This window comes from Vidua macroura, chromosome 1 (assembly GCF_024509145.1).
Source record: "Vidua macroura isolate BioBank_ID:100142 chromosome 1, ASM2450914v1, whole genome shotgun sequence".
Taxonomy (NCBI): Eukaryota; Metazoa; Chordata; class Aves; order Passeriformes; family Viduidae; genus Vidua; species Vidua macroura.
This window is the reverse complement of record NC_071571.1, coordinates 73109150-73253328: the sequence shown is the minus strand read 5'-3', so window position 1 is coordinate 73253328 and position 144179 is coordinate 73109150. Positions and strand designations below refer to the sequence as shown.

The 144179-nt window shown below is 39.0% G+C and overlaps 1 protein-coding gene and 1 long non-coding RNA gene across 2 annotated transcripts; one reads left to right on the top strand and one right to left on the bottom strand.

The window, feature by feature from the left end:
- Window positions 1–44764: 44764 nt before the first annotated feature.
- Window positions 44765–141450, top strand: CDH6 (cadherin 6). The gene is made up of 12 exons (XM_053977697.1): window positions 44765–44845; window positions 96328–96684; window positions 118062–118356; window positions 119778–119897; window positions 121856–122023; window positions 123530–123717; window positions 125133–125386; window positions 131146–131282; window positions 135698–135819; window positions 136615–136732; window positions 136820–137071; window positions 140960–141450. The coding sequence occupies exons 2-12, from the start codon at window positions 96457–96459 to the stop codon at window positions 141448–141450; spliced, it is 2373 nt and encodes a 790-aa protein (XP_053833672.1). The 5' UTR covers window positions 44765–44845; window positions 96328–96456.
- Window positions 57478–66952, bottom strand: LOC128807360 (uncharacterized). The gene is made up of 3 exons (XR_008437145.1): window positions 66868–66952; window positions 58139–58252; window positions 57478–57609 (listed from the first exon to the last, which is right to left on the bottom strand). It is a non-coding gene; the product is annotated as an uncharacterized LOC128807360 (long non-coding RNA).
- Window positions 141451–144179: the final 2729 nt, after the last annotated feature.

Sequence of the window (144179 nt, the reverse complement as noted above, 5' to 3'; positions counted from 1 at the left end):
ACATATTACAGAGTTCAATTTCAGTTAGTCACTTACAGCTGTACATAGTTCTGGATTTGGTATATTTGAATCAACTGCTAATCTACAGAACCATTACTGCTGGTGGTAATAGAGGAAAAATAATCCACCAGTCTGAACCTTAGATGCCAGGATATAGTTACAAGGTTAATCAATATTTTAAATTGTATGTACGCATCAATTTTGCTTGAGTAGTACATGGAGTCAATATAGAAATTATTGTGATAACACACAAACCCTCAAAATGAGGCTTTTTGCAGTTACTTTTCATACTGAAATGGCATATATAAATTATTCAGTGTAACACCAGAAGTTTAACCAAAGAATAAACAAAAGCAACCCTTTCCTTCTCTTTCTCTCCCTACTTCTTCCTCACTCTTTTGCTACAGTTCTCAAAATGTAACAGTTTCTGCCACCTCTGCAAATTCAGGCAAGTAGCACCAATACTCAGGGAAACAGGCAAGGTACGCCACAGATATAGCTGTTGTTAAACAAGTAACAGACATTGTTCATTTCAGCTTCATTCAAAAAGAAAAAAAAAAAAAAAGTCCCACAAAGCATTTCACCTGACCTTGCAAAGGGAAACAAACAGAAATGAAAGGGATTTCTCTCCTTTCTAATAGTTTTTGAGTTTCTTCCAGCATGCACACTCCGAATGCAAATGTAGGTCATGAAAATATTACTTTTTTTAGCCTCAGTTTATCTACAATTATTTCTTTACATCGAAATACAACTCTTATGTTTCGAGGTCTTTAACATCTGAGATAGTATGATTACTCTTACTGATACATACAAAATTACACTCCTTTACTAAAGCTGTGCAAAGCAACTTGCCCCCTTGTAAGAGATATCTCTGTGGATACTGGGATTGAAGTACACACCCTACATACTCTTGTATTGCTTTGATTTGTCTCTAGCAAAAATATCTGACTGCAAAGATATCCAGAATTGATCACACCTAGTTCAGTCACACCACAGCTTTGAAATGTTCTAATTTTTTGTGTTACCAGTCTGATTTGGTTTACAAAAAAAGAAATCGGTGATTCTTAGTCTGAGATTTTGTTACTGTAAAGAAACACTGTGCAGTACAAAGCTGTAACACATGCCGTTCATCTACTGTTTAGAGAAGCTCTATCTTTGTAACTTAGATCAACAATTGAGAGAAGGCAAAGTTAATACATGAAAATGGAAAACCAGTAAAATAGTTGAATTGTCAAACTAGACCTTAGAGAACTGGATTTACGCCTCTACTTCACCATAAACTTCTGTGTGGTAAACTAATCACTTAGCCTTATGAAAGAATGAGTCAAGAGATATATTTAAAACATTGAGTTGGTGTCCCGAATGTTCTTTTTCTTCCTCTTCTCTGGTCCCTTCACACAGTGGCTCAACCAGGAGCAGGGAAATGAGGAATTCAGTTCTTACTCATAAAAATGCTTCAGTGTATTTTATTAGCCATAACAGAGAGAAATTGCAACCCACACCTAATCAATTAGCTGGTGTCACACTCTTTTTTCCACCCTTTCCACAAGTATGAAGCATTTTCCAAAGGAGAAATAGATAGCTCCCCAAAGTCAAACAATTTTGATTTTTGTAGCTAAGTCGGTCTCCTGGGAAATGAGGCTTTGAATCCTCTTCAGCAAATACTAAATTTAAGAAATAGGAAGAGAATTCTTCCCCAGAACCAATTCCTCCTCCTTTCTTTGTCCGCTTCCAGCAAAAATGTGAGAAGCAAAAGCCACACTCAGCTGAAAAAGGACACAGGACAAGCAGCAGAGGAGAAGCTCCAGACAGGAAGCATCCCAACTATGAGAGCCTATCAAAGATTTCTTGGCACAACACCTGCCCATGCACTTCTTGTTGCTGCCTCTGAGATCACTCCTGCATACACTTAGTGGGTTTTTGACCCCATTAGAAAGGCTTTACTTACCCTGTGCCTTGTACAGGTTATATACACCTAAAAGATCTGTGGTGCTGAAGGCACTCAACATGCAAAAGCAAAGTAGTGTGTTACATTACTTCAAAGCACCTAAGTATTCTGCTGGTTCTAATGTGTCTGATTAGAGTTCTAATATCTCCTGTATCCACAGGCAGTGCCACATTTGTTATATGTTGCTGTAGTTGTGTCACAGCAATGCCATGCACAGAAATGTTAAAGACTACATAGTATTTAGCCACTGCAGATATGCAGGGCATAAATTCTTCATAAGCAGTGAGAACAGAAAACAGGGGAAACTCTACACCTCCAAGATTTTTTTCTAGCACAAAGTTTATTTGTGTAGACAGTCTGACTGGTGCGCTTTGAGCAATACTTTAGAGACGATTATTCAAGAAATGACACATAGTCTAAGCAAAATCAGTACCAGAAACTAAACTGGTTTGTATCATAACCTGGTTTTATGCATGGCTGATTTTTTGGAGTTTCACTCCTCTTCTTTCAATCATCAAGAAAACACAGACAACAACAATAACAATCTTTGGCCTGCACTCCTGCATCTGAACTGTGCTTGAGGTTACTCAAAGGGTGGCTTCAAAAGCATCTGCATGAATCATGAGGGAACAGGTCACCTGGGCCACAGCTCTCCCCTTGTCATATACATTATGAAAGCCTTATGAAGCCAGAGGAGTCAGTTACACAAAAGCATACTCTACTGGAAATTCAAGCTGGATTTAAGATGCTCTGCACTGCTGAAGCAGTGCAAAGCTGCCTTTAGAGATTTGTGAATGTAGCTTCTTATTGTTACACCTCAGCTTTCAATAAATTCTCCCCGAGGGAACATATGCTTTCCTTCTGCAGTTTCTATTGTTTGGATTATCTTTTGCTATCTATGACACATTATTTATTAGCATCTTGCACTCGCTTTCTCTTATTGAATTAGCAAATGCATCCCACCAAATAAGGTGAGGAAAACAAGTTACTCACGGCAAGTAGCACACAAGGAACGCGAACCCAGGCCTCCACTTCTCAGGAGAAGCCTTTGTGCTCTCTGGCTCATTAAAGATTGAATCCCCACAAGCACTTGGGTATGAAAGCCAGCTGGTACCACTTAGTCCCTACTTAAATCCAATGCCCAAGGGATGCAAAAACCTCATAAATGAGGAATGTCTAGCAGTACTTCGTTTTGGTACTTTTAATTTAGTTTAATGGTAACCTAGCAGGCATAGTCTGAACATTTTTATTAGTACAAATTGTACAAAGCTTCCTTTTTCTTTATACACTTCCCCATGCACCCCCTCCAAAAAATGAAAAACGTTCATAATAATTCATGTGCAGTATCACAGCATTAACAATTAATTGGAAATGACCATTCCCTCACACGATCCTGGGGTTGGTCTATTTTACGTCAGTAACTGTGTTCAGAAGGCAAGGTTGTTACAGGCTCTACAGGAGCTCTCTAACATTGCTAAAATTTTTATTCTTTCATTTTGTCTCCTACATCTGTTTTTCTTTTTGACTTATTAAAGTTTTCCTCACTTTTATTTTAAACCAAATGCTAGCTTTAGTTTTATGACAACGAGGTATTTTGAGTAGATCCTCAACTGGTTTAAAGTGACATAATTGCATAGCTCTATGTGCTTGTCTAGGTTTACCACCACTATCTGTGCCTTTCTGTATTACAATTGAGACAAAAACAAACTGGTGTACTAGGTTCACCTTATCACACAAATAAATTGTCAATGTCATGATTTATCCTGAATAGTAGATGTTTTCTAAAAGAGATTTTCTTGAAAATAAGGGGGTTAAAAATGACCTAATATACTGCAGCAAAATCCTGAAGGCATTCAGTAAGACTGTTATTATTTCTTGAGATGGATAGAAATCTGCTATTTTCTACCTTCCCTACCAATATCCCAAAGAATAATGAGGTGATTTAAGAACATAAAGCTTTCAGCTCAATTGTGGCAATTTATGTTCCTGTAAACTTGATGTAAGCTTGAGCAGCCCAATATTTTTACTGTGTATTGTAAAGGATGGCATCACAAAGGTCATAGCAATTTCCACCATTTTACTTCCAAATTTATTTCTCCTTAGTTTTTCACTAAGGGAAAGTGTTGAGATTTACCTCTGACCCAACCTACTTTCCTCAAAACTTGAACTGTATATAAGGAACGAAGGGATTGTTCAATGAATGGGCTCTTTTCTGGGTAACACGATTGAAAGACAAACCTTACATCATAAGGAGGTATGATGTATCCCTAAATGCATTTCAATTCCAAAGTGAGAATGGTAAGCAACCTCTCGCTCTGACCTTTTCTCTCTTCACTGTATGTAATGTTTTCAGATTCTGTCGAGGAGTGTGTCTAATTCATTTTTCCGGCTTAGTGAGACTCACCCCGAGTCATTTCCTATTTGCTCTCTTGCTGTGAGTGGAGTCACATTCCCAGTGAGAAGTCAGCTCAGTTCCACTGATTATCTCAGAGCCCAGCAATGGCCTGAGAGGACGCCTGCTCATGCTGAGAACATAGTTTAACACTATGTTAATAAACACACAGGGAATGCGTTATGCAAACAAAGGCCCCAAGGCAAATCTCTCTGCCCTCAGAGATGCAAAAAGAGTAATAGGTTTGGGGAGAACAAGGGAATAGTACTGCATTTGAAAAGCAGCCTCTTTGTAAATGTGTCCAGAGTTGCAGTGGGAAGAGTTAACATGAAGACACTCTGTCTATCATTCTCCTTTGCCCTTCTTTTGAAGATCATTAGAGTTGGCATTAAGAGGAGTTATACAGATTAAAGGCAGCTAGGTCTGTATTAAAGGCAGCTAGGTCTGCTCTCACTGCTTGATGAAACAGCTATCATCACAAAGCAACGTACCTTCAGCAGGCTATTAATTACATCCCACTAAAGTCCTTAAAAGGTAGTTGATTTTAACCTTAAAATTTCACCATTTACTTCTAAGAGACCTTAAATTTAAATAATATTACTAATATTAAATAATGAAATAATGCTTTTAGTAATATAACTGAGTAAATAATAAATTACTGAAGTAAAAAGTATTAAGATAATAAATACTAAAAAATAAAGTGTCTTAATAAGGATAATATTTAAAGTATAATAAGGGTAATAATAAAAGAAAGCCCTCCTGTCACTGTGCTAAAAAATCTTTTGTACAATAACATCTTTTTCCTAAACTGAACTATAACAAAGGATCATCACCTTCTTAAACTCTCTACATCCCCACCCCAGAACCCAACACTAAATTTAGAAATGGTTCAGGTTCTTCAATCAAGCTAAAATCTCACCACACTCCCCTTTTCTTCATCTCTCCTCATCCCCATGTTGATTTTACATTCCAACCACACAGAGATATACATTAGAAAATTTCACACTTTAACATGTTACTACAATACAGAAAAATGTCAACCTTAAAGGCACTAGGAAAAAAAAAGGAAAGTATGCAGGAATGATAAGAAATATTCATTCACTCATTGAAGCCTGTTTCAAAATCACAAAGAAAAAGGATAGGAAGCCTCAGTGCTTACACATACACTACTCATTTTTCTGTTTTCATTAACATTTGTAAAATTAATTAGAGTCCTCAGGGAAAAAATAACCAACACTTTTTTACACTTCTTTAGTTCTGAAAAGCAATCAAGATCTATAATAGTCTCTCAGTTCTGAAGTTTAATGTAAGCCCGTAAGAGTGAGGGAACCATGGCTGTTTTCTTTCTGCTATTAAAAAAAAAAAAAATAAAAAAAGGAAAGAAAGAGTTAGGAAAAATAACAATATATGATGTTTGGGATTAAAGACATTTAAAAACTTATAATTCTACGTCCCAGTAGCAAGTAATACATTTAGGAGCCTAGGATGAATGAAACAACTTGTATTTTTCAGTATAGTACTGTATCATTTACAACCTAGTCAAATTGTATCAAATACAACAACAATCCCGTAGCATTTTAACATAATTTATAGCTCCATGAGGTAAACAGAAGGAGGATTTTTTTCTGCCTTCTGTTTGCTACTTTAATCACATTCTGGGGATAGAATTCTGCATGGAAGTGGCTGTAAATATGCTCATGCATTTCCAGCTCATGGAGGCGGTTACAATGTGCATATTAAGGACAAGTTTTACAACCAAATGTGTGATGCAGAATGCTTTGATGGTGATGAAATTGCACATCTCTAAGGGTGAGATTAATCCCATCTAACTGGCTTCTCAGGAAACTAACCTAAGATTGTTAACTCTATAGTCAACAGAGAGTTAAGTAACTCCAGAGGGGGATTCTTCCTATCTACTTGGGACATCAAAGTTTTTCTACTAATGAGCTGTCAGACACTCCTCTGACTTGCAGAGCACACCTAAATGGGATGTTTAGATTAGACACCTAATCTGAAGACAAGTGAAGCTAGCAAACCTAAACCCATGTTACAGCCTATCTCCACCACAGCTACAACCAACTTCAAGGTTGTGTTTTTATGGAAGCCTGAGATCGGCACTGAACTGAGCTGGGGTACAGTGAGGACTTGGAGCCACTGCAGCAGAGGTTTCATCATGCATTTCTTGCCTGGGCACCTCTGTGGGGATCCTGGCCAGACTGCATGGGGATTGCAGCCACAGTGCCTGTGCTGATCTAACAGCTGGGAAGATTCAGGCTCCCTCCTCAGCCTCTGCTCCCACCTGATTCAGCATGATCCTTCTCACTGCTCCCCATGCCGAGAGAACATACTAAACTAACACAGGCAAATTAAAAAAAAAAAAATAAAGGGAGGAAAAAGAAAGAGGAAGGAATATTTTTCAACTTATTAGGGAAATTACTCGGGAACTGAGCTAGAAAATGCAGCACAGGGAGGACACAGGACCCCAGGGGAAGGAGTAAATGAAAGAAAAGAAGAAAGGGGTTAAGAAGGAGCTCCTTGGCAGTGCTGAGACATTCAGCTGGCTTGGTTGCTGAGCAAACAGGAGTTCTCTGCTACCCTGCAAGGCCCATCACTACTACCAAGACAAGCTGGTTCCAAAGGAAACTCAGGTATGTCTCAACACAATGCAGTTAGTCCTAACATGCACGGAGACATACCAAAAAGACTGGGTAGATCTAGGCTACCTGATGGAAACCTTAAATTTTGGTATTGGACCAATGTTTGGCACACTTCTCTAGCCCCATTTTCTCTTGGCAGTGCTACAGAGCAGCCAGGTCACAGTTCTGCCTTAGGAACATGCTGGGGAATGGGATAGGTCAAAAAGCTCTGTTGAGCTCCATGTATCACAATGTTCACAGGATGACTCTGAGGATGGAATCAGGATATTCCATCTCTTGATGATGAGAAGGAAAATCACTGGGCACTGCCTCATCCAGTCAGCTAATTATCAAATCCAGCATCCTTGGTCTACCAGTAGCTAGGGACTTTCGAAAAGAATGCCCCTCATGAACTGTGTCTACAAGAACTCAGTGTGACAGATAGATAAATCCAGATACTTTAGCAAAGTATGTTTGCTGCCTGCAGGGCAGAATGACAAGGAGAAAATTATAGCCTGTATTGGTTTTTGCTGGAACATAAAATGCACATAAAATCTTTTTATGCCCTCACGCTCCAGTTTGCTGTGCCTGACTGACAAGGTGCACCAACATATTGGTACCAGTTTACACATCTGTTTTTTGCAGAGAGGAATCCAGTGCCACATGGCACATGTTTCCTGCTGAGGCACTTTCTCACCACACCTGCAGTGCTGCAGCCCAGCTAGCAACCACTGTCTGACTGCCTCTAAAAGTCTGGCCTGTGATCATTCCTTCCCCTTCCTTGACACACTGACATGCTGCAGCGACTATTACCCAGCATTGTACAAAACCACAGCACAAAAGGTTATGTATACTGCACTGCAGGCACAATTTTCATCCAGTCTTTGAAACTTCCCCTCCTTCCTCTGGCTTGAAGTAGAAAACAGAGCATTACAGCATTGGGTGAACAAAGGCTGAGAGTCTGTTACGAGCCTCAGAGAAGTCAGTGTGCCAAACTTACCACTTTGGCAAAGCGGTAGTTAGTCAAAATGTTTATCATAAGAATAATGAGGGAGGAGAGAGGAAAACTGCTAAGCTGTTAATCACTTTTTACTGCTAATCACTTTTAACTGCTAATCACTTTTTCACAATCCTGGTTTCTGGAATTTGCAGTTCTCCTGGTATAAGCCAGATTGGCAAGTGGGGAGTCATGGTCTCACTGGAGGCTGTATTGCGTGATCTCCCTCAGTGTTACTGCTCTGGACCCACTGCTGCACAACCAGAACTCAAGGGGACAGTGTGGGACACAAGCTCAAAACCATCCAGGGCAAATTCTTCAGTGACTGGTACTGGGGTTCTTATAAACCCTGAAAGCTTCTGCTGCAGCTGGAAAGAGAGGCCATGGTGGAGCACCTCAAGTCTTGGATAGCCTGAGGGAGGGAACATCCCACCCCCATTATAAGTACTTGGCCCACCTTCCACCTGTGTAACATCTGGTCATACTCTCCAGGACAATCCACATAGGAACCAGAGTGCAGGTTATTTTCTGGCACAGCTCCCAAGTTCTGTGTAACTCAAATGACATTTTTCAAGGATGCTAGTGAGCAGACCAGGCTTTGGTTTTTTTTTTGGTTTTTTTTTTTTTTTGTTTTTTTTTTTTGGTCTGACCTGTCTCCTTGTCTAGTAGTAATATATTAGTGATTATACACGACACATAACATTCTTCATCTGAACTGCTTCACTGCCCTGCAGAAAAAAAAAATGAACAGTCTCTGTCTCTACATTACTAAGAGGAACGTAAAGGAGAAAGATGTGCTGACTGTGGTGACAGAGCAGAGCTCCTGAGTACACTAAGCAACAGGACTCACAGTCAGTCCTGAGACTTAACTCTGCATTTCTCCCATTCCACCTTACACTCAAAATCCTCCTCATAATCACTGTTTCCCCAGCACTTCTCTGTTGCATCCCAGGTTGTGTTCAGATTAGGGGTTCTGATGTGTGTTAGCCGGTTCTGTGTACCCCTGCACACCCCCGTGTTCCCCCCCCCACCAGCGGTGGCCCGCTCCAGGTTACTTACCATTGGAGCTCACCATGCCAGTCCTGTAACCACCCCCGTGTCCACTCCGGAGAGTTCTGTGCCTGTCACCCTGTTCCTGCAACCCCATTCACCCCAGAGGCCCATGTCCGCCCCTGTCGCATTCCCATTGGTCACCGTGGTCCACGGTGCCTGTCCTCATTGGGCAGGAGGGCTTCTGCCCTCCTTGTCCAACCCCCTATGACATCCCACGCCTCCCCGGACACGTGGACAGAGTGGACAATTCCTTCTCTTCTTTGTCTCGTCCCTCACGCCACAGCAGAACGCGGCCAGCCCGCCCGGGTGCTCAGCAGCAGAAGCGCCCGGGAATCGCGACAAGCCTCAGTCCTGCCGAGAAGCAGCGCCCGAGCTGGGCGCTCTGGAGCTGCCTGGGACCGGGAAAAATAATGCAACGTCGCACTTGGAATTGTCTTCCCAGGGAGGTGGTAGAATCACCATCTCTGGATGTGTTTAAAAAAAGACTGGACATGGCACTTGGTGCTATAGTCTAGTTGAGGTGTTAAGGTATAGGTTGGACTTGATGATCTTAGAGGTCTCTTCCAGCCTCATTATTCTGTGATTCTGTGATTCTGTGATTCTGTGATTCTCCTCTTTTGTTTTCCCAGTAAAAATTTTCCCACATTTATATTGTTGTTACTGATTTATGTAATGCTTTCTTCCTCAACCACACAATTCACAGCCAGTACACACCAACCCTTCATTAACTCTTCTCCACAGGACTGAGGCAGTCTTGTGCTGCTGCTTGAGACAAAGAAAAAAATGACTGACAATGCACAAGGCAGCAGGGGCTGGATGCATCTTTCTGCCTGCCTAGACCTTCCTCACTTTAAACTGCTCTGAAAAGCACAGACAGAAAAAATAAGGTCAAAAAAAAAAAAAAAAAAAAAAAAAAAAGATGAAAATTAGGAATCATTTAACATGTTCCAAACTGTCTCACTCACCTGATAGACCCACCATGGAAACCTTGCACTCCTGCACCTGAATAAAATTTTCGGTTTATAGACTGACAGGATGACAGGAGTCCCAACATGCAAGTTCACAGGGCAGTGAAGAAAGCATGAGTTTTCCCACTAACATAGGTCACCATGCAACATATTTCCTTAGCATATGACTGAAGTGCAGCTGTACAATGGTCCTTCTACAATAATAATTCACAAGTCAAAGCATAATAATGTCTTAGTACAGATCCCACTAGAACATGAATTGACTTGGGTGTCTGAAGTATGAATGTAACTGCTGGCAGCCAAGTAATTTTGCTTATTACCAGGCATAGTGAAAGTTCTCAGAATTTCAACTTTTGTTTCTTATACAGGAGAAAAATAATTATCAGACATACACTCTGCAGGTTCTTTTGCAAAGAATCTTTTAAGTACAGCCTCATATTTTATTTGGATATAGACAGAACTGTGCTTTGGAAAATCAGTCCAGAACTGTGCTTTGGAAAATCAGCCCAGAAAACACCTTTTTTAGGTGTTTTCTTCATCTCAGAATAGTCCATACAATGAGATTTCTGTGAAAGAGGCAAAGTATAGTTCAGGTTCCCTTGAACACACAGAAGATCAGCCAGTGTGTTCAGCTAACTAGTTAGTCAGTTTTTATTTGCAAAGGACAGCATCTGGTACTTAATCTCCAGAGTAGAAGGAACCATTTACACAGATCTGAGATCACTCTGTGACAGGTGCCAGAGAATCATCTCCAAAGCCTTGTGAGCTGACCATATGCTACATCTTTCCCAAGCTGGAATAAAGGCATTCAGCCATCATAAAATTCATTAGCATCATAGGACAAATAGATAAATTAGTGATGAAATCACACTAAATATATAGTAGGTATATTGATGTCTCAAACAAACTAAGCAAAACTAATTACAATGCCAAAAGTATGGTTCAGGATTTGATTCCAGAAACATGTAAAGATCAAGCTGAATATTTGGTTTTGCAATGCATTTAAAAATGGTACACCACAATACCACTTCTTTACCATAGTCTATGTTTAATATGTTACCACTCAAACAAACCTGAAACCATACGTATAGAAAATTCTTTACCAAGATGTAACTAAAACATGGGAAGAGAATTAGAAGAATTCTCTGGATAATCCCTGCAAATAATTATAAAATCAGGAAACTATTCAATAATCAAAGTGGTTTTCAGTCTAATTTAACTAAGTTCGTGTCCCAGGACTGAATAACCAGCAGGAGAGGAACAGGAGTCTGGATACTAAAGCTCTACTTGTGGGAAGTGATGAGTAGGATCATAGAAAAACCAATCATAAAATTTTCCTTATTATCATTTTTGTGGAAAAACTCTGAACTGAACTGAGGTACAAAAATTCTGCAGGCCTCTAATTTCCATAAGTCTCACCTCAGAAGTCCATATTCCTTAATAGAGGGTAAAAAAAAAAGGAGAACATCCGCATGTTGTTCTCCTGGTTGTCAAAATCCCAGAACACTATATATCTGGGGAGCTATTTCTATCACTTTTTCAGAGGCACTGCTTGGGATAGAAAACTCTTCTACATTTCTCAGAAGATCTGGAGAAAAAGGGAAAGGATTGAGGGGTCTCCTGGGCAAGAAAGAAAAATCTTGCCTCTCATGACTGATGCTACACAAATGCTATGTCACACACTTTGTAATCTCTAGTTCTTATTCCAAAGACTAATGCAAACTGGAAGAATCCTTTCTACCACAGGTGGCCAGTGACAATGGGATGGAGTGGATAAGGAGTAGTTCAGAGTAACCAAGCAAGCAGTATATCCAGAGTCATTCCCTGCAAAAGGCTTTTCAGGATCTGGTCTGTGTAACCAGGATAAGCCGAGCACTGATGGGTTCAGCTATCATTAATTTCCAGCCATTTGGGAATAGGTGATTATTTGACAGTAAGATGTGATCTGAGAGAGGTGCTATTAAAATGTGGAGAGAGCTGCTATTCTTGCACTGCAGCAGTGATCTAATACAATGGCAGAGCAGTGTGACTGGTAAAATCCACAGGGGAACAGACTTCTTCCCAGGGCTCAAATTATCAGCACATTTTCATTGCTTCCTAGAAAGAGACATGTAATGCTGTCAGATGCTCTTTGAGTTGGGAGTTTTTAAAAAGAGATGGAAGTATATGCATTAAAGAAACCAATATTTACACAAGGACATTTCTCTCATGAAATATAAATGCTGGAATTCTGCTGGTTACAATCCTTATTTTGAGGTTTTACATGAGGGCAATAAACTGAAGAGGATGCAATGCTCCCTTCCCACTCACCATTTTGATTATCATGTATGAATTTTAAAGGGGTTGGGTAAAATCCAATCAAAGCTTCATTTATAAATGCTTGTACTTTACACTGCTGTCCTTGGTACACACTCATCCTTAGTCCAAACAAAATAACTCCAATTCAGGAAACAGTTCCTGAAAAGGAATGTGACTTTAATGAAATAAAAGGCTCATCATGACAAGTCCAGGTTGAAAATAACACCCTATCCTGTTGCCATTACAGAGAGAGACAGAAATATATCAAAGTCGCCTTGGCACTTGAAAGAGAATGGCAAATAAAAGGGACATGTCCAAGCAGCGCTGATGGCAGGTGTCGGAAAGTGAACATCAGCAGGATCAAATAGGAGATCTTTTCTCTGTTGCTTCTTGAAAAGGAATAAAAACCCCAAGACCCATAGAATTTTATTAAATACAAAGGAAAATTAGATTAAGGCAACACTAAAGGAAGAGCTTGGGGTTCCTATAGCATCGGCTTGCAGAGCTTGGCTTACTTGCCTCCCAGGACACGGTACAAAAGCAGAGTATTTGGCAACACATCTTTGCTAGCTTTTCCTCATGGACTGCCTCAAACAGCTTTTGGGTGGGCTGACAGATATGTGGAAGCGGCTCAAGGTGCATGAGGTGCTTTTTATTCCTCCCACTTTGATACAACCCTTTTGTGATGCCTCACTGAGAAGCAGATGTACATGCCAGAGACGTCAAGATTTCCCATCAGCTGGACCAGATTGGGCTCTAAGAATGCTCACCTGCTGGGATGTCAAGCACAGTGCTCCCATCCCTGCTCTGGAAGGCGATGACTCAGCTTCCAACAGGGGCTCAGGAAAACTGTTTTCAAATCTCAGCTCTGCCGCGTGTGCTACATGTGACTTTAGTCAGATCCCTGAGGTCACGTGTATGTCACATGAATGTCACGTGTGTCACATGTATGTCTCACATGTGTCCCATGTGTGTCACATGATAACTGGGCTGGCACCGCCTGCAGCTGACACCCTCGGTGTGCACAGAGCGCAGAGCCCAGCGCCAGAAGTGATTCATTTGCATAGCGCTCAGTGAAATTACCAGCTTGGTTCTGAGCCAGCTTGGAAATCCCTGCATTGAGCTCCACTGATCCATAGAGATATGTCTACACTTCTTTAATGGGTGATCAAGCTGGTACCATTTATTATACTCATTAATATCGCTGAGTTGCGTGCCCTCCTATGAGTCTCTCGAATCAGCTGCCTTCTAACTTTACCCAGTTTGACCTGTTTGGCAGAAATTTTACTTGCCCATTATCTGTGCAGTTATTTATATCTTTTCCTGCAAAATTTCAGGCAATGCTTTCCAGTCATTTCTAAGAAAAAAAGTAATGAGAAATACATTATGCTCTTCATGACAATCCTTTCTTTGGAAATCTCTTGAAATTTAGCATTAGGCAAAGACCAGAAATTTGTCTTGAGATAAAAAGGAATAAATTAGGGTTGTGCCTATATGAAAATTAGTCCAAATGTAGCCAAGTTAAAAGCCTTTGAATAACTGGTGTTTGTGCATATCTACAATAGACTGCTTTGATTATAGCAGATGAATTCCCCAAAGAATCTTCACAGGATATGCTGAAGGTTTTCACAACTCGTGTACTTGAAGGAAGCATTGCCTGTACTACTAAGCAGAGAACAAGGGAGTGTGTTCAAGCCACGGGTCATAGGTATGGTTTTCCTCTGTAATGACTGCTTTGATTCAGACACACAGGATTGTCTTTCCTGTACTGTTGGTGCCCCTGCTGCTGGCATCCAGGCAGCTGCCCTATCAGGAGATGTGTGAAAATGGAGAGAAAGGAGGCAGATCTGACACAGAGCTGGTACAGAATGCACGGGAATACAGAAGTAAAGAAAGAGACCAGGGAAAGATTAAATAGGGGCAGGACTTCATGGTGAGTGGCACAAAGGACACCTAATTGCATATGGTATTACCATGTTCATTTTATAAACATAGAACTGATGTAAATGCTTATCCCACACACAGAAAGTTTAAATCGTGACATTTCTAAATGTTTGAAAAACACGGGTTTAATTTTTTTAAAAAGTAACATTTTGTGTATACATCGTCCCAAATTTATGTAAAAATAACTAAACAATAGAAAAGACAATAAAACATACACAGATATAACTTTCAGTATCTGGAGCCTTCCTAAAACACATGCAGGTCATCAGCAGAGTTGAAGGCTTTCCTGCCAGCACACAGATTTTGCCACTGAGCTAATGGAGTGGCTGCTTGCATTAATAGATTGCTGTCCTCCTTGCGGGCACATGCTGAAGGGGGATGCAACACCCCATTTTGGCAGATGGTTCCAGGCAGAGCAGCAACGTTCAGGGATCAAGATATCTGCTCAAATCTGTTCATGAGCTAGATGGCTCAGAAAGGGAGTGTGCCAATGCAGCTCAGACGCATCTACTACTACTCATAAGCTTGGGGTTTTTTTCTCACTAAACCACTCCACAGAAGCCTGATCTTGCCTCTTCCTTGCCCTTGGCACCTAGGGCAGCCATGTACTTGACTGGGGTCTCATACCCCCTTCAACCTGCTTGCCCACCAAGTCTTCATCTCACTGGATGCACAGCTCTGATTTCTAGACCCAGAGCCCTGTTGCTCTTCTTATGCCATATCCCGCCTCCCCATTCCCAATCTATTCACCATTCTTCATCACCTAGCACCACATGTGCTCTCCATGTGGCCTCCCAACTCTATCCCCCTTGTCTTGATCTTGTAAATCACCTGTTTCCTTCACTCTCTCAGTTAGATCTGTCTCACCTTATCTCAGCCCCACAAGATCTCTGTCCTCCCCTCTCAACCCATGCAGTTTTGTCTTCCTCCCACATGCCCAGGTCTTGTTCACTATCCCCAGTCACCACTCCTCTGTAGCAAGAATGGACTTTAATGTCCTGCCATAAAGATGGTGATGTCACGCCTGATACAAACACTAAAATACCCTGAGGGAATTTCAGAACTTGGAAACTTTAAGCCTTCTAAAACTGCTTTAACACAGTCTAAACAAAAGGTTTCCAGCAAGTTCCTTTCTCAAAAAGAGTATCTTCAAAGCCATTTCAAAGGTACAAAAATTTGGTCTCTTGTTAAAAGATAATAAACAGAAATCGTTGAAATGTTCAGTCACTGTTGCTAAATGACAGGGGACAGGGTTGGTCAACCCTAAAATCAACTAATGTCATCAAACACACATTCACTAAAAGCAACTGCAAATAGAGATGAAGAGTGTAAGATAAACTGTACTGAAGTCAATATGAAAAATAAGCAACTAGTCTTCCAATTTAAATGCCCTTTGAATTTCCTAGGTCAAGGAGCTTGAAGTCCAGACATTTATGTATGGCTGATCCATTCAGTGAACTGCAATAGCTATTTACTTGGTGTGATTCATGTAATTCATGCAATTTAGCTGACCAGTCATCATTTAGCACCATCATAAAACTGCAAATAGCTGTATATTAAAAGCATCAACAACAGCAAAACAAACAAACAAAACCCCGACAAAAAACCCCTTCCATTCAAGGGCTGGATGTAAAACTGCAGCTGGAAAATTATAATCTTGCAACAAAAAAATCTTTTCACAAAAGAAAAAAAAACACTAAATATGCAATTTCTTACAAATGAGTCACTCAGATCCATTATTAATTGGACTAACTTTGGCTACTTAATGGTTTTGATTGCTTTTGATATTGTTTATTTTATGATGCTTTAATTATTGTTGTTTATTTATTACAGTAATTGCATTTTAATTGTCTTTGGAGAAGCACCCTGACTGTCTTGGCAGGGAGTCACTAAATAAATAAAAGCATTATTATAAACATAATTGATGGTAATAGTTTTTCACTGTTATTGTTAGCAATGAATAAAGAAAAAAAATATATATAGTCTGTAAAATAGAAACAATAATCAGAACCTCAAGGTTATATATCCAACTCTGCCACTGATTATATCTGTGACTTTGAAAAGTCACTTAGACTCCCTCTTATCTCAATTTATTCATCTGTGAAAGGATTATCATAACACTGTGGAATCTCCCAGGATTAACGTAAGAATTAGCTAATGTCTTAAAGCATTTTGATCTCCTCAAATGAAAAGTGGAAAAAAGCTTTAATCTTTAGATTATTAATGGTAGAACAGAAAAACTGGTATAATCTACTAAACTGGAAACTTACTCTACTACTAATATTTTTAATCTACAATTGATACATTTATACTGTCCATACACTTAAAAATAAATCATTCTATGACTAGCTACTAATAATTAAGGCAAGAATGCATTCCAGAAAGAAAACAAAAATGGCTTCCAAAGCTTCCAAGATGAGAAAAAAGGAGGAAAGTTGTGCTTTGTGGTACATAGAATGTTTTCTCCACCCTATTTCTACATCCAGACACTTTTCTTAAAAAAAAGAAAAAAAAAGAAAAAATGAAAACTACAAAAACCCAACAATACAAACCAAAGCACACAACGCTTTTTTTTTTAGGATACTCAAAGACAAAAGTTGTTTATGTGGACTCACAGAAGCAGAAATAAAAAAAAAATAGGAAAAGAAAACTTTCACAAGCTGTGCAGGAGAGGGACATATAAAGATTTTGTTGAATTTTTTAAAGTTTCAAATATTTGGATTTCATTTAAACTAAGTAATATTGTTCTAGGCTCTGAATCATTATGCTGGGCTTTCACTAAATTAACTGGCTTGTTTTTTTTTTTAATTTTTTTTTTCTAAGTAACTTATCAGAAACTGCTGCAATTAGTGAAAAAAGCAGAAAGAAACACTTGACTACAGTAGCCTACCTACTTGCTGGGTCCCTAGCCTGAGGTGACCTATCTACTCCTCTTTCTCCATATTCCCAACCAAATTCTTACATGCCTTTTTACTGTTGTAATTAAAAGAGAGTTCTGCATAAAATGCAGTAAAATCTCAAACAAAATGTATTCACTTTTGCTATGAAAAGGTTTACTTGACCTCATCGAGATTCATTTTCCTTCTCATTATAGAGGGCTATACCCTGAGATGTGATTTGTCCATAACGTTTTTTTTTGGTCCAGAAAATGCTGACCTGTCTTTCACAGCTGCATGGTTTGAGCCATCCTCCCCCCAACAATCTTTGCCTTGCCATGCTTCACTCGCACACATCAATACTGATGCCTGTTGACAGTCAAATCCCTGTTCATTCTCCTATTAATTAAAAATTTATACAGCTGATAATTTGTTAACATTGAGAATATTGCAGCTATTATTAATGATATTTGGCTTCCCATCCTTTTCTCCCTCCAGTGCTATTTGCAATGTTATTGATGACTGCAACAGGACATCATCGAAACACTTACCAAATGAAATTCTGGTTTTTAGTAGACTATCTTACTTGTGGCAAAAAAACTACCTAAATTCTGTAAAGAATAAATTCATACTTAGACTGTGAACAAGAAATTAATGCTTTACACATATAGCATCTCCAATGCAAGGATTTAATGTTATTTATGCTTCGTGTTGGGACACCTGAGTTTGGCAGATATCACAATCACAATCAATTTTGTACAGTGAGCTTAGTCACTGTAATATCATGACAAAAATTTTATAGAGCTCTCAGAATACCTCAGATGAGCCAGATAAACCTTATATGCCAGAAGTGCCAAGCCCTAAGTATCAGTCAGGGTCAATCAAAAGTGCAGTACCAAAGCACCTGTGAAAGTCAGACCCCAGATTATTTGAGCTGGGCATTCAAAAACCCAGGGACCCAAAATTGATGACAGTGTTCAGCAACTTGCCTGAGGTAATGGAGCAAAACCCTGGCAGAGCTAGGAATGTATCCCAGTCCCTGCTGCTCAAATTGCTGCTGCAGCTACTGGGACTCTCTCCCAAGAAAAGCCATGCTTCATGTGTCGAGCTTATTCACCAAACACAGTGTCAGAGCACTCTGCACACACAGGCAGAGGGATCTCACCCCACTTGATCCCTTCATTTGACTCCTATTAGTTTTCAACAACAGCTTAAGTGTGTTAGAATTCAGGGCCAGCCAAAGGATGTGCTACATGTGGCTGCCCAGGGTCCTATGATCACCTTGGTTTCTATCTGTCAGCATCCTTTCTGGACAGCACCCATGGTTCACCTTTCATTGCAGGATGAATTGAAAAACTCAGTTCCCCAAGATCTTACAATCACAGCATCCACATCAGTTTTCTTAATGCTTTCATGATGAGAGTACACTTATTTTCCAGTCACTAGACAGTCTGTAACCACATTTTGATATCTATGAGCTTCTGAAACTTCACACCCTCAAAAAATGGGCCTCCCTATCACATAATCAACCACTTTTCCAAACCCTCCTTCCATCTCAGTTGCATACCTTAGTCTGCCCAGGTGTCTTCTCAGTCCATAGAGACCTACAGAATTTTGCAGGGCAAATTAAAGTATAAATTTGCCCTGCAAAAGTATATATAAAAGTATAAAGTATAAATTGACCTCCTTTCTCCAGATTCTTAAACTTATGATTAATGCATTGTGTTTTATACTTTCTCTTCTTTCACAAAAGGATGAAATACCTTAGGTTACTTTAAAATTACCATGGCACAAGGGTATACATGCAAAAATGTTACCATGGAGCTGCTGAAACACTGCAAATTCACAGCTTCACTTCCTCTGTAGAAACTTATTTGGATGTCTCTACCCACAGCTTATTTGCACAAGTTCTCAGAGAGACCTGAGTCTGGCACCGAGAGAATCAAACCTCCCTGCTTATTATGGTGATTGGGAGCTGCATATGTTGGAGTCTGTGGGGCTCTTCTTGTCTGTGAATAGCTGCCATTAACATTTATGGGGGGTTTGCATATTGAGGAAAGAAGAGAATGGGCACCCACTGAGAAGAGAGCAGACTCCAGCAATTCTATTCTTATCACATTGTGTGCTTTAGTCTTCACTAATCTCAGCAAAGTATCCTCATGCAAGTATTCTGAAATGGTTTTTTTTTTCTTTTTATCTCCATGGAAATTGTATTTTTTTAATAAGAAAGGTGATGAACGGTTAGCTTATGCTACAGTAAATCCACAGAGTGAAATTATATCATTTAAATATCTATTCAACATTCAAAACAAATATCAAAGTTCAGACTTTGCAGACTCATTCTTTGCCAGGGTAAGTAGGAAACTCTCCTTTATACCTGTTCAGGCTACTTCGGGGTCTGCTTATTCCCTCATATGTACACCTGTGTTGTCTTGTAAACATTTTAACCTGTCAAACAAAGGCCTCTTCCTTTGTCATAGGGCCAAGAGACTTTCACAATATGGGCTGTTTCTCAAAACCTCTGCATCACTACAGCCAACAGCAGAGTTTCACCACAGGGAGGATAAGCACAGGCTAGGCAGTGACAGGATTTTTACTTTTGCCTGCTCTGAGTAAGATTAAAATGCCAGCAGCTAGTCCCAGTTAGCCCTTCTAACTGTTGTTATCACCAAGAGAGGTGAATCAGTGCTGTGCAAACGCTGGTAAATCTAATGAAAAATGTTAGTGCCAGCAGAAGCACAGAGGCTTAACTGAAGTGCTGATAGAGAATACTTTGGACAGCAAGAACTGATAGTTGCATACAGAGAGAAAAAGCCTTCAGAGCTTGCCTTTTCTTCTTCAAAAGCATGCACGAAAATTTTCATTTAGCTAAGATTTAAATTAAGGTTTTGATTTTTAAAAGTTTAACAGTTCTTTCTAGTCTGCAACCAAGGAACACTGGTGTGACTACATCAATATCAAAAGAAAAAGCAAATAGTTTCTTCTCTCTACTTCACACTCACAAATGATGAAAAAAATCCTGCCTGAACTAGAACAGACTTTTCCCCCTTTAATTCAGAAATACCATGTTCCTTTCCTATAATACCAACTATCAAATGGGAAAACATTTAGTGTCTCCTCAGATTTAGCTGACATTTGAATTCTTACAAACTTGGGAAACAAGTAAATGTGCAAGATTACTCTTTGCTAGAAATCAGTCATCTTCCTATGAGGTTGCACCAGAAAGTCTCAGCACCACAGAACAAGTAGTGCTTGATGCAGGACAAGGGACAAGCTTGGACTTCAGCCACTCTTCTTGTATAATCTCCCCAAAATAATGAAGTCCAGGAGCTTACTGAAAGTGACAGAGATGCAACCTAGCAGGACAATATCAGGTTCTCATTTGTCTGGCCCCTTGGCCTTCAGGAGAAGACGCAGAAGAGCATTCCCTGACAAACAACAGCCTCCTAGAGATCATTTTGAGCAATGAATTACAACTCAAACACACAGAGTTTGGTTAGGTAGCCTATTTAATGAGAAGACATCCAAGCACACAGAAGTGCTTGCAATGATGCAGGTGCTTCAAGGTATTATGGATTACGTTAACTACACTTGTGCTATTGGGTCATTAAATCTTACTCATTCTTCAGAGATCTTTCCTGCCTACCAGACAGTGCTATGGAAATGAGAATGAAAAGCTCTTATGGCACAGCACTACCCTGCTTGGCAGAACAGGTGATGATGCCCAAGGCTATGACTGAGCAAAACAGAACTAAGTTTTGGAAGGAACATTTGGTAGAGTCTTCTCATTAGCAATATTTAGTCTCTTGACAGAGTGATAAATATATTTTCCTTTATTTTAGAATGTTAATTGTATCACAAACCAAAGAACTTGGTTATAAGTGGTATAGGTGAAAATTTATAACTGCTAGTTCTCTGACCTGCTGTCCCCTCTAGATGAGGAAAAGCCCAAAATGGGTCTTTGTACCCAGGTAATAGGAATATTGCAACCAATTAGGGATATAAACAACTAAATCAAGCAACTTGCTCCAGCCTGTGATAAACAATGATTTTGTGTCACTATAAATGCTCTCTGTCATCCTGGTGTCCAGGCTCTATTGCCTATTCTCTTTTTATGAGTGCTGTCAATGGCTGCTGTAGTCTTGCAAACCAACCAGGTGCCAAATGACACAAACTTTCTTCCATGTGTCTCATTTCCCTTCAAAATACAGGCTTTTTCCCCAACCTACCACAGTCCTGATAGATGCTTTTCTTTATGAAGTTCCCACTAGGATGGTAGGTTACTGCATCTTCTCTTGTCTGTACTATGAAGTTTAGCACGCAGAGCAGTGCAAAACTGGCATGTCATTGTGACTGAGAACAGCTCCAGGACCTTTTTCTCAGCAACCAAGGCCTTAACCAGTAAGCAGCAAATAGAAGTTGCCATGCAGCAGGAACTTTAATTAGACCCAAAACAGACTGGCAACACTGACAGAGACAGATGACCTTGAGATGGATAGATGATCAATAGATAGATAGTCTGATTCTTTTGTTTTTCAATCATTATTGATAGTACATCTTAAATTAATCCATCATTCTGTAAATCTTCAACTCTTTTAGAATAAAAGCATTCTGGAAGTTTAATTTATCTTTTATATATATATATATATATATTTTAACTAACACATAAACTAAGCTGCAAATAAAAGGCAGGAAAAATCAAGTCCAGAGCAAACTAGCTGTACTCAAACATTTGTAATTAAGCATGATAACCAGTTACAGAAATATCTGGAATAGCTCCTGACTCACTCTCATATCAGAGGTTTCCTAATCAAATTGAAACAACTAAACATGGCTACAGAAAATAAGCAAGATCACAGCATTTGCTAATGATGATCAAAAATGGATTTTACTGCATGAAAATCTTCATTGTTGGGAGAAAGCCTGTGTTCCCTGAATCTTTAGGGTCACTTTAATTTGCATTCAACTGGAGAGAAGTCCTTTTGTTCCTTTCTTCCTTCTTACATCCTCTACAACTCCACACTTTTTTTTCCCCTCTCTCCCTCTGTGAGTTGGTGTTTTATATCAATGTGCTACTCTGACCGCTAAAAATACATCTGAATAAGGCCCTTTGCGCTGAAGTAGCTTAAATCCACTTCAATTATTATCTAATTTCTCTATGTTGCTCTGATTACTATGAATATAAATTTGGAGATGTGTGATTTCTGGAAAATTATATGGCAGAAGATGCAACAGCATAACTCTGAAGCACACACCAGGGTAGTGCATTATGTTATGAATAATACCACTTAAACATTTGTAAAATGTAAAGCTTTTCTGAGCTCTTGTCCTTCCCCAGAGACTTGAACTCTTGTTGAACAAGCTGTTCAAAGCTCACAACACTGATAAAATCGTACTCCAACAACAGAGTGACAGTGACTTTTTTTTTTTCATTATTTTTATTACTGAATCACTTTTTCAGGTTGCCAGTTGCTTGGTCTTCCTGCAACAAAAAAAAAAAAAAAAAAAAAACCAAAAAAAAAAAAAAAACAAAAAAAAACAAAAAAAAAAAAAAAAAAAACAAAACAAAAAAAAAACCACACACACACACACACAAGAAAAAAAAAAAAAAAAAAAAAAAAAAAAACCAACAAAAAAAACAGGTATCCACTTGACCTACTTGTCCCTAACCCAGCAATGTTTGGAGCAAGATGAAATCTGATGATAATGAACTTTTCTTGAAAAAGGAATTGCAAACTATGTCCCAGACCCTGCAATCAATTATTCATGTGAGCAACTTTGAACTCAGCAGGAGCACCCACAGGCATAAACCTTCTTACAGGGGAACAGTTGGCAAGATCAAGACCCACCTCAGGAGGAAGACACACAACACAACATTTGAACCCTTTGTGACTCTTTTTATTTTATTATTTTTTCCCCTTTTTGTCCTTGTTATTGTTCAATTTCATTTGCTAGTATATTTTTCACTTCCAGCTGGGAGTAGAAGTGAAGATGCCAAAACAAAAAGACAAAAGCTGTTGTTATGCTCAGCTGGAAGAGAAAGTCCTAGAAATCTCTCTTTCAAAAAAAAAAAGAAAATAGGCATAGAGATTTTCAGACTAATTTTTAACTCCCCAACGGGACAATGATAATTCAAAGAAATTTTGTAAAATTTGTAATGGAAAGTAAAGGAAGAAGAGCAAGTTATCGGTATGTTGCAATTGTCCTGCCTAACTTCCCTCACCATAATCTTTCTTCATCAAGATGTCAACAATCCCTACCCAGATGATGCTGCAGAGCCCTTGAGATGCAAAAAGACCCCAGGTCCACAAGCCATGTAACCCTCAGGCCTACAACAAGAGAAAAGACATCTCTTGGGATCCTCCTCCCAAAAAAAAGAGGCTCAAATACCCCTGGGCAGGGAAGCTGTCACCCTTAGAAAAACTCTCTGCTTTAAAAAAGCACTTCCTTGTCTTTGAGCTCAACAAACTCAGAGAAGGAATGAGATGACTGGCTGTTGCTAAAACAAAGCTTAAATGCATAAGAACTATTTTTGTAGACCTGAATGTCTTATACACAAATGCAGAAACTTGGACTTAAAAGTAAATTACTGAGTAAAAGGAATTAATGTCTCACTTCCAGAAGTAAGAGGAAAAAAACCAAAGAAATGAAGACTTTCTAGGGCAAGGTTATAAAACAAATGAGGAACAGATAATGTTAGGCTTGTTGGTGCTCCCGAGGAGTAGCAAGCATAAGACATCTCAAGCTTGAAGCCCTTCAAGTAGACATTGCAATTACTGTCACAGAGGGAGAAGCAGGAGAGCACCTGTAAGCTTCTGCAAGATAATTAATCTAGGGTAACTAACATACTTAAGGGCATGACTGTATAAGAATTGCTCGGAAGAACTGGAATATGTGGTAAACTAGAAAGGGAAGACATAATCCTGTACAGAGGTGTTCCAAGAATGTTGAAAAGCAAATACACACTATTCATGGCACTAGCCACATGTTTTTACAAGCCATGAAATGCCTCATGAAACACCTAAGTACTCTATTCAAGCTGTGTGGTAGCCACTAACACTTTCCAGTATTCAACTCTGTCAAAATCCTCTGCTAAACAAAATCTGTTCTTCATGCTGCTGCTGGGTAAATAAGCAAGAGGATCCCAGCTGAGATTAAGGTATAGGATGTAAGTGTTTTGCATTGTGTGAGACTACAGCCAGAATACTGTCCTGTTCAAATGTCCACACTACAGGGGGATGACACTAAATTGACAAAGGCTATGAGAAGAGCTGCTTGAATCTTTATATTCAATGAATCACATGCCCTATAGTGACATGTCATAGCCTTATGACAAGGGGATAAAGGCATGGTTTGATCAAACACAGGGGAGAAGCAGAAGAAAAGTCAAAATCTGAAAGTCAGAGCTAAACAAAATTCAAGCTAGCCATAAGGCAGACTTTTTTAACACTAAGGATAATTAACTACCAGAGTGTTAGAAATATTGCAGAGTTTAATCGCCATCACTGGAAGTGCTTCAGAGTAAGGGTGGGATGTCTTTTTTTTTTTTTTCTGACAAGCTCAGATGATAAGTCAATTAGTAAATTCCTGTGGCCTGCATGATTACTGAGGTCAGAAGAAGTGGCTGACAATGTTTCTTCTGGCTGTGCATTTTGCATGCTGAATGCAAGAAAAAACTCCTCCTGCAAAAGTCCCACAGTGTATAGCTGAATGCCATCTGTAACTCTGGGTTTGTTTTCCTTTCATCCATTGTTTTCCTTTCATCTGCTGAGCATGTCCTAAAGACTGCCAGTGGTTAGGCTTTATATGGTGCTTAACAGCAGTATTCCCACCATGTCCTAATTATCAGAGCTTTAGAAAATATGAAGGAGATCAGTCATTCCCACCAGCATATAGAAGCTTTGAAAAGAAGAGTACTCATAACTGTACATTATTCTCATTGTAGCTCTTATGCTGGATCGACGTAAAAAGAAACATTCCAAATCACTCTGCATCTTTGGTGCTGTGGTATCAATGGGTGTCTTTGGAATCACAAATTGTTGCTTTGTCAGGGAGAAATTAATTCAAAAGTTAGCTCGAACATTTATGGGTCTATATGAGCCAAATAGAGCCATATTCAGTTCTGACAAGCAAAGCCTGTAGACACAAGGAGGCTTATGCATTCCACTAGCAGCAAGAAAACCTCTTCATTTTGGGGGCTTAGTTCAATCTCTGAGAAGAGATGGAAATCTCTTCAGAAAGAAGAGATTCTAACATATCCCTAGTTAACTGAAATTGCAAATGATGCAGCAATAAAGGCAATTTCAAAACCAGACTTCAAGAATAATATTGTGACTATCTCTTATTTGGGAGGTGAGTCTCCCAGGCAGTCAGGGAACATAAGGTCCTGATGATTGTGGCCTTTGTGACTTTAAGCATTGATGAATGAAGGATTATTGAAATAAATAATTCCGTATCCCTGACAACTGTAGTATTCTAAGATATTGCAAATGCTTATATGACAGAAATATAGCATACTCTCCAGTAGCAGAAAAAAAAAATCTTCATAAAGGCTAATAAAAAGTTGGCATCTGTATATGAAAGATTTAAATTTATACCAAGATCATGCCAAAATAGTATGAAGAGAAAACCGTGAATCAAATGAGGTAATAGCTTAGAAAACGTGCTAGAAAATTAATAAATTACATTTCATTTTGCTTTAACCAAAAATTTTAGAAAGCATAGAAAAGCAGATAGATAAACTCATAGTATATCGACTAAAACAAAAACCTATGTTCAGCTTTAGTTAAATTCTTCATGGCTATTCGTATAAAAAGCCTGAAAAGAACACCTGAGAGCATGACTGCATTTCATAGAAGTAGACGTAACTGTGAGAAAAATGGTAACTCCCAAAGCAGGAATGGCTTTCCAGTGGAGTTTTATTTAAACTCTAACTAAATAACCCCCAGGCTCTCTGATGAGCTCAATGAGGCCAAAAGAGCAGTATCTCACCTCTGACCGAGCAAGAGGTAACAATATGTGTTACTCAGGCTACGGAAGTGATCCTGCTGACTCTGCATGCTGGAATCCCATTTCATTGATAAATTATGACATGATCATTCTTGCCAGAGCCTTCGTCGTCAGTTGGAAGAAGTTACTACTCAAATTATTCACGTAAATCAGGTCAGATTCATTTCATGTCAGGTTTGGACAGACCACCCCAGGCCATTCATTGAAACAAGTACCATTTCACAGCACTCACAAGAGCCTTTGGGAGCCTTTTTGCTAAATTCTTTCCTTAGATGTGGCTGGGATGTTCCCGTAATTTCTTAATGGCCTACAGTTTGGTGACCAGTGCCGATTAGAGTGGATTAGGCTGCTTCACACCCATTAGATTAGAGAGTGCAATGTAGGGGTAAAACTGACCATATAAAATGACGGCAGCAACAGACTGCTTATTTGGACCCAGCACAGACTCAATTCTTGAGCTCAGAAAGCTCAGTGCCCAAACTGTTGAACAGTTTGGCTTCTTGCCTGGATATGGGATTAAAAACAAAAAGACATTGGTGGAATTTCCAATAGCTGTTTTGACTGCCAGGTGAATTTATATATCTAGGAATTACGATTTCTGGAAATTTAAAACAAATGCTTCAGTTATCATACCAATCACAGATAAATGAGCTCTATCTCCATAAAATTTCATAAAATCCTGCTTCAGTGAAATTGTTGCCCAGACAGATCACATGCAAGTAACTCCATTACTATGCTCCACAAACCACACAAACCAAAGCGGCTTTTTCTATTATAGTGTGATACTATTTTCAAATCTGTTTTCCAAAGTGCTACTGCTGTTTGTGTGGATATTCATCCCTCCAAGAGCTTGTTCTTAGCATGACTTTTGAACTCGTTGGCCAAATTTAGACAAGCTGAACAAAAGGGCAGAGGCTGTAACAGTCTTAAATTCCTGTGAGTTTGATGAAAAGAGATGACAGGGTAAGGAGATCTTACTACTGAATGGATCACTGAAAGGCTGTGACCTAACCATAAGATACAATTCTCCAACCTCAAATCACCCACTTCTAAGACAGAAGGTTTTCCTCCAGTGCTCATAGGCTACCTTCCTTCTAGAAGAGGGAAATATCCATATGTCTATTTTAAAGAGACTGTACCTACCAGCTGACAATCAGTAGCTAAGATTCCCAGATCTGAGGTGGCATTATGATGCCTTTGCAACTAGTTCAAAACATAGTTTTCTGAACTGTTCTTAATAAAGAAAAAAAAAAAAAAAAAAAAAAAAAAAAAAAAAAAAAAAAAAAAAAAAAAAAATCCTAGAAAGCAAAAGCTTTGGAATTTTGTAGATTCCAAACATTATGGTGAGTGTTGGGCCCTGACACTGCTCACTGCACAGCAAAAACTTGGTCCACTGAAGTCCTTCCCACTGGCATTAGCAGATCTCCAGGTATGGCCTGACATTGCAGCTTCACCCATGGCTCAGCACAGTGTGGAGATACTTAATCAAGTTTCCACTCAATTAGAGCGAGTACCAGGCACAATAAACTCAACACAGCAACATAGAGGTCAGTGTGGGTTATTCATTCTCACTGAATTGTCTCCAACCCACATTAGTCCTTTCACGATAACTTTTCAGATGTAGTCAGTGCAGCAGAACCAGTAGACTAGAAGTCCTGAATAAAGTCTGAATATAAACCCACATGCTTTCATTCTCTCTCATCCAATATCTCTAATCCCAGAGTTTGGCAATACAGAGATGCACTACTGCAGTGCACATACCCCCACATGGGCCAACCTGCACATAATGATCTAGCAAAACCTAGGAAGGCTTCAAAAAAGCATGCTTCCCACCTGTTTGGGATTGGAATACTCAGTTCACCTCAGGTAGCAACACTCTATATTAAACATATCTGAAAAAACTCAAAATCTGCACACTTGCATCACTGTTTCAGACACACCAATGTGCACTCTAACCTTCAGTGTCACTGCCAGATTATCCACTGCTTCCTTCTTTTTCCCTTTCCCTTTCACTGCTAACTGCTTCTGCATTTGAAATCACTGGGAACAATGAGAATCCAATCACTGTATGAACACATTTCACTCTTTCTCCTTTCTAATGCATAATATTTTGGTACCCAAAAGATGCTTGTTTTGCAGTACTTGAACACATTGTTGGGACCAGGACCCTCAGGTCATTCCCTGCAGAGCTGCTCCCCAACAGGTCAGACCATGTTGGTCCATGGGGTTATTCTCTTTCAGAGGCAGGATCCTGCCTTTGTTGAATTTCAGACGATTCCACTCTGCCCATCTCGCCAACCTGTCCTTCTAAAGACCTGCACAGCCCTCTGGGGTATCAGCCACTCTTCCCAGCTTTGTGCCATCAGTGAACTTGCTTATCTGGAAGCAGTTTCTCTCATTAGAGGAGGGCTTGTAAACTTGTATCACACCTATGAAATTCCCTTCAATTTTTTTCTTTTCTTCTGATTTTGTCCATACTATTGTAGTTTATGGAAGAGTTTGTTTTAAATACCTCTAGTGTGACAAAAGGGGAAGGAATCCATATGAGCAAGACATTTCAGGGTGCTCTACCTACATCTTTAACTGAAGAACTCCCTCTAAAATCAAAATGCTCTGTGGACTTTAAACCTAATTTTGATTAGAACATAAACTAAAACAAAGTAATATACAGGAAAACTTGTGTAAATTTGAACCTGTCAAGGGGCAGTTTCCAAAATAAATAGTTCCATGGCAGAAGTGTTGCACACCTTCAGTGAGTCCCACTTCAGAGCAGAACATGAACTTTTTCTGATGAAGTTGCAGTGAACTGAGAAAATTCACAATACCTCTAAAGTGCTCAGATATTATGATATTACCCATGCAAATAATTAAATAGATAGATTAATTTTTTTTTTTTTTTGCAATTGAGATCCCTGTTTAGCTCACAATTCTTTTTTACTTCAGTCAATAACTTTTAAACTACTTCACTTTTAGTAGTCTCTTATCCTTAAAATTTCCAATTAAATTTATGGTTGGAAATTATAGACCTTTATATATAAAAAAAAGATTGCATTGTTCAGCTCACTCTACAGTATAATTCAACTGGCAGCCTACAGCCTGATTCCTCTGAGATCCTTGGACAGGGGAACAGGGGAAGCGTTTCTCTATTTCCTGTGAATAGGCAAAAGCAGAAAGATAATGGCATCTGCTGGAGTACTTCACACTGCACTCTTTGGGCAGATGCCACTCCTGCCACAGAGGCATTATTCACTTTCCTACCGTGGAGCTGCACTGTCAGCTAGAAAGGGACCTGGGTAACCTTGTTGCCACTCCACCCTCTGCAGGAGTATGTAAAACTGCATATTCTCAGCAATAAATATCGCAGTTTAAATGTGCAACTGCACCTTTTGTTCATACACCTTGCCTACTGGTAATGGCCTGAACTGGAACTAGTAAGGGACCACGGAACTGGAGAAGTCTTGACATTTGTTTAAACTTTGTTGCAGAGTTTAATTAAGAGTTTAATTATGCAACTCTTTGTTGCAGAGTTTAAAGAGTTTAAATGCTCTTGATATGAATGCAGTGGCAGGGCAGGAGTGAAAACAGAGTTGTCCTGGCAAATGATGGAAACTTCTCTTAGGTGATATTCAGGGCAATATTTTGGAATAGGTTACTCTGCATAATTACAGATTGCTCATGCCTGGTTAAATAGGAGAATAACCAAATCAAAGAATTACAGAATGATAGAATGGTTGAAGCTGGAAGGGACCTCTGGAGGTCATCTGGTCTAAGTCTCCTGCTTAAGCAGGATCATGTGGAGACAGTTGTCCAGGGCCACGTCCACAATACTCCTGGTGTGGTCTCACAAGCACTAAATAAAGGGGAAGGATCACATCCCTCTACATGCTGGCAATACTTTGCCCAGGATAACTTTAGCCTTCTTAGCTACTAGGGCATGTTGCTGGATCACGTTCAACTTGGTCTTCAACAGAATCTCCAGGTCTTTTTCTGCAAAGCTGTCTGCAGCTGGGTGGCACACATCATCTGTTGGTGCATGGAGTTGTTTCTCCTCAGGTCCAGGATTTTAAACTTCCCCTTGTTGAACATTCTGAGATTTCTGTCAGCCCATTTCTCCAGCCTGTCAAGGTCCCTCTGGCTGGCAGCATGACCCCCTGACCTATCAGTCACTCTTGCACTCATTCATACCAATACCAGAAAACCACATTGGTACACTAGACCTTTCTTTTAATTCATAGGTGAAGATGAAAAAAAGCAAAGTGAAACACTATATAGGTAGACCCTCATAAGTATGGGGCAGAGTCAAAACTGGGATTGGTAATAACTGATGCAAGTGATAAATTTTCAAACTATAATAAAAATTGCTAGTAAAGGAAGTATGGTGACTATTTTACAAAGCAAAATAGGGTTTGTGTTATGTTTACTTGTTCATCTGTTATGGGTTTTTTTTTTTTTTTTTTTTTTTAGATTTAAAGACATCTATATAATATCAGTAGGAATTAATGGATACATAGCAGGGATTTGAATTTGTGCCTTATTAGTGAGTCGGTTACAGAGAATGCACATATTTCTGCAAACAGAATGTGGTAAGGTAATATGGAAAGACAGACAGAAAGGGATTTTGTTCTTCACTACAAACTAGTCATGACAAGCTTTTGTTTTCTGTGATTACAAAGCCAATAACACAAAAAAGTGCCTTGCAGCCCAAGAACACCTTGGTGACAGCAATAGATCATGCATGGATAGGTAGCAATGCATCTACCACAAACATAGTAACAGGGGACAAAGCACTGAAAAGAAGATATAAAGAAAGTTTGTCTACTTCCCAACTTTCTAGTCATCCAAACAAAAATTAGAAAACATCACATTTGTGTTTTTCTGCTTTTGTCTGCTCCACACCATATCTTTCATCCCACTTCTTGGATAACTCAGTGTTTGAAAATGAAGTATAAAAATTCAATGAGTTTCTCCTGATTAAAGGACCATGAAGATCCAACTTCAAAGTTTCATGCAAACAAAATAAACGGAGTCACTGTGTGAGGCAACTGCCACCATGCTGGGCTTATGATTCTGGCAGCTACTTTCAATACTAAGGAGCAGGAAACAGGATAACAGAGGCCTTTCTCTCCATACCAGACAGACACTTCAAGCCTTTTGTTAACATTCAGAAGAGTTTCTCTGTGGTCTCGGAGGAGAGAACAAACAAGAATAGTATCATTTCTGTTGCAACTACATCAGTTGATGATGATGAGAGGGAAACAGGAAAGGAAGGGTGACCTTACCTCCTCTGCCTTCTGCTCATCAGCAGTACAAAGGCCTAGAAAGGCAGAGGGAAGTATAACATGAAAAATTCACATAACTACAGTCAGATCTAAAGAAAAAAAAGAGGTATCTGTTTAGCCTGTGTTCCATCAGGCAAACTTTTATTAAGTACTATTCATATGCACTGAATTGTAGTATGCTAAACCACATTGGCAAATATGAGTACATTTATTATTCCAATTAGTTTCTGTGACTGCCCTGGAAGATATTAATTTGAGATCTAATTTAAAAAATGGGATAAACAATTCTTTTGTTGAAAGGATGATGAACAAGGCTGGTACAAAGTTGATTAAAATAAGTAGAAATCACTGCTTTCTAATCTGGGATTTTGGCTAATTCAGAGGAACACTGAACACCCATTTTACAATCTTTTTAGCCCCAAGCAGGAGACATGAGAGAGAAAATCCCCAGCAGGGGGTAATGTAATGTGACCTCATCGGGATGTTCCTACAGAGATGATAACAGAAGGTTTTGATCATGACAGGGCACCTTGCAAATGTACTAGCTGGCTAGGATTTGGTAAAAATTTTATGTGTGTGGCTTTTTTTTTTGTTACAGAAGTGCCAATATTTTATGGAGTTGTTATTGCAATACTAGTGGGAGAATCATATATTTACCTGATCCCTCTAATATAACAACCATTCACAAAATAAAGGGGGGAAAAATACTGCCTGGAATCCTGTCATTAATTTTAAAGGAAGAAATAAGAGTTTACCACCCAAATGCCACTGAAAAGTACAAGCAGTTTGGCAGCCAAGTCTTAATGTTGTCTAAATCTGTCTAGGCTAAATGTTTACGTGCAGTTACATGCTCTTTTAATTGAAGAGAAACTGGAAGAGTCATAGATGAGCCTGAATCACAAATTAAATACCACAGGACCAATTTGCTCCATTTAGAGCTTTTGTTTTAGTGTAAACAAATATCTCTTAGCCTGCTCTATTTTAAGATGAAGACTGTACAGTGAGAAGTGGCTGTTCCTATGATACCTCTGGGAGTAGTGCTGTAAAATATACACCATATTCTTCAACTCTGACACGGAGAGATTGCCAGAGAGCTCAGAGTGGTTGGGTCAGTGCAGTTGCCTGCTCTGCCTCTCACTTCCTGCTGCAGCCTTACTCTTCCTGATGAGCCGCAGCAACTGTTTATCTGACTGCTCTGTAAACCAGATCACTCAAATGCTTGGGGTTAAAAGTAACCCTGAGAAGTTACAGCAAAATAACTTCAGTGACCTAGCTCACTGGTTCAGCTCTCATCGAGCTGTGTCAGCAGAACTGGAGGAGTTGGGACAGTGAACTGCAATGCAGTCTTCAGCATTTCCCAAGCATCTTTCTCAAAAGTAACACATAATTACACCCTCCTCAGCCTCTGCAGCCCTAGGAGCTGGATGACTCTTACCAAAAATCCCAAAAATAACAAGGCTATGCTTTAGCAATACAGTATATTTGGCTTCAGAGTTCATCTTAGATCATGGATGTAATATATTAATTCACTCTGCCAGTGGTGACAGGTGAATTTCTACCAGTTGGCTGTATCGGCAGCTGTCTGTTGCCCTATAGCCAGCATGCAGCCACTGTACCAACACATCATAATTCATTACTGTGAATCTGTGCTCTGTTCAACAACGAAAGAAAAAGCAACTGTGAGCCGGTTCTTGATCCAGACCAGATGTCTGTTTTGTAGCAACCTAGCCCACAGATCCATTGCTTGGGAGTGCAGAATTACAGGCTGGGCAAGGCTGGTGTGAAGGCAGCCTCACTCCCACCCTGTGCCTCATGCCTGGTTTGTCCCAGCTCTGTGCCAGCAGGATGGACCCACGCAAGGAAGCCCAGCAGCTTTCACCTGATATCACATCAGCTCGGCCACAGGAGCTCTCAGTGCTGCTATGGCAATAGATACATTGTCGTGCAAGCTTGGGAAATTGTTTTCATCCAGCTCTAACAGCATTTTCCTTTAAAAATTTGCCCGCTGTGTAAGAGAGTGAAAGCAGTGATGGATTGCTTTCTACCTGGCAGCTGACACAGTTGGCGAAGGCCAACTGGAAAGGCCTTCTTGAGGAGGGAGAGCTGATTGTGCCATTCCAAAAGCCGTACTGGAAAGGGAACTTTTCCATAAAAGGTAATGCCGCAGCTCGGAGATTTTGCAGGGAGATGTTGCAATGTGTCTAGGGCAGCTTCTGCGACAATCAGCTCCCAGTTCCAAAACAATCCTGGTAACAAGCACAGCTTAAGTTCAGATGACTGGTTCAGAAGTAACAGGGACAAACCCTCTTCAAAGCCCTTTGGTCATCTTGTGACACAAACTACACTTTGGTGAGATTACTTTGTGCTTTCAAAAGCAGTATTCACCTCCTTAACAAATATGGAGCCTTTGTACGTGTCACTTTTAATTTCAAAATTTTAGATCCCTGAAAAAAGCCCACCTGTCTTTTCACAATAATATTGATTTTTTTTTTCTGTTGATTATGCCTCTACTCCTTGCAGATTTCAGAGAGCCAGGTTTTGTCTTGCAAACTACCCAAGAAAAGAAATGGAAGTATCTTGTAAATCCCAAACCAAGACAGCACAAGCTAGTGAGTACAAAAAGGATGGAAAAAACCATAATATTCTGTAGATGAAATGCAAGGGTAAGAAAGGATTCTGTGTGTGTTCTTGCCTCCTTATGTGCATTAGAATTCATTGCAGCCTTTAATTGCTGGTGCGGGTAGATAAAATAGAAGGGCTGAAGAAGAGAGCCAAGGAAAAAATAATGGAAACCTGACCAGTGACAGGAGCTGATTACTGTTGGCAGACTGTATAGGTTTCAAATTCATGCTGTGACTTAGGAAATAAGTCCTGGCTGGGATGCATTTTTCTAGAATATCCCTAAGGAATATCTATCAGTGATTCATCTAAGCAGCCACTGGATATCATTACCACTCTACCAAAAATGAGGATAAAATAACAATCTGGAAGAAATGAAAGAAACAAGTGCCCCAGATTTTCTCTCCAGCTGTAGTAAAGAGATCACAAGGGTGGGTAAAGAAAGGAGGGGGGAATGAGGAAAGGGCTGAACTTTTCATCTGCATGTCCTCAGTTTGCCTTTAAGCCGTGCACATCTAGTTTACTCTTGTCAGAAGCTACCACCACCGTACTTTGTAGCTCTAAAAGAAAGAGATAATTGCCTTTTTTTCCAGTCACATGCTTACTAATACAGAACTTTATTTCTTTTTCCCCAGCCCTACACAGTAGGACCTCCATCATTCAAAATAGCATAAGCTTTGCTAGAGATGTTAATGCACCATCCAGAGCAAATACAATGCACAGACTTTGACAGGTTCACATTTTGAAGTCCCTTTTGAACTCACAGTTTCTTTTTTGTCAGATGAACAGTGGCCAATTATAAATTATGGCTCTTTCCGAAGGCCCCATCCCAACAGCTCCTTTGAGTTATGTTCCTACTGGGTGTCTGTTACATTAGGCTGATTTTATGTCTCCAGATAGTTGTTGGGCATTTTCCTTGCTGTGGTGGTTAGCTAATATATAACTAATCATATGGGAGAAAATAGAATGGGAAATTAATTCTAGTAATAAAAAGCCTTATAAACATTTTTTTTAAGGACCTGCCAAGAAAGCTATTTTTATCTATAGCATCAGATACTCATCTGGACCTCAAACAACAGTTCACTAATTTACGTCAGATGCCCCATAGGGTCTATTTGATTTGCAAGTTTAAATAGAAGACTGTTATTGAAATCAGTATTCTTATATATAAATATATAGCTGATCCAAAGAGAATGTAAATACCTACCACAAACCAAATTCACCCTAGATTCTCTGAACCTTGCAGGAATTAACTGCAAGAATTACACTTTGGAGCTTTTAAAACAAGAGATAATTGCCTCTTTTTTCTGTCATGGGTTTACTAATACAGAACTTTATATTTTCCCATTCCTCCACAGTGGGACTTCCATAAGTCAAAGTAATGTAAACTGTGTGAAAGATGCTAATGTTAAGCACTACAAAAATATTCAAATAGGCTATACAGTATTTCAAGTGTGAAACAAAGTCTGTGGGTTCAGGAAATATTTCCTCACCCAATTCAAGGAGAACATGTAAACACGATTTTTTAACTTTTTATAGTCTCCAGTGGAGCTTTAGTGTAGTGCTAATCCCCATAGCACCTTGAGCCCTTACTCAGCAAAGATGTAAGTTGAACACTTCAGACTTGGGTGGACTACTCCGGTGTCCTAAGTTTAGTCTGTTTCTATTAACTTGCAGAGCTGCAACCTAGGTCAATAAACTAGGATTTCCAACAAGAATCCCAAAGCAGATACTGTCTTCCCCTGCATTATCATGGGTCCTTGCTAGTATACTTATTTTCATTCAGCTATGAGATGGTCTTTTCCTACAAGAGTCCACCAGCATCACTCTAATTCCTACTAAAATACTTCCTACCCTAATAGAAGGTCAGCTGAATAAAAGGTTAGAAGGAGGATATAGTAGAGGATGTTTAGTGTTTTCCTTTTCAGTATAGTACCTATTAACGGGATCTAGGTGTATCCCACAGCATTGCAGTTCCTGAAATAGCTACAGGAAAAGGAGACTGTGAAATGCAGAAGGCAGTGTGTTAACTCTCTTGTGAATTACTATTACAGTTTGCTAATAATTGAGAATGTAAATAAAAAACGTCCTGACAATACGTTCTTTCCTAGTGGGGACTATTGTCATTAAATGCAAAATAAAAGGCTCCTGTTTCTCTTTCTGACTGGAAATCCTTAACAGAGGCAAGAATACTTATCTTCATTCAAGGAAAAAATGGTCCAAAATTATATTAACACCAGGCTGAGTAGCCAGCTGCATTATGCAGTTTCAATATTTCCTTTGCATTTCATAGCAACCATTAGTGAGCTGCCTCATCCTTAGGGACTTTACTTCTAATGTCACACATTAGGGTAGTTGTGCAACTCCATTTGAAGGGAGTCATAAAAAATTCTGCTAAAAGTTTGGCTCCTGGTTTCTACAAGTTCCTTGGAAGTGTCAGGGCTTGAGGACGCAGGATACAGGATGACTCGGGCAACCACGTAAGTAACTTCTAGAGCATTAGGATGAGGGGTCACAAGTTACCAGCATGGATGCAGATGAGATGGAAATCTTTTCAATTTTGCAGCCTTCTAAGAAAAGTATATGTATTTATAGACACTGCATGGACATTTGTACATTTTCATCTGCAATCACACTTCTATTTGAAATTCAGACATCCACTTAAATTCAAAGTACCCCTACCTTCTTATGATGAGATTAGTGTCAGTCTCCTACAGTAACAAGAGTTACAATCACAAGAGATAGGGACAAAAAAGTCACAAAAATGTCCTGGTCACTCGACTTCATAAACTGGAGTCACCAATTTTGCCTGGTGGCTTCAAAGAAAGGCATAAGGAACTGCAATTTGCACTCTTCAGATGAAGGCTTTTGTGACAAACCAGATGAGAGGAATTCCAAAAAGAAGAAGGAGGGAGATAAAAAAGACCCTATTGTAGGGAAGAATAAAATAGTCCATATGAAATGTCACAAGAAAAATTTGCTAGGCCCCTACCTTCAGCCAAACATCAGGAACAGCAAACTATGTTCTTAGGTAAAGCAAATAGCATACAAAGAACCCAGAAAGATGTGGTGCAAAGGGTGTTTGTTTCTGCTGGGATGACAATATCAGTTGTCAAGTAAAAGGGCAGCAGCAGATCCACTGATTAGCTCAAGTAAATGCTAATACAAAACTCTAGGTCACTTCAAATTATGTGTATAGCTAGAGAACAATCTTTCACAAGTGTCCTGTGGATTTTTCATCATTTTTATTACTATGCTGCTGTACAGCTTCTCCTGAAGAGGTAATGTATCTCTTAATGTGTAATATGACACTACATTTTTTCCAGTGACACAGTCATTTAAGAAATTTCCCCCAGCCACCACTCTCCTGCACATACACAAAGGTGCAGTAGTTCATAATCCACTCAAATTTACCACTTCAACAAGTGACTCAAATGGTCCAAATTACAAAACTAACTTTGTCAAGAATATTTTGTGACCATATTGATTTCTGTGCCCAGGTTACAGCACATCCCATTGATGTTTTTGATGACAAAACTGGAAGGAGGTGAGCAGGGGCAGAGGCAGGAATGATAAGCCCACAGGTAGAGGAAAGGGAAATTACTTAAACTGCTTTGTCAAGAAAAATGCAATGTGCATTTGCAGCCTTAGTGTAAGGGAGGTTTTTGGGTGGGTGGGTGTGTTGCAGAATTCAGTGCTGGTGTAACCCCACAGGTCTCTGCAGCCACACAAGGAACATACTATATGAATAAAAAGTGAAGGAGATGGGGGAAACAAGCCACCACTTTTTAGAAAACTACTCAAAAATTATCTACTATTCATTGTGTAAATGACCCAGCCTGACAGACAGTGTATGTGTCAATATTGTTATCAGGAAAGATGAAGATTTGGGCTAAGTCCTAATCCTGAGAAAGAGGAACTGATCAGCCTGGGGGAAAAGAGTGACCTATGGTTCTCAGCAATACTTATGTGAGAAATGAGAAAGATACACGTGGATTGAAACCTTCGGTAGGGACCTGCCATGACAAGCACTCTGAATAAGAGGGTAAAATACTGGTTTGAGCTAGAGCAGAGTAGGAGCCAGGTTTGAACTTTATCCTCAGATCTAAACTGACCCATGGCATGAATCTAAACTCACTTCATCTCTTCATTTTCCTTTTTAGCATTTGCCTTTCCTCTCTGTTTAGGTGACAAATCCTTTGGGCCAGGAAATCTGCAAATGGATATGTGTATGTGTGCACTACTGAAAAATACACTGTGATTTTGATGTATTAATTATTTGCATGACTTTTTTAGTGCTTTTTCTCCCATTGTATTAGGTACTGTGCAAGCTGAGGTAGAAACAACAGTTATTTCTCCAGAGGTTATTAAAATACAAAGTATGTTCTTGTCAGACTCACACGCAAGTTATTACTGCACAGTGAGTAGCCTACATCAGCTGAGGCATAGTACCTGTTCATAGAGGTACTCTTAGCCAGGAACACATGGAAGATAATTCTTTTTAGCCCAGTCCACAGTGAAAAGGGATTGACAAAATCAAATTACATGGTGTTTTCTACCATCTGACAGTACATACAGACAGTCACTGTGGCTCAGGCAGTGAGAAGTAACTGGTTAAACCATGGTAAATTACACAGAAACTCTGAGCCCCTAGAGAAGAGAGAATGATGGATACAAACAGACAGGGGACTGGTAAGAACATTAGATTCACACAAAAAAATAATAGGTTCCTTCACCAAACTGCGGCTTTGTGACAATAAATGCAATCATGTAGAAGAGTTCTGCAGGTTGCATAATAAATTAAAGGATATGTTTTACAGAAAACTAAGTATTTCTTGAAAAATGTTTATATGTATCTGGTAAAATATTCCCAAAGCATCCAAAACTTTGACCAATGTGGAAAAATGCATTACCTTCTAATTTTGCTACAATAGCATAGCATGTGGAAAAGGGAAGCATCTCCAGATTCTGACTGGTGCCCATGACTAACAATTCCTATAACAGCAACATCAGATTATTACTGATAACCTTTTGTATCAGTTCCAGGGAAGCTATCAAGATTCTGACTGCAGCTGGATGACAGAGACTGAAATTTGGTCACGAACTGATTCCATTGTATAATGATTATTCAGCTAGAGGGATAGAATCTGATTTTTCGTTTGCTGCCATCCCTTGCATGCAGATGTGTGCTGGCTCCTCATTTATCCTAATGATGTATGCTTTCATTTTTAAAGACCAAACTGGTTGAGGTTTAGTTGATCTCCATGGTGTTTTGCACAGAAGAAGTCTCTGTCCTTTCAGGCCTTTTCTATGGCAAGTCGAAGTGCTGGCTGCTTGTAGGAATGCTGATTAGTGCAATTATAACGTCATGTACCTGTTGAAGCAATTAAACTCCCCAGGCATTAGCTGCTATTTACCCATCTTATTTGTTACACTGACATTTTTATGCTTCTGTCAAGAATGATCAATCTGACATATTGGGAATGCAAAAGGTTAAGGATGCTGTTATATTACTTTTAACAGCAGAGTTTCTTGCTTGCTTGCCATGAGTGAGGGGTGAACCCTGAAACACAAAGGTTTTGTTCAGTTGAACCTATTTAAACTATCTGTGTGTGAAACTTACCTGCCACCCTTCTGCTTGTTACTTTTGCAACACAATTCTGTAATTACTGATTCCACAAGCAACATAACAACAGCTGTTCTTGTGATATTTTAATACCACTGGAATTAGAAGAGCTAAGAAATTCAGAGGTATATGACAGTTTTGAAAATATCTGTTTCAGTATGACTTTAATCCAAAATGAAATTGTTTCTGCCATCCCTAGACAAAAAAGGCATGGTCTAAACACTGAAGAAAAAACTGGTGAGGGACCATGATGGTCAGGATTATTCAACTCAGAAGTAAAGCTATTCCTTAAAGAAAATCTGTGTTTCTTTTAAACACAGAGAAGCATAGGAATAGCCACCATTGTAGTTGACTGGAAAATTGAATTTCCAGAATAGTTTTGAAAATAAATTTTCATCTTCAACCTAGACAAAAGGACCAAAGTTCCGGTTTGCTCAGAGGAACTGCACAATTAATGAATAAATGCAACTACTTCAAGGATAAACCAAAAATGTTATTACTATTTTCTCATTACTATCATTCCCTGATTTACACCACTAAAATGGGGAAAGACAGACACTCAAGAAACCATAAAACTGCAAGAATTTGCAGTATCAGGTTCCCTACTTGAGAAGCAGCTGAGAGGTTCAGACAGCAAGCGAAGAAAAACCAGGCAGATTTCATAATGTTTCCACAAAATCAGCAAGCTCTGATTCACATTTTGCTTCTTTGTTCTTTTGTATCTCACAGTGGGAATATTTTTCACCCTAAAATATCTATGGAATATGCAGAAATTGAGTAGTTCCTTCCTCATGTGGCTTATGAAGGAACCAATCAAACCATCTGCTGCTTTTCTTCATCACTTCTAGAAGGGGCTAAAACATGTAACAAACTCAAATTAGAACAAGGCATTCAGACTCATTGGAATAATCTCCTCCTACAATTTTGGGGCCTCACTGGAAGAAGGACATTGACAAAGAACAGAACAATTCAGAAATTGAGAACAAATATGCTACTCAGGGCTGTATGCAATCACTGGAATCCATTAGGCAAACCATTACTCTTCCAGTGGCCAAGAAGACCAGGGTGAATTGACAGAAGATGGGAAAGTAGTTTGTGCTATCCTGTTTCTTAGGTATTTGCATCAGACTAGGACTAGGAAGACACTAGGGCTGTTTCAGTGCTATGAGAAGCACATCTTGCTCGAAGAATGGTAAAATGTGGTGTTATCTCAGCCTTTACAATTGCCTGGTTAATCCTTGATCACTGCATATAGATCTACAGGACTTAAAGACTTGAAAGATGTGTCATTCAAGCTTGAGAAAGCAAGGCTTCCCACCCCTAGGAAAAAAAAAGGCAGAAAAGAGGGAAGAAACATTTTCTTAGACTGAGGTTTCCCCTTCATAAATTCAGAGTAAGGTCCCTCTTTATTTCTGGAAGAGCCTGGGCAAACTCTGAAGTGTGGAGTTGCAAAGTGAGACATACAGATTGTTTTGTAGATACTGCAGCTTGTAGTGAACTATAAGTGGCTGTTTAGTCTTTAAATCCCACATAGACATCTTCTATTGTTTGGAAATAGTATTTCACCTAAATAGCTTAGAGAATATCACCATATATTCCTAGCTCGCACCGTATTTCATTTTTGTGGTGGTGACTGAGACTGGACATTTTGGTCAGAGTTGGAAGGGTTTGGGCACTCCACGGAGACTGCAGAGGCAGAAGTTGCCACTCAAGATCTTCATTATGGCTAATTCTTGTCAGTCCATGGGCTGGAATGCTTGCTTAAGAGAACAGCCACAGACAAGACAGGCATTGAGACAGTTGTTTTACCTTGAGTACTCATTCTGATTTCCAAATACAAGATTGGTTCAAGAGCTGCAAACAATGTTTTTCTCCTTTCTGGTCTTGGAGTCTTAGACTCATGAACATTCAGTTCTTCTTTGAATCTTCTTATATTCTCCACTTCATGGCAGGGAAGTTGTTTTCAGCCAATCTTGATCAATTTTCACAATCCTAGCTGAGCTTTTCACTCAGCTAATGTATCAGGTATACAGGACTCTTCATTGGCTAATGATGTGATCTAATCTGCTAATTCTATTATCATTATGGAAGAGGGCTGAGGAAGAAAAGCATCATCCTGAAATATCTCTCAAAAATTAAACAAGTTTTCTTCACACAGCTATGGACTTCAAACTGTAAAACACAAGTTCATATAATTGATTAGAACATAAATATCTTATGCACATGTTATGGAGAACACAACAGTTCCTGTACTACCTTTTCCTTTTTAACAAAAATAGAGAAGTCTTTCTTGGATATAATTAATTCCATTCTGTCTGAGAAAATTAAATTAAAATAAAATAAAATAAAATAAAATAAAATAAAATAAAATAAAATAAAATAAAATAAAATAATAAAAGCAGCCAATCAGAATATGACCCATCTAGGAATGAATAATGCCCAAGGAGACCTCAGGGTTAGAGTGGGCAGTGAATCAACAATGCAATATGGCAGGGAACAAGAAAGCCTGCAAATGTGGTCTGTCATAAAGAGAGATAGACTGTGTCCAGAAGGCTCCTGTGGGAATGCTCTGAAAATATTCACTGAGTTCCTGACCTGTCATTGCTGAAAAAAAAAGAAAATAATGAGGGAACTAGAGGAAGTTCAAAGAAGAGCAACCAGAATGATCTCCAGGCTGGAAAAACTCAGCCATGGAAAGACTAAAATGGCCAGATAATGGCAGTGGTACCTTAGTGGGTTTTCAGGGTGATTTGCTTGAGTTCACAAATATATGCAAAGCAGAAAGCAGCTTCTTTACACTGCTTTGCCTTTTGTAGTATCATACAGTGTCCTTAAAATAATTAATTCTGCCAAAACAGTGGCTGTGGGAAATAGCTTGAAGGCTTTCTTAAGGAGCCTGTTGTCCACAAAAATTGGATTCGTTACCTGGCGTGCAACAAGCCAATAATTGCACACTCAAAAGAGACATTGATTATTTATTTCACAGCTGCACAAGACTGGTTGCTTGGTGGTGTTCCACAAATCAAGCACATCAGCTATCAAATTTTTACTATTTATACATTTCAGCAAACAAAGGAGGTAGTGTTCATTGGCGACAAATTACATAGTTCTCTATTAGTTAGTATCCTGTCTTCTACTGGTTAATGATTTTCTTGCTTCTCATGCTAATTAATCTTTATGCTCAATCTTTTTCTTGGGTTTCTTGGGTCGATGGTCCGTGAGTCAGTGGTCATGATCTCTCCCTGCCAGAATTACCTTTTACCCAGTTGGAGCTGATTTCAGCACAATTGCTGAGTTATCTTTATTAGTTTCTTCCTTACCTTGGGAGTTCTGCCAGTTGTCCTTGTGGCCCGCAAATTCTGCATTCTTTGTGTCCACTAATGGAACATCCTTCTTCCCAAGCTCTGGTAACCTTCCCCTAGGTCCAAGGTCACTGTAGCATGTCAGGCCCTAACCCTTAACAAGGCAGTTCTACCAAGAAGTAATTTGTTTTTCAAACACCTGGGCATCACTTAGAGCATGCTTGTTAGCTGAGTTTCATGGATTAAATCTCCCTTCTTGTGGACTAGTCTTGAGAGTACACGAAGATCAAACATTAAAGAACATCCTTCCTTAAGAAAATTTTACATATTTCACATTTTACAACAAGCCCAGCACCAGTTTCAGCTGTGCTGTGAACATGGTGCTGCAGCACTGTAGAAATTACAGCACAAGCAGCAAGATTGCTACCTGAATTCCTGGTGTTCAGGGTATTTAAATTATACTAAAAGCTTTGAAATAGTCCAGAAACAGGACACAAAGATGGCTTAGAGCCAGCACAGACCCATCCTTAAGACACACAGCATGCAGAAATTGTGAAAGGTGGGTAAGAGCAAGTGAAGAAAAAATGAAGAGGTGAAGCAAAAAGGAAGAGAAAAAGAAAGAAAAAACAAAATTACCTTAGATTTACTAGCCGGGAAAAAATCATAAAGGTCAAACCTAAGATTGTGGAGATGCGAGAGGCAAATGGCAGAAAGCTTCACTTCTTGCAACATTTCCTATGAATCTTAAGGGGACACCGTGCAGCTGAATTGGAGTGGACTCTTGTCAGGTAAATAATAAACTGGCTGGCAATTTCCATCATGTAATTTAAAATATAGTTCAAGAAAATGTAAAGCCTTATTTCAGTCTGTATTTAGGCAGTTGGGGGCTGTGGGAGGAGAGATTGTACAAAATACATGTGTACAGAGGGGCTCCATGAGTCTCATAAGCAAAAGCTGAGATTTCAGTCCGTTCTGCATTAAGATTAGTCATAACCTCCTGAATGGGGAGCCCTCTGGGAAAAGAGGGACCCAGCAAAGGCAGGCACCTGGAAAATCCCCCTCCGCTGCTTTCCATTCACATAGAAACTGCCACATACGACCACGAAGTGTCATCTCCATTAATAATTCACCGAAATATCTTGATTCATCAAGTCCAGGAACTTCCTGGGAAGTGTGGGAAAAGACCAGCGGGGCATCTCAGATGTCGAGAGAAGGACTTAAGACGAGCTCGGAGTATGAGAAGCCGCACAGCACAAACACACAGTTCGTAACAGCGGAGCGTGCCTCTGCCTCCTCTTTATCCCCCCCTCCCCCGATTTTATTCCGCTTTAGCTATCGCTACCAAACGACTGGGAAGAGGCTGGCTGCCCTCCACCTCAAGCACGGAGCTGTTCTCGGGGGGGAAGGGGGCTCGTTGGCACAACCCTCCCCCTTTGCCCTCCCACCGCATTCAGTTGCAAATCCCTGCCCGTCCGGAGGAATCGGCTCCGCGCCCGCTCCGCGCCCCCCCGGCCCCAGTGCGGCAGCTCCAGCGGCCCCGGCAGCCGCAGCGCCGGCGCCAGGGGTGCGGGTGCGCGTATGTGCGGGTGTGTGTGCGCGCCTGCCAGGGAGCCAAGCCGAGAGGGAGGAGTTTGGCTTTTTTTTTTTTTTTTTTCCTCCCCCGCCTCCTTTTTTTTTTTTTTTTTTTTTTTATTAATCAGGAGCAGTGAATGGAAACCAATCAGATAGAGAGCCCCCTCGGCTCGGGCTGCCTGCATGCCGGAGTTAAAAAGTGCTGCTGGCCGAGTGGGAGCCCTAGTGCGAGGCGGGGAGGCTGAGCGGCGGGAGAAGGGGCCAGGGAGCTGCGCTACCGCGCCGCCAACCCGGGCGAGGCTCGGCCGCGTCGTCCCTGCGTGCCGGTAAGGAGATGCGGCTCTGCACCTCTGGAGGGGCAAGTTGTAGCTCTCACCAGCCAGCCGCCTTCTGCTTTTTTTTTTTTTTTTTTTTTTTTTTTTCCCTCCTTTTTTCTTATTCTTTCTGCCATGCTTATTGGGAATGCTAATTAAGAGGGGGGGGGGGGCGGACGGAGGAGGGGGACAGCACTTATTTTGCGAAGTTGGCAGCTGCCTTGCGGAGGGCTCTGCCCCTGCCGCCGCGCCGAGGTGACCCCCCCCGGGCTCCGCGCCCTGCCCGACGCTCAGGGGCGTGTGGGGACCGCGTTTGCTGGCGTTGTAAGTCAGGCGAAGGGATGCGGCGTTTTCCTGGGGGTTGTCATCGCCAGCAAGACACTTCGGGCGAGGAGGGGTGGTGAGAGCGGGAGAAGGGTCGTGTGTGCTTGGAAGAGAATAATAGTAATAATTAGTAATGACAACAACAAAAGGATGAATAACTAGAACATAATAATTTTTTAAAGTCTGTCTCTCTTTCTTGATACTATGTATTGCTTTGAAATGAACACAGGGCAAAGCCCTTCGGATCATGAGCGAAATCCGAGGCAAAGTGCAGAACTGAATGTAGAGCACAGTTGAAATGAGGCTCTCCCTCAGTGAAAAGAAGGGGGCAGAGCGAGCAGATCGGGGGACGTTACAGGAATTGACAAATGTGAAGTCTTTTATTTGATAAAAGAACGGGATGAGGAGTGCTAGAGGAGGTGCAATTAAGAGGGTAGGCGTATAGGCATTTTTACAGGAAAGAAGTTGGGTAATTGCAGAAAGCAATCGCTGAATTTGGTGGTGTAGTAAATGTTTCTAAGGAGCTGGTAACATACTTTCTGTGTCAGCTAGGTTGAACTATTTATGTATTCATATGTATGTAATACCTACTTACATGCACACGCAGGGAAAACAGTTTGCATACTACATCTGTGTATTCTTATGCAGAAGGTCGAGTCAAGAGATAAGCAATAACAGTAGAGGTCAGTGGCTGTGGAAAGGAGTCCTGTCACTGCTGCAATAAAATCCATATTTTACGGAGAGTTAAATGCAGTACTTTTTAAGTGCAAGTGGATGGTCACCTAAGTAACTCCTGGTGACATTCAAGGTTCGAGAAGTTTAACGACCGAAATTACTCCCAGCACGATGGCACAGTTACTACTTTTATACAAATCGAGAAGATAGGGCACCTTTTTCCTTTTATTTGTGTGTGTTTTGGGATTTTAAAGTTCTGTTAGCAGCGCGTGAGTGATTGATTGAGTAGCACAAATTACTTACAGAGTGTAAGGTCAATCCTTTCTCCAAATTTACTGTTCTTCTAGCACAGCTGGAATAAAGAGTACAGTTCTTGTCTATTCAAGAATCTCTGAGGATGGAATGTACATCCTACATGTGTACCTCATGAACTACATGCATGAACATTTGCGCAAGGAGAGCATCACAATCAAGAGCAAGGTTATTTTCATTCCCTTTTGTCACAGGACCGTGTGTAGTAGCATTCTGGAAATGACATGATTCCAAGGGAATAAAATTGCTCAATTGTGCAGACTTCTTTGGTTTTAATCAAAATAGACATAGCTCTCCTAGTCAAGATAAAGGCTTATCTCCTGTATTTGCTGGGCTGAAATCTCTATTATGCAGACAGTTCTTTACAAAAGTACTTGCATGTTACTTAAAACATTCCATAAAATTGATTAACATCTGTTCCTGAGCAATATAATGCTATGGGTAATGGTGCATCCCTGTTCATTTCTTTTTTTCTAATTCCTGTTTAAAGGCAATAAGTTTGCATGTCACAGGAGAGTCGGGTAGGGCTCGGAGGCTTGTGATCAAGATTAAGTAGATTCCTTTATCATGGATATACACAGTTTTAAAGGCCTGGCAGCAATGACACAATTGGATAGCTCCTTTAAAGAGCCTAAACATGCTAATAAAGACTGCAAAGCTGAATCTCTTTTTTTCTCTCCTCTCAGATGTTATCTGACACAGCACCAGTAAATATATAATCTCAAATGCTTCTGGCTTTCAGCTGCACCATAATCTTTCTGGACATATTTCTAGTGGTTTGCAGTTGACTTTTGAGCTGAGGGAGGGAAGAGGAAAGCAGCCAGTCTTTTCAGAATAACGTAATCAGAGCAGCAATACTTTTTTTTTTTTTTTTTTTTCCAGGGAAAATGGCATTGATTCAGTCCTGTTGTAGTTCTCTGCAATTATCCTTTGCAGCCATTTAAGTAACTGGGGTCCCCGTAGGGACTTATTAGTCCCTCTAGGTATTTTAATTTTCACACCAGTTCTCAGCTCTTGCATATCTCCATGCCAGCACTCTAAAGATTATATTTATAGACACGGTCATCATTTTCTAACCAAGTTGTTTGGCTAGAAATGTGCATCTTAACTTCTGACTCTTCTCTCCCTCCCTTCCTCCCTCCCTTCTTCCCTTGCACAGCTCTTTCATGCAAACAGTAACCTGCCGCTCAAGGCAGCCTTCCCTTTCATAAAGTTTGCATTTTGCCATCTGCTGTTTCAATAATATTTAGTTGAGAGACTTCCTTCAAAGCAAAACATGCACATGTTAAGAAATGGGGTTTTTTTTTCCCCTGCTTTCTGCAGAAGATCTCAAAACTAATGTGAACTTGATAGAAGTTATGAATGTGCCAGCTGAGATCCTTCTCTAAATGAGCAGCCCTCTTCTCAAGGGCATACTGGGTTCCTCTGCGCAGGAGCCTCCCTCCAGACCACTCTCCCCTCAAGTGTGCTACATCATTTTTGCTTTGACTGAAGAAGTTTTCAGCACACTGATATGCTGCTTATTAATAAACTCCTACAGTATTTTGGGGTTTGGAAGGAACCACTGTTGGGTTTTCTGGAGGTTGCCTGTGTGCTGTGTGGTGGTCAAGCAACATTTATCTGTTGTTAAATGAAATGGTGGTCACTATCTCATGCTTTAACTGAACTTTTCAGTGTGTTTCACCTGCCCTTTGTTGACTACTTTTAAATTGTGTTACCTTTCTAGTGCAATCTTGCAGCATTATGGCTCAAGATGTGCAGGAAATTACTTATGGATCTCCTTGGAAATGGTGGCTAATTACTAAAATGAAAGGTAGCTGAAATCTATGAAAAAGAGTGGGTAGAATGCATTTGAAGCAGCAGGCCCCACTGTGATGGTGCCTCATCTTACATAATGGTTACAATTCCTCTAGTGGCTCTGCTGCAATTATACCAGAATGAAGTAGAATTGGTTTTCAGTATCTTTTGATTATCATAAGCATGTGGGAAAGCCTTTGCCTTGGAAGCTGGGCGTTAGGGTGACTTCTTCATTAACCCCTTGAAGACCTAGTTAGCTGCAGTAACTGTTCCTGTGTCTTCAAAGGCTTTGCATCATTTGGGGTTTACTTCTTTTTTCCTTTTTCTTATTCCTATGTAATTTCTTGGGTTCATAGCTCTTAGAAACAGGGCTGGTAACATCAGTTGTGGTTATCTTGACTGCCATGGTGGGGCCAAATTCAGGATCTTTTAAATGTAAATCTTTAAAGTGAGTCCCCCATCCTGTGCAGAAAGTGAAGAGTTCTGTGGCACACAGAGCGAATCTCTTCTGCTGACTTGATGCAGGATTCAGTTTGCAGTATAAACACCATTCTCAAGTTTAGATGTGTTCTGGTTGAGATAAAAGTCCTGCAGCAGCTAGTTTGCTCATGCTGCATGCTTAGTCATGGCAGACCTTTCCAAGGGGTCTGAAAAAAACTATGCTGTGTGATGAGAAAGGTATGGCATCTTGCCTTCTTTCATTCGGGATGGGGAGAGTTGAGATGTAGCATGGAGATTTAATATTAAATGCAGCTTTTAGTTGTCTTTATTGCTTAACAAAAGGTACAGGGCAGATTATTAGTCCCTGTTTTAAAAATACCCTTGAAGAATGCATAATTAATACAAAACATCAGCAGAAAAAGTCATCCTCTCTGGGTTGTGCTGTGAGTGTTGCTGCAGTGGAATTAGGTGGGGGAAGTGCTGGATAAAAGCATTTTTAAAGTTTGAGTGTGAGTACTTTATATCCAGTTGTGCTTTCTATGCCATAAATCTCAGCCTAAGAGTCTCTTTTTGGTTCTTCCCCAGTGAAGATATGTGTTGGGGGTCCATCCAGGTTCAGGTTCCTAAGCTTCTCTAGGGCACTCCTGTGTGTCCTAATCCTGATCACCCATCAGCTACTCCCCCATCCATTTCAGGCAGGCTTATACCTCTTTGTACCTATGGCCATCTCTTTATTCCAGGTGGGGCTGGCTGCCATCATTGTCTTCCACTTTATTTTCCTGCTTGTGCATTTGGCACTGAAACACCCAAACGAAGACTGTAAACATTTGAGTTTATGCTTTTGTTTGTTAGCAAGAGCATTCCCAGAAGAAAACAGGACAACTGAATTTCAGGAATGTTTATAGAGTGGTGTGAATTAATGTTATTGGTCGGTACATCCAGTCTTGTGAGCTGCCTACTCCTTGAGTATTTTTCTCTCTCAAAACAAACTAGAAAGGATAGTCTCCTCCGCAGCTGCAACCGTCTGAGCAGCAGTGAGGACCAATGTTGATGGGGAAGGGTGAGGGGAGCCTGTGAGCCCTGTCAGGATGAAAAACGCTCCACTGGTATGGTGTCCTTCCTGAGTTAGGATGTTGGATCTACAAAAAAAATCTTTAAGCAAAGAAGTGATTGCTTAACTGTGATGGTGCCAGAGCACTTGATAGCACCATGCTGAAACATCCAATGTAGAGTGATACTGCATTATCTTTCTTCACACCCAGCCACAAGACACCCTCTCCATACCCTCCTCTGCACCAGGCGCATAGACAAAAAGTGCATATACATTTCCATCTGGTCTCATTTGAGAACACTGCCAGCCTTGCTATGTTTTAAGTAACCTGTTCAATAATGGCTTTATTCTGGCATTGTGGGCAAATATTTTATGGGTTAATTAGCCTGTCTTGTCAGGATGTGCATATATATTTATATATAGTCAGAAAATGCTTAATTCTAGCCAGAATGTGACTATTAGGTACCATTTGCAACATCAATACATATCATAACCCCTCAGCTCTTCCCTAGTGACACACCACAATGTACAGAAGAGAGCACTTTATGAATGAGATCTGTCCTGTACTAACTGGGTACCGTAATTCCTCTCAGCTAAACTAATTTCATTATCATGCTGTAATGTTTACAGCTGCCTCTGAGATAATAGGTGGTGTATCTTTCCAGCATTCCCACTTCTGCATCTAATCTCAGAGTCAGAGCAGGAGGACCTAGGAGAAGGGTCAGCAGGAATTGAAAATTAGCACAAAAATTAAACAGTAGTCAAGTTTCCCCAGGTACTGCAGGTTCGTGCCTATCTGGTGAAGAGCAGAGCTGCCTGTTCCCTCATTACAATTGTCAGCTAATAGCTTCTATAAGCACAAAGGCTGCTTAATCAACACGATCATTACCATGTAGCTCTGCTTTGTTGTGAGGGTAACACCAAACTCAAAGATAATACTTGCCTCTGATGGTAATTCCACTTAGCATTGAAGGTCATAGTGATCCAGACTTGCATGAGAGGCTGTGGAGTGGTGGGAGAGCCACTTGTGCCTGTGGGCCCCAGCTGGGGTGCTGACACTGCAGCTCTGGGGCCAGCTTTCGTACTGACAGTCTCACTCCAGGGAAAACCCTCTCTCTTAGAAAGATGTCTCCTCCTCCCTCATCCTCTTAGATCCAATACCATAGCAAAAATAATTAAAAGCATGGTTGCTTTTAATTTTGCCCTGAGGACTCAGGTGAAATCTGTTTCCTCACCGAATTGATCCACTTTGAATGCCTGGTGGTTTGTAACTTTAGGGTGTCATTAGTCTGGCAATCATTATTTGACACAAGTATCTTCGTGGACAAAAAGATAATGATATAGTTTATCGTAGTCTGCAAAAAAAACCCTGCAAGAACCCACAAATACCTTGTGCACGTTTGGGAGTCTCACTTCAAGTAAGGGACAAGGTGTACTTCATTGACATGAAGCCTTCACTCAAAAGCTGTTCAAGTATTCTAGAATTCCACATCTTCACCACAGGGCCCCACTGTGAGGCTGGCCTGTATAATTGGCCGTGTTTTAGCGAATGACCACAAAGGTGAGTGACTTGCCCAAGGTCACAGGAGGAGATCCTAACACAGCAGGGATGCTGAACCAAGCTCTTATAGCAAGTACAGCTTGCAGTCAGCCTGCCTGCCTCTCTCTTGCTCTCTTCAGTTGTTGTAGCTGATCAAAGAATGGATGGAGGGAAAAAGTCAGATTTGGGTTTCTTTTTTTCATCCAAAAGAAAGCCAATTATTTTTCTCAAGGACTCCTTGCATCTGCTTTGACACTCTCTCCCCAAAGGATTTTCTGGATGTTTTTTGCTTGTTTGTTCAGCCATGTTTTCTGTGGTGGGGAAGGGGGGGAAGCTGGATAGCTCCAGAGCTGTCTGAGACAAGACTGAGTATCTTATTCCCAGGAGAAAGTAATCTGAGCTGTCCCCAAGCAAGGTGGCAATGACCTTACTCTCTGCATTGGCCGAGTTGGACTGGCCACAGAGTTTCTTTACCATTCCCTGCCTCATACATTCCCACCTACTTATGCCTGTGGGAGAGAAGAGGATAAAAAAGAAATCTCATAAAAGGCTGCCTATTCTGCATGCTGCTCCCTGTGGTTTGGGGCAGCCAGAGGTCATACCACACTATCTCTTGTTCATGTCCATGCCTGCATGAATTCATTTCAAAGCACCCCTGCTTTGTAAATATCTAAGGAGTAGTATTCCTAGCACATAGATATGAAGGTGAGTCAAAGAGAAGTTACTTGAATAAGGACATGGTGTACACCAATACCCCTGACACAAGTATTGATCTTAGTGTAAATAAAATAGAGGGAGAAGTAGAAAAAGACACATAAAAAAGACACATTAAATTTAAAAGTTATGTGGCCAGTTTAGATCGAAGCAGTACCAGGTCCTGAGCTCTGTGCCACCTACTATGACCTAATGCTTTTGGATCTGGCTTGACAAACTGATCAAGCTCTACAAGAATTCAAGAGAACCTATTTCCTCACTTTCATAGTGTGAAGAGTGCCCTGGCAGATCACAGAGCAGGAATATATAGAGGTAGAATCTCTTTCAGGGAGCAAATTTCTTTTGTGAAATTGGTGCTCAATTTAGTTGTCAGGGCTGAAAGGGAAAAAGATGCAGAAGCAACTCTTAAGTCCACCAGCCACATCCCTTTAAGTAATTCATGCTGTGCCAACCAGTTTTATAAAACCCTGTATTTAATCTAAACTCCATTTAAGTCTAAATAATATGAATGCTCTGCTATGGCATTTCCCTTCTCACTGCTGTTAATTACCAAGTTATTTCTGCCATGAACAAAGCATGTTCTTCTCTCTGACTTATCATACCTGGTCCCAGAGCAGTTTGCTTTTGAAAGTACCAATAAACTGCACTGAAATCTACAAGGCTGTTTGAATATTTAAGTGTTGTTCTGGATCAAGATGTCAGGGTTTGTAATGAAGTGTTTACAACTTTGCAATTATTTTCATGGTGACCACAACATGACTGCCAAATGTTTGTATAATTTGTATTGCTAAATAACAGACTACTCAAAATAGGGATGGAAAGAAAAACTGTGTAAGGCATAACCATCATTTCCCACTGATGCCAGCAGTATAGCCCTGGATCATCTGTACAGCATGGAGAAGGATTCTCTGTAGTCTCTGTCGGCTCCCATCAGCAGTTGCAGAGGGGATAGCGAGGACTGGACTGAGATTTTCACTTCCTGGCTGTTTCTGCTGGCATGTAATGGGGACATCCTTCCTTTGTGCAAGTGTCATTGTGTGTTGCATCTCTAAAACCAATTCTTAGCTCAGATTCTTCCTCTGGTGCCTGTGTCTTCAGGTCATCTGCACTTAAGAGGAAGAAGAGCATCTGAAGAAGAAATCTGGTCCGGTGTATCATATTTATTAATATTTACAGCCATCAGCACAATTTTGCAGACAATCTAATCTCAAGCAGCTTTGAAATTCAGTGCTTTTCAGAGCAGTGTTACCCATCAGAAACAGAAGTGTGCACTCTGATTTATAGGAAGGATTTCTGTTCCTCCTGGAAAAAAAAAAAAAAAAACAAACACAACAAAACAACACAAGAACAGGTTCCCACTTTTCTCAGCACATAATTTGTATTGTTATTAAATTAAATGCATTACCACATGTAAGGGTCTCTTTTGCAGGATTTCTGAAGCAGCTCCTCATTAATCCACCATAATTCATTTGTCAAATATCTCAAAGCTACTTGATATTGGAGTTACTTTAATGTATGACAGAGTTTTCCTTGGCAGCAGGTTGTAATTTCAACCAGGCTGGTAAATGTGAGGTCAGAGGCTGGTTGCTGCAAATCTAGAAGGTTAAAATATGCACATCCTTCTTCCCTGTTGCAAAAACATCCTGAGTCCTGGATGAGCAAAAGTAAATACTGGAATTATTCAGGAAAAACAGGTTTCATCCTCTTGGAATGGTCACTTAATATTGTGTGTTTTTTGTCTATTACAAAAGTATTTATATTTGTCAAGCTGGCATTAAATCCAGCCTTCATGTGATGCAGACACCTCAAGCTCAGATTTAGTTTCGAGCCCTGACCCGAGCAAGTATCTGTTACGTCTCAGAGGCTGTGGGTCTCTACAGACAGAGCTGCTGGAGCCGTGGTGGTGCCTGATGGGGTTGCAGTGTTTACAACAGGCATCCTGGCATGGGCAAGCAAGCATCCCAGCACTAGAAGCAGCCAGAAAACTTACTTCTGAAGGCTGAACTGAGAAAGGCGAGTGGAGAGACTAGCATGTATGAGCAACTGCAGCTTCAGTAAGTGTTTGACTGGGGCCAGCTTGGTGCAATACAAAACACCAGAGGTCTTTTGTTAAGTCCCACAGTTAGTGTGCTTTGCTGCAGATGGTAGAAAGTACCAGATTATGGCAGCAGCAGCAGTTTCCAGCTCTGGGAATGGTGGGATCAGCATAAGCAGGAGATATTCAACCAGATAGTGTTCAAGTCCTATTTTTCACTTCTTCAAAGGTGACATGGTGGAATGTCTGATACTTTTTATATACACTACTGATGGTAGTGCAGGACTCATGCTGATTGCAGCTTTATTTCCAGGATATGTTGCACAAATGTTAATGAGGACATGCTTTCAGATACCACCTAACTTTCCATATCCTCCTTCCCTTACAGATTTCTCTTCTTCCATGGGAATGTTGTTTTATAAGATAATAATTCTTTGTTCAGCCCTGTGCATGTTCTAATCATAGAATGTTTTAGAGAAGACTACTAAGATCACCAAGCCCAAGAGTTAACCCAGTACCGCCAAGTCCTTGTCTCCAAGTGCCATGTTTCCTCAGGAAGAGTAAGGCACACCAGGAAGCCAAACGTTTAAAAGACTTCAGTGTGTTTGTCCTCACATTGTGGGTTCATCATGAGGCTGGATGAGCTCACTCTTGCAATTGCTGTTTTACCACTGACTCCAAGCTGCCCAAAACGAAGCAGAGACCAAGCAGAATTCATCTGCAAACTGGGATAGGATGAATTATCACAGAATATTCTGAGCTGGAAGGTATCCATAAGGATCTTGAAATCCAGCTTTTAAGTGAATGGCCCATACAGGGATTGAACCCACAACCTTGGCATTATTAACACCATGCTCCAACCAAATAATTGAACAGAGCCATTAGAAATAAGTTGCTAATGTAAGCAAGATTAACTTGATATGCTGCCTGAAATGAGATGTTAGAGATGATAGGGAGGAGAGAAAACTTTTCATTTAGATGGAAACAGGACTGATTAATTAAGCAGTAACGAACAGGGAACCTTGCCTTGAATTGATATGAGGCTTGCAGTGCTAATTTAACACAGAATATAGCTCCCAATTTGTTATTAAATTAAAATGGCTTTTAAAATTGTTTACTTTTTTTTTTCCCTTTTCTGATTCTGTGTGGCAAAGTGATTATTCTGGCTAGTTAGAGAAACCAATCAGAGCAGCAGAAAGTGTAGGTTGAAAGAGGAAAGATTGTTCTGTTGTGTAATTAAGAAATATACACTAATATCCATTACATCATGAATAAGCACTTCAAAGTAGCAAGTATGCTGTGTATTGCATATTAAATGAAACTATTAGTATGCTAACAAGCTGCTCTGGACATACACTAAAAAGACATCACACTTCAGGAAATGACTGTTCTTATTTTTTTCTCTAAAGATCTGCTCACCTGAATGACAAATAGTATTAAGAAATAATGAGGAAGAAACATTCTTCCTTTTCGTCCTTTCCCCTTTTCTTGCAATTTTCAAAGCAGTTTTAATTTTGGAGACTTCATGGTTACCCCACACAAAGGAGCTTTCTCTATCCCAATCAAATTATATGGTGGAAGTGTGAGTGATTGTATGTGATAGACAAATCCTATGGAACAAGAGGGAAAACAACCTTGTAGCGACATTGCTTTTTTTAGTCTCAAACAAAATACACTCTTGACAGGAGTGATTCTTTGTAATTTATTGTAGGATAGCTCAACAGTAGCAATTTGTCATGCGTAGTTATGTAATTTGATGGGTTCATTTCTTAAATGAATTATGGATTATGGATTACCTCTGTATATCAACAACAGAGCTGTATCTTTTATGTAAATATTCCCTCAACTTTTCCTTCCTCTTCCAATCCATTTTCTGTCATACAGAGATGACTTTTTTTCCATCTAATCTTTCAACTAATAAGGTGTTTAATAATTTAGCAACCTAAAAAATGAGCATATTTCAAAGGAGTTAGTATCAATGGTGTAGTCTAAGAGCCTCAGGCTACAAAAAAGTGGATGAGGTTACCAAAGTTTTAGAGTCAGGATCCCAACTGTCTTTCTGCTTCAGGCAGCTATTTTATTAAAGTTGGTATTAAACAACACTGCCTAAGGTCTGATTAACAATTTATGACTTCCTAAGAAGGATTAACAGAAGCCTATCATTTTTATATTTAAATCTTGATTTGCATCCAAGAGAAACCATACCCAGATTGATATTTTCATTATTTATTATTTTTATTATTTTTATTATTGCTGCCTCTGAAATGTTGCTTTTGTGAATATTGCAGGCACCAATTTGTTGTGCTGATCTGTTGGTACCTCATCCCCACACGTGTGTCAGAGGGACAACTTGCTTCTTGTGTCCTGTGATGGGCTGATGGCTTTTGTCTCATGCTGGGCTCAGTTGCTCTTTTCTGTCCCTGGAGTCCATTGGGACAGAGGGTGATCTGCAGTTGGCAGTCACGCTGAGATTTGCAAGGCCAGGAGCTAAATGTTGTTCAGCTAACATTACTTTGGAGAGTAAAATCCAGATGTACAGGACGAAGGCTCGCCTGACATACCTTCCCAGAGGAGAATTTTCCTGTTTGACATTTACTTTGTGCAACCAGTAGCAGTGTCTCAGTTTTTTATAAGCCTCCCAGTCCTGCTTATGGTCCACCTCTGCTAGGAGAGGAGCAGAGGGTAATTCTGCTGCTATGTTCTGGGATGCAATTGAGAAGGAGCTCTGTTGTTGCTCTTTTCTCTTACAGAGGCAGCCCAGAAAAAGGCATGCTACCAGGTGGGAAAGAGGTGAGGAGTAGATACCTAAATCTGCTGGCCAAACTTTTCTCACTCTCCTGTACAAGAGAGAGGCCAAAGACATGCAGCTTAGTGGAGCAGAGTGGAATTTATTCTACTTATGGCAAAGATATTTTGGATTATTTTGGTTTTAATGTTCAAATAGAAAATAACAATGGCCTGTTCTGTTACCTCTTTTCAAACTGTCCTAATTTCCCCACTGACTGTATTTTCCTAGTTCAGTTGCTTTAGAAAATTGTGTGGCTTTTTTTGTTTTGTTTTGTATTTTTTTTTTTTGGTGTGTTTTTTTGTTTGTTTGGGGTTTTTTGTTGTTGTTGTTTTCCCTTGTGTATTTCCATTTCTGATACTCTTCAGTGAATTTAACACTCATTTCACCAAGGGCTGGATGTGGTGGTCATAGCATGTAGAGCTAAGGGAAAAATTGCCAGCTAGAGGCTATGAGCTCCACTGGCTCACAGCAAGGGAGACATTATTTTGGTTTTCCTGAGCTTCTCTAGTCAGTAAAACACTAAAAGGTTCTGAAGAAATGTTGATATTTAGGGATCTTCATTACTTTATTTGAACTCTCAGCATGTCCATGGTTTTCCTTATAACCAATAGCATGGTTTTTGTCTTGGTCTTAAGGGCTTTTAATTTTAAAATACTAGAGCCATAATCTGAAAACTGCAGGTTCTTCAGAGTAGAAACAAGCATTACCACATTCAGAGAAAGATTTCTCATTTTCCTGGTTTTTCAGGATGTGCTAAACTGAATTTAAGTTTTAGGGCTGCATTCACATTTCAATAATCTGCTGTTAGAAAGAGTCCAAGAACTGCAGTCAGAATATTTTCTTGTGACCCTTGCCTTCGGCCTGTGCTTGTGGGTCATTATTGACAGAGGGATTTAAACAAATGCTCAAACGATTGTGCTGAATCAGGGAGCAGTACCTGAAAGGAATAAGCCCCTTAGATGCTGGATTAACAACACTCAAGGTTTCTAGTTTATTCTTCAGTTCTGACTAAAATTTTATCCAGTCATATTCTCAGTCAAAAGCGGACAAACGAATATTATTCCATTGACTTCCAAGGAGCTGTAATGATAAATATGAGCTGGAAAACCAGACCAAGAAAGCAGAAGAAAATGCATGAATAAATTATCAACAATGGACATGCCCAGGAACTTAGAGCAGTCAGCTCTCCCCACTTTCTCTTCTCTCTCTCCTATTAAAAAATCCTTAGCCATGTGACTGGAGAGCAGGAGCAATATCATGGGACTTCTGTAGCCAGAGACACAGAAATCAACAGTGCGAGTGGATAGTTCATACTTAATCTGTGCAGTGAATTAGTTATCAAAACTGTTCTACAGCAACACATATTTATTTGTATGACATTAATGTCCACGGGTCCTAATTGTGGGAAGCAGTGCTCTAACCTAATAGAGTCCCAGCTGGCAAATATGTTAAGAGAAATCAGTCTTAGCTGCAGGATTATTTGACCAAAATACGACTAACTTCACCAGAAATCATATTAGAAGAGAGTGGTTAAGTGAGTTCTACCTTATAACAGATGTGTAAGTTAAACACGTCAGCTACACTCTTGTCCAATTAAAGCATACTTATTAGAAAAGATAGCTGAATACCTGCAGTACTGTGATTCATTCTGTAGCCACAGGAATGATTTTATAGTCTTCTGTGCACAGAATTTGCAGGTGAGGTCTGTGATTTTTCACTCACAAGAATGGTTTCCTGGTTCTCTTAAATGAATCAAAAATAGAAAAAAAATATAAGAACAGGTCTGACCATGAGACAGACAAAAGATTGTCTTATGTGTAGGAACAGCATGGTATCAGGCATAACACAGAATATCACAATTCTTTAAAGAAAATAACAGAAAGAAGTAAGAAATAAAAAATGAGGTACAAAACATTTGCTGGGAGTCATGGAAGGCCATGCTATGTGACTTCAGTTGTCTTCAGGATAAATTTTGCTCTGAGAATGACACATCTTTCCCTTGTATTTGTGGGTAGGATTGTTGCCAGGAAAATGACCTCTTCTGAGCTTTGATTTTAATTTTATTCCTATTCTGTGACTACACTGTCGGAACTACATAATCTGTTCAACCTTGGTCAATAGCTATTTTGTGGTTATCCCAGGTTGCTTTCTGCAGCAAGGTTAACAGAGTTTGGAGGGAAAGGTTGTCTGTGTCATCACAGTTTGCAGATACGGAAATACCGTATCCGTCAAAAGAACTGCTAGATGAAAACAGTCTGTCAGCACCTAGTTTGTAAACATCTCTCAACATCTGCTTTTGGATGCTCATTGCTAGTTGATTTCTACCACACAACAGTGCTCTAACATGTTCTCATGTGGACATTCTTTCCAGGAGGGAATGTGGATATCAGCTTGCAGTGGAGTGTCAGCTAGCCTGAATCCAAACATAAAGCCAAGTACCTTCCTGTTTTGAGAGTTTTGCAAATGGTCTCATCTTAACATGACCAAATGAGGGAAATATATAAAGTTGTGATCTCTTAACATCTGCTCCTGCCTTGTTTTCCGAATCTCTTTTGAACGAGCAGACACCCAACCCTGCATTCACACACCCGGCTTTAAATGGGTTACTGGTATTCTGCACTCTGCTGCTTGAGTCTTTCTGCAGCTTCAACCCAGCTCTGAAATGTGTCCCTCCAGGTTAGCTTGCATAAACATACAGCCCCAAATTAGCATTGCAAGCAACCATTGCCCTCAAAAAACAGTAGTTTTTCTGTGCTCAGTGCATATTTGCCATCTGCTAATGCATTAAAAATGAAAAAAAAATCTCGGCCAAGTCCTTAATTTGGAGTAGATCTATGTCTAACTCTAGTAACTTTAAGGAACTGTCATTGCCTTTACCAGCTAGAGAACAGGCCTCTGCAACTGCAAAGGAGGGGATGCTTTGGAGCATTTGGGCTGTGCATTGTTTCTACCTACCTGAAAGGATAACAAAAAGACTGAATACGTTTTCACGGAGGCAGCCTTCTGGTTGCTGTCCACTGTGCAGAACAGGGTATGTACCTATAGACTGCAAGTCTTCTGTACTGCTTGGCTCTAGGCACAGCTCACATACCTATGTGATAAAAATACTCAGCTTTGCTTTCTCAGCTCTAACCCTTCCCATGCAAAGTCAGAAGTGTGGACACTGTGCCAAAAATAGGATGCTGAATCCTAGCTCCTTGCAGAAATGATCTCTTTAAAAGCAAAGAGGGAAAATGATCTGGAACCATCTCACACTGTAAAGGATATTTTGGTTGTCTAGCAGATTTTTTTCTTCTATCAGGAAAAAACGCCCCAAACACAATTAAAAAAATTAAGTTATAACACCAGTGGACACAGGAATGTAGACACAGGAATTAGCATTTCTTGTTTCTTGTGTTCTTGTAGACACAGGAATGAAGATTTTACCCAGAGTCCTGCTCAGAATAAGTACTGTGTGACTCTCTGGCTTGTCCTACACCATTACTATTCAGGCCACTGGCACTGGAAAAAAATAGACAATGTCAACACAAGAAATGTAGAAGGGTAAGAATTTGTAGAGATTATGATTGTATTTTACATCTAAAATTCTGTCTATTTTCAAAAAGAAAAAGAGGAACTCCTAGAATTTATATTTTTCCCCACAGTATGATGGATTGATAAATCACTTTGGGGGAGTGATATTTGTGGACAGAATAATATACTCTCTAGAAGTTTTTAAATAATGCTACCTGGACAAGGTAGTTCACTAAGAGTATTTTAAAAGGCCTCACAAGAAATTCTGCATCTTTATTTCGCAGCTCACCCTCACTTGTCTGTCTCTTTCAATAAAGTGTTACTCTGCCATTGAGGTTACCTGGCTTGCTGGCTGGTGTCACACATCTTTCAGTATGTTGATACCAATGTAGTTGTTATTCCTCAGGGGATTGGCAAGCAAACAGGTGTTTGAAAGCCCTCTACCTTCAAGGCCCTTATTCGAACCCCATTTAGAGCAGATGCTGGCAGTCAAAAGCACCATTAGTACCACCTAATAGCTCTTCACAGGACTGTGTAAGTGAAACAAGTATTTTATTCCCTTTCATACAGACAAAAAAGATAAATAGTAGTGGGTTGTACTAATAGCATCATCTATTGAGAACTTCAGTGGCACTGGCCCATGAACCAGAAGCAGAAGTGGTGTGGAGGATGTCACTGCCAAGTGATCTCTAGGCTCCTTGATGAGATGGGCTGAATAAACTCTCATTGCTGCTGTTTATCCATTATCTGTTCTGTGGACAAATAAACCTTCAGCCTCTGAAGCTGACAGTGTCTATAATGAATAAACATTGCACCAATAAAAAAATGTAAAAGGAAAAAAAAAAAACCCTGCACATTCTAAGGTAGGTGATTTATCATGGGAAAATGTCCTGTACTTTTGGGCCCCTGAGTTGCTCAAAGAGCCTGTGGCCTGTGTTTTCTCATATCTGCAGAGAGCTACAGGGAAGTCTCTAATCTCAGGGTGGAATTCACTTGTCTCACATTCTTGTCATACAGTGAAAGACCTGAAGTATATAAATATGTACCTGATGCATTTAGGCTACATTTTTAAATTGTAGAACTTTGAGTTGTGATATCTTCTCTGATGGAGGAGGCACAGCAAAGGAGCACAAAAGATACAGTTTTGCAACCACCCATTAGAGACCACTTTTTAAACAAGGAACTGGATAACTTGAGGTTTGAGCGTCAGTGCCCTTCCCTTCATGAGTGAGCTCATGCTGAGTTCAATTTTTTTTTTCCTAAAGTGCATTTTACCACTGCCTTTTAAGGTCTTTATACCCCAGAGCAGATCACTTGCAAGTTTACAATGGAAAATTATTTCATTAAGCTGGTGATGACTCACTGGAATAGGTATTTGCAGACCTGGACACTGGGGTTTGAAGACTGTCTGAGTGCACAAGCTTTTTAGCTATGCACCCCAAGAGAAGCACAGTCATGTAAAAACAAAATACTATATGGCATGTAATTGTAAGTAGAACTGATTTTTGCCCTCACACAAACAGATGTATATGCACCTAGAATGCATGTATCTGCTCATCCCATACAAATATATTTTTCTTCCACTTAAATCCAAGTCAGATCTAAAACTCAGCCTTAAGTTTCAATTAATCAGACAAGCACATCAGTATTCTTCCAAGGAAAAAGAAAAGCCAAACCCAATGAAATTTATAAAAGGACATTATCCTGTTTTTTGTCATTTACATTGTCTGGCCAAATGACAAGACCTACAATCACTCTTAGTTAAATTGAATTATTGGTCCTTCCTCTCTACTGGAGATCCTGGTGACATTTTCAGTGGGCTTCTAGGAGTTTGCAAGGTTGAGATTTTAGCTCCTAGATTTTAAGGAAATTGTCAGCTTATGTGACTAAAATTAATTAATATTTAATATTTTAGAGTTTTGGTGGTGTTTGTTTCTTCTGAAAATTTATTGTGTATGTCACTCCTTGTCCACTAGAATTTATTTCCTTAAAGCTCTGACCTGTTAAGGTAAGGATATTATTTTACATGGATTTTACTAAATAAAGTTAAATCCATAGCTCTTGCATGTGAAGAAGGCCTTGAAAACATGAATTCTACCAATGGAAAAAAATGTAAAAGAACAATCTTGAGTTATTTTTAAGTCAGTCCAGCTTACGATTAATTTGGAGACTTGGAGTTGGCAATAGAGTAAATTTAATTGAAAACATTTATAATTTCTTGCTAACTAGTTGCTTATTATCAGCAAACTTACATCTTAGCTTTCTGGAGCAAGGCATATTTCAGGACTCCACTTTTCCATTCCTCATGGAATGGACCATTCCTAGGGGTCTCACTAGTTCACCCATGTACAGCCCGGCCAAAGACATGTGGATGCCTTGGTCACAAGCAGCTAAATAAAACAGAAATGTATTAAGTAAAGGTGAATGATAATGACTGTAACACTTAACACTTGCCTGTTCCTCTGTGTCCATGTGCTTCGTAAGCAGAAATTAATTACCATACATTCAGTAATAATGGTACGTCCAAAAAGATGCTAAACTGTGCTCTTCCTGAAATAAACTGCTGTGCTGGGAAAGGAAATCACTAGATTACAAGATAGAAGGTAGCATCTTTAGGAGAATCCCTACGTAACCTCATGCACCCAGGTCCTCCCATGAGATGGCACACATCCACATTTCCCCACTAACTCCTGCTCGGGAGAGGTTTGTACGTTGCCTGTGTTGCCTTTGCTTCAGCTTTGTTGGTGCAAAGGGGCTGCAGGGCTACAGGAACTTCTGCCTTCGGCTATTTGTGATAGGACACAGAAAAAGGGTTGGGAAAACATTTTTTAATGGCCACAGCTTTAAAGAAAGCTGACTAGCCCCTAAAGCATTTTAAGTTACACATTTCAGAGCAAGACAAAAAAAAAAAGGCTTTGCTGCTCTGCTGTATTGCTGTAGCAGAGTCATCCTGTGTTTTCTCCTTGAAGTATGTGATGTCACCAAAAATTGATTACTTGGGCAAGAAGAAATAGGATTGCAGGGAAAAAACAGATTTGTTATATTAACTTGATTATAGCTTCAGGTAATAGATAACCTTATGCTTTATTTCATGGGAAAAAAGATAGCTTTTTTAAACACTTTAAAAATTACACATTTTTAATGTGTCTAGAAAGAAAGTAAAAACATTGGAGTTTTTTGGTTTGTTTTTGTTTCCTTTTTTTTTTTTTTTTTTTTTTTTTTTTTTTTTGTATTTGCTTACTTGTAAAAAACCTTCAAGAGACAATTCACATTTCAATATAATCCTTTTTTAACTTTAGCCAATAAGCCTTTCCAGGAATTAAGTCCACTGCATGGGAGAGGTGGTGGCAGATACTTTCTTAGAGGTAACTAAATTGTGCATGTTGTGCTTTTCCATACTGAACTCCAGGCTCTGTGCAGCTGCCCTGGAGCTGCTCCTTGGGGGTGCCAGGATACATTGATGCAATTGCTGTGGCCCCTCAGGGACCAAAGGCATTTTGGATAAGAGGGACCCTACAAAGTTTTAGGCATTAAATGAACTTTGGAAATGCTTCTGTTGTCTTGGCTATGCCCCCAAACAACATGTTCATGGCATTTCTGAGCTTGCCCAGCGCATGTCACTGCAGGCAAATTTGCCTTTCCTTGTAAGGGATGGTGCGGAGATGAGCTTTGCTATCCATGGATGCTTCAGGCATGGATGTTCTTAAAAAAATATACAGCCACTAAACAGCAGTGGTGGATGTCTTAGTTACTGGAAATGTTTGGGGTTATGGAAGAATACCCACCCCCAACTTTAGTTTCTTGACATTAAAAATTGATCTTGAAATACCAGCCCTGTAAAATCCATTGATCACTCCTTCTAATGCAAGAGGTAAGGCATTCCTGAACCTCTTCAGTGTTTAGAATATAGATTTAATGAAGGTGGATGTTACAAGTTTCATGGATGGTAACAGCTTGAGTTGTATTCTTTTTGCTTCTCATTCTTAAAGCAGCATTGATGGCAGTTTCCCTGGGCTAGGATGCTGAATGTCTTTTTCTCTTCTCAGCTTTCTAAAAATTAAGTGTAATTCAACTCCTGTGAATGATAGCCTGCAGATAACGACCTAGCCAAAATTCCAACTGGAGGTCATTTTTCCTTTTAATTAAATAAAAAAATAGGAAGTTGGTCCTTTCTTATTGGCAAGGAGTATGAATTCTTTTTTCATTGATCTATGTTCAGTAAATCCTATAACTTACATGAATTCTAAAAGCTATTCTTGAAGGTATTACAGCACAATTTTTCACAAGTAACATACATGCTGAAATCCTATCCTTTTTTTTTTCTTTTTTCTTTTTTTTTTTAAACCTTCCTAAATCAGTATTTATTTGACCTAAGCTTTCACAGTTATCAAAGCACTAAAAACATGGAGGTTATTGGATTATTGGCAGAGCTAGCATAGCTCATGATCTATTTAACTAGAAGTTAATTTTCTAAAATGCTGATTTAAGAAAACAATAGCAAACAGAAGGTGTTTACACTCAGATGAGGGTAATACATTAAAAAGAAAAAAAAACTCTACAAAACAGGGTCAAAAGCAAACAAACAAAAAAATCCCCAGCTACCCAAATAGACTGTGGAAAATGGAAATGATTAAAAAAAAAGTCTCTGATCAAAAAAAAAACATCTGCATGCTAATCCTGGTGTTTTCAAATGGAACAACAGAGTAAGAGGAAAAAACCCACACATTTAAAAAGAAATGTGAGAAGCAAACAAAAATATAATGATGAATGGAAAAATAAGACCAAGTCAGAAAAATTCAGAGAAAGAAACAGATTGAATCTGTGTGTTCTTTCACAATAGAGCTTCTGCTGGTGTGACTGCATATTCAGCAGTATGAATATTATAATTAAAGAATGTCAGCTCAAGCAAAATGTTTTAAAACCTTCCTATTAATAAGCAGATAAACTGCTTAAAAATACTGATTACATTAGGAAAAAAGGGAAGTGTTTGGGTTTTATGTTTCCATTCCTTTCATCTGCTAGAATATATTTAAATAGCAGATGTCTCTCCCAGGCAGTGTTCGACAGTGGTGGTGTTGATTTTGATACCGAGGTGATAAGACCATCTTTGCGGAGGGGCTCAGTGCTGTGCTGCAGGTCCCGGCGCTGGCTGGTACCTGTGCAAGCGCCAAGTCCGGCGCCAGGCAGAGATCCCTCAGCAGCAGCCCATCAGCAGGATGGAGGAGGTGCTGCTCCGGCGGGGCTGCTGACAGCGCCGGGGAGAGCTGGGGGCTCTCCTCAGCGCCCTTGGCTGCGCAGCCCTGCGGAGCTGCAGACAAAGAGCACGGCTCCTCGGGATGCAGGCAGCAAGTGCTGCGCAGCGCCTTATCCCGGGCTGGGAGCAGAGCAGGAATGCGTGACAGCGAGCTCCTTGGCGCTGGGAGGTGTGGATGCCAGGTCAATGCAAATCTCTGTCATCTCAGGAGTTTGGAATTTTTCTCCAACCGCGTTGCAGTTTGAGTCGCTGTTTCTTTTTGTACTGGCAAGGCAAAGCTATGAAAGTACTGGACTTAATTTAAGCTAGAGTGAGAATAACTCTGGTGCCTACAAGTTAGCCTAGACAAGCCCAATCTTGAAAATAGTTACGCACATAGATAATTTTAGAGACGCAGTCTGAAGCCCTTACATGTATATCCAGTTGCTTATCATTCAGAGATTTAGGGAAGATCTAATCATTACATGCAATGATCTCAAGGAAGATCATCATGGCAGTGTCACTTAAACCCACACCTTTTTATGTCTCTTTAAGATATTGCTCCAACACAAATAATTCAAAGTTGTCTGAAGTGTAAAAAAATAGCAGCTGAAAAATAGCTGCTGGTGTATATATTCATCCTAGGCTCAAAGGAAAATATTTGTCATTTGGAAAGCCACTCTGAGCTTGCTTTTTTAGCATTCAAAACTATCAGAGTACCTTAAGGTTTTGTCAGGTTCTACATGTGAGGCTGCAATACACTTTTTTCCCCATTGTGGCCAAGCTCTGTGTTGTGAGCAAGACAGTTTACCTGAAGTGTCATTACAAAGCGTGAGAAAATTGTCATCATAAATCATCAATGTGAAAATAGAGACAGCCTCTGGGGTTGCAGGATTTCTTCCAAATTTTTCTCCTAGCTATGAAGAGAATTGTAAGCTAGCACTAGGTTTCAGTCTTTCTTAGTTGCTAAAGTGCTGCTCTGCATTTCCAGGTTTCCAGAGAGTCACCATGGCAGTTAGACTGTTAACCCAACCTTGAAGAGCAAACAACAGCACCAGTAACAGCCTGGTTATGAGTCTGTAAACATTGCCTCATCCATTTCAGAGAAATTTTAACTCTCTTCTCCACTCCAGACAGTGACATACGAACTGCCCGCTCCAGTGTCAACTGTTTAGCGAACAAAAACTTTAAACGTTACAAAAAACAATTTTAAAAATTCCAGAGTAATTAAAATGCACATAATCACAGTCTGGTGACACCGTGATTAGGCACTTTTTGAGGCAAAGACAAAACTAAATAAATGTTTCTTACTGTATATTGTATTTAACTTTCTTTCCTATGGAAATCTCACCAAAAATGACTTAAGTTCCAAGTTTGGCAGATGAGTAGAAAGGAATGCATTCCACTACACATTTGTGTAGCAGAGCTATGTGATGCAGTATGATGCACATCTAGATAAACAAAAGCTTCACATTTAACAGGTAGAATTTGGAGAGAACAGCATTTAGTAATGTCAGTTCTGAGCGTAATTTTCCCTTCTCATTCTTTCATCCAGTTGTTGCCTTTCCATGCTGTAGTAGTTTTATGGTTTTGTATCAGAAATTTATTTACCTCATGTTCACGGCCGGTCTTCCTTCCACAGTTTGGTCATCACTATTCGGCCACTGTTTCTTGCTGTGTGCTGTTCTGTTTTAGGCTACCCCAGAGTCTTATGTCAGGCAAAATAACAATATTTTAACTGTATTAAGCTCCCACAAATATTTCACTTCATGCTAATTTCCTTGCTTCCAGCTGAGCTGTTTAAAATGCTAAAAAAGAACACCCTTTTTGTCACAGTTAAATAGTTTACAAGGAAATAGCGTAAGGATTAGCTGTTTGTAGTTTAAAATGTGTATCAGTGAAGAGAGGGTTTTGTTCGTTTGTTTTGGGTTTGGGTTTTTTTTAAACACTGGCCATCCTTTCCCTTTTACTCTTAAATTATTTGCCGATATCCCATCAAAGCAGCCATTTAATTATTTCTTTCCCAGAGTATCGGCGGGCCGAGCCTGAGGCCGAGTCCCGGGCCGCTGCAAGGCCTGGAGCTCCCCCGCGTGGCGGCCGCGGCCGGAGCTGGGCCGGGAGCGGGGCCGGGTCCCGCACCTCCCGCTGGGAATGCTGCACGAATCCGCCAGAATTTCAGCCCTGCCACCAAATGCGAAGATGCGTAGTTAAAGGTGCACCGAAGCACCACTTTCAGGGTTTTGTGGTTGGGTTTTTTTTGTTTTTTAATTCATTGTTTCTGCTGTGTCTCTTTTTGCAAGGTTTTCTCCTGGAGCAGTGAGGAAGGGGAGCTAGTCCAGAGCGTAGTGCAGTCACACTGGGGAGGCCTGAGCACCCCCTTGGGCTGTACCTCATCTCCAGCCCCGCAGGTCCCGGGTACCACGGCCCGTAGGTGTGATCCAAGGGGATGTCGGGTGCCATGGCAATTGTAAGGTCACATCCCCTAACAGAAGACGGGCCTCCATGCAGGGAGAGCTGACGGAGCAGACACAGCACAGGCAGGTAGTGGGGGGCTGAAAATACCTTATTATTCTATTGAGCATGAACAGGGGAGGCACTCAGCCGTGGGACAGGAGAGCACCATGGAAGTGCCATAAAAGGTTTTTGACACCAGCTGAATGTCATCATGCTGCTACCAGCAATTGCAATTGAGAGAGCACAGTATTAAGTTCAGTGCCTAGACAAACTCAAAGTATTCTCCACTGACATGTAAATGAAGTGTGCTTTGTGGCTCAGCGGCACCTGTGCGGACCTTGCTGTGTTCGAGTGTGGGGACAAAGACTGTTCCATCTGAAGTCCTGTACCTGACCTGGTCTGAGCTGTGCAGAGATGCCTCCACCATCTGACTACAGCCCTTGCCTGAGCGAGCTCCTGAACCTATGTGTTGGGTCAGCCTGTGCACACCTCGAGTAGTTTGAGTAGTGAAGAGGGTGGGTTTGGCCCTTCTTCACCACTTATATTAGCAATGTGCAGGTCATGGAAGATGAATTTTTTTTTTTTTCTTTTTTTTTTTTTGGTCAAACACAAGAAATAAGCAAGTTAACAAGCACAAGTAGTCACAAGAGCTGATACCATCAGACCCTTCATCAAGTTTTTCAATGTTATTTTTTTCAATACATATAATAAGGCAGCATACTTTCACCTGGATGCACTGCTGCTTCTCACAGCTTCAATTTACAGTTGCCTAGCGTCTTTTTAAAATCCTGGCTTTTGAATCACACATAAAGCTTGGAGCTTAGAGATTTTCCCTCAAACATCCTGGCCCTTCTTTACTTTTTACTACCTATAGTGAGAGTATTGAAGGAGCACTATATCATGCTCAGTACATTATGCCCATGTTTAGAGTAAAAGTGCAGTAATATGGACACAATTTTGCCTATCCATTTCTATATGATGGTTTCTTTAACAGCTTGTTAAAGCACTGATGTAATTCAGTTGCATTAAAGGGACTGAAAATGGTTACATTAACAGTTTAATGAATAAAAAATCAAATACCAAAAAAAAGCCCAGCCTCCAGCCAGCTAGGTCTGAAATATCAATCCTTGGCTTTAAATGATTCTTCTATTGTTATTCCCTTTCCACATTCAGACCATGTTTGCATTACTGTAGATTTGCACTGTTCATCTAGTATAAATCTGCCCTCACTCAGTCCTGGAAAGCTTGTTCCAAAATAGGTGAATTCTCAGACTGAGCAGAGCATTCCTAGCAATTTTTGTATTACCTCCCTGCAGAGAGTGTAAGTCAGGACTTCATCTAAAATGTCCTTTATCACCCTGTTGAATCCCTGCTGTGTTTAGCAGCTGGCACAACTTAAAATAGCCTTCAGACTACGCTAAATATTGCTGAATTTCTAGTGAAGAAATCATTTGGGACACTGAGTCCAGCTTTTCCATAAGCACAAGTCTCCACGTAATACACATCTAGTTCATGGGAGAGCACAGTTCACCCTTCACTTCATCCTGTAACTCAACTGAGACCTGAAATACAAGATGCAGAAGCAGTTTAAAAATGGCAGAAACATTGCAGTAAAAGAAAGGAAGTGATCAAGGCTATGACCTGGCAGAAACTGACAGAGAACTAGTAGTATATAAGGATGTCATAAAGCCACCTTTAACCTTACCTTTGCTCCCCAAGCTGCTCTTAAGCCACAATTCGGCATGAGTCAGGCTCCCCTATGCTGCTTTTGTGCAGTGACAACTTTATAATCCTTTCTAGAAGTCTAAGGCACTGACAAAAAGATTTGTGGGATTCATTTTAAAGCCAGAGTGCTTTGCAACCATGTAGGAGTTTGTACCATGTGGTTTCTGCTGAATCATGTAACGTTGTACTGGTAAGCTGGAAAATGCATGATAAAATAGGTTGGTTTGATACTGGCCAAAAGCAATATCTTCCTCACCATGGTGATGTATGCCCAAGTCTTATATCCCTGTCAAGATACCCTCTTCTGAAACACAGGAAATACATGGTTCTAAAATCTTTGACATGACAATAATAACTTAGGAGTGCATTCCTGCAAACTGTACCTATACTTTTCCTACTTTCTTGCTGTATTTCCACTAAAAGAAACAGCACAGTCATAGTTAATATCTGATTAATTTTTAGGGCCCACTGAGAAAGATTGTGATAGTTTCAGTCATTCTGGTTTCTTTTAATGAATAATTAAATATGTGAATGTGAAATGGATTCAGAAATTATTTTCAGGAGCTTGAATTTTACTTGCCAGCTTTTCTGTTGCTTATTAGTTCGATTGACAATGACATGTTGTTGCTCACCCAATAAACTTCTATGCAATACTGACACAGTGGAAATGTTTTTTTCATTTTTCATTTTTCCCAAGAAAGAAGCGGTGCAAAAGCAATAACAATTTATCTTCTTCAGAAGTCTAGTTGTTTGCAAAAGTCTGGAAAAGTTTATGTCCTCATTTAGCAGTATGCCTACAGCTTTGTGTTGCAGCGGAGCCAAAAGAGGCAAATGGAAAGACATGTTTAAGAGCACTAATAGGAATATGCCCCAAAAAATAGTCTCATCAGGGCACACATAGCTGTTAGAATCAGTGATAACAAGGGAAGGATCTTGAAATTTTCTTCTGTGTGAAATACAGCAACCAGAAGGTCTTGATGAAGGACTTAAAAAAAAAAACCTGTTAGCAGTATCTGTAACATGCAGGAATCCTGCCCCCGCTTCCATTTCCTTCTCTCCCTCATGTGCTTGCAATATGTTGTAAGGGTGCAAGTGTGAAAAAGAACACATACAGAGTTACTTGTAGGCAGTGCAAAGACACTTGTGGATTTTCTTGGTGTGTGTATTTATTTTTGATGGCCAAACATCATAATTTGGCCATTTTCTTGGAGTTAATTGGGTAACAAGGTTTGCATCTGACATGATTTTTTTTTTCCCTGAAATCTTGCAAAGGTATTAGAAGTTATAGTCTCACTTGAGGTGGATCACTGGGACCTAATTTTCTCTGTAATCTGAATATACTTTACACTGAAAGTCCTCTTATACACATACTAATATACCCATATACTGTCACCATTCACTTAAATAAACCTTGTAAAAATCAGTTTTATATAATAATATGGATAATCTCCATATGGATATGGGTTTGTTGACTTTTATAATAAAGCAAAAGGTCTTACACTGCTTTGTTTGCTGGACAGGGAGAGAGTAGTGTGGTAGGGTTTTGTTTGGAGTGTTCTGACAAGTACATATTGTTTCACACGTTGTATGGGCTTGTCTTGTCTTGTGTGTTTGTGCGACTGTGGGATCAGCAGAGACGAGCATCATTTGTCAGGTATCTGTGTTTCATTGGTTCTCATTCACATTGCTGCTGTAATTCCTGCTGTGTTCTACTCTTACAGCTGCTTTGCAGAGCCTTCCACTGCTCTAAGCTTTATGGCCTCATCCCTAAATGTATAAATTCAGAGTATAGGAAATTTGAGTTTTCTGATCTAACAGGAATATGTACTGCAGGAACCACTGCTACACATAATCCTGCTAAACCAAACTTTGCTAGTGTCTAAAGAGGTGTGTGTGGACGAACAGTAAACTGGGAATGAGAATTCCTCAAGGTCCCCATAACTACATTTGGAAAGTCCATAATACCTCAGATTTTTGGAGCTGAAAGAAGTCTGTAACTCTACCAGATGAGGCTCCCCATGTGGAAAGCAGATTATCCCCATAACAGCCTATTGCTTGGATATCTGACCATTCCTCTAAATGCAGATCATCCACCAGATGCTGGCCACCTTCTGGGAAGAGACACCAGACTCCACCTGCTGTGTGCTCATTCTCACACTGCTCAACAGCTCTAGTCCTATGTTCCATATATTTTGTTCAATGCTTCAGGAGTTCAAATTCTGACTCAGGTTGAACTCTGCTATAATAAAATAGCCATGGCCTGGAAGTGTTATGATAATCAATCTTTTAACAAACCAGGTAGAAGAGACAGAAGAGCACAGACGTAGCAAATGCCACTGCACAGTGTGCTCTCCCATTACCTGGAGGCGTTAGGCTGTACAGAAGTATAATGTCAGCAAGCACTTGGTTGATTCAGCTCCTCCTCATCCTCAATACTACCTTGGTAAGAGGTATAATAGAGTTCTAATTTCTGTTCTTTTCAGATTTTGTCGCCATGTGTTTTTGTAAAGTCAAACAAATAGGAAAATTAATGACAGCATGTGAATATACCACAGAATAATGCTACTTAGGGACTGCTGTGCCCTTGTTTCCATTTAACCTTAGTGTTCATCATAGGTTGCAGCCAGCTGCATCTATCACAGTTACTTGGGTTGGGGGAAAACATGCATCATTATTACAGCCACACAGAGAGATATACATTATTTTCCTAAAGCATCATAATCCTCCACTTAACCAAAGAGGCCTGGGATAGCTGGGAGGAAATGAAACTCGATTTTCCCTCACATCTGCTTCAGCCTTTGGTATAATCAGCACCACATGCACTAGGCAAGGTCACAAACTTTGGCAGTGTTCATCACAACATGCAATTTCCCCATTCTAGTGCCATTAACTGCTCAGCAACCTCTCTTTCTCCATCCCACTGTTTTTAATCTGCTAGAGCACTTCAGAGCAGGATTGGGAGAGCTTGCAGCACAGACCTGTTTCTAAGATCACTGCGACACACTACACTTAGAGAAAGAGTCAGCAGTGAACTAGTACCCCATTTGTTTCAGTGGAATAAGGAAAAGAACATCACAGTGGGATGCAATTTCAAGTTTGCTGGCCAGCACCTGAATCTGGAAAGAGAGTCTGATGGCACCAGCATTACAGGCATTGTAGTGTTTCCTCTGAGTAACATCCTGATAGTTTGTAGGGATCTGTAGCTGACATGTACAGACAATGGAACCAAAAGCATATTTTTTTCCTTTTATTTCTAAAAGGGTAGAGAGTCATTGTTTTTATTGCCCTCTGTTACAAAGCTGGTTATTTGCAGGATGGTGTGGTCAATGATGCACTATTTCTGAAAGCCTTTTTGCTTAACCTGCATTGTTTTAGCTGAATCTTTGTTCAAAGCCTGTAGTTTGTTTGAAGCAGAAATGAAAGTAAAGCATACATCACTTGAAATGAGGGTAGGAGGTTCTTGTGAATCTTGCCTTATATTATTTCATATGGTGCTTTTTGTGCTGCAGTTGCTTCCTTCATAAAAGCAAACCTTTCCCAAGCTACCTCCCTGTAGAAACAATGGATTAAATGCACTCCCATTGGCTTTGCTGACCACCTCTCTCCCAGACATTCATTGTACTCTCCTTCCATGGAGAGCCTTTCCTCCCCATCGCACAAGGCAGCACCTCCATACCACACTGTCTCACTGCCCCTGGGTAAAGGTTTGCCGTGCCAAGGGTCAGAGCACCCAAACATCAGCCACTTGCTTTGAAGTTGCCCTTAGCTCAAACAAGGGGATGTAAAAGTGAGTAGAAGCATTATGAAATAGGCAAGATAGGCCACAGGTGCACAGAAGTAAAAAGATAACCAAGTCCCTGTCTTCCAAGCAGCAACATCAGCTCTAAATAGCTCTGTATCTATCCAGCTGATGAGCTGACAGATACTTCACAGCCCTCTGGCTGAGGATTTGGTTCTTATGCAAACCTATGCCTTCAGATTGCATTCATGCAAGAGGATCTGGGATTTTTATAGAACCAGATGCATCTTTTGGCAGGAGGTGTATAAGCGTGTGTATGGAGGGGGGCACATTCAAATTCAAATTCTCCTCTCCCTTCTCTTTCTCTATAAGAGAAATTGTTAAACAGGGAAGACAGTTATGTTCCCAGAACATTGTTTGCTTTTCCTAGTTTCAGAAATGCTACTGTACTTAGCAAATGCTGTGCTGGTCTCCAGCACAGGGGATAAACAGACATCCTGCTCCGGGTTTGCCAACATGTAGAACAAAATGTATTACTGGAGAAAAACTAAGGCCGTTCTGAACTTGCAGGACAATCAGAAGAGTTCATTCACCTTTTTTCCTACCTGACTCAAAACCAAAATGCCTGTTTGGAAAGAATAAGTTAAAAAACTTGCTGGAAACATAAAACCATTTGTTTCAATGAGTGAGAGATAAGATGCAGAAATCCACTCCTCACCTGTAATCCCTACTGTTTTTATGTGCACTGAAAAAGTACTTCTATCAGCATGATGCCAGCCCATCATTTCTTAGATAATGATCAACATTTTCTCTGTTATGCTCTCCTTTTTAGGCCCTGATTCAGCAAAGCATTCAGGTACATCTTTATCTGTAGGTCCTCTAACAGCCTTCAGTAAAAGCATACAGTTTGAAAGTAAAGTGCTCTGCTAAATTGGGTCTTTCACAGAATGTAAGAGAAAGCTCACACAAGAGCAAAGCAGCTTTGCTTTCCTTCCAGTCACACTTGGTTTATTCACTTGCTCTTGCTGTGTACAGCTGTGGATTGCTGGCACTGTACTTAGATGGAATTTGCAGGATTCACAGCTTCAAAAATGAGATGTGCCAGCCTTTAGAACAAGCTTGTATAAACACAGGGAACCAAAGCCTCCATGTAAACAAAGGGAGGTAATACATATATTCACACCTGAGCAAACAGACACACTCGTACACGCAGCAGCAATGCTCCAGCAGGTTCTACAGCATTCACTATATCAGCAGACACAGCTCTCATTTCTGCTATTGCTTTTCTCTTGGCTTTGTTATCAGAGAAGCACTGAGGCCAAGACTGCTAGTTTTGCAGCACACTGTAAAATGTATGAAGAGGTCTCAAAAGCTCTGACAGGGTCTCATCTATACTGAGCTAGCTTTATAGTTGTACTCAGGGAGTGCAGTACGCTACATGGAATTCATACCTTATTTTTTGTTGTCCATGTACTTTTTGTGCTTTCTATAATTTTTGCCTGTGGGTGTGGATTTGCCAGCTGTCTTGCCGAGATCTTGGAGGGAAGGAGATGTTGTTTGATTTTTGAGGAGACAATGAAATTTTAAAATATATCCTGTAATTTGAAAGACATGACTTAGAGACTAAACCACTAAGTGATGTATAATCATAGAGATCAGAAGAAGAAAAAAACTTAGCATCACAAAGATTGAACATTTCTGAACTCAGGCACAAAAAAAGCTGCCAGGTATCTCAAGACTTCAGAAGAAGCAGGTTGCTTCATTGTAGTCTTTGTTATCTCAGTGCCTTCCCTGCCCTGCCACTGCCTACACCAAGAAGCAGCACTACTTTTATTGCTGGTGTAAGATGAGCTAGATAGTACTTCCTGTTCCATTACAGAGTGGCATGTGCTAGTCACCCCAGAGGTGACTTAGTCTTTTGTGGGCTACCCAGGGCCACCTTCAGTACCAAGTAAATATTGATCCTGAACACACAGTCAGAACATGTGGAGCCTTTCATATCTGTCATACTTGGACAGCTGGTGTGGCAGGCTTCTGGATTACCCAGGCTCACTGTCATCTTGGAGCTGGATGGGCTGACCTTTTGTATAGCTACAAATCCCATTTACTGCAGTGAGAGGTAAAAACATTCAACCATAATCACAGTTAGCTCAGACTTGACATACTCTTCTGTATGAGATTCACAAAGATTTAATGTTACTTCAAGAGACTTGCAAAAGTCCCTGAGGGAGTTCATCCACAGGAGTTAGATTCCTTCACGGGATGCATTGAAGTCAGATGGGTGCCTAATTCCCATTAAGTTAAGTCACACAAGTATTTTTATAAGTCCCTCTCGGCACTATTCCCTCTTGGCTTCCCTTCCCTCTTCTTCCCCCTTCAATCTTTTAAATAAAGATAGCACTTAGCATTAAGATGTGTTGCAAGGCTCTTCTCAGTGCCTATAAAGTGCTTTTAAACTCTGGCAGAAGTACCTAAGTGTACAGTGTTCAGTGAAACTGGAAACAGTGGGGATTTTTATGGAGATGATGTGCAAGCTCTGTTCTATCCTATACATTCATCTCAAATTTCCCAGGTGTCAACATCAGAAGGCTAAAAGATGGTGCTAATTCCCCAGGGCTCTCCCTGCCTTTTGGCACTGCAATTAAATCCCCTAAGTCTGATTCCCATTTCATCCATTTCTGCATGACTGAAGCAGGAGATGTGGTTTTAGCAACAACATAACAGGAGACGTTTCAGCTAAAGCTATGTAGCTAAGTCTTAGTTATACTTTGTTATCTTCAAAGAAAAGACAGATAATATACAACCACCTGCATTACAAACAAAAAACACAGAAAGAAAGTAGGGAAGGGTGGAAGCAGACAACTGACAAACCACTAATATGTTAACAGGAGATTAAATGCAATAACAGATTTATTTATCAGACCATTCTGTTACCCTTGAATGCAACATTTCATCATTTATAATTAAGCTTTCCATTTTTGTATTAGACCTTAATAGCTAAATTGGCATCTTGCAGACTAGGCCAGGAAATACAAGCAAGCACAGGAGTTCAGGCACAATTCAGCCCTTTCATCAATTCTCCCCAGAAGCTGCGTCAGCCCCCATTTTTCAATGTGGCTGAAGTCTTGTTCCTGTATCCTCTTCTGTCTATGCTGTGCTGGTGAAGGAGACCTCCTCACTCCTCCACCTGCAGGCCACCTTCCCAGAACTGTTCACATGGACCCCTCCCTGGGAGCCTTCCCTACCTCCTTTGTGTCGACTGTATAGGTTTGCTTTGGGATCTGCAAGCTGCAGTGAGTTTATTTCAACTGAGATTGGTTAAGGCATTGTGCAGCTTAACAACCTTCTTTCCTGGCAGGGTGTACAGATGAGCATTTGGTGACAAAAACTAAGCCAACACAGCTGCAGATGAGAGAGAACATGTGGACAAGACTTTGCTCCTCCATCTGAGCTCATTCAGTTGTGTAAGGTAGAGCTGCAGTACTCTTTATGCTCCATCCATTTAGGCAGGAGCAGAGAAAAGGAAAATAAACAGGAGACAGAACTTGAGCCAAAACCTTCCCTTTGCTACCATGCCAAAGAAAGGCTGCAAAAGGGTCTCAGATGTGGTGGTTGTGCACTCAGATGGGCAGCCTGGGTGCTATAAATATTAGAGTGTGGTACTCAGCTTTAGCACAACCCAGTTGGAAAGGATTTTCCTCCGAGAGCCCCACCAGATCTCAGTGGCTGGAGGTGAGAAATGGACTTGCATGCCATTCCAATTTGGTAGACACAGTTTGATGTCCCAGCTGAGGCTCCTGAAGGGAAATAGGAAAATGAGGGTCTAGCTTGTGAATCATGCCAAGTGCTAGCTGCCTGCCACATTGCCTGCCACATTGCCTGCCACATTGCCTGCCTGCATCAAATTTGCATAATTTTGCCCTTTCTCAATAGCAGAAGTGCACGCACCTGGAGGGTTTTGATGACAGAAGTACAAGTGCCTGGGGAATTCTGGCACCACCAGGGTCAGCTGGCAGCTAAGAAGAGGTTCAAAGGCTCTAAATACTGAGCCTCAGGGTCCAAATTCTCTGTCCAGGAACACTGATCATATTGGTTGTTTCATTTCAATGATTGGACAAATATTACTTCCATAACCTGAAAGTTGCTTTTGCACTTTGAGGAACCCTCTTTTTTCCTCAAATGTCACTAATCCATTAAAAATCCCACATAATAGCCACTCTTACTCCCATTATCCCATTCTTTCTGACATGCTCACCCTTTTAAAAGGGGACAAATTAATAAAGCTTGTTCTTAAAACTCTTGCCAATTACATAAGTGGCAACTGTTATCAGCTGTGTTTGGGAGATAAAAAGGAATCAAGTTACCTAATGCCAGGGCAGATACTATGTAAAATTGGTGTGTTTCAACAAATGATTCTATCCAACAAACTAGGTCACTCCATGACCGTCTTCCATGAGATTGTGACAGGTTTCATAAGGTAGGGAAGGAAGAAAGTACAATTTGCTAATCATAAACAGATTCCATTCTCCTCCTCTTGAAGTCCGTGTAAGAAATCCTATGAAATTGAGTAGGCATAAGAAAAAGGCAAAATCCAATGAGTAATAAAAAATTATTTTCTGGCCAGTAAGAGGTTTTTATTAAAATATTACTGAGTAGTAAAAAACAAACTTGAAAGCTACAGAACAGCACTTGACATGAATGTCTTTTTAAAAATAAACAAACATGTTTGATTATTTGTAATCCAGTATAATCCACTGTGTAACATTAAATATTTTAAGAGAATTTTTCTTCCATTTGTTCTCAGCATGATTGGCCTGAAGCCAAAATCTTGTTATTTTTAAAGGCAACACTCCACTAAGGGTTTTGAATTTCTTTCATGTTGGCTCTTTTTATGACATTTTGAAATTGATTGTGCATAGCAAATTCATCAGAGGAGAAAAAAACCCAAAAGCCACAAACTATGGCAGCATATTTCTCTAATGTAGGTAAACTCCTAGTCTTGTTTCCCAGGTTTCTGCAGCGGGAGAGACTTTACAAATAGTTCTTAGGATAAATAAACCTGTAAGTATGGAAGAATGGTTAAAATCCTTCTTCCACAAAGCCAAAATATAACCAGTTCCTCCCTGTGCCACTACCAGAGAAGGAGAAGCAGGTGGGTTTCTGAGAACCCTTCAGAGCTGAGAGTGCCAGTGGTGAAAGAGTTTGCCTAAGCCTCAGCCAGATGTAGAGGTCTGGGGAGAGTACAGCTTTGCTATGGACTGAAACCAGGGCCTAGTTCATTTAATACAGTTTTGAATGCACTGTTTAATGGCATTTTGGTGCCAAAAGATCGAGTAAATCAGTCTCTGCAAGAAACTGGATTCTGCAGTAGAAGGCAACAGACCAATTTTTCTCTGATCGTGTTTCAGTCCCTGGCAGAAAGCGTGCTTTTGCTCTGTCCTGGATGTACACCTAGCAGATCAAGTTCGCTATGACTGCTCTGTTACTCCTGGTCACAAGTATTTTGCACCCCTACCACATCCTCCTTCTCACGACAGCCTCTTCTGTCTGCCATTCTCAATGTCTGCACAATTCAGGTCTTGAATTTAAACATCCAGAATTAACCATGCCCCATTTGAAAGTCTGGGGCCAAGCCCCAATGTGTAGTAGTTTGGCTTTCCACTCAAGAGGTGTTTTGTCTCAAACAATGAAAACACATTGTACATTCAGATTAGCTTTCATTGCATTTGAGACCAGCTAGCAGGCTAGGACACAGGTTATATTTCCAAATATTGTTTGGTAAACATCAGACTAGAAACATACTTTCCTAAAAGAAAATGAAATTTCTCCAACATTAACCTGTCTCCAAGAGCTGAGACTTTAATTAAAATAACAATTACTGCAAGACTTGTAATGAAATTGCTAGTCTGATCATCTCGCATTCCTGCCCTACTCAGGCTTCTAAGGTGACATCCCTTTCTTCCTAAAACTTTCTGCAATGTAAAAAATGACCTGCATGAGCAATCCAATTCTCTTGTAAGGTATTTGTATAGGCCTATAACCTCTTTCAGGGATTTTTTCTTAATTTGTATTCATTCACAACCAGCAGAGAGAATGAAAAGTGTGGCAGGGAGAAACTCATTCCAGCAGTTCTGCAGCACCCTGCAGCTTAGCAAAGGTAATTTGTGTAGTTACAGCTCTGCTTTTATTGAACACATCTGCAGCAGTCATTGGATTGGGATGTTTCCTTTATGCCTCCTTGAGAGCTAGTACATGTCCTGGGTGGAAGGCTGAATTTGAGAAATGTTCATATAGCCTGTGACCAGCTATGAGAATACAAAAGTCAGATTACTTTGATCCTATTAAACCACAGAGATACTATAACACCCACGTATACACACACAAAAAAGAGAAACAATAGAAAGGACTCATGGGTAAACAGCTATTTATTTGTTATGATCTCACCCTAAAGATTTTCGCGTTAAGGCTTAATGTGATTCGGAACAGAGGTGAGCTGGGGCATGGGGCATGAGATCAAGCCTATAAATAACAGTAAGTACAAAAAACAGTTTAAAATTTTGTTCAGATCTTTTTTCCTTGGCTAAAATAGAATTTATGGATTTTTCCCTTCTACTATTAGGATGAAAAGAAAGTAGGATAAAACAGCTTTAAAATGCAATTAGAAGCAATTCAGGATAAAAAGCTAATCATGACTAAACAAGTGCAGCTGCAGACAAAAGGTGGAAGAGGACTGACCCACAGCCACAAGGTTGATTTTACTCAGCCAAGCAGATTCGGAATAGGGTTAGATACCTGTGGTAATGTCCCCTCAGAGTGGGTGAAAGAGATGCAATGGAAGCACTCATTCCCTTTTAAACCCAGAAGGAAATTCTGTTTGACTAAACCAAAATTGTCTGCCATTCCTTTCCCGTCCCTCCCAGACTCTGAAATGTTCAGAAGCAAAATAGTGACCCATTCTACTTCTGATTTTCTTCCTGAAGTTTTGCATTTTAGTATAATTCCTGCTACACCTAGCACTATAAGTATTATGTTCACATATATCCAAGGAAAGAAAAAGACATCTAAAAAGTGTAGATTCCACACTACACTACATAGAAGTCTGTCAAAATTTTGCACAATAGACCAGCTGACAATTAATCTTCCTTTCACCCCCAACCACAAGCTGTGCTTACATCCCTCCACGTCAGAAAAAGCACATTCATCCATTATCTGTCTCTTTCCCATCTCACTCACTAAACAGCTGTAATAAAAAAATCCCGCCTTATAAATTTCTTCAGAATACAAAGGGAAATCTCTCCATTTTGTAACAGCTTGGCTAATTTAAAATGGAATGAGGATTCTTTTTCCCTCATGTTTTATGCGAGCATATGCTTTCTAGGACATCATACCTTGTTATCAATTTACAGCAAGTATTCATCCAGATTACTACAGGGTCCTCTAGCAAATGCAGAAACAAATTGACATTAAGAAGCCACACATTTTCTGTAGGGAGTCACCTTCTGCAAACCTTGCCTGCCCATAAGTATGCATAAAAATGCAGCTTCTGGGAAAAAAAAAGATTGAATTCTTGTCTTGGGGGAATGGAAGAGGGAAGTTGTGCTATTAATAAATCCAAATGTTGGGCTTAAAAAATTATGCAGAGTTTAAGAAGGAATGATGTATTGTACTCTCCCATTTGAGAAGGAATGGCAAGGCAGGCCAGACATTGCCATTTTTTCCTTGAAGACAACTCATTTTCTTTCATATGCTTATTCAGGACTCAAGTCTTGAGTGCCTTTTAAGTGGGAGTCCCCACAGGAACTGCATCCTGGCCCTTTCCCCACCATGTCAGTTCAATGGGTTTGCAACTCCACTGAAGTGAAAGGCTCTCTTTCCCTGTTTAGCTTTCAAGAGCAGTAGGCATGTTATTTTTTTCTTTTTTATGACTGAGGAAACCAACTTGTCTGTCACACCTTTTGCTGCAATTGGATATGAATAGGGACCCAGCCATCACTCCCAGATTCCTTGTATTTACCAGAGGGTCTGTTTAAGGAGCTGATACAGGAACTTTTAGAAGCCCCAGACACCATCAGGAAGGACATGTTCCCTCAGACTTCATTGCACAGGAACTGAATTTCAGCAGCTCTGCTCACATACTTTATCAGCCATGGGTGCATGTCCAAGGATGGTCTTGGATTTGGTGAGGTGGAGGCTAAACTGCAAAACCCAGGCTAGTGTGGTGACTACAGAACTCTTCAGGACTGTCTAGGCTTTGTCAGAGGCCACTTCAGGCCTCAGAGCATGGCAGAAAGCAAGGCTGCCTAAAGTCACCCTCATCCACATTTCCCTCAGGCATCCATATGGGCTACACCTCTGAGATGTGGCTCTGAATTTCAGTCAGCCTTGACTAATGAATTGACACTGTCTGTTTTGGCATGGGCCTTGTCCCTGCACTGCAAAACTGCTGAGAATAGGGGCTGCTTCAAGAGCAAAAATTATCATGTGACCAAGAGAGCAATCACAGCCCTCGTGACACACACAGTGCCCTTCCTTCAATGCTGCTCCGAGAGAATGGCACAGGGGAGGGACGCCCACTCAAATCACTTGCTGGGCTGGAACCCAACCCCTGCATTGACGGTCGGTCGGCATGTCAGAGTGCTGCTGGCATGAGATTAATATAAATGCATGAAAAGGTACATCTGAGGGGTGTGCCCTGAGTCTTCCTTGTCTGGCTGCATCCCAGGATCACAGCTGGATAACCAGCTGTGTCCCAGCTCTGAAGCGCTGCCAAGCTGGAAGCCTCTTTGCTGCCACTCCTCTTTCTCCTTGCTGCTACTTATAATTTTCCCTTTTCCCACACTTCTGCTACATAAAAATTGCCTATCTGACACAGAGTATTACAGTCAAATTCTCATTATAGGCACAGGAGGACCCACCTTTTATGCAGAGCTGACAATTAGAGTTTATTCTTATTCTAATTATTATTTCAATAGTAAAACCAAAATTAATCAGTTATTCCAAGTCCAGCTACAATGATGCTAATATTTATAGTTCTTATTAACTAATTATTGCTAATTCCCATTAACAGTACAACCCAATTTGTTAGTCACCAACTTCCTTGTATATACCTCCTTTTGTTATATCACACTCACCTTTCTTAAGAGTAGAAACAGCAAATAATTAGCACCTTAAAATCTTCACTGGGAGGAATATCTTTAGTTATGTGGTAGGTTGAGTTTTTTACACGGTCTGTTTATACCACTTTTTTAATTGGTGCCCAACTTTAGTTACCAGTTACTCACTTAAGAGGTGTTGGAACAACATGCATGCTATAATTTCTTTAGGGTAAAACCATGAAATTTTACAGAGTAAAGATAACACCAAAAATAAGTTAGATATTCATAATTTGTTGGACAATTGCTGATTCAGCCAAAACAAGCTAATGTAAACTAAGGATCAGGCAAAACCTGAAGTGGCCTGTGTTAAGATAAAACAAAATCTGCAATTTTTTGGTAGCAATGGTAATCTTATTTCCTGAGGTGCAGGGCTATAAAAGCTGTGCTTGCTCTGGCACTGCTGATGCAGTCCTGTACATGCCAATTACATCAGTGCTTATGTCAGTAAAACTCTTCTTACCTGTTCTTTTTCCAGCTAAGCCAAATAAACTTCAGCAAAAGTGTTCCATGTTATTCCCCCAAACACCTGAGGTTTTCATTGAAGCTGTTCACATCTGATAGAGTCAGACTTCCATTTTGAGGAACAGTGACTTGTGGTTTTAAACCTCCATCCTCTTCTGGATACTAACATCAAGGAATCACTTGAGCTATTCAGCACTGAAATTAAAGTTCATTTCCTACTGACAATAGTAGGATTACAATAGCCATTATCAGTTTAGGTAGTAGGGTATAGCACACAGGTACAGGCTTAAGTATATATATTTAAATACATATGTATATACACATGTAAGCTCAACACTTGGAATATGGTACTATGTGACAATGTATCACATTTCTGACAATCTTCAGGCATAGATAAGCAGAAGGGAATGAACATCTAAAACCATAAATCTTAGACAGAAGTAGATTGAATCTTGTTTTTCCAAAGACAGACTGAATCTTGTGTAATCCCTACTGCTTTACAAGTGTCCATACTTGGAAAACAGTCATATTACCACCTACAAGCTAAAACAGGTTGCAGTAAATCAAAAGAAAGGGATATTGATTAGTTATCATGAGAAGGGAGACAAGGCAGATAATTCTGGGGAAGAATTCCCCTCGCATTACCTGTATGTACCCGACACCTGTGTGGTGGCTAATTTGGGAGTTTGGTTAAGTTTTAAATAGGAGAGAGAATCTAATTTCTGGTTTAAAACAGAAAAATCATGGATTTTTTTTATGCAACTGAAGAAAAAACATTTTGTCACAAGACAATTCAATAGATAATGCATAGATAGAGCTAATAAACTGCTGGTGTAACCTCAGTTTTGTTTTTAAACTTGTCTTCAATCCAGCAGGCAAGAAACATCATAAAACTGTAAATGTCTTACAGCTTCTTTAAGAAGAGATCATTAAAAACAAAGTTGTCAAGACTTATGTAGAAAAGCATTAAATCTTACAGAGTAATGAAAAAGAAACATGTATGTATTTCTGAGTATATCCATGTTCAGTTTATGATAACTTCTCAGATTTTTTTGGTGTCCATATAGTCTTCTCTTTCTGCATTACGTCTAAAATGTTAGGGTATAAGATGCTTAAATGCCATTGACTTGATTGCAGTACGAGTTAGGTTTTTTAGTGCTTTTGAAGGTCTGGTCTTTACATTGACTTTCTATGTTCAGAAATGGTAGCTTTACAATTCTCACAGAACTACACTGAGAATAAATACAGCAAAGATTATTAAGTGATCAAACTCCTTGTTAATAGAGGCTATGTGGGTGCCTTAGGTGAATAAACACTCATGTTCGCAGGACATTTTGACAATTTTTGGCTTACTTCAATTTGCCCATAACTAGAGGTGAGATGGAAACAAGAAAGCAGAAACTGGGAGGACCTTAGGATCAAAGCTAAGTGACCTTGACAGGAAGAAGACTTTTACCTCTCCAGAAGGAAGCAGCCCAAGCTAATGACAGTCAAAATGCACTAAAAGTACATGTAATATTTAAGATACTGAGGTGGAACATGTTATGAGTGCAAATAAGTCCAATTTTTAGGAATGTTTGAGATTTAATTCATTGCATTCTTTGTTGCAAAAGCATGGATTTCTCTGGATATAGTCAGCAAGCATTTGGTCACTTCAAGTTGTATTTAAGTTCTAGTCATTTAAGCTCCTGTCATAAAAACCAGGTAACAGAAATTTTGCCAGTAACAAAAATTGAAAGAAGCAATAGGAGAACTAAGAAACATTTTTAAAAAATTAGGAGTGACTTGCTGACTCTACTGACACAAAATTCTTAACAGTTTCAACAAGACTGAGGCTGATTGTTCCTGTTCACTGCTTTCTGTAAGAATGTCAGAGAAGTTTAGATATGGCTCAAGAAAATTCTTAAGACACATGAAGTCTTTCCATTAATGGAAGAATAGATGATTTACCCCTCTCTGATGTGAAGGAAAGCATCAGAGATTATATTGGCACCTCAGGTGGTCACGTTTCTTTTCTTACTGGAACTCATTTTCTTAAGCATTAACTGCTCAGGGGAACGCCTTATGAAAAGGATTTTCTGGAACAAAAGTAAGTCTATCTCGTCCAGATTAGTATCTCGCCAGCTGTTTTTTTTAAACAGGGACATCTGTTTACAAGCATAAAAGCTAAAATTATACAGAAATTATTTCTTTTAATTCTGCTCCTCCCAGACTACTTCTCCAGTGGTTTTGATCTTGGCTATCAATCCTGGCAAGTCCATGGAATTAATTCAGAATCAAAACCAAATACTCCAGTGAGCAAAGGCCAATTTTGCTGTCTTCATTGGCTTGCACAGAGCAATGTTCTACTGAATCCTGGACTGAGAACAACCACTTGAATCATATGTTCTGTATTTTTAGGATTAGCTCCTTCATTTGTCTAAAACATAAAAGCAGAGTTGTCCCAGAAGCTTCTAATCCCCAATTTGCTGTATATGATGATCACATAGTTATTTAGCATTAACAATATAGTTAAGAGTTGCAGGATGGCTCCAGTTCCCTTACATGGAAAACAATAGAAAAGAGTCTGTCTGGAACAGATTTTAAAAATAAAGCACCATATTCAAGTCTCCATTACACAAGGGGAAGATTTCAGTAATTCCATTATAGACTCCACTTGCAAAAAAACCAAACTCTCTGTATCCCAAAGAGATTCCACATATAATTACAAAGAATTTAGTGATACCGGAAAAAACAATTGTTCTAAGTCGGATTGCAGTCTTTCCTGATGTTCTTTTTTTTCCATTCCTAAGAAGAAACATTTTAACAGGGATTTGATCACATACATTATATTGGTTTCAATGCCCAGACAAGTATGCTGTAACAAAACAAGTAAAAGGGTTAGCCACCTGTATAGTATTTGCTTTTCCCAATATATGTATGTAGAGCTGTATGAACCAAGAGAAAAAGAAAATTGTGCCATTCAAATTTCCTCAGTATTTCTAATTAAGCAACTCATTAAGGTTTTTCAAAGAAATATTGATGTAAGTGGCATTATTAAATACTTCAGAAGCTATTCAATCACAAGTAACATTATTCTTTTATACATTTTCATATTCTGAGAAACATAAAATTGCTAGGAAAAATATATTAAAAGACTCTTCTCAAAGAAGAAAGCCACCTCTCAGATTAGTGATTTGAAAAGCAAGTATGCATGTTTCCTATTCAAGAAACTTCAAGAGTTTCAGAAACATCACTCACTGTTCACAAAACCTCAATTAAATAATGAGTCATCATGGCTGGAAATATACACTGAAGTGGTAAAGTTTATTGCCTCACCTGAAGTCACAGGTTGAGTGTAGCTGCTTCTGCCATGTACTTGAACAATGAATAAATATCATCCCTTCTGGAAACAGAATGTGCTACTTGTCAAATTGCTAGAACATCCCTGCCAGCATAGCATGGTATTTATTCACCCTGAATGAACCACAGCCATGCCTTATTCCCATTTTTGTACTCATTATTCAGTCCTAATAACTCTGAAGTCACTCAGAAATGGTCAGTCCCCCTCGCTGCCGCAGCTGCTTCTTCATGCTAGTCCTCCTGGTCTGTCGTGGGTATTGACACCCTCTGCCATCCAGTCTAGCCCTGCTTGAGAAGATCTCCTAGATCCTTAACAAGATCACAAGTAGGATCAAAAGATATAAGAAGGGAGACCAGCCCATCTTCATTAGCTCTCCTCTCTTTTGCTACAGCTTCTTAAGCTGTGTAATTAATAAGGGTAACACTAGGAAGCTTTTAGAGAATCTATAGTGTTTTAGTGTAGCCAGTTACTATCATGATCAAAGAAATAACAGACCTTTTCATCAAAAAAGAGGCATGACCTCCTAATCTACGGTTCTTTTAATAGCACATTCATAATGAAATCAGTCTTAATGGGCATCTCTGCATTTTCTAGTTGACTTCTCCCATTGGAGCATATTTGCACAAATGGAGTTTGCTTGCCCACAATGAGCTGAGCATTGCAGGCATTTCTGATTTGGTAGCACTCTGCACCCATTTCACATTGGTAAATGGCCATGAAAGTCTATGAGAGATAAGAAAGCTCCTGACAATCAAATGCAAAGTCAAAGTTTAGCTATTTCTATCATGCCCAGGTTTCAGTACCTTATGTCCCACCTCGTTTGTTTTCGCCTAACTTCAGAGTGATAAATTAGCATATGTTTCTGTCAAGACGTCAGGAAGAATGAACTGAGCACTGAGCCTCTAGCAGAGAGGAAGATGCAAGCAGCAGCTGGTGAATAGAAAACTGCTTAAGAAAGACAACTGCTTTGCTCTACCACAGATGAAATGGGGCACACTGGGAGCAGGGGTAGTGTTCCCTGTAGCAGGGAACAGTGAAAAGTAGACAGAAAAGATTAGGGTCACTAAAAGAAAAAAAAAAAATAAATAAAAGGGACAGCACCCATCCTATTTGGCATTGTAGCTATCCTAGAAATGTGAAGTTATAGACAGTTGTAAATAAAAAATATAAAAGAGTAATCTCCTTTGTGCATAGGAAAAGTGCATAAATTCTAAAATGCCTAAATTAGAATTGTGAGAACTCTGCTTACCTGTTTGCCCTCACTTGCTAAAATGATTCTGTTGTTAGAGTATCTGGGTTTCTTTTGAAGGGAATAAATCAGGATTTTAGCAATTAATATCATATTTCACAACAATATACACTCTGCTCAAAACATCCCTGTCAAAGAATTTTCTTTTACTTGTGTCTGTTATTGATCTGCCTAATTGCTGCTGTCAAAAATAGTCGGTCTTTGATGAAAAGATATGCCTGTGCCTATTGAAAAAGACACCGTACCTCCTCCTTTCTTTTATTCCTGGCTATGCGTGTGGCAGTATAGCCTCTGCCTTCATTATCACACTACAATACTTCAGGGAGAACTGCAATGCCACTAAAGCATCTGCAAGCCCAGATTTTTCTCCTGTGTTTGGAGAGTATCGCTGACACTTTGGCTTTGAGTAATTGCTGATCAGTGCAGCAAGGATCTGTTGCCTATGGTTCCGTCTTATTTATGGGAGTTTGTGGATAATTTTCCTCAGATGGCATGAGAGTAGATACCTAATAAATGGTAGCCTGAGTGTGCGTGGAATAAAGCAAAACAGGGCATCTCCCCTAGAGCAAGAGAAACAGTTTTAAGGGCTAAGCTGACCAGGTTTTTCTTTAACGTGTCCAAAGATTTTTAATAGTTTCCTTACCAAATATTTTTGAGTAGTGGCATCTCATACCTTTCTCAGACTGGAGTCTTGTTTAAAATAGCTCTGGTTTTTTTTATTACAATGAAATCCTAAAATGTCACTGATCACTTCTAAGAACATGTCTAGGAGACTTCCAAACTCCAGTGTCTAAACAGAAATACAACAACAGGTGTTCAGAACATTTTTCAGTGGGAGACAAAGAACTTTAAATTAGGTACTTGATGGTTACCTGAGAGTCTTTCTATTATCTGCATAGGAAGGCTAGGCTCCTTTTCAGACATCAAATTTTGATGCATAGTGTAGACTGAATTTCTTTTTGATGACATGCATGTTTTGAAGAGCCTGCTAGTTCTCTGTTCTAACATACTTAAATAAATAAATAAAAAGGGTTAGGGAAAACCACAACCTTATAATTTTATAGTAGCTTATTGCATGACTGAGAAAAACAGTAACTTGCACAAGATGACAATACTGCAGATTTATATCAAGAACTGCAACAAGAAATAAGATTTTCCTACAGCATTTTCATGGCTTCAGGGTTGCTTTGGGTACTTCTGGAAACCCTGGCTGTAGTTCCATGCACATCTGCTACTCTTTGCCATTAAGGTATTCATCAGGAATAAAAAATATGCATATCAAATATGCATAGCAGTAGGAGCACTGCTGATTTGTTCTTCTACTAAACGTAGTTGATTGCTTGGCTGTTTTAGTCTTCTATCAAGGAACAACTTAATATAATTTACAGTATTAGTCTGTACTATCTTCTAGTCACATACCTGAAACCTGGTTTAGATTAGAATACAGCATTAGCAGGGGGACACTGAAATGTCGTGGAGGTCTGTCCCCACATCACCTGCAAAAGGCAGAAGAAGCTGGAAGCCTTTTGCAAGACCAGCTCCTGCTCCGTGTTAGTGCCACCCAGAGTAACTCACAAAGAGGACAGGATCACCTAGGGCTGTGTCTGTCCTTCCTCTTCCATATCGCTCCTTGCAGAGGTGACCAGCCTGTGATACCTACATAAGGTTGTTGCTGCTCTTGCTTCCACACCCAGGGAATGCCAGATCCTTTTCCAGGTGCTCCAGATACAGTGTCCATACACCCTTCAGCTCACACCAATGTCCAGCATTATGCAGCAAAGCTGCTTGTGGTGCTTAAAGAACAGGTAGGATGACTTGGACTTCCATCAGAAAGGAAGAATAGCCTGGTGATTATAATATTCCTGTAAGCCTCAAGAACCTACATCCAGGTTCCAGCCCTTCCACAGATATTCTTGAATAACCTCAGAAATGTCACTTAATGCAGCTATACAATGAAAACAAGATTTCCTTTTCTGTGCCATTCTTCTGTCTTGTATGTTGAGACTGTTTTGAACAGTGGATAAAAGATACACTCCCAGTGTGGCCAACTACAGAGACTGAGAGTGGGCATCTCTGGAACAAGATGACACTAAAGATCTTTTCAAATGCCAGGTGAGAAAAAAAAATCAAAATATCTGAGAATAGGCAAATACCATCATCAGTTCACACAACAGCTATTGAATAAATTCATACAGTCATCTTTTGCCATGGCCATTCATGAACTTAAGAAGGAGATACACTTCTCACTTCCCCTGTTTTGTCAGTGTGTGCTTTTCTGAGGCCTGGTGCTCTCACTAAGTCCACTAGGATTAAATCAGTTGTATTGTACAAAACCACCATGTTAATAGTTCCCAGTGCAGGATGGAGGTAGTAGTTATCTTAGTATTTCTACTGCATTTAGTTATTTTTATAGTTCTGCACCTTTTTCCTGCTGAGAGAACTGAATAAAAAAATGACTTTGAAAGACATTATAATCAACGGCTGCTGGCTGCAATTACATTGTGTACTTGATGTCTTCATAAAGTACCTCTAGTTTAAACCCACAAATCTTTCAGTTTGAATTCTCTCCTGGCTCTGTTCTGTTTTGTTATTTTAGTGGTGTATTTACAGGAATGATCACTAGAGTATATGGGTTTATATAACAAAGATATAAAAAAAAAAGTTATCAGAAGATTAAAATTTCATCAGCTATCTTTACACTGAAAAAGTGACATTTTGTTCCAGTTATGACTGATATTTACAAAGGCAAGCCTTGTGGACAATAAAGAAAAAAAGCATTTGGGTTTCAGTGCTGTAAAAGCTTATTGACACTTGCAAAAATTATTAGATGAAGACTTTCAGATTTAAATTGTCATAAAAGAGACATAATTGTAAAGTAAGCTCAAACTTAACAACGATGTTTTAAGTCCAAGTCAATTATGGACAAGTCTGCAGTGTTACAGCTTCTGAGCACATGAAACTTAGCTATTACTGAAAATATCCAGCAAGAAATTCTTTGCTATATATGAAAATGTATTAATATGATTTATTAAAATATATTAATATGATACTGAAAAGAAGCGACTATGATAAATTTGGAAGTATCTATTTTTTGAAGTTATCTGGAATACTTTTTTTTCTCTGAGCAACTAATGTCACTTTAACCTTTACCCCTCCACAGCAAGAAAGTAATTTTTTTGCAGATTTTCCTTAAAGACTTAATAATTTCCTTGCAGTCTGCTTCCAGGCTAGCAGAATCACATTCTTCACATTAGATAGGATGGCCCCAAGGACACCCTAGGGTGCTGGCTTCTCTGACTCATTCAAATTCTCCTAGGGACTTGGACATTGCTCCTTTGGCCTTGCAATAAGGTAAAATCCAAGCACCAGACCACCAGATCCTTACCTAGAATACCTCATTCCGTGCCCCAGACTCTCACATCTGACACAGTAAATGCAGAAGTCACTATTTAGCCATTTTTCTCCTCCCCCATCAATGCTTTCCTCACCTTTGGTTCCTCAGGCTTTGACAGTGAGTTGTTGATATCTTCTCCTGTCGCAGACCTGACAGATTTAACACTTGCACGTGACGTTTGAGCTGGGGAGAGCCCTTCCAGCAAGACTACATGAGTACAGAGAGTTTCTCTCACTGCAGGGTCTCTCTAGGTGACTAGGAAGTGACTCTCCTGCATAGGGAAACTGTGAATCCAGAGCCTGTAGTCCAGGTACTGTCACTGCCAGTTGGCTCTGTAGAATTGTTTGGGATTTAAGCAGGCTCAGTTAGCCTGATAGACTTAATTGGTGCTGATGGGGTAAGCATCTAGAAAATGATATCAGAATATTTTTAATGTGTTCCCACGTCATCTACAAAATTAAATATAAATTAGAGTTTTCAGGGTAGAATCCTTCTTTTCTTCCAAAGATACTGCTGGTAAACACTTCATATGATGATGAAACCAGGGAGTAGTTTGTATCTTTCTAGCAACAACTCTAAATTAGACCTGATTTGGGGGCAGTAAAGGTACATATACTTGTGCATTCATAGTGTAATCTGCTAGAGTGAGAGAGTAGGGTCTATTCTCTGTCTTTGTGCATCTTTCTCCAAGAACTTAAGCAAACTCCATAAGGATAGAGGCAATTTGTTGTGTCACCAACATAAAGAAATTAATTAATTAATTAATTAATTAACATGCCTCAAGCCCTAAAACATTTCCCATGCTCAGTTTCCTATATCTGATGCCAAAGCGAATATTAACTTTCACCTGCTCATCCAGTTTCTGTGCGAGAACAGCAGGCCCTTATCAGTTCTTCAGAACACAGTTGGTGTTCATTCCAGTGTACCAATGGACCTTAATCCAAACCTGCAAAGCTTTGTATTCAGTGCTCGAACAATGAAACTGTACCTCGATGACCAGGGAATAAAAGATCTATTAAACTGTCACTTCTGTTTGAATAAAGGTTGTATCAAAAACTTTAGAGATGTCAATGGTTCCTAGCCTATTTAGAAGCCATTTAAAATCTAATTATCAGCAGCCCATAACATTCAGGATGTATAAATTCATACAGAAGCATAATTGAATGCATGGGTTCAGAAAAGAAATTTTCCTAAAGTCCAGACTCTAGTACGCTTTATAAAAGCGTACGCACTTTATAAAGAATATTCCTCTGAGAATCTGCTGATGGAGTGACTACTATGGAGTTGGACAGAAAGGAATGAGGAAAGCTGTTTTCCCTCTCCTTACTGATGCCTCTCATGGGAAGGCTCTTTGCTAGTCTGGTTTATTTAACAACCAGCTGGGAAGACCATTACAACCCACAGAGCTGGGCAGGAGCAAAGATGGAACCTCTTTGGGGCTCCTCATGTCAGGAATCTGTACCTGATGCCTGCCACTATGCCAGAAAGGCTCTCCAGGGCAGGGCTCCCTGATTCATAGGAGTAACTCCAATGGATTCATTTCCTTCTTGATTTATAGTTGAAATACTTGGATATTGCTCTGGAAGGATGTAAATTTGCACTGAGTTCTCACATTAAGACATTACATTAATGAAGTGTTGGAGAGCGTGAATATAAAGGCTGACTATGACTACTATCACCTGGGGGAAATAATTTTGAAATTGATATTTATAGTGATTAAGCAATTGTCTGAGGTTTAAATCTTTCAAAGAGCCATGAACATAAACTTCAGATCTGCATCTTATCACACTGAAGAAAGTTCTGTGGCTGTAAGTGACATTGCTTTTATCTTAACTATGACCATAGCTAAAGTTAGACTGGGATTTTTTTTAAGCTTGGATGTGCACATTCCTCCTTTTCTAGTAAAAAGCCCAGATTTGCTATATGTTTGAGTTGGCAGAGCTAAGCCAGTTGTCTCAGGCTGTTGTAACTTAAAATTGTTTTTCACTCTTTACAGTTGATTACACAGCAAGTTCCGCAGCCATGATGGTTGAGAGAAATGCCATGTTTAAAGTGCCTCTTTTTACCTGACTTGTGCAACGTGAAGAAAAAAAATTTTAGCCCCCATCCCCGGGTCCCATCAGTTATATTTGCGCATCTACACTTAGAGAAAATAAAATCTCCACAGTGAATGACTTGTTTCTAGAATAAAGAGAGATTGCGCAAGAAAAACTACCCCATTGCAGAGACCTCTCTGGAGCATGAGACACTGCGACTGGAGCACAAAATGGCATTTAAGAGCCACAAGAGCTCACTCTACTAAAGGCTCAGCTCAGAGTGTAGTGCTCTGTCCTTTTTATTCACTCTACTAAATTTATCAATACGACCCATAAAAGAGTAATCAGCACCCATAGGGCAGAGACACCCTGGATTCAGTTGGTACTTACCCCAGTCACCTGCTTAAGCCAGGGTCTGTACAGGTGTGTCTCCTCTCTTGCCACTCACAGGGAAGCTGCTGGGGCTTAGCTGCTCTGCTGCATCATGAAGGCTGTGCAGTCAAGAAGGACATTACAGGATCATGCCCTTATTTCAGCATTTTGGACACATCTCTGCAGGGAAGAGTAAAGGGCTGTATTTCACAGCTATGATATCATTCTTGTAAGCTATAATTCAGCATGAGCCACTATAAAACCTTTCCCATGACATCAGAGCTGTGAAATATAGCTGACTTCAAGTGCAGAAAATTCCCCCACAGGAATAATTGTTTCCTGGCAATTGGTGTTTGAAGAACTGATCCTTTAAAAGGCTGGCACAAATCCCATCTAGGTAATGTTGGTCCAGGCAGCACTTCTCAGGAAATGTTATGTGCAGGAGCAGAGGTATAGGGCCTCACCATAGGATCTGGCCATAGAGGTGGTGGTATGGGCACTAGAGGAGCCTGTCAGGTGATGATTTTCACTTCCTTATGCCTCAAAAATCCATGCAGACATCCCTAATAGCAAAGTAGTAGGTTTGCTCATGTGCTGCACTCCCTACCTCAGACTCTGCCTCCCCAGCAAGGGAAGACACATGTACACAGCCAGAACCACTGTCTAATACATCTTTCCATGTCTGCCTTCCAAACACAGATCATCCTGATATGTCCATCCTGATACACGGCAGCTCACCAGGTCTGCCCCCGCTTGGGGAAGTACTTGCAAGCTAGCAAGAAAATGGAAGTCCAAAAATGTTGTGTGAGATGCAATTTCCTCTTCCATATCACATGAAGGAAGATATCCACTTGAATACAGTCCAATGAGAGCCAGGGTAATAATCAAAGTTGGCAGAGCCATAAAGGACAAGACCTTACACAGGTCAGAAGGGTACAGAAGGAGGAGAAAAGCAACTGTAGACAATGAGAGGGTTAAAGCCACCTCACGTCTCCCTATCCTGATGGCTGAATCTGCTGAATCTGCTGCCTGTGTCCTGCTCTAGCAACCTGCACTTTAGTTTGCCACTGCTCCATCAGTTACACTGAAAGCAATTGTTGAACACATTGTAAAGCTTAGTCATGCCAGCTTTTCCTGTTTCTCCTCTGGAAAGGTCTTTTTGTGAACGCAGCTCTGTTTTTGCTGTTCTGTGTCCATGGTTACGTGTATGTGTAAATACACCCAGGGATCTGTGTCTCTCTCACAAACTCTCAAAGCTGTGTGTGGACACAGCTCCCATGACCTGCAGGACAGAGTTGTCTTTCCCTGACTAATAAGAAAGCTAATTGCAACCCTTCCTTCTTCTCCAGAAGAAATTACACTGTGCCAGAATTAATTGTACTCTTTACATAGTAAGATGGTAAAATCTTACTCCTTCTCACGTAGAAGTTACCTCTTAAGAGTATTTTACGTTTTGAAACAGTAAAATAATATTGTTTGAACAGTCCTGTTCCATTACCTACTATTCATATCAAAGCTAAGTGGTATTTCTTTATAGGAAATTATTTACTAACAGGAACTCTAAAAGACTCGAAGTTATTTTATGCAATTTATTACCAAGAAAATGTCAGCCAGACGAGTAGCTCACCCGAGGCATTGCAGGTGCTGTAACTCCTACAGCATAGCTCAAAGGCTAAATTCTGTCTAATGTACACCTTTAAATAGACAAAAACATATTATAGGAGAAAAAATGGTCTTTGATGTAGAATATGATCCAAATAGTGTTTCATGAAACACAATGAAACAAACAAAAATTTTCTTTTCCGTTTCATATAGTCAGATTCTCATTCCACAGTCTTCATTTACAAATACTGGGAGATGCTGTATTGAATTTTGAGCTGGTTCAGAATTATTTATTGGTTTTTTGTCAGAATACTGAAAAAAAACAAAACAACAAAACCACTAAACTTTTTTCCAAAGATCATCAGTGAGAAAGAAAATGAAAATTAATCAAATTATCCTTCTCTAAGGTTATAGATCTGTTTGAACTAAAAATTCAATGAAGTGTTTACAACAAAAATATGTGTTGTGGAATGTTTCTATCTATCTATCTATCTATCTATCTATCTATCTATCTATCTATTTCTATTCTAACTAACTCTGATTTCTTCACATTCTAAAATGCTCCAAAGCGGTTCATTAGATATTTTGTGTGACTGGTTACCTGAGACACATAGTATATTTTCTTTCTTTTGAATAGAAGTTTTCAGCTTTTTTAAAAACAGAAGAGCTGTCCACAGTACTCTGGAGTACTGTATCTGTAGCTTTTTGCATGTTGAAAATTATGTCATATTCAGAGATAGAGATCACTTTTGTAATTATTTTGTAGGTGCACCAATATTTTGTATTAATAATAATAGGAAGCAGTAGCTAGTAAAAACCCACAGGTAGCAATGAACTAGCTGCAGTTTGTTTTCTATTTTTAGAAGTTATTAGTGAAAGCATTTACATACATAACTATGTATTTAAAGATTCAAAACTCTGGCACTAGATAATGAGAAAATCATAGTGTCCACTTCATTTCCTATGCAATAAGAAGCAGGTCTATTATGTGTAAAGTATTGATAAATACACACATTTATTTCACTAACCTGTTAAGCCGAGTTGACTCCTTTCTAAATTGAATCAAAGCCAAAACTCCTTAAATGTGAGGGAAAAATCCTGGAGTTAAGTCCAGTTTCTTCAGTCCATAACTATAGCAACAGAATATCTCCTGGGAAGACAGTGTGCAGTTTTGCTAGCACTTCTTTAATGTAATATGGTAACCTCATCAATATCCCCAGTCAGAAAGTAAGCAGTTACATCCCAAAGTTCAGGCAGTAAAAAGAGAAATATCTGACTTGCCTTTATCAATGAAGGGAAACAAATGGGGTTAAAGGGGACCCACACACACCCTAAATCCAAACATCATGACTCCTTCCCCATATTTCATATCGACTCATTGTGATAATTTGAAGGACTATTTGCAACATTTTGAATCAGAAACAGCCCAGGTTTTCAACAATCATTATTACTCGTCTACTTTGTGGACTTAACTGCTGCAGTGATGACAGTTAAGCAGCTTTGGAAATGCTAAAATAGTTGTTCTTTTTCTTTTTTTCAGAGATCCTTTGAGACTGCAAAGACTATTTAAAGAAGGAAGACAGCATGAGATTGGATTTAGTGTAGTAAAGTAGGTTAATTTGAGGACAAGACAAAAAAATCATTATTTAGACCTTCTTGTGTTGCCGTGATGAGAACTTACCATTGCTTCTGGCTGCTGTTTTGGGCTGGTCAGCCCCACCAAAGTTTCTTAACTCCATTATCCAAAAGGACTAGTGGCTTTCCAGAAAAGGAAGAGGTTTTGGTGTTGTCTGGAAACAGCAGGCAAGACCTCCATCGTTCCAAAAGGAGCTGGATGTGGAATCAGTTCTTTTTATTGGAGGAATACACAGGAACTGACTACCAATATGTTGGCAAGGTAAGTTTCTTTAGTATGCATCTATGTTTTGATTTTAGAAGCACTGGAAATGCAGCAGTAGCAAGTAGGGAAGAAAAATGCCTGCTACAACTTTTAGTTTGTGTTCCTGTGTGCCCAGCTTCTGCTGAGGAGTAATTCAGTGGAAAGGTTAGTGTGCTTCAGCTTCAGAATGTAATTAACAAGTCTTCATTTAACCAGGAAGTCCCGTGGCAAATCACTGGCAATTCTGTTAAAGATTTTGCATTTTATTTTGTGTCTGGAAATAATGCAGCTTAATTACAGGCTAGAGTTTTAGCTTTAAACTAGGATATGTGTTTTCCCTCATGCTCGCTGATTTTGCTGCAAACTATATAAACCAGGAGAGGTTTCGATCTAAGTTAGGATTCACCGTACCTACATTTTTGGTGAGGAGTCTACCTAGCAAAAGGTAATTGCTTTTCTTTTTATTACCCACTGCACACAACAATGCTACAGCCATTTTCTGATGAGGTTTTGTGGTGCCACTGAGGACTGTGTGATGATGACCTTCACACCATCAGCAATGCTACTACAAAGCATGGTTGAAGCACACTATGCATATATACTAAGAAGCAACAGGCATATGAAAAATTCTAGTCTCAAAGCATGCTGTCAGTTGGGAAAGGGTCAAAAAACAATTTTAAAAAGAAAAGTTGTAGCTTAACTCTGAGAACATCTGCCTCCCTGAGCAGCAGATCTCCATGTAGGTAACAGACTTTATGTGAGCTGTAGAGATAATGCACCTGTGTTAAGAGCCTAAAGAGAGTCTATACTGCCCCAGGTTCCACAGTCTATAGGAATATATCTTGCAGAATGCAGAAATTATGCTACTGATGATGACATTCAAAGCAGAAACAATACAGCTTAGTTTCCCAAACTAAAATGAGGGTGTATCTGATTTTGTTTGATCTCTCAAGCCTCTTAGCAAAGGCTGCAGATCACAATGGCTTGACATTTTATCTCCCTCTGCAAGTTCCTGAGCATTCCCATGAGAGATGGTGGCTGCTTCTCTTGCCTGCCAGTCAGCTGTCAGTCAAAGTTGGATGCAACATTCCTTTCCTGCTAAATGGCTGCAAGGCATGATTCAAATGAAGAGCTACTCAGCTGGTGTAATACTCATAGAACTCCAGCCAGGATAATCAGCATTCATGAAAGGTACCATTGAGCCCAATCTACAGGAAAAGGCCAAAGGCAGAGAGTCCTCAGAGAGGAGAAGTAGAGAAGGAAGATAAGAGGGTAAGAAAAGATACCAAAACAGAAGAGAGTAAGAGGAAAGAACTAGAAAGACTGAGATGGAAGGAACAGAAGCTTTACAAAGAGGAATCAAGATGAAAAGGAGGGGGGAAATACATTAAATGGGAGTAGAGGATAAGAGTTGCAAGAAAGTTTACCTAAAGAGAGCAAAAACAAAAACAGAAGATGAGACAGTGAAGGAAAAAAAAAAAAACAACAGGTATGAAACATGGAGTCAAGGACAAAAAAAAAAAAAAAAAAAGGCAGCAAATTGAAAGACAGAAGTCCTTCACACATTTTCCTGTTTCACAGTCTGCTGAGGGTAGTCAGGGTAATGGGGATCTTTTTGTTCAAAGATAAAGCATATGGTCCTGAGGTGATCCTACAGTCTCTCATTGTCACTGTGAATTTTGACATTAAACCTCATCAGCCCCCCATTCTTTCTACTGCAGAATTAGAGTACAAGCTATTGACTTCAGAGGGACTGATGGGGAAGTGAATATTCCTGCAGGATAAGTTTGCTGAGAGACAGTTTAAAAATCGTCTAGTTGGATCAGAAAACCAAGACAACTTCAATAGGAGTCAGAAAGATTAAAAAATGTATGTTATTTTTAAAAGTTTTTCTTCCACCTATTTGTACTTTATTACACTTTCTGTTATAAAGCATAGAAACAACACATCATGTATAAATGTCATTGATTTTGTGTTCCTAAGCCATTCACAAGTGGCCTTTCACACGTCTTTCAAATGCCAGAACTGCTCACACTGTTTTAACTGAACAATTAGCCAAGAGGCATGAAAGAGCAGCCTTTTATTATTAAAGTTGAGGATTGGTGTAAGGGGAAATGATAGAAACATCTAAATGTCTCTAAATTGAGGTAACTGGGCAATTTAACTGAGCAATTAAACTTGATTGATGTGGGCAAATGAGGATTATGAACATTTTTATGAAGCATATTTTTTTTTCTAAGAGGACTAAATGTTAACCTTAAATATGGACTTAAAAATGGTAGGAATATAAAGAAGAAATGTGAACAGCAAAATCTTTTAAAACAATAACAATATATGTATATAAAAGGGAATTGTGCTTAGGTCTTACTGTATAAACAGGCAGACATGAATCTTCTGGGGTTTTTGTGTTTAGAGGTTAAAGCTGGTGGGCATTAACATCATAACCATAAAAAGAAAAGGTTCTATATAAGCTATAAAAAAAATCTTTTACTTATGCTGGTTTCACTTTTGCTTCTTCATTTTTTCTAACATCTGTTTAATCCAAACATCTACTTCAAAAATTTGAGTTGTAAGAAGTCTGTTGTGAAAGATTCTAAAAAACATTATTTGTATGAGATGCCCAAATTACAGTTGTGAAATCCTGTAACTGTTTAAACTACAAAAAACAGATTTGCATCATAGTAGTTTTAGAGTATAGGGAAAGAACAGTGAAAGGGAATGCATTCAGGTTTGGGATAATAAAAGAGAAAAGTAGTTTCTCTGAAGACAGAGCTCAAGCAGTACTGAAGACAATGCTGTAGCATCATCTGAGTCACAGACCAAAGCATTGTTGTTGTCTATACCCTGTACACTCTTTATTCATTGAACCCAGAGTTTTTCATCCTTTAGGAGTTAATTGTCCAAGCATATATGAAACCTGTTTTTTGGTAGCTGTGGGTACTGTCAGCTATTAAAAACTGCTCCCCAGTTTTGTATGCCACACACTTCATTGTCAACCCAAACATGCAGCTGTATCTTGCTGGACAAGGATGTGCAGCTGCCAAGAAGACACAATGTTATAAACACAAATTGATGTTTGCTGTGTCACCGACACCAGATCGATCGCTTTATTACCCATCCTTGTATTCCTCAATTTCATTCCTGTATATTTGTGAAATAAAGGCTTTTTAAAAAGAGATGAAATTCATGCCCCCAGTCACTCTAGTCTCAGACCTTAAGGAACTTGAAGAAAAGTTCTAGACTGGAATTATTCATTGCACTGCTGAATAACTTGTGAACTATGGCTATGCATTGAAGTGTGACTGATGGGCACAGTGACATTTTAACCTGAATATATCTTTTCTTCTGGTTCAGAAATTGTAGCACTTGGCAGGGACTCAATCCAAAAATAAAATAAAATAATTACATGAGCATCAAAGTCTAGCACTACTACCTAGCCAAAATTTGCAACATCTGAGTTGGTTTTTGTACACATGGCTGCTTAGTACAATTTGAAAGGGCTGAGGTAAATGCAGCTTTAAATCACAGGTAAACAATGAAGTGGTAGTACAACTGGATATAAAAATATATGCTGTGTTTCCTAGAGATCTTCAGATACACCAGGGGAGAAAAAAAAAAAATCTGCCCTATTCCAAGATCATACTCATAGGTATACTTACTCTTTGTATACACTTGACAGCTTTGACATGGCAGTCCCACTGGCTACATAAAATCTGTGTACTGGCATCCATCACTGAGTTTAGAGCACAAACCTAGAATCATTGTTACATAAAGGGATAGGATTGCACTTTCTTTAAGACTAGAGAAAGATCTGAACAAGTCTTAAATCTTACTGGTTAACCCAAGAATAGCTTTTGCCAGTCTGCAATGGAAAGGACTAACCTGCTTTCCTGGTAACAAGAGGCATAACTGTGGAATTGTTTTGTAACACTCTGGCTGGCTGGCACTAAAAGGAAACTTCCAGACATACTTTTCATTTTTGCTGTGTCTTATTGATGTTCATATAGTTCAAGCAGTATTCTCGCCTGGAAGCTATCTGATGTTACTACCTGTACAACCCATCATAAACAATCAACTTCTGCTGACAACTCTATTTTTCAAGGAAGATAAAGTCAAAACTCCTGCTGGTATGTGGCTTGGCAAAGCAAAAAGTATACTGTGTTACTGTAGGCAAACCCAGAATCTTTTTGTTTGGTGTTGAAAGAACCTCTTGGAAAGATGAATTCCCATCTGTCAAGGAATGATTTAAGGTACTGTTGACCCTGCTTTTGAGGAGGGGATGAACTAAATTTTATCACAGTATCGTTTCAGCAGTGTTTTGCCTTTTTTTTTTTTTTTTTTTTTTTTTTTTTTTTTTTTTTTTTTTTTGTCTGATTTTACTTTAGGCTACAACTATTCTGAAGGCAAGCACGGTAGCGTATTTCAGCCGAAGCAAATGAAGCAAAAGGCAGAATCTCTTCCAAACTATTTCAAGTAGAAGGACTAAGCAACATGCTGAGGCAAAATTATCTGCCTGTGAGCACACACAAGGGGCTATTTAAAAAAAGAAAATTATTGTCATGTAATACAGTCCATGCCTTTTCAGCATTTTAGGAAGTAATGGGTAACATTACTCCAATGGTTAAAAGGTACCATATCTTAATTGGATGGCACGATAACTAGCAAGAGAAATCTTCACTTTCTCTCAGATTTTAGTGCACTAGTGTTCTGTACTTACCTTTAAAATTTTTGTACCCTGAAAAAGCAAGATGTGAAAAGGCAAACTAAAATGACTCCCCCATCTGCACTTTTAACATCCTTTATGCTGCTTTATTGGCACTTGGTCAGTATTTGCTTTCCTTGCCTTGTAACTTGCACTATGATATATACTTGATGCCTTCAGTTTCCTGTTCCAAGCACAGTGACTATTTGTTATTTTTACAATGCCTAAAGTTAAAAGTTACCTTTGTAACTTCTGCTTATTCAGAGAGGATCACAAATGAATCTTCCATTCATTTTTGATAATTAGAATAGCCTCTCTCATTGTCTAGATTTTCCACTCTGCACCCAGAGGAACCGTAAGCATTAAGACTAGCCTTTTGCATGTGACAAAACTGATGTACAGGGAGGTTAAGTGGCCTTCCACACAGCTAAAAGTTAGAAACTTCACAGCAGAGATTGGAAAACAAAAAAAAATCAGAGTTCTTAGCCCCTTCCCCCCCGCTTCCACCCCCCCCCCCAGTTTCTATGATTAGGTCACCTGCCTCCCTCTTCAGTAGGCCTAGTACTTGTCATTCTCTTAAAAAGTAGAACAAATGCTGTGGCACATCTGCGCTTCCATTATTCCTCATCCATCAGTCATATTTTATGTTCCAGCACTTGACTTTCCCAAGTGCCCTTCATTTCTATATTGCATTGCACACACATACACACACTTGTCTTGTATTCTTCTTTGAAAGATTTACGGTCGCTGGTAGCAGTTCTCTGTGCTGTCGGTCCCTGCGGAACAGAGATAACTCCGTAATGAGGGACAGTTGAGAGGTTAGAGGCCCACAACGACAATCCAGAAACAGCTTGCAGGTTTTAAACCATCACACAGGGGCTAAGAAAGGAGATAATGAGCAATGGGTGGGATGGGCAAGGATGTTATTCAGAAAATGAAAAGGCAGGAAATGCAGCATGGTTAATGTTTACGATCATCATAATTGTGAATCTACTTGGCATCATCCTTGTATCCAAATATATTACACAATATAAGAGCCTTACAACCATCTGCTTCAAACAAACCGCATTTCCTTCATTACGGCACATGATGGTACTTACAGTGTAACGATACAGAACCTCCTCCCCTTCTTCCCATTCTGCCTACAGAAGCAAGCAAATCCTGGGACCCTCAAGGCAATATTTCTGTTAATTCTTGTTTTTCATTTTTGTGTCCCAAACAAAACAATTTTGTTTTCCACATGCTAATTACCCACTTATACCATGCTTACATTTTGGATCACATCTTTTCACTGATTATCCTGTTCTACTCTTGTTAGCAGTCTGCACATTGTCCTGATTTGTGTGTCCCTAGACTTCCAGCTATAGAAAAACAGCTGAACATATTAATCTTCCTCTCTAGGGAGAGACTACATGTGAAGTTCATGCTTGATTATGGATTATTTAAATTGCTGTTATTTGGAGCTGCATTACTATTTTCTTATTTGCTTGTACAGCACAATAGCATTCCCACTATGAAGCTGCAACATCATGAATATAAATTTTGAAGGCTAGGGACAGCTGAAAAATAAAATCCCTCTTTCAGGCCTAAGACAACCATTGTTACTCCACCATTTGTTATTTACAGTTGGCTTATCAAATATAGTAAACCGTAAAGCTTAGAGAAATCTCTTTATTAAATTAAATATATTGTCTGTGCCTCCCTTTTCTTTCCCTGCCATTTCCCTCATTGTTGAACATCAGTTCACAGTGGGGCAGCAGCAGGTTGAGAGCTGTGGCCAGTCAGTGTAACATTTCAAAACACAAACTGAAAATGTGTTGTGATGTGAATGCCTACTGTTGATCCGTATGCGCTAATGCAGACTGTGGCTTGCTTTCACCATTAATGGGGTGAAAGAAACTTCAGCATGCACTTGCAAGTACTTCAGGATGCAGTGAAGCTTGTAGTTGTCATGAAAGTCGGAGGTGGCAGATGAAGGAAAGGAAAGAATTGCCCTCTGAAAGGAAAAGAGAAGGGAAAAATATCAGTCCTTTCTCTCCTGTCTTCTAATTTCATAAAAAAAACCACCTCAAAACAGAAAAACAAAGGTTGTAAAGAAATAAAATACTGAGTGAGCTGGAAGTTAAAAACTTACATTAAAGGACAAGGGGGAAATATTAACAAATGTTTATATTAGAATTTGAATTCCCACTGTTTTCTCAGCAGAGTTGTTTATTTTGGAGTCGTATCTGATGAAGATTTCAGTCCTTCTATCCCCAGCTTACTTATGCCATGTGGTACAGGGCAGGGCTCCCAGAGAGCTCATCTGAAATGGCCTCTCATAGGAATATTGTCCTCTGGCTTTATTTCATACTTTGTTTCTTTGTGAAACATTAAGTGATGTTTCACATTAGATGTCTGCTGGAACAAAGGAGGTTTTAATGCATTGCACAGGCTCACATAATGATCATTTAGTCATCTTTAACATATTGGTCATCTCTGCCCATTCTGTATCTTCAGGTTGGAAGGCAACATCAAGTTCAGTCAAGTCATTTGTATAACTTTTGTGCTTAACATCATGTTGTCATTAGTGAAAGGTTCTCCCCAAAAGACAGAACCAAACAACATATAATTTGGCTCTTTGACATAATTCCTCGTACCTAACAGCCCTTGCAATCAAGCTGATCAGGGTACTGGCAGAGGATTTAAAGGGCATGCAAACTGAGGTGTCAGAGCATTCATTCATAGTTCCTTTCCATTTCGTGTAGTTTTACACATTTCAGGTCAGTTGCTTAAAGCACAGTTAATGCTGCTTACATCGGCTAAAATTGCTCACAGAATGGGAATAACATAATTCCCACATCTTGGGAATAACAACTGCCAAGGGAGTTGCAGACAAAGAGTAAATGCCTGTGGAAGAAAACTCTTGCATGTATATTTGTGGTATTTGTAAACTCAGGTGAGCTTGACCCTCATGCTACTTGCAGGTAGATCCTGTCAGGATCTACACCGTTCACCTTACAAATATCTGTTATTTTACCAGCAGAAATATTTTATGAACAATTTCCTTTAGAATTTTTAGACTGATAGTATCACAGCAATTATATGTGCTTCAGAGAGAATTCTTTCCTTTCATGAATACTAGATATTATATCATTAGGAGAGCATAGACGCAAGTATTCTCACCAAAGGAATTCCAGGTTCTCCAGTCAAAATTAATATGCGTTCCTAGATAGGCTATCCTTGATCTTGAACCTGAATTGGTGTGACTTTCCCTATTTTCAGAATTTAAGAACTTTCGCCAAAGACTATGGCTTTTCAGACATTATAGAAAAAAAAACATTTCATCACTGTCACTGTCCTTAGATGCATCCTTTTTTTTTTTTTTTTTTTTTTATGGAAATGTGTCCAATTTACTTAAAAGGTTCCTGATTTATTGGTTTTCCTCTTCTGTGGGTAATGCTTCACTCTACCAGAATTTTCTGCCTGACTCAAGGCTCTTTGGGGCCTGTGGGCAAAGTGCTGTTCCATATCCCTGAGCAGTTCTCCTTTATTCATGACTAATAGGTCCAGCAAAACACACCCTCTGGTCAACTCATCAATCACCTGGGTGAAGAAGTTGTCTTAGGACATTCTGCAGAAACCTGGGTTGCTTGCACACAGACATATTGCCCTTCCAGAAAACATAAGAATGATTAAAGTCCCCCAAGAGTACAGGGTTTACTCCATCTGTTTAAAGAAGGCTGCATCTGCTTCATCTCTTTGAGCAGACAGTCTGTGGCAGATACCTAATGTGATGTCTTGTGTTGGCTTGTCCTCTTTCTTCAAGATCTCAACTGATTTGTCACCTGTTTCAAAGCAAAGCTCCACCTACATGTGCTGATTATTTGCTAATCCACCTCCTTGCCTTCCTAACCTGGCCTCTGTAAGGATCTACATTCTGCTGCAGCATTCAGGTCACTTGAGCTGTCCCTTCACAGCCTCACTAATGGCACTTTGAGGAATACTTATTTGAAAGAAGAATCTACTCAATGCCAGACTTGCCTAACATTTTCCATAAACATTTTTCTAGGTTGAGGAGTCTTCCTCAAAAGGGTCCTATTGAGAGACAATTTTGTATTGCATCTACTGCCTCACAAAACCTTTATTATCTGGTTATATAACACAAACTTGTGTTTAGAAACAAAGTTGGAAAACATAATAGAATGGAAATACTTCTCATTTTCCCAGCTTCTGACCTATAGAACTAAATGACAGAAGCATGAAAATAGATTAAAGACTCAATTAAACTTATGGATATGAATTAGTATCCTTTTTGTTAAGTCTTCATTTAAATCAGAATGTGGGTTCTCATTTGTTTTAGTGTTTGTCTGTATCCTCCCTTCTCCATCCCCTTTCTTCCTCCCTGACACACACACTTTTATACAGCATATAAAATTCATACACACATTTCAGGGTTTGATTGTCAGCATCAAGCACTCAGAATATCAAAGGGTCACCTTTGTCAGTAAGCAAAGGATGAGCATTTGCTTTCAAGCGCATCCATCAGGGAGTAGTCAGAAGCTGTTACTTGCTGAAGAAGCCTGATGTTTTATTCAACTATATCCCAGTAAAAACATTTCTGGATATTAGGCCAAGGTTTTGGGTTTTTTTTTTTTTTTTTTTTGTTTTTGCTATTCATCTTTCAGCTAGGTTCTCCCATACCACCACAGGAGAAGAGAAGTTTTCACAGACTGAGAAATATATGTGCTCATATACCTTAATTAAGGGGCTGTATTTGCTTACAATTTAATTATGAAGCATTTTTGAAAGGTCATGATTCCAAAGAAAATATTTTGTCAGTGATTAAACAGATAATTCTGACCACTGATAAAGAGTAATCAACTGTCCCTGGGTAAATTCCCAGAGAAATCAAAGATAAATAAATCTGGACATATAATACAGACCTATTTCACTAACTATATACATCACATAATTTAAAGACTAAAGCACATACACTAAAATTATTATTGAAGTGCATGTTTGCTGAATGTACTCTTTAAAAAAAATATTTTCTCCTAATCTCAACAGAATACCTGCTGCCGTCTTCTACTATATGAATTTCCTTTTCTAATTGACTAATGCACTACAGGACAGAAGTCCCAATATAGTCAGTGGAAGGACATCAGGATATTGGAATTAATTTCCTCTGACTTGGAAAAAAGCTGTAAAGAAAGTTGGTGCTCTTGAATTGTAGGCACAGTTCTAATTGAAGAAAGGAGTTTAGGCATGCATCCTTTATGAACTCTGTATTCCCATTGAATGTCATTACAAGTCAGGCACTTAATTTTCTTTAACTTCTCAAATGAGAGCACACATATTCCTTTTCAAGGATTTATTAAGATACCTCAAGCTACTTTAGCTAATATAGACAACCTTGGAATTCAGAAACCCCCCCTACCTACCCATCCAAAACTTTGGTGACGGCAAACCTTCAGCTGGGGGATAATAACAAAAACCTGAGAACAATTAGATTTTCTACCATTGCAGCTGCAATGAGGAGAGGCCATCTGCCCCACCCTCTAAATACAGTAAGCTGTGGTAAAGCCACAGTCTTGCTATTCTAGATTGTAGTTAAATGATACCCAGTCTTTCCATAAACACAGAACAAATTATACCCAAGGTTCTCAAATCATGTTATAATTATTACATACAGAACTGGACATTGTTAACATTTTGCTGCAGGGAGAATGCAGAAGCATCAAATAGCGATCTGTCTAAGATCAGACAGGAAGACTGTGACAAAAGCCATATAAAAACTTGAAGCCAATGACTGACTATTCAGTTAATGTGGTAGATTTGCAATGCTAGCAATGTCTGTCTCCTAAAATTACTCGTACAGCTCTTGCAAGAATTCAGAGGCTTGAATTATCATTCCTGATCACTGATTTGTATATACTAGATAAAATAATTTTTTCAATCTATTCTGTTCAGCTATTCAAGAGAGTTTCCCTAGTACCTGAGCTAGGTTGTGAGAAGTCTGAGGTTGGCTAAGCCATTTAGACTTTTTAGTACGTTAATGCCGACGTCTCAACTAAAGCAAATCTTCATGTCTACCAGGTCCTTTTGCTACCCCACAGTTTGAAAACACTGGCAAGAAGAAATAATTCTTGCTTTGACAAAGAAATCCAGATGTTTAAATAGATGGACCAAAAGCATAAAATAGGGATTTTAAGCTGCATTGGCCTGCCTTGAGAGAAGAACAAGATCTTCACGCTTTTGTGAGGGTAATTGCAGAAGTCTGTATAATGCTCTATTGTTACCATCACTACTGTTTAGCTGAAGAGAGCTCTTTGATCTTTCAAAGGCATAATGAAACCCAACTGCTCTAAGTAAAACTGGGAAAATTCAGTATATAACCATGGATTGTCATTTTTTTTTTAAGTGAGAGGTCATTTATTACTCAGAGTCAGAATTGTTTTGAGTTCCTTATAGTCTGAAAGGAAGACTGCTTCTTTCTAGTGTTATACAGTAGTTCAAAGAAAAACAAGAAGTTTGATAAAAGGACATGAAATTCAAGAGCCCATATGTATAGAGATGAGACTTGACACCATGGTCTCTTGTTCTTTACAAATTAAAGACCTGTTTGTCTTTGTAAGGGCAAACTTTGTAAATTCCTGCTATAACTTGGCTTAGAGATAACAGGAAGAGGAGCAAATAAAGTACATTACCACAGAAGTGCTTAGCAGCACTCAGCTCAAGAGAACATGAAGATACTTTTACCTAGTTTGCAGCTTTGCCAGATATTCATTAAGATCTGATAATCAGTTGAACCTAGAGACAAGGGCGATCAGAATAAGGTGCCTTGCTAGTCTGGTGTACTGCAGCACAGGACAAAAGCTCTTGTGCCACTGTCCCTGTTTAATCACAATGAAGAGCAGAAGCAGCTGGGGAACCCAAGAGGGAGAAGCCTTGAGAGGTCCCAGGCAATGTTGAAAGGATTGACATATTCCAGTTGATTTTTTGCAAAGCTGATTAGCTGTGGCTACATGTTTGCGCATCAGGTTAGAAAACCCATTTATGATTTTGAAGGGTGTGTAATGAAGGTGTGAGTCACCAGAGTATGGATGTTTATTCTTAGCTCAATACATTTGAAACAGAACAACAGGTTCCCAATTGCACTTTGGGCAGCCTATTCCTTAAAACAACGATCCCAGCATCAGCCAAACTGTAGTCCCTGTCTGTCTCAGGCCTTGTGGCCTCCCATATTGCCCTCACAGAAAGAGACTTCCAGCCTGCCTGGACCTTCCAGCCTACCTGAAGGGTGTGAACCTGAGGTTCCAAAGTGAGAGAACACGTTACATCTTGTCTCTAATCTAATGAAAAATTCTTATTCCACTGCCCTTTATATATCTTATTATTTTTAATTTTTTTTCACTCCATCACCCTCTAGTCTTATTATAGTGACTTTTCTGTGTTGTATTTGTTTTGAAATCAAATGCCACCATCTTTTATACTCAGTTTGCCTTTGAGTACCTGGTTGCTTGAAATATGCTTAGTGCTTTTTGATCTGTTCGTTTTCTCAATTTGTTCATCTCTATGAAACTGGTTTTAGCCTCTCTTGCTGTTATTCATTTACAGGGAACAAATTGTCACTGCTGCTTTTGCAAATGAATGATAAAGTTCACTGACATTTTGATACTCTCAAGAAACAGAAAGACAGCATCACTGTGATATTTTTTAAATTCTCCTGCAATTCTTAATATCAGGACAATATGTTTTGCAGATGATAGCGCTGCTGCTGCATGCTTATAGCTTTTTTCACTGTTTGCAGTGGGTGCAATTTTAGCTTTTTTGTTGTTGAATCCCATAGCTGCTTTTTTGTTTTGTTTTGTTTTTGTTTTCTTTTAAAGAGCTAGTACTTAAGTTAAAGGTTACCCTTAAAGGATATTTTTGTTTTACCCTTTATGCTATGCACCAAGGTTGTTATCTTAATAAAGCATTTAACTTATGTTTAATAGTTCAAGTATTGAATTCCTATATCCTTTAACATTTTTTCTTACTATTATTTCAATATCAATTTTTCCGCTAATTTGCCTGTTTGCATGCAACCAGAGTTGATACACTTTTTATAAACAAGGTATCTTGCAGATATGTTCTTTCTATAAAAACACAGCCTGCTATGTATTATTATATTAATAGGATTCCACAGATGAATGAGACAGGTTTTGAGGTATTCTTGTGTTTGCTATACAAACTCTTATGGATCAAAAATATAAGCACAATCAAATAGACATAGTATATTTTTAAATAACTCCAAAGAAACCAACACACTAAAATGCAGGAACCTCCTATAACCTCAGTATTTCTTCAGTGTTCTATTTCATTAATTTTTTATAGATTTAATATTTTCAATCAGGACTTGGACTACTTGATGATCCTGTTAAATCCCTTCTAACTCAACATATTCAGTGATTCAATGATTCTTGATTTCATTTTATTTATTTATTTATTTATTTATTTATATTTATTTCATTATATTTATTTTATTATGAGAATATACTACAGTAGAAAAAGAGAGCTATTAAAAATGGAAGGAATAGAAACAGGAAAAAATTCAATGTTCATGAAATAGGAGTCATTAAGAAAAAAAATCTAATAGACAATGCATGGTCATAAAATGGAAGGAGAAGGAACAGAAGAAGGAGAAAAAAAATGAGTGTTTTAGTCTAGAAGAACTAGTTTGATGTAGCAATGAAAATAACAAACCTTTGTACTCGTTTCAAATGAGGGTAGGAAAATATTAACATTCCAAAGTCTATGTTCATTTGTACAGAAGGAAGGCCAATTGAAATGCAGCAATTACAGAAAACCAGCTGGAACATCAGCCCTCCATATCTGGCCTTTTCTTCACTGGCTCTTTTTGGAATCCACTTGACTTGAAAACAAGATACTGAGATTGTAAACAGGTTTTCAGCTGAGGACTTAAAAGTGCCTGTTTTGCAAGCAAAAGCTGTATATAGGCTGGGAGTCTTGAAAAAAAAAAAAAAAACAATAACAAAACCAACAAAACAAAATAAAAATTAAAAAAAAAAAAGCATATGGAATTATTATCTCTAAATGCAGGATGAGGAAGAATGTATGTATGTGGGAGGATGCTCTTAAGAACAGAAACATAATGCTGGCACAAGAACAACACATCTAGTTTGGGAAACAAGATCTTTTCTATTCTCCACAGCAGCTATTTCTTTGAACAGGAACTGTGAACCCGTTGCAGCTTTTTCTTTGCTAGATATGGTGAGAGCCAAGCAAGATAAAACTACATTAATAAATTCAAACGCTCAGGAATCAGTCACACTGAACCATTTTCACGTTTGCTGTATTAACTGTGGTATAGGAACTGTACTTACCATACTAAAACAATCACTTACTATAGTTAACCCATTCAGTTACTCCATAAACTGTGACATCTGTAAAGGCAAGAAAGTGATCAAAAATGAAAGTGATTTTCTTCACTTCAAAAGTGAAGAAAAATAAGCCCTACTGCTGATGGCTTAGGACAGCAGATCTCAGGTGAGTGAGGAGATACAAAAGAGTGTGAATCTACTGTATGTACCTATGGTAACAGTTCAAACACAGCCCCTGTGTGAAAGCATTGTTCCTGACAGCTGTACATCAGGCATCATGGTGCTGTGAACTGCTAGCACAAGTCTATTTGTCTTTCTTTTTAATCTTATAGTTTTTAATTGTTTTATTTTCTTTGAAAATGGCAGTGTTTGAACCTTACTTCAAAGTCTGTCTCTTGATTTTTGATGCTATAGAATATAAATTTTATTATAATCTTCAAATTGCTTTATATAAGAATGGAAAGGAACATCTCTTATAGTTTCTGTAAGCACCAAGAAGATTTTGAATCACTGTAGCATCTTTCTCCCATTGTCTTCAAAATTATTTTTAAGCATCTAGCCATCTAATAATCGGGTTCAGCAGTCTAGTCTCTATGTCTACCCATTGGCCTCCTCTAAATAGCTCTATAGCCCATTAACTTATTGGAGTTTAATTTTATAGAGGAATAAAGGTGTCAAAATCATTAATCTCATGTACAGTTTGAAGAACAGAAGCTACATCAGGCAAACAAACTTGCTTTTTGCCTTGACTGGCTGGTCAGCTGGCTTTTCCATAGATGCACATATAAACCACCAACCACTGTGGCCCATGGTGGTTCTCCAGGAAGTTTGTAAGGAACATGAGAAGTATCACCATTTTGCAGTTTCTAGAGGATTTAAGGACAAAGGTCGGAGCAGGAAGTGTCCAGAACCATGCAGTGATCTGAGGGATATGAGGTAGACAAAAGGTTTTGACTTAGGGCTGAGTTAGATAGGTTATGTGGTGTATGGAAGGATCCATAGCTTAGCATGATTGAGACCAGAAAAACATGGCACACACATCCATGGGAAATCTGGCATTTCTAGTGATGCTGGATCTCTTCATGGACCTTCTGGAAGCATCTTTTATGTCTTGAAATAAATGATTTGTGTAGGTATTGGCCTTGATGATACATTATATGTTTTGTGTATATGGAGGTATATGGAACCTGTATGTGGTGTTTTGGGGTTATTTTTTGTGAGTTAGAAAGAAGTGTGTACTTAAATGTCACCAAAATATACATAAATACTCATTACCTAATGTGCAGAGCCAGTGACATTTTCCTTTTAACACAGAGTCACCAAGTATAGTAAAAAGTTTGGTGCTATTTGATGAAAACCAACTAAAGGAGTTGGTTATTATAGTAATTGAGGGGTTTTGTTGGTGCTGTAGGGGTAAAGAGCACCAGGAAAGCCAAGGAAGAGTGCAAGGTTGTTATTGCTTTTACTATTACAGCATTAGCAGTCTCTTTTTGCATGCTTTGTTTTTATTAAATACTTCAATATTGCACTATGTAACCTCAAGCAATACATATAGTCGAATTTGTTCATTACTAGACAGTAGTTTGGTGTTTGGAAGCAAAATCATGTGCTATGAATATTCCCAGGAGTAAGACCATGATTCTCTTCATTAGCTACCTACCAACTGCTTGCTTGGTCTCTATTTCATTAATATGTTAGGAGACAAAAATGGGACCACACCAACCCCAGAATATCAAGTCACTCTTAAAAACACAAACTAATAATAAGACGCAACAGGCAGCTTATTTGCGCATAATTGTAGGTTGATGGTTCAGTGTGTACATCCCAAGGTCAAATGACTTTGATCTTTGCAGAGATTCAGTAACTGCTCTGAAATTCAGCAACAAGCATGTAATATTCACAAAAGGGAAAGGAATTTGGTCTGTAGGGTGAATATAAAACCATTTTACCCACTGAATTGCCAGGTATCCTAACCAGCAAAATGACATTAGTGTGAGCTAAACTGCAATTTACAGCTGTCTTTCATAACCTAAAGCCACTTCACAAATGAGATTAACTATGCTGTTTAAATCAGTGTTACAGAATGAGGTAGAGGAGGGGTGTTATTTAACTCTGGAGAATAGTCACGGCCTGCAATTTCAATTTTTTGGAATTTAATTACCACAGCTGTAAAAGTACATTTTCAGTACAACCTTGTTACAAATATCTGTGCTAGAAAGCCACTTCTCTCTGGTGTATTCCATTTAAACACACAAAATAAGTTAGTGGTTAGTCTTAACCTATTAAAACATATGGGATCTCACTTCAATTATTCAGTTTTGGTTCTGATGTTTCATAAAGTTTCATATCAAGGTGAATTTAGCATGTTGAGAAAAGGGCTTCAAGTTCACTGCCCAGGCCTGACTGTCCCTGTCCTCCTGCCCAGATCCCAAGACCCCAGGTCAGCCACATGGCCCTGCCCCAGAAACACCACACCAGGGCCAGTCTCCAGCTCCTGACAGCCCTGCCCAGCTGTCACCGTTCCCAGGATGTTCCCAATACCCAGCACCAGGGCTCTCTGGTCACCTGTGGCTGCCTTGCTCCTGCCTGGGGGGTGGGACAAGCCATGGCTACCAGGCCCTGCCATTGCTTACCTGGGGAGATGCTATTCCCTGCACCACAGCAGTTTGTAGCCTTACTGCAAAAGCACTTGGAAGTTGCCCTTAAATTCTTCCCATATGCTTTGCTGAAGGAATTCCTGAGTGTGTAGAATGGATTCAACTTAATTCTTAAAATCCCAGTAAAATTTTCCTGGAGTATTACTTAAAATGAAGCAATGCTATCTGTTGATATGATGTGAAATGAACACAAATGCTGTCAATATATTCAGTCCAGAAATAAATAAAAAATAAAATGCTTGTGTAAAAACACTTTGAGCAGAGATTTCACTTCCCTTTTCTTTGATGTTATGCTGAAGACAATCCATGGCTACTACCCTTGGAGATTTTGGAGGGCTCTGCCAGAGATACTGTGGAGAACGAGGCTACTTAGATTGTAATTTTAATTGCTAATTTTAAGGAAAAAAAAAAAAAAAAAAAACAGAAAACAAACAGCTCTCACTTTAAAATAGTTACATATATGACAACAAGCAGAATGTCCAATCCAGGGAGCTGTTGCTCCAGTCCTGAGTGGACTTTAAATATCTCTTCAATTCAGCCTTCTCCATGTCCAGACAAATGTATTTGAATGGTTTGGGCCACGACATTTGGGAGGAACAAAAAAAAGATAGAGGCTGGAGAGTTTTTATCTGACTGTAAGTTATTAAAAGCAAACCAGATGGCTCACTTTACAGTGGTATTAAAGTAAAATGAGTAAAAGTATGCCTAGGGCATAGTAAAATCTTTAATTTGTCATTCATCCTCAGCCTTAGCCAGTGATTGATAGACAATGTCAGAAAAGTGTCCAGATTAGATTCTAAGTGAATCAATTTATTATAATATTAATACAGTGCAATTGCTGATGCATTTACTTTTTATTGCATAGACTTAGTTCTTCACCATTTTGCTTACCTTTGGGGTATTTCTCAGTTCAGCCACCAACTGAAATGGACACCAGTGAGTAACACTGAGTTCCAACAGAAGTAAAAAATCTGTCCTAAAGTGGAGTACTTAAAAAATTGGCTGCACTAACTTTGTCTTGAGGAATGGTTATATGGTACAGCCCAGATTACATCAGAGCTGTGTTTCAAACATTTAATGCTATCCCATGACTATCTGCCATGGCCCTTTTATTTGGCTAACTTTATGCAGAGGATAATGGACACCTTTTTGCAGTAGAGATGAGTAAACAGAGTGAAGATGTAATATCATGTATTGGCTAGTGACCATCCTGCTAAAAGCATCTGCAGTATAATTTATGCACATATTTCATTACAGCAAAGTTTCTTTACAATGACATTTCCAGATAGTGAAAAATAATTTCAACTGAAAAAGAAAATGGGGTTGCTATTACCATTCATTTCATCCTCATAACCTCACAATGGTGTTAAATTTTATATACAAACCCCATCAACTGAATTTATAAGTACATCTCACTCCCAGGCCTTTCTTCAGGACTCAATCTGCACTATTTTTTTGTTGTTTGATGTTATTTGCAAATTAATTTTTTTAACCTGGTAGTAGTAGCAATTTCCCTCTTCATATAGGTCACACAAACAAAATATTACTTCCAAGATAAACTGACACTTAAAAAAAAAATAATATTGTCTTTGCCTGGATAGATCTTTTCTACCAAACAAACAGTCAAGGACAGATAAAATAATCTAAAATAATATTTTTTTTTCTAATATTTATTTTCCTCACAAGGGAATGTTGCAAATTTGTCACCTGTGAGAAACTTTTCTAGAGATCTGCTTGGCTTTTTATTTTTTTTAATATATATAAGCCTTTTTTTTTTTCTGAATAGAAGGGAACAGAATCCAAACTATTTTGATAATATATTTATTGTCCCAGCAATTAAGTAGGTGGTGCGATACAGGTCTATCCCACAAAAACCTAATAGTGAGACCTATCCTCCTTTACTGAAATCAAATTGATTTCAGCCATACTTTTAGAGATCCTCTGTGAGCCAGATTGATGAGGCCACACATGATGATATGCTGTGCGTTCATTGTTTGAAGAGCAAGTATTGAGCCAGCCTTAGCTCTCTGTAATATACATGTAGGACATGACCTCCCACAGGTCAGACTCTCACAGTAAATAATCCACATACAGCCTGGCTAGACGAGCACTTAGTTTGTTCTGTCATGTCTTTAAAAAGTTGTAAAACTAAAGATATTGTAAAGGATTTTATTCAAGGGAGCATTTTTTTTTTAAAGATAGTGATTTAGATGGAGGTCTAAAGATTGAACTGTGGATGAGGATCACCTCATTCTCACTGTTGATGACACCGAGGCATACTTTGTCTTGGTATCCGGAGTCACAGTCGGTCTTACACAAGTGGGTAAATTTTGGAGGAGAAGTGGTAAGTTAATAAACAGTTGACAGGAAAGAAGTCATACAAGTTTACATTTTTAGTTCTTTAAGTAGTCTAGGTGAGTTAAAGAATATTATGGAAAACTATTCCCAGTGGTTTCAACGCCTTTTCTATCTTGACCTTTTTTTGCTACTTTGTTCGTTGAAACCGAGTTTAATTAAAATGATGATAAAAATGAGCTTGGGAGTTCAGCCTTTACCAAGTCTCAAAACAGCACTATTCCATGACTCATACAAATTAATGATAGTCTCTTACTGAGGGCTGTTTTTGTCCCATTCTGATACAGACAAAGTTAAACAGCCTTTCAAGGCAAACAGAAGTTGACTTTTTGATGTGAAACAATCATAAAAATACACAATTTTAAAATTATTTTCATGCCTTTTCTGTTGCAGGCTGCCTTTGAGGAAAGTTCTATTCAAATAACCAATTGAAATTACTTCCTGCAGTAGACTTCTAGTCTGACTTCTTAACAAGCTGGTCTGATAGATGGTTTTTAGAGTCTGAAGTTATGTCTAGTAAATAATATAGTTCCTCTAGGCCCCCTAGCCAAGGAAATTGGCCAACTGAATAGGACTCGAGAGACCTCAATTCTATTCCAAATTTCAAGACTAGCCTTCTGGGAAATTTTGTTATCCAAAAAACAGAGAAAATGGTATTGACTGGTTTTGTGAAGGGATATGAAGATTGTTTAAGAAAAATTCTGCACAGAACCTACTTATTGCTATTCTTATTAGCAAGAGAAAGGGCTCTGTGCAAAATTACATAGAATGCCCATTTTATCCCTGAAGGAGAAAATTAAGAAGAGTGCTTCAGCATGTGTGCTAATGATTAACCATACCACAGTTATGATATTTTGTATTATTGGACAGTCTTGGAATGTGTGGTGACAGAGAGTTTTGCCCTTAAAGGCAGACTTTTTGCATGGAACATGCTTTCTCTAGGGATCATTGGCATATGTGCGCACAGGGGAGCACTGTGCCACCAAGTGTGTTGTCTGTGGATTTCTGATTTGAGCAGAAAGTTGAAGGAAGCCCAGAACATTGACCATATGGTCTTGCTGTAGGCTGCCCTTGCCCAGCATGGTAGGGGCATAGCCAGGCACAGCTGGAGTCTATGCCAAGATTCTTTAATTCTACAAATCTTAGTGTCCTCTGCATGCAATCCAGCAATGCTGAGTGCTTTGCAAAACATTCAACCAGAGTTTTTTTTTTTTCCTAACTCTTATTTAGGAAAAGATAAGCAAAGAGCTGGTTGAGAAAATCCAGCTCTCCTGACTCATAAACAGGTTTTTTCTATGAAAGAAATTATTTCCAGGAATCTGCTGCCTAGCAGATTTTTTCCCCATTGACTTCATTACCTATGTTCTCACGTTGGAAGCCATTTTAATGTTTCCGTTTTATAATTTTTGTTTTCACTAATGTAACAATAAAATAAGTTATAGTTGAGTAGCCTGCATTTTAGCCAGGGGAATAAATAAGGTTTTTTTAAGGAATGCCCATAAGGGTATGATTTAATCAGTTATTCCTTTTGTGTCACTCAACAACATTCCAAGAGATGTGGAAATCATCTGGGGAGATAAAAGATGATGGTTTGGGCAGCTCATACTTTGTGTGCTAATTACCATCATTCTTTTCTTTCCCTTTCTCCCACCATGTTTCAGCTTTGTCTCTGCCCCTTTGGATTAGGCAACTGATCTCTTCACTTCCAGTGCTGTAATGGTCTGTTACAATTGCCTGACTCTGGCCTTAGTTTGCCAGATCTGTGAACACATGTATTTATCTGCTGTTTGTGTATGTATTTGGTAGGTTAATTTATTGTGCACTATATGATATATTACATAATGTCTATGGGACATAAGAGCCAAGCATCCAGAATTTAAACCCAAGAAGTGGCTTGGCTAGCCACTTCTTAGTTCTTTGCTTACTGCAATTCCCAAGCACATTGGTTTTTCACTGTAGGATATCATTGCCCTATATATTCCTAGGATTCCACCTAAGTCACTAGAATATGGATTTTATTGATGTATATTTAGCATGGGAAAGTGGTCTGCAGCTTCAGTTCATGGTTATCCTCAGGCAATTTCTTATAATACTGCTGACCATTTTAATTCTGACATCAAGACACAACTCAATCTATTCTACTGCTTCTACTGTAGTATCAACTCATTTCCCAAAAGCAGTGTGCAGCCTTCTGGCTGAGTGTTACTGATAGGAAAGCATATATCATTATATCGGTTAAAGTATCTAGAATTGTGTCCAAATTATTTATTTATTTTCCTTTTTTTTTTTTTTTTTTAATTCCCATTTCACCACCAGCTGCATTCAGACCAGGATAAAGGAGATGGATCACTTAAATACATCCTTTCTGGAGATGGAGCAGGAGACCTCTTCATTATCAATGAAAACACTGGTGACATCCAGGCCACAAAGAGACTAGACAGGGAAGAAAAGCCTGTATACATACTCCGTGCCCAGGCTATAAACAGAAGGACTGGAAGACCAGTGGAACCAGAATCTGAGTTCATCATTAAGATCCATGATATCAATGACAATGAGCCAATGTTTACAAAGGACGTTTACAATGCCAGCATTCCCGAAATGTCAGATGTTGGTAGGTGCTAACTAATAACTGGTTTCAGTATCTGGTCTGGCTTCTTTCTGTGGAGTTATTGAAGGGCCCAGACTTTACAAGTGTTGAATAGAGACATCTGCTGTTTGAGTCTGGAGTAAAAGCACCTGAGACATTAAAAAAAAAATATTAAAATCCAGGAAAATAGTGCAACAGTTTGCTGGAATCAGAGGTGTCAGCTGGGTGAAATGTGCTCCCTCTGTTGTACCACAAAAAAATGCAAGTTAATACCATCTGGTTTAATGTCAATGAAATTGAGTTGACCTCTGTTACATGATACCTGAGTTTAATATGTGTTAGTAATATGGTATTTCATGGTCATCTGTGTCAATACCACTCCTAGATCTGTTAAGCAACCCCTTATTTAGTTCAGGAAGGTAAACAAAATGGAAAAGGGGGTGCAGAAGGGGTTGTACACATTTCTGTCACCCATTGGTTCTGAGATATGCCATTAACTTCCTATGACCTTTGTTGTTCTTTCCACGCAAAAGAGCTCCAAAGTCCCTTGAAGTCCACCAAAATCTTTCTATTGATTTAAAATATATTGAGCTGCAAAAATCAATCAAGATTAGAAAAAAGAAAAAAAACAAAACAAACTTCTTTGGAAAATTATTTTAAGATGACATCTTTTCCTGAGAAGTAGACAGGTTTTGATTCTTAGATTCTTAGGGAGGTCATTTTGATTTCTTTGTCAGAGAGCAATGGATGGTTGAATTCCAAGAAGCACATTTCTAATTTGAGATAATGTCCAGGGAGAGAAGCATTAATTAATCATGATCAAGAGTGAGATTAAAATAAAGCTCAAGCAATATGAAAATAAAGACTTTGGGGCATACGCTCTCCCCTCATTCATGGGACTTGTCACATGGATGAAAACTAATCTGATGAAATGAGAACCTAATATTCACATTTTAATATGTGAACACTTTATTCACAAATGGTTTTAAATGCCAAAATCTAAGCTAATTTTTTTATGTTTCTTAACACTTTGCCTAAGATTCAACACCATTTCTTTTTCTAGAAAACACATGAAGAACCATATTTACATTCTTATGTCAAATACTTTACAAGTATGAGTAGATTGGCAAAAGTATATTCTTGACCTAGATTCAGGTTCTGAATGCTTACAATATCTAGAGAGGGGTGCATTTCTGTTTCCTTCATGAAGGAAGGATCCACATACCCAGTCAATAACTGTATTTTAATGAGTTGAGAATAAGACAGGTATTATTTTGAGTTTATGCCCTTCATGAGCAGAGAAAATTCTACAAAATAAGAATATTTCTTACTTCCTGCCACAAGTCTGACCTGAACATGAATTTTTTTGTTTTCTCTACATCATAAACTGTCTTGGCTGTGAAAAAAACCTATTAATTTTTGTTTTCTTTAATTTTTCATTGCAGGTACCTTTGTTGTGCAAGTCACTGCAACTGATGCCGATGATCCTACATATGGGAACAGTGCTAAAGTTGTCTACAGCATTCTCCAGGGACAACCATATTTCTCCGTTGAATCTGAGACAGGTCAGGGGATATTATCTGTCATTCTGTGACGATGTCTGTAATTCAAAATGACATGCTAAGCTGAGCTAGGATATATTACTAAAAAAACTTTGAAGAGATTACATCTTACTCAGTGCAAAATCTGACAAATTTAATAGAGCAATACATCTGTAAACATGACACCTACATTATTTTAATCTTACCAGCAAAGTCTAATAAATACAATTAGTACTAGTTGTGAACCACTTTTCAATCATTTTTAACAAGCAGTGGGTACAGAAACTGCAGTGGATGCTTAAATTAAACCAAATAGGTTGGCTTTTAGATGAAAGGGAGAAACAGGTGGGTGTGGAAAAAAGTGCTTAATCCTCATAGATCTTCATAATAGCTAAATTAAGACTGAGGGTTTGTTCAGGTGAGTTTTCTTTCTCTGTCTGCTTCTTCAAAACTTGTTTTAAGTAATTATAATTTCTTGCATCTGCAACATATCACTTTAATGCTAATTTTATGAAAGAAATCTTAATTAAAAGTAATGATAGAAGAGGTAAAATTGACTGTTGCGCTAAAGTAGAAGATCACAAATAGAATCGCAAAGTTCTGAGTTCTGTTTTTGGAAGATGTTTAAATTATACACAGTGACTGGAATTTTTAATAGTCTGACTAACAGACAGCTTTGGAACCTGTGCATATATATACTGTCTGACTGAATCTGGTGCACCATTGACTACCTGACTACATAGATAGTCTCTTCCCAAGCTTTTTGACTAAGTTTTCCAAAAAGAAACAGACCATCTCAAGAAACTCTTTCAGTGGAAACATCCACTGTGTTATGTTGCTGGAAGCTAGGGAAATCGGTTCTTCTCAGCATCCTTACAGGAAAGAAATAGATTATCCCAGACAATTCAACAGGTTTAGGATTGTTTCTTAGATAAATCTTAGAGACTCAGGCAGGGAAAAGGAAGGAGACACTATACATCTCAAAGTGAAACCTCAGCTGAAAGGGTGCACACAATTCTGAAAAAAGGGAAAACCAAGATCAAAGGGAGCTTCCCTTCAAGCATAAGGTATTAGATAACAGAAGCCAGAATTTTTGCACTGATGCACTCTTTCTGACATGGACAGTACACTATGTACTCTTCTAGAGTTATAATAGGGATAAAGTAGCTGGGAGTTCACCAGTAATAAACTTCGTTCAAGAGGTTTGTGTGGGGGACGGGAAGCTAAGTAACCACAGTCTTGATTTTCCTGCCATGGAAATCAATTGCAGAACTTCTAGAGTGAAACATGTCTCTTTCAAAGCCACTGTGAATTTTGTCATGGATTTCAGTACCTGAATTTCACCCCTTTTGCCTACAAAGCAGTCGTTCTTACCTTGAGAGACCAATTGAGAATGCAAACACTTTGCTTCATGGTAAATCTGAATGATTGAATTTCAGTAGTAGTTGGCCTTATAAGTGGTATTTGTGCCTTTGAAGAAGGAAGTAACTGGCAAATCATTTCAATCAGTGTATAAATAGAAGTATATATACTCAGGCATGTTTGAATGCTCATAATTTTCTTAATTAATTTCTTTTCTTCCATTTAATGCTGCTGCACTCTTTAACGGTGTCTTGCTGAAGTGAGCTTTTCTCTTTTTTTTTACCACATGTGTCAAAATAATGAACAAATAGCCTTTTTCCAGTGCAGTGAGAGATTTTCGCATGGAACTGAAAGAGGGTAAATAGTTATGTAAAATAACATGGCTCACAAATAAGTTGAACATTTTTCTGTGGGTACCACTTATACTGTGTCTCTCACGTAGGCAGAAGCCTGAGATGTGACATGACAAGTCTGTAATTTAATGAACCATCTCATAACAGTAAATACTTGTACTGGGCAAAGTTTACTTACTATGCAGAGTTTTTTTTGTTCTTGTAATAAGAATTTCCATCAAAGTCACAACCTGTGGCCTCTCCACTCTTTAATTTTCATGTTTACAGGCATTATTAAAACTGCTTTACTGAACATGGACCGTGAAAATAGGGAGCAATACCAAGTGGTCATCCAGGCTAAAGACATGGGAGGCCAGATGGGCGGATTATCAGGAACCACCACCGTGAACATCACACTGACTGATGTCAACGACAATCCACCTCGCTTCCCCCAGAGTATGGCATATTTACATTCTATGTTCTAACACTGAAATTGACAAAAATGGTTCTTGGTTGGTTTTTTTTTGTTGTTTGTTTGCCTTAGATATTGCTTCTTCTATTGTGAATTTAGTGAGTATCAAACTTCCTTTAGGAAAGCAAAAGAGAACACATAACTAAGCAATAGCATCATGCCAAGACTAATTGCAATAACTAGGAAATGAATATTTAATACTTTTACTCCAGTTGCAATTGACAGTCTGAGAGGTGAATTAATGTGCAGAAACAACTTCTATTTTTCCTACTTTTTAAATAACTGATCAACGTAATCTATATTTCTTGTTCATTACTATTTCTTTCAGGCTTCATGATTGATTGCATTTTAAGGTATCTGTTGTAATCTAATATATTACATTTTTGAAACAAATTTATTTAAGTATGCAAAAATATCCCAAGAACAATTCTATAGAAAGTAGTATTTATAACCAGAAAGCATTTGCTACAATGAACTTTCCTATATTCTTTACATACAGAACCAAAAGCATGTACATAAATATACCAGGTGTTTCTGCCTATTTACTTCCCCTCTCTCAAATAATTCAGTAGATATCTGTGTGAGGCTTATGGGAAACAATTGTGCCAGCTCTCTTAGAAAGTCATTTCTATTAATGACCATTCATTGCTGTAAGGGATTCAAAGTGATTCAGCTTTCATCCTCTTCTCTTTCCCTCTCTCTTTACTTCCTTCTTTCTCTCTCTAATTTTTTTTCCTTTTTTACTGTGTGTATCTCAGTGTCAGTGTGTGTCAAAGTCAAGAGCAGCTGTTACAGAAAATAATTGCAGATACTATCAGACAAATCAGTGAGCTTTGGCAGTTAAGTCACTGGGAAAGTTATTGGAAGCAACTTGTCATTTAGGTTCAAAGTCTCTTCTTAGCTGTGGGCAAAGAGTTTCCATTTAAATTAGAGCAACTTAAGAAGAAATATAACACTCTGCACCCAATGAGTTAATTATACATCTCTGGACATAAGTGTCTTCAATGTAAAAAGCAAAGATACAGCTTCATAATGCCAACATTCCAAAACTAGAGGATTTTTTTTTCCAACAAAAATTCAATGTAGTATATTTTTAATAGGTATTTGAGCTGGATTCAGTTTTAATGTTACTAAGCTACACTAGATTCTGACAATTCTTAATATTTGCCCTTTGGCCTCAAGACATTTTTCAAACACACTTCTGATACAGCCAACAGAAACCATGAGAACATCCAGAAAGGGACATCTGTTGCTAAAGTTACAGGTTTATAGCAAAGCAAAATGCCCATCCTCCATATGAGAAAACAGGTAGAAAAATAAGTAACTTTTACCCACGTGAAAGTATAGCAGAAGCTGAAGTCTTTTGGTCCAGGAAGACACAGCAACTTACTAACTCACCTGCACATGCCCAATGTGGACAGTGGACCGAGAGATGGTGTCCAAAGCACCTTGAGACTGACTAACCAAGTTTCCCTCTCTGTCTGCTGTAGGCACATACCAGTTCAGAGCTCCTGAGTCTATGCCACTCGACTCCCCGGTTGGCAGGATAAAAGCTAACGATGCTGACGTGGATGAAAATGCAGAGATTGAATACAGCATCACTGAGGGGGATGGATATGACATGTTTGGAATTACCACAGACAAGGACACACAGGAAGGAATTATAACTGTGAAAAAGGTACACATCTTAACACACTTAACCCCAGCCTCTGAAACACCAGTCAAACCTTTATCTAGCACATATTTGGTTTTCATTTTTAGTGCAATATGTATGTTTTGTTAATTCAAATTCTATTTGTTGGAAATTTTTACACATGTAAAGTTTCTTTTATGCAAGCAATTGGTAACCTTTCTCTTATACCTTCTTTACCAAACCAATGCACAAACTTTGGAATACCTGAGAGAGTAAATTACCTAAGGAGTGCGATGTAACTGAGAAAAAATTCTGCAGACTGAATATACTCACAGAAAAACTCAAGGAATCTCCACCAACCAAATGTTTCTCTATGTTGCTTACAGGTTTTGCTCACTTAGGAGAAGATACTGTGTTAAGACCACAGAAATAATGAGTATTACATTGCCTATTTTTCATTATAAGAGTATGTTGATTCTGCAGCTATAATATATTATAGTATGTGGACAAATTTCTTTTGACTCACATTTTGTAAAAATTTAATATATCTATCAGCATGCTTTTGCTTTGGAAAAAACAATCAGTGCCTTGCAAGATCACAGTGGACATCATCTACTAGGCTGCACATTGGTTGTCAGAAAAGGTTTGAGAAATATTGTTTACAGTGGGTTATCAGGCAAACTTGATAAGGTTACAGATATCATCCTTCATCAATTCAAGTTCAGTCATCACTAGATAGACATTGTGTAGATTTTCCAAACATGCACTTGCTTGTTGATATCAGTACGACACCTGTCATTACTTGTTTTTTAGGAGATGCCTTCCAGGGTCTGATTAGGATATCAGTCTAACTCCGTTTGTATTTCTGTCTGTTGCTGACAGAAGCTGTGAATTTTCTACAATGTAATGGAAAAACGGGGTGACTACTGTCCCCACATTTCTCCAAGTAGTAACAGAGTCTCTAAATGCTGTTTCTTTGTAGTTTTAATGGTGTATGCTATAGTCATAGCCTGTCATAAAATCATATTAGGCTTTGTGAGTGGTCCTGGATATCCAGACACTAAATGCCATGGTGTTTCATTTTGGTGATGGAATGCCAGTATCTAAACAAGCAACACCTAGAAAATCTTCCCTCCTTTAGTGTGTGGTGCCTGTGGGCAGGAAATAGATAATAAATCATCAAAATACCAAAAATTACTGAATAACAGACATGAAGGGTTAAGGTTGTATGAGAAAATTTCCTGGTGTTTAGGAGCTCCAGGTGTAGAATTCCTTGAAAAAGTGGTTTTCTTCCTAGTGTATTATCTGGGCATATAGCCCTTTCTCCTTTCTGCTGGCATTTTAATTCCAGGTCAGGCTCCCATTATCTAGCACAGGCTTCCCACCATTCATCCTGCTCATCTGGCTGAGAATCACAGCAATCCCCACTGACTTCTTAAACTTTATTTTTTCCTTCCCAGGCATTGGATTTTGAAAGCAAAAACTTGTATATTCTCAAAGTGGAAGCTACCAACACTCATGTGGACCCTCGATTCCTGTACTTGGGGCCATTCAAAGACTCAGCCACAGTCAGAATTCAGGTGGAGGATGTAGATGAACCTCCCATGTTCAGCAGACCAGCATACATAATGGAAGTGAAAGAAGATGTTCCATTAAACAGTGTAATAGGAACAGTAACTGCTCAGGATCCAGATGTTGCCAAGAATCCTGTCAAGTAAGCATATACTACTTCAGCTTGCCTGTAAATTTTTTACAGCCTTGATTTTGCTTTTATCATGTCAGCACACACAAAAAAATCCTCACTTGCAACAATGTGAATTGTAGGGCATGCTTGAATATGGAGTATTGTACATGGTAAATGATCTCTCACACTTGAACATATTTAGGTATATGTGAATGTGTTTGCATGGCCTTTGTGTCTTGAATTATATCCTAATCTCTTTAGTAACTAATGTGTGTGGTTATTTCTACCATGAAAAAATTTACTGCAAAAAGACCACTGAGAAAATCTTAGTGTTTTCCTTCCACCTTTAACATTTTCCAGTGCAGTGCAGTGCATCCTCTTAGCTACATGACAGGGGCGTGATTCAGCAGTCTTTTCTTCTTCTGTCTTCTGTCCAAACCTGTTTGACAGAGGCCACATTCATCTTTTCTAAATCACAAGTAGAAATGTCTCAAAATCAGCTCATGTGCACACCCAGGTTCTGATCTCACCTATATAAGTGCAAGGCTTGTAAGATAAGAGTCAGTCTCATGAGCTTCATAAATTAAACTTGCCATGAATCAATAAACTGTTCTTAGAGGAAGTGAAGGAAATGTTAAGGTTGGAGTAGCTATACCTAAGTCTTCTTTTTTTTGTGAATTGTGTATTGTTTCAGTGCATACTGGAGTACTTAAGTCATACAGGATAGAGTATTAAAGAACTTTTAAATATTTGTGTTCTTTAATTAAAGTTCATTGCTACTGACAAGGCAGCAAGAGGGGGAATCGAAAAGTGCAGCAATATTAAATCCAGGTCAATTTTCAGCAAGTTTCTGAGTTGGGCTCCTTGGAAATTCAATAGTTGCCTTTGATCAAAATAGAACAGTGCAGGTTTAATAAAATCTAATCTATCAATACTTTACACTTGTGCAAACAATTATCTTTTATCAAGATTTCTTACAGTAATGAGTAATTTTTAAGCTCTTAGCTCATCTTGTGAAAGCAGTAAATATTATAATTTTAATTTCCTAGATGAACAGGCTAAATCTAAAATGTTTCTGGCAGGAACTATCTTCAGTTTGCATAGCATGCCCTATACATGAATTTCTCTTCAAGACTAAACCTCCTTACTTTAATTAAAGTTTTCTTAAATTTATATCATGACATGCAGCAATTCTCTGGCATTCTGGGCCAGCAGAGCATATTCACTTAAAGAGCAGCATAATGTTTTGCTGACTTTGGTGAGGCCCCAGGACAGAATGAACATCTTTTGTAGCATATTTTCATGGGCATGGGCATGCTAGCATGAAGATGAAAAATTGGTTGGGGTGACACCCAGGCCCCTTGCAGTCTTCATAGGAATCTGCTTTTTTATATCTAATGGCACTGGAGAGTAAGGGGAGTGCTTCCCTCCTTCCCTGTGGTGATAACTACAACCATTTGCATTTCACACCAGCACCAGCTCCTAATTATAAGTGATTTACAGTGGATAGGGACTATGCTGTTCATTGTTGAGTACTGCCTACTGGCTCTTTGCTATTAATTGAATATGTGTGCTAAAACTTATCTAACTTTCAAAGGGCACTTCTTTAATACCGTGTAAGTACTTTGCATATTTTAGTATCAGATAGTTATTGAGCAAAATTTAGCAGAAATGTCAAAACTGATGCAGTGCAGCAGAAAGCTTGTCTACTTTTTACCTTAATAGCATGAAACAGCCAAGTGCAAGGAGAAGAAAAATAAAGATCAGAAAGAGATTAGAGTAATAGAAATAAACATAGCAAGATAAAACATGAAAATCAGTAAGAAAGAAAGGAAATCAGCAGAGAGGCTGAGAGATGTTAACTTGCAATAAATGTAATTTTATGGTACTAATATCTTGGGTATTTGCTAGAATTTAGGGGCATGGGTTGAGTCTGCATCTTTTTGACAGGGTAATTTTTTTTTTTCTCTCATGCAATAGAGATGCTAAATCCTATTTTCTCTCTGAGCTTTGGGGAAGACGCAATTAGACTGTATATATATGACTTGTCACTTGCTTGTCAATTTTTCTTGACAGTTAAAAATAGAATCTTTAGACACTTGATATTACAATGAAAACTTTCCATTTTCTCCTCTGCTCAAGTGAAGATTTCTCTTCTTAAACAAACTGAGTCCTAACTCTGTTAGATGAAAGCCCCTTTGATCTTCCATTAAAGGAAACCTTCACAATATCATTATGAAAATGCACTATGAAAAATTCACACAGACATCCCTTCCTGACCCACAAATCTTCCTGACTTGTGGTTGCATTAGACAGCAAGCTGCTGAGCATCAAAAGACAAAGTGATAGCAAAATATGAAGTGGTTATCTGCCCTGGTTGTAAGGCTGTATAACCATTTGTGACCTGTGTATTGGCAGAGCTAAATTGCATCAGTCTAAATCTTCTAAGTAAGTTTTGCTCTGATTTGACATTGAGATATTACAAAAATACACCAGTACATGTTTGGCTATATTTGAATATGTGTCCAAGTGTAGTAACATTGAGATGCTCTCAAATAGCACTCTACAGTCCAGAGGTGTTATAAAAAAAAAAAGTTTTGCATTCTACTTGTGTTTGATCTACTCATATATAATATGAACCTCTGCATACTGATAAAAAAAAAAAAAAAAAAAAAAAAAAACAATGCTGAAACTGGCACTGCTGTATTGTACATCAGATCTTTTTAAATTGCTAGCTGAGTTTTTTTGCTATAGTAACTCCTCAGAGGCATAATGAAGTTCATCAGTCACTGGAACTGTCTTCCTGCTGTGATTTGATTTACTAAAGTACCCCAGATGAGAATGATCTGCAAACAAATGTAAGGCTAAATTTTGTTTGTGTATTTTACTGACAACATATTTGCATGTGTTAGGTTCTCTCTTTTACCCTTCCCTTCTTCCTGTTATGTACAAGGAGAGACTGGAGTCTACATAGATATGTTTTAACTTCCTAGCTTGTCAAATCCTCAGAGCTTGAAAGAGATGAAGTCCTGAAGTCTGACAAATACACACCCGTAATTTCATTAAATAAATGTAAAAATTAGTTTGATGTTGTCTACTTAATTCTTACTAGGTTGTGATCCAGAAGTCAGAATCAGCACCAATTCAACATAATTAAAAATCCTTGATCAAAAGAGACTGGATTATGCAAACTGAGAAACAGAAGTGACAGTCTAGCTTATTAAAATCATCCTTCTAGAGCAGATTTAATGGTATAATTGGAATATACTTTAAATGCACTGACCTTGTATGTATTTTCTATGGGATGTGAAGAAATAAAATTAACATTCCATTAAGAAACTGTCTCTGCTGGGTTTTTTTTATGAGTTTGAGTTTCCACTTTACAAATGACTGAATATACATATGGCTTTACAAATACTTGTACTTAAAATCCTTAATATCTTGAAGAAGAAGAAGCCCTCAGTGTTACAGCCCTGATAATCTTAGAAAAAGTCCAGAACCTTTTTTTTTTTCTTCCAGATACTGTGCCACAGATTGAATTTGGAAATCTTTCAAAGATAGTGATTGTAATATACCAAGGCATTAAAATGTGCTAAGACAGTAAGATATTTTAAGTGCATTCAAAATACGAAGCTGGAGTGAAAGTAAAATTGAAGCAAAAACCCCCAATGAACAGACAGCTCATGCCTAAAGCTAGTTGCTTATTTAAATGTCTTGCTGAATAAGAGTTTGAAACATAGTATTACAGTTAGCTGGAACAGCTAAACTGTGGAAAATCCTGATATTTCATTTCAAAGAAGAATACAGAATTTAGATTTAACTGCAAAATGGAAATACCAAAGTATTTCAGCTGAAAGGTGTGGAAATGAGCTACAGAATATCGAAAATAATTGAATTCACAACATAACAACATAATATCATATAAAAACCCAAATGAATGAAAGTTAAAATGAAATGTTTACCATATCAAATACTTAGTCAAAATATAAAAGAGTCAAACCAGTTTGTATAAACTTTTTCCTAGTAAGCATTTCAGCCAAGTCAACAATTTCACACGTGCTGTTTAGATTTCAACAAAGTAGCACTTTTCAAGCTGATGGTAACGTCACAATGCTACATAAAGGAACGAAGTTAGTGACACCACAGCTGACTTCCTGTAGCCAAAATTGCAGTACTGTCAGTGAAGTGACAGCAATGAATGAAAACTAAATCTGAACTCCTGAAGAATTAGCTAAGTTTGCCCTTGCAAGTCCTACAAAAATATATTAGCTTTTTGTGCTATTAGCTTTGAATGTCATTTGGGTGCTTCCCTAGGAATTACCATGGAAAAAGAAAAAGAGTTCAGTGCAAATAATTAATACTTGCCATTGTTTTGTTTAGAAAGGTATGCTTCACTTAAATTCTTATTTTCGAATAAGACCTAATAAGTCTAATTTGCAGTAGGCATTATATCCCACGTTTTATTTGCAAAGAAGAAAAAAAATCAGTTACAAGATAATTAACAAGTTAGTTCATTTTAAAATTTTGGCAGAACTACATTTCAACTAGTTTCTTCTATTCTTTCCTTCTTTCATGCAAAGTGTTTCTCAGGATTTAAGGGACACTGCACAGACACTAGGAAATCTGAGCAGAATGGAGGATATGTCTTGCAGCTGCTTCTAGGGCAGAGCAGGGGAGAGAAATTTTTCTTCAGCCTCTGCATTCTCCTGAATTCTGTGGTGGCAGTGAACTCTGCCAGCCATTCTCATGGCCCAGTTTTCATCTGACTGCTTACCAGCTCAGCTGTTGTCTTTACCATTGTCTGGACACAAGGGATAGCAGTAGCTGCCTTGTGTCCATTGATGTGGCGTGCAAGAAGACCAAGGGAGCACACTAGGTTTCCTAAGGATCTGTCCTGCATTGTACATGAGCACACAGTTGGACTGGAAACAAGAGCAGAATAATGCAATTGCATTCTTGCTTTGGCAACATCAGAGACATACTTCTGTCAAAAACCTCCATAATTTATGCAAGAATTTTTCCTTCAGGAGAGATGAAACTGAGTCACAGCATTTGGATCTAGGTAGTAGTGCTCTCTCCTGGGAATTGGAGAGTTCTACTTTTAAACTTGGATTTAGTACAGCTGAAAAAGCAAAAGATCAGATTGAAAATTTGAATCTGTATTTAGACTCTGAGCTCATCCAGAGCTTGTTAGCATTCCTTTGCACACATAGATACCATCAAGCAGGGCTGAGAATGTTAGTTTTAATGAGTTACAACAAACCATTTTGTGATATGTACCGTGGAATAATGAATCTCTGTTCTGTGCTGACTTGATTTGGGAGAACAACCTTTTTAAATGCTGGGAAGTGAAAGATACAAAAGCACCCCAGCTGTCACATTTTGTATCAGAAATGATTTGGAGTAGTTGAGATATCAGTCCATACAAAGAGGTTTTTATAAAGGAAAAGCCAACTCAGCCTTAAAATAAACTTCGTATCTTTCAGGACACAGACTTCACATTTTTCACTAAAAACAAAGCTTTGATGATTCTCAGAGGTATGCAAATTCCGCAGTAATTCATTTATTCAGTGACAATACTCCACCTTCTAAATCAAATCTCCAATGTGTCATTATCCAGTAGCTCAGAAGTAGCTCTTTGTGTGAATACATAAAGACTCTGAAGCCTGTGCTGAAAACAAAAGGAAACCCCATTTACTAGCTGTTTGATGTCTAGTCTTAGAAAATGGTTATAGAACATAGAAATTAAAAGGAAAGCATTCCTCTAACCCCTGTCTCTGCATTTGCAGGTATTCTGTAGATCGTCACACTGATATGGACAGAGTATTCAACATCAATTCAGGCAATGGTTCGATATTCACTTCAAAACCCCTTGACCGGGAAACACTGCTGTGGCACAACATTACAGTAATAGCAGCAGAGATCAGTAAGTTAAACCTAAATATGACTCCTGTCCCTGATGTAATGAATTTAGCCTTCTAGCTGAGTGTGTGGAAAGCGCAGCTGGGCACATGTCAGGTTTATGGATAGCCCACTCAATACTAATGAAGAAGCAGTAACTCTGCAAGAGGTCGTCTGCAGTTTTGTGTTTATTAGGGACACAGTTCATGAAGAGGTAATGTAGCAGGGAGAAAAGGTGGCAGTTCTGTGTTCTCTGATCAGTTATAGCCACTTTAAATTTTGAACATGGTTGTTGAATTCTGAAACTGTTATGCAGCAAAACAGATTATTTAAAGCCAAACTGCATTCCTTGGCTGAATTCAGTCTCATTCAGACTGGATATTTTTAAATAAGGCTAAAATGGCTGGGCTGAGGTGGGTGCTCAGATCTTAGTCAGTTTTATGCACCTCAATTTTTTACTTTGTGTGCAACCTTTGAAACTACAAGCTGCAGCTACAAATCAGTCTGTCACTTAGTTTAGATTGTTCCAAAGTAGTAATCTTGTGATAACACTAGACACGCTGATTTTAGAAGTCAAAATGCCAGGTGTTTAAGATAAGGACATGTGTTCTTGGCATTAATAAACAATATGCTTTGTTTTAATACATTATCTATAAGTACATCACATGCTCGAATATCAGGGAATGCAATTTTATTTGCTTTTGCAGAGTCACGGTGCCTATGTTTATGGTGGAATGGTAGATAAGTTTAATATAAGCACCAGTTCTGTGACTGTCACAATGTTTCTCTGCAACTCAGTGGCTAAAAAGCTTTTGATTTTTCTGAGAAAATGTAAGCTCTGCTTTTTTTTGTATGGGTATATGGCTTGATTACCTGCTTAGCAGTGAGAAAAGTGTAATAAGTTCAAGATTACTTGACTCAACTTTATTGTGTAAGTCTTCTTTAAAACTGAAAACTGATGTAAAACAATGCTACTGAGGCAAGCAAATGGGGTTATATGAAGGAGTAGTGGGTATGAGCCTATAGGAATGACAGGACATTAATAGTTTCTCAGTCTCATGAAAGTTTGCACCATTTAATGCTAGGTATGGGATTTCAGCACACCAAACACTGAATGTTAGTTACATGGCTGTGTTTCTATTAAGTTCTTGAAGGTGGGTTCTAGGGTCAAAAATTGTACACTAAAGGCAGCTTCTGGGTAGAGCAGAAGGGAAAAATAAATGCCTAAAAGGAAAGAATAGCAAGAACATTTAGCATTGACAATAGGAAGAACACTTGCATTGACCCCAGCTGGGCTGAAATAACATACAGTATAGAAAACTGTCCAAAATCCAGCTTAGCATCTATAGGAAGTACTCATTTGATTTCTTGCTTCTTCCCCTAAGCACAGACCTTCTACTGGACCAAATCTTCTCAACTTAACGTCCTGAGTCTGATACAGGCTTCTGTCTTAATTACCATTCCTCTTTATTCTGAATCATTTCAGGCTGGAACAAACCTGCTTCCTAGGGTGTGCTTTATTAAGCCTAGACAAAATTTGGAATAACTAGGGTATATGTCTTCCAAAGGAAATTTTTTTGGTTGAAATGTACTTTTCTGATCCAGGACAATTCACTAATTTTAGTCTCAAGAGACTAGACTGGAAAGTACCACTGCTTATTGTTCCTGGCAAACCCAGAAATTTCTAGCAAGGCTACTTGAAGTCCCATACCACTAAATTCCATAGAATCATTTATTACTCTCGGTGACATTATCTCATCAAGCTCCAAGTATATTTCATTGAAGTAATCTAAAAAAAAATCCAATCAGGTTACAGGCAGGGTACGCCTTCAAATGTGTGGGTGCTCCCTTTGATATAGGAAAAAAAATAATTATAAAGTCATAAACAGAAACACCTTTCAGTGATGACTGCTCTTGATTTGGCTTTACAGTTAAAAAAAAAAATACAGAAGTTGTTTTGCCTTTGTCTAGAATTGTCAGTAAATGTAGATTGCTCCAGTTCTAAATGTTCTCCTTTTTCACCAATATGAGCTGCAATTGCTCAGCAGCCCAGAGAATCAGTCATGCTGTGACTGCTGCACATAAATAGTTGGTGAAACCCCAGGTCAGTACATCTGCCACAGTGAGACAACAAACTGGCATTAAAACGTGGGACACAGGGCCAGTGAGTCACAGCTGCAGAATTACAGCTGATTTACCAAAGACAATTCCCAGAGTGTTTTTAAATATTTGCTACTTAATACTTATGGGTAAGTCAAACATTGGCAGGACTTTGAGGCTGTATTCTGGGAAAAAAAACACCTCTGTAACAGTTTTATTGCTGGCTCAGCAGAAAACATATCTCTATACAAAGAAATAGATTTAGGCAGTATGTTGAGTCTATGGAGATGGAGCTCAGCAGTAATTAAGTGATAATGCTAACAAATGAACCTACATGAATTAATTTGCACAAATAATTTGAAAGATGATGACACAAAATATTACAAAAAAAGACTTGAAGATGTATATTGATTTCCATTAAATCAGAGAAGAGGTGTATGTTCATAGAGCCTAGAGTTTATATGAAGCTTCTGTTTATTATAATATGATTTTTAATTGTGAGAACCTTAATCATCTAGAAGTAAAATGAAAATATATAGGTTAAGGTTTAAAAAGCAGGAAAGAAAACTTCTCCTTCTTTAGAGGAGAAGAAACATGTTTGTCAATATATTTGAATGTATTTGTTTGAAAAGTATACCCTACAAAATAGTCTTGCCAATAGTCCTGTGACTTCAAATGAATGCCTTTGATTTCTGCCTCTTATAAAAATTCAACTCTTTTATTGATGTATTTTAGCAAAGAATTCAGCTCAGTCCATATTATACATAAACTGTTATTTTATACATCGAATTAATTTAGCCCAATGGCTGATATTAGAAAGAGGTTTATGCCTAATGGAATCATATTAACTTCAATGGGACTGTGGAGCCTTAAAGCACAACGTTTTGTCCAAATGACTGAGCTCTGTAATACAAATAACCAATGCCAATTTTGGAGAAGGCATTTTCACATTTGTAAAAGGATGATAAACACATTAATAGGACTTGTATTAAAGTCAACAAGTTACTATAATGAATAAATAGAATCTGCTATAATGAATAAATATAATAATAAAATCAGCAAGCTACTATAATGAATGCTTGTGGAAGAATATAGCAGAATCTTAGTTCTGCTATAATGATAGGTTGAAATGCATTGATAAACCATATTAGCGTGGGTAGGAGATCAACATAGGTAATTCAGTGGGAGCCCTCATGTAGGAGAGGGGAAGGTATTTGTTCTGAAAGAAATTATCTCAATCACACTCTTTTCCTCAGATTTCTCTCTCTCACATTCCCATACCCACATAATCCTAGGTGGATATTGTGTGATATGCAGCACAAAGGAGATGGATCAATGGTAGTGTCTCTTGGATTTCTTTCAGCTAGTGATGACAAATTTATCTGGGACCAGATCTTGTCCATTTTAGGTGTCAGTGGTTGTTATGGTGTGACTTTTTGCCTCAGAATCTTTCCTATTTCACCATGCATGGCCCTAGGCAAAGTTACTGCCACTGCTTTTCTTCCTTATTCTGTGTATCATTTTGACTAAAGCCTGTCTCCTCCCAGCAGGAAAAGGAATGGTCTATACAGTATGGTGTGCTTCCAGATGTTTTTATTTTTATCCAGAAAGATGATAGTGTTTTCACTAATATTCTGTGTTCAGGAATATCTCTGTCAATTTCAGTCTCTTGACACTATGCAGTCCTTATAGGTTAAAAAAAGATTGTTTACATAGGGGGATCTGCAGGTTCTATATAGAGTTTATGTTTTTCAGCTGATACACTTCAGTATTTACTCTAGAACATCAGACAAAAAAAATCACAACAGGTTAGAAAGCATCTGTGATCACAGCTGCAGTCAATATTTCTATAAAATAATGATAATCATGGTACCTTAAGGAACTGTGCTACAAGATTTGTAGGGCACAGAGTATTATATTTAACAAGTGGAGGAAAAAAAAAAACACTCAATCTCATCCTCATTACTCTTCCTGTTGGAGAGCTAAGGAAGGGAATATGTTCTAGATACTTCACAGCCACCAAACAGTATCAGTCGGGCTAATAAATAGATTTAATTTAGTTCCAGTATTATATTTACATATATCACACATACATTCATAATCACACTTGGAATGATCAAAAGAATTTATAACTCCTGGACTCCTACTCCATCATAACTCTATATTTACACAGAATTAGAGTAATGATACTACATTCATCCCATAATACACTCACCAGAAATCAACAAAATGTAAGTGAAGTGTTCTGAATGAGGAGAATTGAGCCACCAAGTCTGTCCTTTTTTTCCACTGCACTGAGTCAGTAACTGGGCTAAATAAATTCTGGTTTTGTCATTTCAGACAACCCAAAACAAAGCAGCCGTGTCCCCGTGTTCATTAAGGTCTTGGATGTAAATGACAACGCTCCAGAGTTTGCCATGTTTTATGAGACCTTCGTCTGTGAGAACGCAAAGGCAGAACAGGTGTGTTGTCTGCTCGTACTAAGAAAATATTCCAAATTAAATGAGTTTTACTTCTACTCTTGCATTACCTCATCAAGCGGTGTACTTTGCATTGCATCAAACTTAATTGCAAAATTAAACAGTGGCTTCACAATATCTGAATTCACTCAGTATTCTTCCAGCTGACATGATGGTATGTTTTTGAGCATTATTTTCTGTACTGCACCTTGTTACCCCTGATTTATTTTCATTCTTTCATCCTTTGCTTTATTCAGGCACCTCCACTGTCTTCTTCAAAAACAATTTCATGTCTGTAAATGTTACAGGTCCTGTCTTTGATACAACTATATCCTGCTAGATAACTCTCAGTCTACTACTCCTATTGTGAAGTAGTTCAAAGTTGCAGATGATTTGGAAGATTCAGCCAAGCAATTTCTGTGACATGAGATTTGGGTAGATAAATATAAATTCAGCTTGGATTGTCTCACCTTTCATCTTTATTCCTTGTCACATGCAAAGGTTTCCTACCCATCTGCAGTGGCATTAACCCAAGCCTTCTGGTGAAATCAACATGATTTTCCTGCCAGCTTTCAAATTCATTACGTCACTCCCTAGGAGTATAATAGTATGGTGACCCCAAACAGCATCAGGAGCATATGAATGACTTTTCTTGAGCTCACCATAGCAACATCTCTGCCTTGAAGCAGAAGAAAAAAATTATTATGAAAGATTGTTTTTACAGGTTTTTTTTTTAGAATATGTAAATAAATATATAGTTCACTGACTTAGGAGATAATTCTGTTCTTATTGTTTCAGCTGATACAAACATTAAGTGCTGTTGATAAAGATGACTCTTACAATGGACATCAGTTTTCATTCTCCTTAGCTCCCGAGGCTGCCAGCAGCTCAAACTTTACACTACAGGACAACAGAGGTGAATTTCTAGGAAGACTTTTCTTTATTATCTTATCCTTGCTTTCAGTCTTCAGATGAAGATTTAATGCATGCTTTGTGTTTCCAGACAACACAGCAGGGATTTTCACTCGAAAAACCAGATATAACCGGCATGAAACAAGTACCTACTTCTTGCCAGTGGTAATATCAGACAATGATTACCCCATCCAGAGCAGCACTGAAACGGTGACTATTCGGGTGTGTGCTTGTGACCATCGAGGAAAGATGCTGTCCTGTAATGCAGAAGCCTTGATTCATCCTACTGGTCTTAGCACTGGTGCTCTTATTGCCATTCTTCTCTGCATCATTATATTACTTGGTAAGTAGCTCAGGGACATTTTGTTCCTTTCATGGCCATTTTGCATTGCTGTAACGATTATTCCAAGACTAGGACAAAGGAAAAGTAAAGACATCATTGTCTTATCCTGTACATATATTATTGTATTTTTTCTTCTGAGGGCTGCTACAGATGGGGTGTATAGGGCACAACCAATCTAACCTTAGTTATCTAAAAGTTAGCGATATATGAGGGATAGGAGACAGCTGGGCTCCACTCTCTGTTCAATGGAAAGAGACACCTGTAGAGAGACATTTACCCCATCCCATCCCATCCCATCCCATCCCATCCCATCCCGTCCCGTCCCATCCCATCCCATCCCATCCCATCCCATCCCATCCCATCCTTTATTGGTATCTAAGGAGGACCAGACACATTACTCATAACCCTCTGCAGGTGTCCATCCCTTTCTGTTGACCACAGAAAGAAGGCAGATAACTTAGTTTTGAGGAATTAACTTTCCATTTCTAAACTGAGGAGAAAAAAGTCTCAGTACTTTTTTTCTGTTGGAAAAGGATGCTGAATGATATTGAGGGACTCTCTCAAAGGCTGCAGGGCCCTCCATTACAGCCACCTGTGATTAGAAAGAGGTTGAATCCTGAGGGTGAGGATGTGTAGAGGGCTCTGGCTATGGCACTTACAGGTGGTCAACTTTATACACACACACACACACACACATATATATATATATGTATATACATATATATATATATATATGTATATATATATATATAAGGACAGTTTGCAACATCTCTCACATATCTGCCAGGTTCCACCCCTCTTGCACTGCAAACAGAGATAGTTGGCCACTTGGCCATTATCTGTACCTGTTCATCTGGGGGCAACTGTACAATACAACATAGGCTGTTCTCTGGGATGTGTTTTTAGGATGATAGGAGAAAAGAAGGGTGTCAGACCAATTTTACAGTGGGGCCAGGCAGGGGAGAAAATGTTTCCTTCATGATTCTACTTCTTTTTACCATACTCCTATCTTCCTTGGACATGCTACTCACTACTGCAGAGTCTTCCTGATCTTTACTTTTAACAAAATTTCCCTCTCCAGTAATGAATCCAAGATGAGGTTGTGGTTCTTGGACCCTAACAATATAGTCATGACTTGCTCAAATAAGCTCTATCCTGTTTTCAAAAAAGATTCCCACAATAACAATCTGATCTTTAATTCACCATTAAATTCATTTCTCAAAACACAGTATCATTGCCCCTAAGGGCTGAGTTCACTTTGTATTAAGTTCCTTACCAGAAAAAGTAATGTAATGCTGCAGGTAGTCTTGCACTCGTTAGTACAACTCTGCTCATTAATATCAATCTGACATTAAACGATTTCCTGTTTTATGTCAATCGAAAATAATTGATTCTGTGTGCTAAGCAGCACTTTATGTCAATTACTGCTCATGCCACCATGCACCATAAGCAGATTTTCAATTAACTCAGCTATATAATTTTCTATTTTCAGGCTGGTTGTAGGGTTTGAATGTGCAACCACTACTGAGTGAAAAACAATACTCTGGGCAGACCTGAACCACAACTCAAAGATTATCAGCAACAAAAAGTGCCTGTAAATTGCTAGGTTTATATGCAGTTTGAGTAAGTTTAGCATCTTATCAGGAGTTTTCAGATACTGCTGAACACAGACATGCAAATAAAGGTGATGTACTTCAACATGTAGCTTATGATGGGGTCTTTTTCCTGCAAGTTCAGCACAAAACAGTAAAATCCACAGATCAGACGTGAAGTATTTATCAAAGCCTCATCCTTGCATGTTTTGTGTAACACTGTTTTTGTAATGAGATACTTCTGCAACTCTTTGATATAAAATCTATCATTCCTTTGCTTTCTCAGACCATTCTACCAGTCACTGTTCCAGAAGCCCATTACAAATTGACACTGTGTTTTTCAAATTCTCTAAAATATTCTCCAGATATCTCTCTTCTTTCATACACATCTTTCACCAGTCCTTCCACACAGTGCCACAGCTTTTTGCTCTTGAGGAAGACAACTACAATTTTGTACAGCAGCACAAAGAAGCATCACTCAAACTAGGACCCTTCTCTGACACGATAAATAAATCCTCATAAGTAGGCTGAGGTCTTAATGCAATCTGAACCACCTCTCCTAATCCTTCAACTTCACCATCCATTTCCTTTCAACTCATATTGACAGATGTTCTTCCTTATTCACAGTATTCCTATGGTAAAACACAGCATTTTCCTACTTTATCCTGTCTTTTTGGTGACCTTCCATACTCAATCTACAAGATGCCCAGGCACAGCTACAGATAGTATTTTGCCCTAATCAATCCTGCAAGGGAACTTATTATTTAAAAAAAACAACCACCAAATCAAACAAACAAACAAACAAACAAAAAAAAACAAAAAACAAAAAAAAAAAAAACAAAAAAAAAAAAAACCAAAAAAAAAAAAAAAACAAAACAAAACAAAACAAAAAAACAAACAAAAAAAAAAAAAAACCAAAACTGGAACCAACAAAACCAACAAAAATCCAACCAAAACAAACAAAAAACAACCACCTCCCCTGACCAAAAGAAAAAAAAAAAACCAGCAAAATTTGTCTGTCAAAGGAAACTAAGAATTATAAGGTTCAATGGAATAAAGTTTTGGGTTGGGTACAACCCTAGTCCTTGACATTGACCTTAAAAGGTTACAACCGAGGAAAGGACTGAAAAAAAATTCTTTAAGAGTTACTGTGCTTAACTCACATGCCATTTTAGAAGCAAAGCTGACATGAAGGATCATTGTGATCCACCTTATCATCTCACATCAATGAGTTTAGGCATTTCTGCTTTGCTTTGCTATGAAAAAACTGTAAAGACAGCAAGATGTGTCCTTCCTGGAGTTTGCACATCAGAGCTGAAATGCTAGGCACTGCAAACCTCAGACTACCAAAGCAACACTGACAGCAGAAATGCATCCCTGTTCCTTGCTACTGTTAATTTGTCAGTATTCAGCCATTTACATCTCCATGTAGAATACAGCTAAGAAATCTGAAATGAACTTCTATAGGAAAGTGTTGACCATATCCCTTTCCACACTCTGTGTCCACTTCTCCGTCACTACTGAAAATCATTAGTGAGTAAAAATATTAAAATTTGCATCAGGATCATGGAAAGAATTCCTTCCCTACAATTAAATGAAAAATATGTGTATGCAAACACACACTTTAAAATGAAGGACATAAAATATGTTCTAGAAATCTGCCTTTGTCAGATTAAAAAATACCTTTATCATATCTCATCAGTTCATTATTTAATTTGTGTACTTTTCAAGGCGATGTACATTGTAAAAACCTTCCAGGGAAGTTAATAAAACTCAGACTTTGTGGTGGCTGAAAATCCACTCCATATTCCAAGCTTTTTTCCCAGAGGAGCATAGATTTACTTATTTTGAAATTCTGCTTTGCTAAGATCAGTAGATACCATCCTTGTCCATTGCATATTGTCCAAGGGGTTCAACATAAATAATACTGATGTTACTTATTCTGGAGAAAGTGTTTCTTCCTTCCCAGCTGTCATGAAACTAGTTCTGTTATCAAGGTGACAAAATTAGTATATGGCTCTGGGTAACAAAGTGCCTACCAGCAAAAAGACACTCTGCTTGGCTTTCTACAAGCTTGACATCTCCTTTCTGCTGTGCATCCATGCCATTTCATCTCCCAAGGAATTCACAGGCAGAGCAAGCGCAGCTTGAAAATCTGATGTGCATATTTTCAGTTTTTTGAAACATCTTCTCAAACTTCAAGCTCAAGCAGAGGCACAGCATTTCTTCTGGGCTTTAATGGAGTTGGGGATTAATCTTCTTTCCCTTTCTCTTTCACTGTTGTTTTTGTTTGCAGTTACTGTGGTGCTGTTTGCAGCACTGAGACGACAGCGGAAAAAAGAGCCTTTGATAATTTCCAAAGAAGACATCAGAGACAACATTGTCAGTTATAATGATGAAGGTGGTGGAGAGGAAGACACCCAGGCATTTGATATTGGCACGCTGAGGAATCCCGAAGCCATAGATGATAATAAATTACGCAGAGACATTGTGCCAGAAACGCTTTTTCTGCCGCGGCGGACTGCAACAGCACGAGATAACACGGATGTCAGAGATTTCATTAACCAAAGGTTAAAGGAAAATGACACTGATCCAACAGCACCCCCGTATGACTCATTAGCAACCTACGCGTATGAAGGTAATGGTTCTGTGGCCGAGTCCCTCAGCTCCTTGGAGTCGGTGACTACGGACGGAGATCAGGACTACGATTACCTCAGTGACTGGGGACCTCGGTTTAAAAAGCTGGCAGATATGTATGGCTCAATGGACAGTGACAAAGACTCTTAATATGTTGTCTTATTTTATTTTCCTCTTTTTTTTCTGTTCCTCATTCCCAGAAACAGCACTGGGATATGTGAAGTGGCTATTTCTTTCTGTTTCTCATTCCCAGAAACAGCACTGGGATATGTGAAGTGGCTATTTCTTTCTGTTTCTCCACAGTTGTTTGAAAGGGTTCTCTATTCTACCCATTTGAATTGTCTAATGACTGCAGTCTATGTGGGTTAGCCATCAGAAAACTTTCTCTAGTATCATTTTATGAGCTTCCAAGAGGCAAAATCCTTATTTTTTGAGTGCATCCAGTTTACCAAGCCAATCTTACAGGCACAGCAGTAGTGGAGGGAAAAAAAAAAAGGATCAGATGGGGAGCAATATTTTTACTTGTTCTGCTTATATTGTAAATTGGAGTATATTACTGTTTAAGCTCACTTGCTTTTTACTTGTATTCAGACTATTCAGCTCAGACGACTGCTCTGTCGATTGTGTATTGCACATCCCAATGTAATGAGGTACCCTAGTTTACCCTATGTATTATAGTCAAAAGTAGTGGTGATGGAATGAAGGTTTATTATACAAGTAGAGTAAGCTGAGAAAAGAATATCAAACACGCATTTTACTCATGAGGAGAGTAGAGAGGCTTAATGGTCATTTAAACCTGAGTGTTTCTCTAGAACTCACCGTTTCCCAATTGCACTGAATCATACTAACACACACATATATATAGTTCATTGACTGCTCTGTATATATTCTTTGGACCTAGCATTGCTGGAGAGATGTGCGTGTGTGCACGTGTGTGTGGTCAGTAGCCCCAGTATATAATTCTTAGATGGTTTCCCCATTCTAACCCAGGCTTGCTTTGCGATACAGGGAAAGTCATCAAATCCAGCTCTGGATTAGGTCATGGCTTAGAGGAAGGAACAGATCATAACTGTGCTTTTGCTTGCACTTCCTCAGTCGGCCTCCACCTGCACATCAGTTCAGTGATGGTGACTGTCCTGGCGACGTGGTAGTCAGGGTGTTCATATCCAGCTACTCCTGCCTGTTCTTGTGTGCAGGTGGGGGAGGAGTGACCTCAAGGCGACTGCCACCCCCTGGGGCAAAAGGAGCAACTGCAGAGGTGGGAAGTGCTTTTTTTGTCCAGACCTTCTCTGCCTGGATGTCCGGGATGGATTCCTGACTGACTCTCTGCCCAGTTTTGCTATCTGTAAAATGGGGAAATAATGCCTACCTCATCAGGATGTTGCAAGAACTATGTAAGACATTTGGAAAATGCTTTAGAAATGGAAAACACTGGCATTCTGCCAGATGAAGTAACTTTTCATGCTTTTGGGTAGTTGTTTCCATTTTTTTTATTCCAGACTCAAGCCCTGAATAAACAAATAATGGTCATTCCAGTGGCCTAAAAAGTGGGGTTTATAATTATAATTCATATTTAAAGTAAACTACTCAGTCAGGGTTGTTAAAGACTTCAACAAAAGGTGAAATTTTAACTGCAAGTTTCTCTGTGTATGTTTATCTGCTTTGCCAAACAAAGTAATTTTTGTCCAGGTGTGGAGTGGGGGAAGTTGCCATAATCTTGGGCCAAAACAGTTTTCTTTATAGCTTGCACACCACTCAGTATTTCAAATGGTTTTTCAAACATGTAGTGGCTGCTCTTCAAACCCAGACATCTAGGAGAGGCTCTCTGGAGAAAACCCTAAGGGGTTGCCATGGAGCATATCTGATTCCAGGAGTTAAACGCCACCCTGTGTCCCAAAGCAGGGAACCAGCCCATGGCAATGTGCCAAGGAAAGAAGGAATTATTATTTTTAAAATACCTCATGTGTATCTATTCTACTTTATTTGAAACAGTATTTAATACCAGAATTACAGGAATGGATCTATTTTCGTCCTCCCCCAAATCTTAAGTTAATCATTTTGAAAATTAAACAGCTCCAATTTACTCCAGAAATAAAGAGAGATGAGAAAAAAAGTTAATAAACAGAAAACTAAGCACAATTAAAAATTAATCCCTGGAATTCATTACTCCTTGTGAGTTAAAGAGAGCAGTGAGAGTCCCAAGTATTAGACTTGTACAACCACAATGACGGAATTTTAGGTTTTGTGGACCAGCTCAGAGTGTTTTAAGTTCAACAGGGTGTAGTTCCCAATTCCATCTCTTAGTGGGGAGCTGAGCTGTTGCAACCATCATAATGGCAATGGCATGGCTAGAGCTTTATTATGTCATCTTCAGGTCCCCTAAGTTATTTAAGATGCTAAAAGCCTAGCTCTTCATGGCTTCCTTGAAATTGGAACTTCTAGGAAACAATCTGTCCAACAGCTGGCTCTGGCAGACAGGAGAGACCATCTGGATTTCAGATACGTGGAGGAACAGCAGATACTCAGCACTACAGGTCCCTTACTTCGGGCTATTCCCCTCACACAGTGTCAGTGGGGTCAGCAGATCCTGCCAGGGGCTCTCCCCAGTGGCTTCCTAACACATCCCTCTCTCATCCTTCACTCTGGGGTTGCCTCCAGCAAATAGCCCCAAGCTCAGAATCCAGCTGGATGCCTGAAGTGCGCCAGTGAACTGTCCCTTCCCTTCCTTAAGCCTCAAGGAAACAGACTGGTGTGTGGAGGGATGGCAGAGGTGGCTGTGATGTTGTTCAGCCCTGCAAGCCACCCCCAGCTCACTGGGAAGAGGGAGTTGGTGGCATTTGACTGAAGACAGCTACAGTGCCCTGAAGGGGCTGGGCCAC

Bases quoted from the DNA above. Each gene is read 5' to 3' on its own strand.
- CDH6 (XM_053977697.1), top strand. From the start codon at position 96,457: ATGAGAACTTACCATTGCTTCTGGCTGCTGTTTTGGGCTGGTCAGCCC. The intron at 136,733-136,819 runs GTGAATTTCTAG...TTGTGTTTCCAG, and splicing joins TACACTACAGGACAACAGAG to ACAACACAGCAGGGATTTTC. The intron at 137,072-140,959 runs GTAAGTAGCTCA...TTTTGTTTGCAG, and splicing joins CTGCATCATTATATTACTTG to TTACTGTGGTGCTGTTTGCA.